The sequence below is a fragment of the Lagopus leucura genome, unplaced genomic scaffold, assembly GCF_019238085.1.
Source record: "Lagopus leucura isolate 7727_CA_CO unplaced genomic scaffold, USGS_WTPT01 Super-Scaffold_100004, whole genome shotgun sequence".
In the NCBI taxonomy this organism is placed as follows: Eukaryota; Metazoa; Chordata; class Aves; order Galliformes; family Phasianidae; genus Lagopus; species Lagopus leucura.
The window spans coordinates 49117778-49261956 of NW_024962264.1; the positions used below are offsets into that span (position 1 = coordinate 49117778).

The 144179-nt window shown below is 40.0% G+C and overlaps 2 protein-coding genes across 14 annotated transcripts; both read right to left on the reverse strand.

Annotated features, from left to right (window-relative positions):
• Positions 1 to 13222: 13222 nt before the first annotated feature.
• On the reverse strand, positions 13223 to 108952 carry TBC1D1 (TBC1 domain family member 1). Of its 13 annotated transcripts, none has more exons than XM_042871073.1 (22): positions 108921 to 108952; positions 101660 to 102178; positions 62860 to 63393; positions 60758 to 60847; positions 57848 to 57952; positions 57301 to 57433; positions 55829 to 55920; positions 54242 to 54352; positions 51116 to 51244; positions 49405 to 49494; positions 47461 to 47750; positions 45832 to 45960; positions 43543 to 43662; positions 42270 to 42409; positions 32837 to 33022; positions 30713 to 30874; positions 29152 to 29310; positions 25001 to 25245; positions 24402 to 24561; positions 19850 to 20019; positions 17379 to 17549; positions 13223 to 15271 (listed from the first exon to the last, which is right to left on the reverse strand). In XM_042871073.1, exons 2-22 carry the CDS (start codon positions 102077 to 102079, stop codon positions 15071 to 15073), a joined length of 3837 nt encoding a protein of 1278 aa, XP_042727007.1. In that variant the 5' UTR covers positions 102080 to 102178; positions 108921 to 108952; the 3' UTR covers positions 13223 to 15070. The 13 variants fall into 13 exon arrangements, with proteins under 13 accessions (XP_042727007.1, XP_042727009.1, XP_042727006.1 ...); XM_042871075.1 differs by lacking the exon at positions 108921 to 108952 and adding an exon at positions 108782 to 108868 and having other exon boundaries at positions 47500 to 47750; XM_042871072.1 differs by lacking the exon at positions 108921 to 108952 and adding an exon at positions 108782 to 108868.
• Positions 108953 to 115072: 6120 nt separating this feature from the next.
• Positions 115073 to 132475, reverse strand: PGM2 (phosphoglucomutase 2). The gene is made up of 14 exons (XM_042871086.1): positions 132366 to 132475; positions 129264 to 129431; positions 128351 to 128457; positions 127958 to 128042; positions 125865 to 125948; positions 124408 to 124601; positions 123362 to 123551; positions 122594 to 122691; positions 120837 to 121017; positions 120645 to 120738; positions 119667 to 119796; positions 117018 to 117207; positions 116255 to 116388; positions 115073 to 115480 (listed from the first exon to the last, which is right to left on the reverse strand). Exons 1-14 carry the CDS (start codon positions 132435 to 132437, stop codon positions 115378 to 115380), a joined length of 1830 nt encoding a protein of 609 aa, XP_042727020.1. The 5' UTR covers positions 132438 to 132475; the 3' UTR covers positions 115073 to 115377.
• Positions 132476 to 144179: the final 11704 nt, after the last annotated feature.

Genomic DNA, 144179 nt, shown 5'->3' on the forward strand with positions numbered 1-144179 from the left:
TTTGAAAAGCATCAAGTTGTAAAATTCCTGACCAAGCCTAGTTAAAAACCTGCTATTCATCTTTAACCACTGCAGCTCTCGCTGGGCTTCCCTCAGTTTGCTTTTCCATATCCCCTGGTAAATTTGCACAGGGGTTCAAGGTCTCCTAGAGCTGCCAGCATGCCCTGTGCCAGCCTTTTTCCCGTGACAGACTCAGGAAGCTACATGGTGACCTTTACAGCCCTATTCCAGTACCTGCCCCAGCTTCCCTCCCCCTGACCCTCACGCTGGCCACAGGAAAAGCCAAGAGCTGCTGCCAAAACGCCTATCGAATGAAGCAATGCGGAGCTGCTAAGGCTGCCTGAACCTCTGGGACAATTTCTGATGCTTGGACCACAATGCATGGCTTTAAAAGCTCCAAGGCGGATGTGCTTTCTTGGCTTTGACCCCAGCACACCCTTCCTGCCAACTTTTTCCACATTTGCATTCTGCTGGTGCTCCCCATAGAAAATGTGCTTCTCCCAGCAGCACCAGCCACACCTGCTGGTGGGCCACAGTAGCCCAATTCACAGCGCAACTTAAACATCATCCTGCCCTACTGCACATCCTGCAGCAGACTTGGGGTGTCCTGCATTGGGCCTTCCCTCCCAGAAGGATTCATGACTGCATCCTTTCTGCTTCAATCCCATGTTCCCTTTGCTTCTATCCTGCTAGCACCTTGCGCAAGCCAGCTCTTCTACAAGAAAAAATCTCTGGAAGAGTAACTCTAAAGGCTCTGTTGGTCACTACTCCAAAAGTAAAAGAGAGAGCAGTGTGAAATAAAAACAACCCTGTTTTGTATAATTCACAAGATCTTGGTAGCAAAAACTTTCTAGAGCAAAAAATTAAAATATTATAGAAGACTGGCATCAAGTGAACAGGAAGCAGAGAAAGAAGAATGAAATCCACAGTAAGCTCAGGTACGTGGAAAAGCCTGAATTAAGAGGCTGTAGCTGAAGAAACTACTCTTCATTAATAGGTACAAGCAGGTGGGCATGGAAAATAATCCGAAGTTCTTGCACAGCAGGTGCCAGGAGGAACACAGTAAGGGCACTGCAGGCACAGATCAGAGTGGCATTTAGCCCTCATATGTTGCCTGTCCACTGGCACTGCTGCCTCCACCTGTCTGTATGCAAAAGGAAGTGCATCGACAGGTATTCTTTTCTTTCTGTTGAGTTTTTTTTTTCCTATTTGTTTGTTCTTTCTTTTAAATTCTCTGTCTATGACTTAAAAAAGGATGGCTTCACTTAGTACAATGTAATTAAATTAAAAGAAGGAAACTGAATTTACTAGGAGGAAATCCTGCTTTTGCTTTAATGCTTCCTGCCTGTTCTGGATATTAGGTTCAAAATGATCAGAGTGAGTACCATTCTGCATCATCAGCAGAAATTTCCTCAAAGTCTCTATGCAGTAAACTTACACATTTGTTTTACTAATCATCATTTGTATTTCCTCATAGCCCTACTTACTGGCATCTAACAACACCAGAAGTCAGCCTGCAGTACATCATCTAAAGTCTTAGCCACTTGCAGACCTTCTGTAAGAGGCCCGTTCCAGCTGCCCGTGCCTATTTCAGTGCTGTCCTGCTCCATTAGCCCATCTTTTTCCCTTACAAGTATTCTTCCCTCTGTTCAGCTTGCACATCACAGCCCACAGATGCTACAGGTGAGGTGTTCAGCTCATCTCCGTCTCTTTGACCTAATGCAGAGAGCTCATATTGCCAAAGAGGCCCCAGTGAGGTGAAGCAAGGATACCAGGGCTGGGAGCTGAGGGTGCAGCTTTGCAGCACACTTCAGCTTCTCTCTCCTGGCTCACTGCCACCATGTCCTGCATTCATCTGGGGTTCCATCCCCAGCAAAGCCAGTGCCGTTCAGGGCTAGAGAGTGCAGCAGGGCTAAGGCCCTCCAACTTCATCCCTTTCATCTCTGCTCTGCAGGATGGGCCCAAACAGGGCCATTTAAGCTTACTATATTTGCATTATCATGCATATAAAGAGAGAGAAAATGTTATATCCTCTCTAATACTCTTTTAAGTCTACAAATGGAAAGCCCTGCAGAAGAGCAGAGAAATAGAACAATGTTTTCTATGTAGCTCTATTTTAAAAGGCAGCAGTAAAACTGAAGGGATTTTAATTTGGGACACTGAGTGGAAATAGTGAACTTTTTTCTAGAGAAGTTATTTTTTCAATTGCCAAATTACAACACCCAGTGTTAAATTAGTTTTCATAATATTGGCAAGATTATGAGAATAATAAGAGTGTAATACAACGCAAACATCTGATACATTACAAATTTAACAAAAACACCTATATTATCTGGATCTTTCTTTCAATCAAAGGAAAATTGTCACCAAAATGGACTTTTTCTGTGCAGTAAAATAAGTCACCCTATGACCATCAGATGCAGCCCTGCTCTGTGCATGTACATCCATCCTTCTCTCAGCCATGGGGTCAGGATAGCAGGAGTCACCTGTGAGGTTACCTATGGCACTGTGCAGATCCCTGAGCTGTGGGGTGATTCAACAACGCCACGTGCGAGTGACACAAAACCCCTCAAACTCAACACGGAACAAAATGTGGGCCAAATATTGCCCTGGCTTCTGGGAGTTTGACACCTGGCATGTTCAGAACTAGCTGTGGAAGTAGATGCAAATTAGCAAAAATGAAGACAAAACGGAGATTTTCCAAATCCCTTGCCTGTTCCTGCTGCGAGAAGCTCGCTGGGGTTGCTGTGCTGACAAGTGGGCAGCCACCTGCGCTGTGCGGGGCCCGGTGGGCCTCACGGGTCGTGGAGCAGCTCAGGGGTCACAGCTTGCGGACAGGAACGTGCTTTGTGAGCAGAGGATCTCACACACGGTCCTGCACAGGGTGTCCAAAGGCCTGCTCGCTGCCTTCAGACAGCCTGCAACATGTGCAGATTGGCTCTCCTCGTAGCTGGAGCCTCACAATGGCCTGAAAGGTCGTAATAGTATGTTAGGTTTAAATTCCCTTGTTAATTATCAGAGCAGGTGGTATAAAAATGTAGGCTGTGGTCTCAAAGTCTTCGTGTGTTAACTGAAGGCTGAAAAGCCAGAGTGCACTCATCCTCCTGAGGTAAAGCTGCTCTCCAACCTTCAGGCCTGGAACCATGTGCCAGGGGAAACAGTGGCACTTTCAGCATCACTAGGATTAACATCACATTTGCTGCTTCCTGTCCGCACAGATGACCACATTCTGAGCCCAAAGTGCCATTGTGTCAGCTCTGACTGCAATGGCTACCTCTCATTACAACCCTCACCTGTCTCAGTAAGGCAGAGGTGAGGCAGCTGACAGAGAGCACGGTGCCCGTGGGAGGGCTGGCCGCAGTGAGTTGGGCCTTGCCTCTCTGCAGGGTGACCTAAACGCCTCTCTCTGATTCAAAACAAATTGAGGTGTCCGTGTTTCCATTGGGTTGATGTGTGCAAGGAGTACAGAATAGGGAAACCAACACAAAGTTTAAGCAGAACTTTGCATTTCCTTTCTCACTCTTAATTGTGCCTTCCTGTAGCTTTATCCGTAGTCACAGCCACATCTGTAGCCAAGGACCGAATAATCCTTTAACAAGAGTTAATGGAATCACATTGCAGAACCATCAAAATCAGGAATCCTCACTTTATGTCAAAATTCTGTTTAATTTTTCCTGGCAGTGCATTTCTTAATCTGGTATCCAAATTGAAAGGTGAAAAGTCTGTTAAACTTCAGCTAAAAATAAATCTAGCACAGATGAACATTAGTGTATATATCTGATTCTCAACGGATCCAGTGCTGACACTGATTCAAACTTAATGTAAACTGAGTGATGATGTTCTCTCACCTGGTGCTAGCAGAGAGCAAGTTGTTATTTGCAAATAGCATAATTCTGCTTTTAACTTGGAACAACTGTGGATCGCTTCTGAGAAACAAATGCAGCTGATTTTAAGAGAGTGCCTGTAATGCTCAGGTGAAATCGAATGTAAAAGAGTTCAATACATTTCATGCTGAACTCTAGTGCAAAAACTAGAATCCTGAGGTTGAGATCCAAGGTGAAAAACGTATTTAGCTTTAATGCTATGTGCTATTTAAAAACTTATTAGAACATCTTCCAGAGCTGCATTGGCCTAAGATCCTGCCTAGGAGTAATCCTGCAGCTGTTTGTAGCACATGCAGGAACTGTCTTTTCCTTATGGGGCAAGTTGTTTTCTTTTCATTTCACTGTTGTTTGTGTTTTGCCAAAAGCAAATAAAGGCAAATGACATTTCTGTGAAAAAGGCCACTTTCAGTGGGCTCTGCAGCCTGCATTTGCTGTGAATAGTGAGGTGTTCATTCCCTGATCTGATTTTTACTGTGGTGGAATAATAATGTGATGCTTCCCAGCACCACCAGCTCCTGCCCATGTGAGCCTAGGTATACCTGGTTGCAGGGCTGGCCTGAGCCTCCTGGCATCACACGCATGTCACGGCTCAGGCATGAGCCAAACATGCCAGCTTGGCTGAGCCAAGCCCCAGGGCAGGGTGAAGAGTAGCCTGGCTGTTGTACCTCACCAATAATTGCACTGATGTTACTAGCAAGACTTTCCAGTACCACTGCAGAAATGGTCTTCAGCTTCTCTGTCTTTCTTGCCATAAAAGGAGAATTTTGCTTCCTCACAGCAGAATTGTGGCTAGCAACAACTGAAGGATTTCAAGTCACTCAGCTGCAATGATGAGTATTGGGTACATGCTTCAAACAGAGATCATTCTGCTTGTCTTCTGCATTCTCCATCAATTAATTCTTTTTAGAAGTTCTGAAGGTTGCTTCATGGACTAAGATTTCCATGATCCTAATAATTACAGCACAAAAGTTTTCGTCAAAACTTTTCCAAATAAAAATTATTTATTTTATAGAAAATAGAAACCTTTTTTTTTTTCTCCTCCAAATCAACCAAAATTCCAAAAAGCACTTCTTGGACAAATCTTGTGGCCTCCCTCCACTTCCTTCAGGAGTTCTTGGCAGAAAAGCTCCTTTCAACACAAATGATCTGAAGCAACATTACCATCTAGTGGAGAATGTGATTCACCACTGAAACAAATTCCCTAATACAGTACTAACACAATTTTTCTGGGCAACACAAAGTTACACAAATGCATAATTAGGTAGTCAACTGAACATTTGTTTTGAAAATCAATGCCTGAGTTCAACTAACTGCTTTAGTTTAAGAGGGAAAGGGTCTTGAGTCATAATCGGTAATGTGGCAGCTATGCTAAACGCAGAAATCAATACAACATTCTGCAGATAAGTTTTAATTCCTTGAGATTTCCAAAAGGAAGCACTGACATTCTGTCAAAGCAGATACCTGGGAAAGAGATAACAGGAAAATGCAACTGTCCTCTATAATACAAGTTATGTAAAAATTAGGACCTGAGTTAATCAATACAAATCAAAGCAAAATCTACATCTTTCAAGTTGGTGTATATGGAAATCTGGAGGCAGGCTCAACCACAGGGCAGCTTCTGGAAATCTCCCTGGGACCCACCAGCTGCACTCCAAACATCCATCCCTTCAGCTCTGGCTCTCAGCAGCCTTCACATATGTCAGACACTGGCATTTGCAAGACTGTCCTGCTGCTCACAGAGCTTCTGCTTCCTGTGCCAGCACCCAGCCCTTCTTACAGCTTCTCCACAGCACTCAGTTTGTTTATCGTGTTCCTTTAATGTCTGACCAGCTGTATGCCTTGCACAGCCTTTAGCACAACGATCTGTGCTTCTGTGGGGTCTCTGCTGTGAAGCCCAGGGCCATGCAGACTGCATTGTCACCCTTCAAAACTGACTGATGTACACATCATCATCACTCTTCCACATTGTTTTCCAACTGTCATGCTTCCTTTGGCATTGTAGTTGAAACAAGTTTGCAGTTGTGGACACTGCAAGAAGTCAGGCTGGCCAAACAATCTCATGGCCTAAAAAAACTTCTGTTTTAGGCAGTAGTTAACTGGGAAACTGTAGTTAGCTGGGAAAACACACTGTCCTCAGGGAACTCTATACAAAGCACTTCAGTACCAAAGTAGAAAGTTTGAAGTACTGAGGTCAATGAACACTTTGAAATCCACAAGTCGGTAGGGCCAGATCTTGACCTGCTTAGTGACATGCATGTATGCATGAAGAGCCACACCAATAACTTGGTTCAGTCTCCTGCTCTCCTGCTTTTTCTGTCATTTAGAAAGAAACACATCTTGTAGCAGCTGGTGTCCGCAGGAGGCAGAAGAACTCCGCACAGCGCAGCACTCAGCAGCTAGCGTAGCACTGAGCAAAAGCATTACAGCACCTCCTTAGCTAAGGGTCACAGTCACTACTTCACTTTGGAGATTATAGGCTTAGGGCAATAAACACATTAAAAAATAACACAGCAAAAACAAAAAACTTCCCCCAGGGGCAGAGTGTTATCTGAGGCAGGAATAATGAGGCTGCCATCTTCTTCCTGTTGGAAAAGATGATTACATTTCCCTCCAGCAGCAGTCCCTTAGTACCGGGTTATTTTCCTTTATCTTTTCCTTTTCCTTTATATGTTTATAGGAAACAGCAATAACAACAACAACGAGGTTTGTGGGCTTTTTAAAATCAAATTTCTTCCCTGCCCAACAATAAGATGCACTAGGGTAATGCTTTACTATGTCTGTGTTTATTCCCTTATATAGACAGAACATGCTAGGTCTGAGAGACAAAGTCCTCCAAACTTGTGATTAAGGAGAGTTATCATCAGCCTGGGTATAGGTCTGGGCATGGCAGCTGTTTAACTCCTAAACCTCCTCGAGAAACAGCAGTGTCTACACATCCAGGTTAATGGCCAGAAGCTTCTGCAAAATCCTTTGGGAAGAGATGGTTGGAGAGGAGGAAAAGACACCCATTTCTATTACAGTCTCAAAACAGTTTGGACAAATGGCCATATGCATTAGGGCAAGAGGATGAGCTCGGCCTTTTTTGTGGAGCATTTGGCACAAAATTCACAATTCTATCTGACCTCTCATGTGACTTACAACTGTTTTTTTGGTCTCCAAAATCAGGCCAGTTTGGTAGTAAGTGAGAATCTTTGTACAGACTGAACGTCCAGGCAACTTGGGAGGCTAAAACAGTTGGTAACTACTGAGTTGCTTACATGTAAAAGTTACTTCCACATTTAGAAGCTCATTTAACAGTCTGGCCTCAGCTCAGTGCTTCATCACTCATGTTGCAGACAGGCTGGAAACATCAGAAACTTGCTGATCACGTTGCACAAACTTCCTGTGCAAACTTAGGTGATTCTTGCAAACTTTGGTAAGAAATGTATTTGCACAGGTTTTGTTCCAATGATCTTTCTGAAAATACAAGAAAACTTCTCATTGACCTTGATTGTTTCAGCATAATGTAGGCTTAAAGAACAATCAGGAACACAGAGAAGACTAGCAGTGGAACTCTGTACACCATTTCAATGCCAGTCTTTCAACAGTTAAGAAAAATGGAAGGAGGTGCAGAAGCCAAAGTTGAAGGCTAGAGAAATGCTTCGCAATACTAGCAGACTGAGAGTACTTAGTCAAGAGGAAGCCTTGAATTTGACATTATGACACTCAAAGCATGTCTACCTGGAATGGTGAAGGCCAATGATGTATTCCAAACTTGCTGGGCACAGACAGACTCCAAACAGGGAGTTCTGTTTGTTCTGTAGAACCAAGTCCAAACTCAGCTAAAATACAAACAAATAAAATGTTGGTTCTGGTCAAATGAACTACTCACATGGAAGGTTCAGCATATCTCAGATCATGGACAGCTTATTTTGCATCTACCTATAGAGAACTAGGAAAAGGTGCCTCGAGAGAGAAGACAAGGGTCAGGAACTGAAGGGAGGAACTGGGTTTGAAATCATGCATCAGGATTGGGACATGGTCCAACAAACACCATTCCTGATTGAGAAAGCAAGATTCTGATGTGCATAAAAGATTTCAGACTTCCCATAGCCTTGGTTTGTCTGGTACAGAAGAGAGCGCTGGTTGCACTAGCAACCACTGGGCAGAAATCACACTTGGCAGTGAAGACAATGGAGGAGAAAATGTCAAATCTTTTATGAGCTCTTTATTCCAATGGGTGATCTGTCTGATCCAGAAGGACAGCAGTTGTTGACTTCAGTGTTCAGTTTTTCACTCACGCTATCGTGAATGAGATCTTCTTTAGAAGAGTCACAATTTCTTGAAGCCTGCTGGATCATAATCTGCTGGTTGTTCAGAAAATACACTTCACCAAAATGCCCAGGAATTGAAGTACAAAGCAGGCAAGTACCTGAGTCCCCAGTGATGTACATTTTTCTTCTTGTTTATTGGCTTCTGCATTTCATCATGGCGTGCTGGTTAAACGACATGTGAAAACTTGCAGACATTTCATCTTGTGTCTCTATTAGATTTGTATCTAGCTCTAGACTGCAAGAAAGATGGCAGGGGAATACAGGAGGGACTTGCAAGGGGAAGTATACACAACATATTCTTTGAGTTCACGCTGCTAAATATTCCTGGAATTTGTAGGCCACACAGCAGTGAGACACTGCATGTTGTTTGCTGGGATCAGAAACTCAAGGTCACATAGAGAGCTTGGGTAAATCCCTGCTGTCAGCTCTTTGCTTCTGAAACTCTCATTTCCTCCTTCTCTCACACACATACATTATGTTCCTTTAATCATAGGACTTCCTACTTCTTTTTTAAGCAAAAGCTGACAATCAAAGTTCTTTTCCTTTGTTGAAACATGAATTTTTACAAAAAGGGAAACAAGGATTTACCATACTTGGGACACAGCAAATAATTACAGTGATTCCACTGAAATGTCCAAATATATCTTTCTTAATTTGTCCACATTTTTAAGCAATTGTTCCCTTATTCTGAACCTATTTAGTAACACCTTGTAAACATTTGTCACAGTTAAAATAGCACTCCTTTTTAGAACCAAAATTCTTGGAACAAATCACAAGGCAATCAAAAACGTTGAGGTTTTTTAATGCTAGTAATTTTTGCCTAAGGATTTTCTGATGATAGAACATGCTGCGTATGTATGCTTGATTTATGCTAACACAACTTTATTTTTCTTTCTCCATACAAAGCTTGACAACTACTAAAGTACAGATGATAAGGGCTTGCTATGGTACCTTTCACACTAGCCAGGAAGTCTAAACCAGCAGACTTTAATGTAAAAGTCAGGAGCTATAAATGACTCCATCATGCAATCCCATTAAATCCTGCAGAAGCTGAGCAAGCCATCTCCAGTTTCTGGAAATAAAACTTCTGTACAGGTTGGGTAGAGCACTGACTCAAGTTCCAGCCACCATCCTTCAAGCAACCTATCTTCTCCGCTGATAGCTTACCAGCTTAATGACAACAAGTGAGGTTTTGGTCACAGAGTTTGACAGTCCAAAAATAAAATCCAAATTTTGTGTTGAACTTTTTAATGTTATTAAAGATGAGGTAGATGGCAGACACCAAATAGAGAAGTTTCAAGCAGGGACCTTATGATAACGGGCCAGCATCACGGTCTTCCCCCATTTCAAATCCAATGAGTTAATGCACTGTAAAGGCTGCTGTGGCTGGAAGTTGTTAAATTGTTATTTAATTGCTGTTTCTAAGCACTATTGAAACTGAAGCTCGTTCTCAGCACCATGAAGCAATCAGTGTACCCCAAAAACATGCCAGAGGCCGTATGGAGGGTACTGGCTGTATTAGCTGTATACGAGGGTATTTCCATACTAAAAAGTCTTCTTTCATTTACCACTCTAGCAGGAAGCAATCTTTCTTGGCCAGATGACTAGGTTAGGTCTTAGGTGACTTTCTCCACTACCTGAGAAGAACACCACATTCTGTTCACCTGAGCAACCTTGCTAGTACTGAGGCCTGCCTCCACGCGCTCCACCATGAACTCCAAAAACTGGATCTTATCCAGATTGTTTCCACTCTGTTCAGATTCATATTGCCCTTCAGTTCAATGCATATTTGCACTCATGGCCTACTTATGGTATGTCAGGCATCGTACTGTAGAGATGCAGTTCTCGAAATTATCATGAGTTTATCCCTGATGGCCTTCTTGACAGTCTATCCCTTTCCACTTTTAATAGCAACTCAGTATTTCCACTGCACAAAGTGACCACAATGTCACTCCAAATGCTTTCAAATTATTCCTTACTTACATATTGTTAATTATAGCACTGCTTTTCCAACTCCAGCATTCACTGTTTCTCTGTTTCTGCCTATCACCTCTGTCTTTAATCACTGAAGCCAACATTTGAAACTCCTTATTAAAAAACACTACACACAAGTGTTGCAGCAGGCTGTTAGACTCGTGGAATCACTCAGGTTGGAAAAGACCGTAAAGATCATAGAGTCCAACCACAACCTAAAACTCTGAAAAGCAACCACATCCCCCCCCCCTTTTTTTTTTTTAGTTTGTTTTGGGAATTGACTTTTTTTTTTTGTTTTTAATATGCCCTAAGAGAAAACCAGAAATGCTAAGCTGGAAAGCCCTGCACATACTGCTAATCTTATTGTGAACCTACAGGTTCATGATCTTCAAGAACCAGCCAATGGTCAGCTCTTCAAATTACTCAGTTCTTTGTAATTAATACATGGGAGAAACACGTTGAGTCAACCACTGACTTGCAATTTAACATCTTTGATATTGCAAGGCATTTCATTATCTACAGACAGCATCCTAAACATCAGGATGCTTTTTCAAATATTCCATATAGGAAGGTTCCATGTATTCATTCATTCTATAACATAATATTCTAGCATCTATAGCCCAAAATCTTTTCAAAATCCTTGGAAATGCATGATTCAGTTAGAAGAAAAATGATCAATTTACACAAAGGCTTAAATAGTATCTTCTGTATAATGAAGAACTTACTGGTTCATCTTAGGTTATGCTGAAAAGGCCTACTTTGGGGCACTGAATTCTTGCAGCCTCAGGTTTGTTCAGATAAAAGGAATGTTTTCTGGCAGCTGCATAAGCACACGAGTACCCAGTCATCTATTCTAATTTAGGTTATGTAAAAGTTGGTGGGTGTCAGCAACACTTTTGCCTTCTGAAGGCAATGCCTGGGTTGTACTCTGTTGGTTAGCATGGCTGCCAGCACTCTTCTCCCTCCCACGTACCTGTTCTAGTAAAGCTCTTTTGAAGACCAAATTACTTCACAGGGTGTGACACAGTATGAATATTGTACAGTGATCTAAGGTGCCTCTTGCCTCAAGCAATCATGGCATTCATCCAGCTGGAGTCAAAATGTATTCTTTTCTTTTTTAGACATTTTTCTGCTGCCATCAACCTACCATGCAAATGCAGTACTCTCTTTGAAAAGATCTGGATCATAGTATTTTGAAATAGATAGGAGACTAGTTTGGGTCTTTCTACATAGTGTGACCATTGTGTTATAAGGTCCCCAAGCAAGCTCTAAGAGAACTGGTTTGTTCGCTCAGTGAGTGTGCAGCGGCATGCAGAGACACCAAAACAAGCTCTGACCAGCCCTGCACTATCAGAAGCAGTGCAGAAAGCTCCGGGGCCATATACTGGGGAGCAGTAAAGAGAAGTGAGCCAGGAGCTGAGGGTATAAACAGGCTGGCAGGACGAACATCTCACTAGCAAGGGGCTGTTCTGCAGGGCTTGAATGGGACCAGCAGGGCAGAGCAGCAGTCCAGAGCATCAAGGCAGGGTGAGTCAAGCCAGGGAGCCAAGTTCATAATAGAGGGTACATGGCCAAGTACAAGTGTGCCTGCAACACAGTTCTCACTCTAAACAAGAGAAGGTCTGTAAATATGTGCCTTTCATAAAGACCTTTTGACCTTCTCAATCAGTAGGCACTGCAGTATCATTCTCAAATTCTGTATTAAGTAGTGATATCTGGATATACACAACAGAACAAAATACGAAAATACATCAGACAGCCATAAGCACAGGGAGCCTCCAGTACCTACCACACACTATCACATATGCTAGCTGGAAAAGACAAAGGAGAACAAGGTGACACACTGTTCCACAGCAGGTCATTCATCTACATAGTGCTATTCATTGCTGCAGTTTTACAGTAGATCCCTCTTCTTTGTTGCACACACCAGCATTAGTTCCTTCCCATTTCAGGCTTACCTCTTTCTGGACTACTGCATGAATGCCACTCACCAGCACACTGACAGAGCACACCACTGCCTTTGTCTGCACCTTTGGAAGCCAAGGCTGCACACAAAAATGAACTTAGTTCACTTTTCCTTGTTTTTCTTTTTCCTTTTTATTTAAAAACTAAGCATTACACCTGGGGATTTTGAACTGTAGAAGAAAAGAGGTGTAGAATACGTTGATTGAATCATTTCAACTTGGATCTTCCAGAAACAGATCATTTGTGACTCCTTCTGAGGGTAAGTGGTCACAGGATTTGCAGAGTTTGCATCTGTATTTTGTTTTTAGAATATTCAATTCGGAGTCAGAAATTACTGTTCAGATGGAAGACAGTATGTGATAACAATTGTTATTACTCAGGCAACAGGAAATCTAATCTTATATATCCTTGAGGATGTTCATTGTAGCTGGAAAAACATGCAGAAGTGCCCGTGAGCAGCTCAGGGCTTTCTAACTACTTATTTCTCATACTCGTGAATGGAAAAACCACAGGTTTTTCTGAAGTTTGGAACTGGGTGAATGGACCTCACCTTCTTCCAGGTTCTTCTACTCTGACTAACTGAACTAGAGAGGCCTGGTAACAAAAATGAAATAAGATGGGGAAAGACATACAGAAACAACATACCATATAGCTGTTTCAGTGTAACCTGCAGAATGTCTTCAACTACTGCATCCACATTCAGATCCTAGACTAACACATACTGCAAACCTCACTTTGACAGGCACCTGTATTTGTAACAAAATTGTATAATTTGCATATGTAAAAATAGAAAACTCAGCCTCTCGTGCAATCAAACAATCACATGGTAACAAAAGCAAAAAGTTGCTTATTATTAATTTGCCCTTTTGGTGCATTCTGACAACATTTACTTCAGTTCTTATCTACACTGTGAACTTCTGCAATTACACAGATTCTTGGTAATGGACTAGAACAAAAAAAAAAAAAAGGAGTGTTTTCCTGGAGTCAACACTTGCAGCTGCAGGTCTCAAGACTCTGAACTGCCACCCCACAAACTACATTTTTGTTTTTAAATGTAACAATAAATTAAAAACATGGATGTAGGCATACATTATTATTACTTTTATTGCTCATTAAAACATCAGTGTATGAATTATGGCACTGTGGTGTAAAAATGCAATGTTACGGAGTGCTCTAACAGTATGAGGTCCATGATAACATGGTTTTGAACATGAAGCATGAATCCCAGTATGGATTTCCAAATAAAAAGCAAGCCTTTGAGGTAAGTGGATTAATAATAATTAATTTATCTGGAATTTCAATACTAAATGAATACAGAGTGGATTTGCAAGAATGAGCCATATTCAAGACATGACAGAGTGAAACAAAGCGTTCAGAAATTGAATAGAAAATTCTCTTTTTCTTCTTGACCTATACAGAGGTATTTGTTCTGCACAACAGATGAATGTTCAACTACAGCCATGATGTGTCAAAGGGTCGTGCATGAAGAAAACAGAAAAACAAAACCTTTCCTACATTTCCACCCAGAAAAACAAACAACCAAACAACCAAACAACTACGTGCTTTGAAATTTTAAAAATAAGAATAAAAACAATTTAAGTAAAACAAAAATCACATCTCTGGGTGATTCTCCACCATGACAACATGCTGATGTGTATTACCTCTGTCCTTGGGATTAAACAAACCTACAGTATTATTCTCTAACTCAGAAGCAAACCCATACAACTGAATGGACTGCCGTGAAAATTATTGCACTTGCAGCAGTGGTGCTTCAACTGGCCTGAAAACTACTTTCATTGTACTGAGAAACTGATTTTTTTATTTTTTAAATGTGTAATCTTACTCAAAAGAGGCACTGTATAAAGAATGGTGCCATAATTCAAACAGTCATAACCTTTACAAAGCAGTTTAAGCATCTCTGGCACAACATGAAGCTCTCAAAATGCCTCCAACGCTTACAAAAAAGCCTTAAAGAAAAACATTTCCCAGAGGACTGATGGGCAGAGTACCAAAGAAAGGAAAAATAGATCAGGGCGTTAGTTTCCCTACAAAATGATGTCTTACATCACACAGCAGATCAGAAATAAATAAAACGAAACTTAAGAGTCCAAATATAAATCCTTGGGTGATACTGCGAGAGTTACAGGCTTCATGAAACCAACGTCAGTGTATTTTGTCAAGCACAACGCAGTTACTATATACAGTATGTATGTTTATCAGGTAATGCCAACTAACAACACACTAATGGATGTTAAACAGAAATATATTAAAACAAGATACTTATAAAAACAGACGGCAACCCCTAATGACACATAGTTATGTACGATGAAGTCCAGCTCTCTGGAGTCCAATAGATTGACATCTGCAAGCATCAAGAAACAGTTATGTGAGGTGTAAACAGCAAAATTAACAGAACTGAGTCAAGCTGCAGGGGAATTAGACTGTGAAAAATATCTCAAGTCCAATCATAAAACTCTCTGCAAGTGTTACCACTGCATAGCTGCAACAAGGCAACCATCAATTTGAAGGTTTTACAATGCCATAGTTTTTTCAAAGGAGCTTCTAAAGGATGTGCTATTTACCATGCTGTTTATGAACACAAACTATGTAACAAACATAAAGCACTTGGGTTTAGAAGCACTTATGGAAGAATCCTTCACATCTTTACAGTGCACTGTGCACACACTAGTAGGTTTCTCCTGTGTGTTGTGACATGGCATCTTGCTGTTCAGAGCACTTCCATGTACTAAGAAGAAAGATTCCTCCCCAAGAAACCTGTTTCTGATTTGGGCAGCCACAATGCCTCTATCTCACTTTGCTACAGTAAGGCATGTACAATGAAGATGACAAAGTCGTATCTCCATGGATGGACAAAAAGACCCAGTTCTTCCCTTTGTTTTTTGCTCTGCTTCTCAGCTCTGTGACAACTGCAGATCAGTCAGCATCCAGGTGCTCTTGTCTAGTAAGCAGAGGCTTCTCATTTGTATCACCAGTCTTTTTCTGCATCTCTTCCACTGCCTTCTGCAAAGCTGTTCGTTCCTGCTCAAGATTGAGAATTGACTCCTTCAATTTGCCTTCATTAGACAATAAAAGCTCTACTGTGGCTTCAAGGTTTTGAATTTTTCCATTAGCCACCTTTGACAGAAAGAAGAGAGGAAAAAAGGAGAAAAAAAAAAAAAAAGGAAATTAATATCTGACTAAATACCTTCCAAAACGAAGGAAAACTATAAAGGTAAAATCCAAGCATGAATGTGATTAGACCTGTGTATTTTAGATGGCTACTAGAGTGTTCTCTGTAACAAGAAGCTTCCTTCTCTCAACTTTATTGCTTTGGATCACAATTAAGCTTAGATTCTAAGGTGACGTAGATCAAATCAGAAAGTAACTGATGTTTGTAATTTATATTCCAAAGAATGGCAGATTATGATAAGCCTCTGTATGGGTCAGTTGTGACATTTTTGACCAACCATGTTTGATGAATTCCAAATTGTTTGCAAAGCAAAGACAGCTTCGCGTGTTAGATGTATCCCCATTTAATCTCAGCACTGAGTCCAACAAACACTGGACTTGGAACGAAGGGGAAGGTGAGGATTTAGTCTGATAGACAACAAATCTTGATAAATTCCTGTTGCTGTGCATTCCTGATTCTCCTTCAAGAGGCTGGAGTTAGGATCCACATGAAACAAAATATAAGATCATTTCAATTCTTTGCGTGAGATCTGTAGCTAAGTTTTCTGACAAAAGCAGAGGTCTGTTTGGAAGTTCCATCGCTGAGTAATGTTTGCAGACAAAAGCACTGGATGGTCTCTGCTTTCAGTTATTTCTCTTCCTGAGGAGTTCATCGCCCTTCATATATAACTACGGCAGGTTAACAAGTTCAGCCTTTAGGGGCGGAATATTGACAAATCAGGACCCACATATTTTGGTCATACTTTTTGCTCACATCTGCAATAGGTCATCTTTCACTACTGGAAAGGAAGGCAAATGAGGCCCACCTCCAAGACAAAGGGGCTGCAACACTACAATAGTCAAGCTTCCCACTCTGATGTTAGGTGCTGAGTTGCCAGCACTGAAGTGGAGATGACTTTGTAAAAACAAACAAAAGGCACCTAGGACTGCAAAGCCTTTAGGCATGGGAGCAGGGTGGAAAATGCCCTGCTGCAGCTACCTATAGGACATCTCATCTTGAATCTGACACCAAAAATCCTTTTCTCCTCTGTCTCCTACATTCAACAATTTCTTCATCTATGTGTCTGAAGCTTTACAAAAATGTCCTGCAGAGCAGTTTCCCTTACATCTGTAAGATTTATCTTACAACCTGTAACAGTTTCAGATCTTGTATGGTCAGAATTTACGTTTTAAGAAGATTTTTGTTAAGAGACTTTCCTCTAGGTCTGCGCTGTCGGCTAGCCTTAGTCATTGTGTACAATAAGCTACCAATGTCTGAGAAATCTATATTGCTTTCACCTATGAATTTATGGAACCTATGTTGTTGACAATAATCAAGAGCTTTGAAACTGTTAGTAGAGCATATTATCTGTTTTTTAACCTTGAAGTCCCTTTTTTCAATCAAATTAACTGCATGATCAGAAGATTTATAACATATTTTCTTATAAAGCAGTCAGAAAGCTGACTTCTTGAGCAGTTAAAGGAAAAGCCCTACAGACCTACAGAGAGCAGCTGGTGTACTGCCAAAGGCTGTGGACTGAATGGGCACAGAACACATACTAGACATCATTATTTCACATATTATCTAAGTCACATGAGTAACATTTTTTCAGTAAGAAAACCAACAATCCCCCCTCCCCCATTTTTGCAAGAAAGGCCGTATCTTTACAGATAACACAAGCCACAGATGATGCAGCTCTAATTCGTGACAAGGGCATTAGCTTTTCATTTTTAATAGGCAGCTGTAATAAAGCAGTGACTGAAAAATGTAAAAATGAAGTTGCGAAAGCACCATGTGTATTTTTAATCATCTCCTATAGCTATGATTTTAATTACAAGAGGAGTGCAGTGATTCAACTTTTCACTAATCGCAAGCATGTGCTCTGTTCACTCCCCGTTCTGAGAATTATTTCTGCATTTAAGCTTTAAATCCTAAACCAAACAAAACCACAAGTTGCTAAGCTTTTAAGTCACTAGACCAAACACCAATCTCTTCCACGTCTTAGTGTAGAATGGTCTCTTCTGAAAAAAAAATGTAGATAAATAAGAATGTCAATATGAATATAAACTGTACCTGCAGTTCTTCCAGGAGTTCAAAGTTCTGTTTGCGCAAGCTGCTGTTTGCCTTTTCTAACTTATCCAGTCTCTGATTGTCATTCAAAGATGAATCTATAAGCTCATCCTGAAGCACATGGTATTCAACTTCATAAGCTTGCAGCTGCTTGGCAATATCCATTTCAAACACCTGTTGTATATGAAAACATTATTAGGTGCTATGTGGATCAAAACTATAGCTCATTTGATGCCTTCAAACCCACAGATCAACACGTGGGTATTGAATTGTTGCGTTTAAAAAAAAAAAAAGGACAATTCTTGGCATTAGGATTTCCTACTCTGGAGATGGCAAGATTGAGCCAAACACTGGCACTGGATCTGGATTCAATTTAAAACTTTGGTACTGATTCAGTGCTTCAGCAAAATCACTTATATTGAAGCTTTCAAGAAGTGCAGAATTTATATGGCACTCCCTTTCCTAGCTTGCAAATTTCATGCATCTGAGTTTGGCATGAACTCTCGCAGACATATGTGGAATTAGATGCATTTCCAGAAAGTGCAGTCTAAATTCTTGGGCCACATACAAGTCTAAGAGTTTTCCTGTAGCAGTTTCAAATGAAAACCAGCAGACGTTGCTAGGCTTATTTATGGTTTACTGAGAGACTGAAAGAAGATGAAATTATCTATCCTTACACAAACACACTTCATTTAAACATTATGCAATGTCAAAGTAGATTATTACTGTTAACTATGAATCATTGACATGAGTGTTCAATGTTATAAGTAAGCATTAAGAAAACCTTGTATTTTAAAAGCAGATAAAGAAACTGAGGCACACAGAGAAACCTGAAGGAAAAAAAAAAAATCAAAAACCAACCAATTATCTCCTTTGGCAGCAGTGGAAAAGCAGCTAAACAAAAAGGACAAGTGGCCAGTTACAGAACATAGAAGGCACAAACGTAGATGTGATTTTAAAATGCATCTTGAAAATAGCTCAAGATTAGAAACCCATGACTTATTACATACTTTTAAACCTCTTGTAATTTATTTATCCTAGAAATAAGTAAAAAAACATACCTTAAATATCTGATGAAATATCAATAATTATTTCCTATTTTATTCACTGCAGTACCTACACCTCAGTTATAGTTAAATAAACCATCAGGATTATGAAATGTTCATAACATCTGTTATATATGCTATTAAAAATAATCTCAAGTAGTATACAACTGTATAGCAGAACAAATACAAATCTAAACACTGAAAACAGAGCTTTAATCTGGGTTTGGCTACACATATGGAACGCTAATTTTCTGTATGATCTGAGCATCTTTGGAGAAAACACACTGCTGAAATTTGAAAAAAAGAAACAAACAAACAAAAAAAGAGGTGCAATTCAGCAGGGAGACTGTTAGCTCCTCTCATTGCCTCTATCACTACCAGCCTTTCTGCTTTTGAGAAGGGAGGGAAATCCCTATCATCATATCCAGAGTATCAAATCTGAAAGGGGTGAAAAAATGAGGCGAATCAAAAGCTTGATTTGAACGATAACTAACTGAAGGCAAGCTGTGGCACATACACTGAAGGCCAGGTTGCAGAAGGGGTAAGGAGCTGCATATGGACTGCAGGGCACGTCAACCTGCCACTCTCTTTAAAGGCAGACCTAATCAAAGAATGAGAATGGCTCTGCTTTGTACTCACTTCTGCCTGCCCACTTTTAAATTTAGAGCAGTCAGAGATGCCTGAAAAGAGAGCATCTTGCCATCCTCCTGCTCAAAGCCAGTGGCTTCCTGCAGGTCACCTGAGCACTCAGTCTTTGTAGAGCTGTGCACTTTGGGCTTTAAGCCTGGTAGATAGCGTATACTTCTGTTTACCCACTAGAAATCTCCCACTTTCCCCTTTCAATTCACATATATATAGTTTTGGAGCCATCTGCTAGTTTAGCAATATTACATAATTCTCCCAGTCTGCTATTTAAAAAAAAAAAAAAAAAAAAAGGCTCTAGAATTCCCAGTTTTTGCTGTCTATAATCACTGTCTACAATAGGAGGCCACTCTCCCCTAGGTTCTTCAGGGTGAAGTACAAAACCACTGCTGCAACATACCAAGACAGCACCATAAAAGCCAGAATAGACAAAGTTTGGAGGAAGGCTTCTAGTTCTGTAAAACCCAAGTCAACATTTTTAAAGCTCTTATAAGTCAATTTCTGCTCCTGAAATTAGATTTGGAAAGCAATATTATTTGGAGACCCCAAACTCTCAATTTCATTAAATGCTTCATAAAGTGACCATAACCAATGCATATATGTAAGAATACAGGGATACAAAACAAGTCATACAGTTCCAAAATTTTTCAGCATCTTCATAACCACAATTACAGATTTTTTGTCAGCTGGAAGTAATACAATACACTGCTGTGAATTTTCTGCAAGAATTTGTTAAAAACAATATTATTTCTTTGCATATTACTCATAATTTAAATTATTTCATACCTGACTAATCGTCTTTTCCATCTGTACCAAACCCAAGTTGGGGAGAGTGTTTTTAATAAAATCAACAATAGTTTCTAGGTTCTCATGCTGCAGAATCAAGGGCTTGTGGCTTCCCAAAAGGCTTAAGGCCACTTTAAATATAGCCTCTGATCCCTGAAGGAACAGCATATCTGTGAAAACAAAGGAAAAATTAGAGCACACAAGTAATCCCATCTTTTGACAAGAATATTGAAACAATAAAATGTCCAAGAATAACAATTTCTGCTAAGGGTGATCTGGAGGCTAGATATACTCTGCCGGACATGTATATTTATCACTGAGGCTACGGTCTTGGATTTCTTGCAGAATTCCAACTATGACTGTGAATCCACATTTGACTAACATAATCAATGATTTAATTTGTTCAGTGAGTTTTCAGCCAACAAATCTGACTCAAGTTTAAGCAAAGAACACAAAATAAGCCAGGTAGTCAAATTTGGCAGTTTCACTACTTTTTGTGCATTTGGTAGCTTTGTGGGCTTTTTCCTTTTGAGATGTTTGTGGGAATAAAGAAATAAAGTACAAACTGTGGAATTTATTGCTAAGTCTGCAGCTCTCAAGTTAGCTGGATCTCTGCTCTCAGTGCCATTTCAGATTGTAACAGAGCAGGCAGAAACTAATTCCAAAGACACAACTGAAAATCTGAAGCTCTGTTTTCTGATCTGATGGATAAAGCTACAGAATCTCAGTAAGACAGCATGTGTAGATAAATGCATATTTCCCAGCAGCATCAAGTTTCATGTGCTTATTTTTAGAAGGCGCCTCAACCACTTACATTAATATTCTTACAGCTACAGGAATAAGTACCCTGAAATCTTAGTAATACAGCTTAAGCGTTAACATTGCAGGTGGCCCTGCAGTGACAGCACCCTGGCGTACATTCAAGCACAATGAAGCCACAGTACATAGTGACCTTTCAATGCAACTTCCTTTCTTTTCTTTTCCTTTACTAGCTTCCTATCTCTTTAAAGAGGCAAGACATAGAAGACTGCAATCAAAGCATTAGACAAGAAAGAAACCCATCTGACTCCACCAATTATATGGTCACAGTATAAACAGTGCTATCCTGCATCTGACTTTCCTGCTACTAGAACTCAGAATCTTCTATTGGCTTTATTTAAAGAGTCATTATGAGCCAAAATACACAACATACGAAACAGTACTGGTGGACACATCTTTATTATGCTTTACTTTCATTAGATTCTGTTCAGAATTGTTGAAAGCTGTACAGATAATTAAAAAGTAAAATTCTTCTAGTTAACCTCTTTCTTGCCCACTGCTTTTACTTGTAAGGAAAAGGAAGATAATGTCGTTTTAGTCTGGATTTCCTATATTTGTTTTTATTTAGAAAGAGCTTTTCTCCTGCTCTTTCCCTTCCTTGCATTTGAAGCTGCGAATGAAGCAGCTGAGACTCACAGTTAGACAATAACACAACACACTGTGTACCTTCATGATTTAAAAAATTAAAGTAAGAAAAAAAACCCACGTGTGATAATGGAAACGACTGCTAGCAAAATCATAGGTTTCTCTGATGTAGTAAAGAACATATGAAAACACTAACTGCCATTCTTCATAAAAGCAATTCTTTTCTTTCCAAATTTGTATCAGAATGAAATTTCAATCCGCTACCCTGCTCATTCACATTGGAGATGTTGAAACAGTAAGTCATTTCACTTCTCTTTGTCACTGGTTGAGAAAGAAAAGTACAATCAGTAACTAATCACAAACCTTACACTCTGTTGCTACTCATTCTAGAAGTTGCATAAAATTTTTCATCTAATTCAGTTTACGGCAGGAATGATTGGAAAGGGTAACAGTAGGAATCTGACTCAACTGTCTAATGAAACTGGAAATTATGGGAAAATGTTTTATAAGGAAAGCTGTATGTTTTGACACGGAATGCTAGAAAACAGCTAAGAAACACAAAGAGAAAACAGAGCAGAGAATAGAGTACTTGTGATTCAGCACCTGCCTCACAGAGTTTAACTCAAGGTGACCTGTAAGTTGTTAACAAATGTCTGTATGAGCTGAGCTGGTAATACAGAGCTGAAATCCTTCTCTCATTTAAAATAGAAAGTACTTAACAAAGACCCATTTGTTATCCACTCCCCACACTTCCTGTTCAGTGGGCTGCCAGCCAACACCAGCACAGTGAAGGTACCGAATTAACGTCAGTGTGACTAGCAGCCTAGAGGATTTAAAATTTAAGTTTTATCTATAATCTTGGAATAAAATAAACATTACTTTTACCAAGTAAATAAGTTGATATAGGTATTAAAGAATACATCCTTGTTATGCTGCACTTTCATTAGATTGAGCACAGGAGAAGTGTTGAAAGTTGTACAGATAATTAAAAAGAAAAAAGAAGTTTTTCTGTTTGACTCGTAAAACTGTCCTTAGATTAACCTCTTTATAGCACATTGCTCCTACATATTACTCGTGAAACACTTGCAAAAGTATGCTTTACAAAAAGACAAAAGAAGTATTCTGTAACAACTGTATAAGTAGCAGCAGGGTTTCAAACATCAAGGGTTCAAAGAACATGTTACAAAACAGCAGTATGCTCTAAGTCTTCATAGCCTACAGATGAGTTACTCTGATATTAAAAGGAAACATTAATCTCAAGGTCAAATCAGTGAGCAATGAAAATGTACCTAAGCTCTTCAGAAGGCTGTGAATATAGGAGTCAGAACTGGCTGGATCCTAATTTGCCATAATGCTCATAGCAGCCACTAATGAAGTGATAACTTTAGCCTTTTTCAAGTTTACAGTTGCTTGTTTCAGTCTTTAACATGGATGAAGATGAGATTTTGCTTTCTAATGTAAAAATAATGTCCACCACTCTCTATTTATATAATTCCAGTAAACACTGTTTCAAGAAAGACATTCCTACATACTTTCAGACATTAAAAACCTGCAAGCGCTGGTCACGCTGTCCTTCCTTTCCAACAAACATTTGAGATTTAGGTGACAGTTTAGATCACATATGCTTTTCTGTTCTTGACCTAAATAAATTTAGCTCTATGGAGATCATGCATCTTTGCCTTCTATTCTAATGCAAAATCTTGCTTTTGAAAGCTCTGAAAGGCAGAAATCCAAATGTACTGGATAAACAGAGCACTTTTATAATCTTCATTGCAGTCAACAATCCAACTCAAAGACTGTTACTGTCATGTACAGAACTGTGATAGATGAAGAATAATGAAAGGTGAACTGATGATAATTTCAGTACGTGACACTTGCATACAACAATTCATTTAATACTTAAAGACTATTGTAGACAGATAGGTTAACTTCCATTGACAGCTATCTACTTTGAACTTTCACAAAGTAAAAATAAATAAAATTAAAAATGAATGAAAAATTAAGGCAAAATGCTATTTCTGTTTTTCCTGGAGATAAGGTGCTAATGACAGGACGTCATTCTATTTGGTGTATATTATCCTTATCACTGTGATTTCTTTTAACACTGTTTATAGCATGACCAGTAACAGGACTGGATTGCTGTTGGCTCATCTCAGAATCTGCATTTATTATTTTCTATTGTGGTAAACGATATTGTAACTTTACATTAAGACATTAAAGTGTCAGCATTTATCACTGTGTAGTTACAACTCTAAAGTGACACTACGGAAAAGGCAAGAAAATTCCTTTCAGAAGACACAAAACAGAAGGAGAGTTCCAATCTGTCCTGCTTATCATGGTAGATACAGTGCCACATAATGCAATGGAAAAACAAAGAACTAAAAAGAAAATAAGGCACTTTCTCAATAGCAATTAATCTATAAAATGCACTGATAAGAAAGCATCAAGGTGAAAACCTCATGTGAATTTATTAAAAAAAAAAAAATAGATCACTACTTCTACAGATTCCAAATAATAGTAACAGAAGTAACTTCAGAGCCTAAACACAGTGGTGCTTCATAACATTTACCAGTTTTTGCAAAGGAGATTATCCTTCAGGCTAGAAGTGTAAGGACAGCCAACAGGAGTTTAAAAGCTCTATGCTTCTACAGAGTAAATCCGTTATTAAACTGTACGGGTCATCTCTGTGTATGTTTTAGAAACATAACCTTCAAAATTATTTTCCAGTTACAGTGTTGGAGACAGTGACAATAGAATAAATGGATACATTTCTCAGATGATGCCTTGTGTACGTCTCTTTTCAGCTTGCAACTAAAATAACTCTAGGCATTTAAGCGGTATTGTCATGCCACTATGCTTTAATGGTCACAAATCTAACATTCTCTCTACAGGTGACTACAGGGTGGAAAAAGGTAGCAATGAGAATGAAATGTGAGACTGTTTGGAACTGTTGTATGTTCTTCTCTCTTCTATTTTACTGCAAACACTACATGCTTCGTAGGACAACTTCCTACTGATGAACAGTAGTACAAAACAAAAGTAGTACTCCTGGATGTCTGGAACAAGCTGGATGATGAACTGTTCCTCATAGCAGGATTCCAAATACAAGATGTCAAGAAGAACATATTGAAATTTTATGAAGAATTACCAAATACTCTTGCGACAAATCCGAGGGGAAACTGTGAGGCAAACATGGTGAGGAACCAGGGAGCAGCATAGAGGCTGGGGCCAATCTCATGTTCCTCAAGGTGGTTATAGAGGTCTCGATGGTAGTCATGAAGAAGTCGGGATAGTTGGTACATCTGGATCTGCACGAAGAAGAAAGACTAAAGCTAAATATGGTGTAACAGTCATAACAGCAAAGTCCACACTTCATCATCTTACTAGAAACAGTGAAAGATATTTGTCGGGTGATGTTTGGACTGATTTTTGCAAAGAAAAGAATACTAGGAAATACCCACATAGAAGACCAAGGATGGGGCACCCATGAGCCTACAACAGACTCATTTAAACCTCAAAAACAACATATACCAGAATTCTTGCCGATTATGGCTTTCATAGATTTTCCAGTAGCTTATTTTAATTTGAAATACTACATTTTAAATGATCCATTATTTTTCCAGATCATCATCTTCCTTTTTGAGAAATGAATTTAAGGTCAAGTCCATACATTGACAATGCCATATCTATACTGTTTTATTGTCACTTATCATCAGTATTCTTGTATTAGAAAAATAGAAATTATACCTGTAGAATTGTCATGTCAGGACGATACTGTTTTCTTAGCCCCACATCGAACATGAGAAACTTCAGCATTTTAAAAGCATCTTCTTCACTCATATGAAGTAGTAGAACTCCTGCTACAAAACTAAGTCCCTGGCAATATCCTACTTCCTGGTCTAGAAGGGAATAGGCTTTCAAAATATTGTAGAGTGACAGCTGTCCAGCTCCCAGCTGTGCTGAGAAGTACGGATGTGTTGGAAATGTGCGTCCTGTGAACATAATTAAAGTTATGTTAAAAAATTGAAACAACAACAACAAAAAACCAACCAACCAACGAAGAAATAATCAGACTTTTGTCCCAGAAAGGCTCCAGTATCCACCTGTGGTGCCATTCAGAATCTGAACGCAGTCTGCTCTAGGGTAGGGCACTGGACAAATGATCTTAAGAGGTCCCTTCCAACCTCAGTCACTCTGTGATACTGCAGTTCTGCAAGAACATTTAACAGCCTCAATTTCACAGATATTTTTGAAAATGTTTCCAGAAGACAGTATTTTTTTTCTTCCTAGTCTCTCCCTATCAGATTTCCCCAGCTACATACCTGAACTGAGAAGAAATTTGAATATGCCTTTTGTTCTAGTATTAAGTGGAGCATGTTTTTCAGTTGCCCACTTGTTAAATACCACCACACCCCTTAGCGCTTGGAATGCTGCTGTGCTGCCGCCTAGATAACATCGGAGCTCCCATTTCAATGAGACAAAGCCTGGGGCAGAGTCCTTCTGCCATCTGGTAACTGCTGTGGCCTGTCACCACTCCAGCTTGCAGTTTCTGACCAGGTCTCCCTAGGCCAGGCCCTATCACATAACCGAATGCTGGTGAAACAAAGTTTTTAGCTTCCACTTGTACTGGGAGCTTTCATTCCTTTGCCTCCTCTGCCACAACAATGAGTTATTGCAGCGCAGTATGAAGACAGATCTGTGCGGCCTCGCTCACATGGCAAGGTGCCTTTCAAACAAGTCACAAAGAAAAATCACATGTTGAGCAAGAATAGAAATGCTAAGAAATTCACAAAGCAGTAAACAGAGGGATCAAAGTGCTAAATTCACAAGCAGATTCGTTTCTGAGTGCCATGGCTCTAACCTACCCACAAATTCTAACTTTTACTTAGGAGTAAACAATTTCTGGTTTTGCTGAAAAGAGGCTGAAATGAACTCTGGTACCTCAAGAGTGCTGCTATCTACTACTTTATTTCTGGCCTATAATAAAACAAAATATAATTTTCTACTGTGCTCAGCAAACAGCCAGTGATGAGCACAGCAATTTCCTATGCTGATACCATCTGGAGTTCAGTTTACTCTGACCTGGCAAAAAAATAAATCAGTTACTGAACATAAACTTAACGTTCAGAACCTGAAATCCCCACTGATTGCAGCAGATACGGCCACAGAAGGAAACAGACAAAAAAAAAAAAAAAAAAAGTACCGGGGAACTGTATCTTTTCTCTTGTGCATGTAGTAAAGCAGCACAGTAACAACATGCACTGGGGCAGGAGAGTGGCTGCTGTACTTTACATCTCAATGCTCCTCATTCTCAGGAAGCAGTATTTACACATGAAAACACATCAGTTCAACTGATTAGTTCAACTAAGCGCAAGCAATACTTGTACAGCTTAGCATCTTACTGTGTTAGCAAGACATTTTGGGGTTAATTTGGGAAAGCTTTTAAAATATTTTAACCATAGGTAGCAAGAATATCAGTTCTTCTATCCAGGGAGAAGTGCATGCTTTTCAGACAGATTCTTGAGGATCTATTTAAAAGAAACAATTCTGATAGCCTGAAGAAACAGGAGCCAAAACGCAAATTCCTTTTAGCTGCCTATCCGTCTATGCTGCACAACACTACTCTATTTCAAAGTGTGTTACTAAACCTTTCAGCTTCCTAATTCAATCTTACTGAAAAAACAGGAGCCCATCCTTCCCCCTACAACTGGGCTAGCAAATAACTCCCCCACAAAAACAGTACTTTGCAGGAAAACAGCCATGCACTGTCGCTGATTTGCACACAGTCACTTGTCTCTACAAGCAGCGCGCAGGAGACAAAGTATTCGTGTGAGAGAAAAAGCTGAGTAGTATTTGTGTGTATAACCAGACAGAAAACAGGGACAGCTTGCTGAGCCAGCCCCAGGCTGTGGTGTAATAAACTCACCCTCAGGCTGCTGCCTGTGCTTCCTGCTGTCCGTTATCCCACTTCTCTCCCCCATGACACCACAGTGTCATCTCTGGTGTGCAATGGACTCTGCTCTACTCAACCAACTCACTGACTATCACAGAACTGTTCACCCCTTACTATGGCACCTCAATGTGACAGAATCCTAACATACTATGTTGCCAGGGGGATATGAAACCACATACGCTGACTAACAGGTACTTGCTAGCAAATGATCTATGATTGCACATAAATGTCTATCACAAAAACAACAACAACAACAAAACAAAAAAAACAAAACCAAATGTGTCTACATGTCTGGCATTGTGCAATCTAGGGGAATTCCTAGAATCTGTGTGACCAAGTCTGGAGGGAAACAACACCTGCATGCACTGGCACTTAGTTCACCATCTAAACTCAAGAAATCTTCTCACAGTTCAGTACATTTGGAAAACTGTCTGCATATAATGTTATTAAGAAGTAAGTGTCTCTGAACATTCTTGAGAATAAATGACCTCTCACCAGGCAGTTCTTCCATGTGACAGAAAGGGTATATGACCGTATTTGCAACTGAAATACTATTTGAATACAGTTGTAAAGAACAGAAGTATGACAGAATAATTCTGTATGACGCCTTTAGAGAAAAGGCTGTGAGCATTAATCACTCAGATCAAACGAAGCACAGATCTATAATTTTTATCATCCTATAACATGATGTTAAGCTAGTTGCAGTATGTAATTTTCCATTAACAGCTTTTTCATGGTAAATTCATTTATTCAAACTTAATTATTGCTCCACACAGCCCCTCAGACTCAAACCACAAACCCTGTAACACGCAACACTTTGTAAACTCTATCATGCTCTGGAATAAAAGATTACTTATTTAATTTGAAAGAGCTGTTATGAACACAGTAGACCACAGAATCTCACATGCAAGTGATGGCATCCTCATGGAAGAACACTTGTTTTTTTGTTGTCTTGGTTTCCAAGACAATAAACTGAATTAAAATATCCAAGGGAAAAGAGAATGGTATCTATCTACCTATATGTATACACATACATCTCCATGACCATATATTGAAATGGATAACCTATGGATTAACTGTAAAAATGTCCAATTCAGCCATACACCAGTGAGGTATTATTAACTTGTATCAGGAGAGTTTCTTTCAAGCACAAATATTTTTGCAAAGATAAATGTTAGACATGTGAACATATGAGTCAACAACAGCATAATTTTGAACAATTACTGTCACATTAGAAATCCTTTAATGACTGCAGGAGCGTTCACAGAATTCTTAACACAGCTGAGGAGCAGCCATGCTAGTCTGCTGCTTGGGGTCACAGATCTGTCTGAAATCCACCTTCAAGACACTTTAAATTTAAAAGCCTTGGTTCCTAATCACTCTCTACTACACCCAGTGGAGAACAGTGCGTGTATCTCCACAGACCAATTCATCGTCTTAAATCAGGAGCAAGTTGCTGCTTGAAGTTAGGCAGTGGGAACACCCTGCTGAGAAGTGCCTTAAAAAGAGCTTTTGAGCTGTTCATAATTGTTTTAATACAAGTAAAAATACCAGCTACCATCATCTACCACTGAAAGTAAAACTTCTGTGTTATTTCAAGCAAGGGTATTTAGGAGAGACAGTAGATGCTGGGTATCACAAATGAATAGCACTTGTTATTCTACAATCTGCACTTAAATACTGACTTATTTTCTTGGGGATTTCTATTCCACCATTAATATCTGTAATACAGATCCAGCCCCTAATTACCACATGTTGCAAAGGCTCTCTGTGCTTGAAACACGCATTCCACATTTTCCTATTGACATCAAGTAATAGTTTGCATTTAGATCAGACTAAAAGCACCTCTTACCAACAACCCATGATTAAGTGGTGAGAGTATTTTAATACATTACCTTCTTTTATTTCTCTTCCAGCAATCAGAATCCCCCCCAGCTGTACTTACCTAGGTCAATAAGTATTGCATGTTGTTGGGAAGTCAGTTGTTTAAGGAGTTCTTTATAAGGTGTGTCCTTTGGTTGTTGTTTATTTGGAAACTGATGTTTAAGATGATATTGCTCTGCTAGAAACTTCCAGATCTCCCCACGGTGGTGACGTGGTACTCCTGAGAAGAAGGTCATTAAAGCTGTAATTTCCACTCATACCGAGGGTTCAGCTACCGCTGACCTAACACAATTGAGGAACTCAAGCAAGCAGATCCCTATCTGCTACCTCTAACAGACCATAATCAAACTACTGTTGTTCTTGTACTTCCTTCACAAACAGAAGAAACCAGCAATGTAACAGGAGAGATTTAAGGAGGAAGCAGGGTGAGCTGCCTAAAGTCTAAGGTTAGCACTTATATAATAGTCTATAATAATCTAATAGTCTAGAACTATTAAAGGAGGCAGCAAATATTGTCTACTGCTCTCTAAAAAGCTAGATGCTTATCACCCATTTTCCGCACTAAAGCACACGATAAAGCTTTGCAATAGAAGTAATTAACATTTTCTCAATAAAACAGTGACGCCGTTGTTGGCAGTAAATTTTAGGAAGCTAGAATGCACACACACCAAAAGTATAAATGTGCACTTTTTGCCTATTTGCACTGCTTACTCAAGTTATTTTTAACAGTTTTCATCTAAACTACAACTTGCAAAATTGAATTAAAATGCATTTTTCATTTTTGCTTACATATGAAATATGACAAAACTTGGCTCTAACAACATGGTTTCGCTACAGTTAGGCTATACAGAGAGGTTTGTAGCATTAAAAGCCATGGGTAACTTACCCATCTGCAGGCTACTTGAATCTACTGGTAACAATCCATTAAACAGGGATTTATTTACTTATTTATGTTGCATCACTCCAAGTTTAAGTGCTGGTTAGAACACCAACACACGCCAGAATCATCAGATTATCAAGAGAAACCAAATTTTTCTCATGTTCACATATCAACGGGACAGAACCCTCTATCTGTACGAAATGAAGAATAACTGTGGCAATGAGCTGTGGTAAAAAGCAGTTCTAGAGAGAGAGCAACGTTCACTGTTTGTATGTCCATGTACTGCCCTAGCTAGAACAGAGGATTTCCAGCTAACGCTGCAGACATCTTCTTCAATCTTAAAACTGTCACATTGTTGGCATTACCTAGGCTTACTTCTTTAATTACAACTTTCTATTTACAAAATTGGGTTGCAACTATTGTAATACACAGAGGTACTTTGCACCTCTCATATAAGAAAAGTTTTCATTAAAAAAAAAAAAAAACAAAACACAACAACAAAACCAACAAACAATACCCAGTCTCTTAACACCAGTAATACAGGGGCAGCTAATGCTGAAAGGAAACAATAACAACATGCACCTGTGTAACCATGAAAATACTGAACATTGTTACTCGTGCAGTCAGCAGCCTGAGAAACATCTCTAGTGAGAACCTGTTTACAAGGAGCAGTCAAGAAGTCACCCTATTCCTTTTCAGTTTGCAAGCATTTCAAGAACAGAAGATAACAAACAGTGCTTACCTTGCCCAACAGCAGAGTGGATTTTTTCCACATCAAATTTAATCTTTGACCTTCCAGGTGTACTCAACATTTTCTCCCAAATCAGAGTTACTTCTTTCAAGCATGGTGTGATTTCTTCATAGTCAAGCTTCAGACGTCTGTTCTGCAAATTATTTTCTGAGGCTGGGAAACAATATCATAAGTGCACCAATTAACACTGATTAATACTTGTAAAATGGATTAATTCACTTAGAACTTCACCAAACAAACAGTTGTGCAATCTACCTAAAATTGAGGCCTCTTAATTGTCAAAATTGGTGTGACTGTGCTGTGGGTTGGTGTTTGGGTATTTGTTTGTTAAGGTGTTACATGCAACTACATGTATTAACAGTGTTTCACATATTAAATGAAGCAATGAAACTCCTTACAGCTTCTCAGCTAACAGTGCTCACTGCAGCACAATAATCTGTTTTGCAAGTACTGTTTCACTGACTGCACTGTTCATTCAGCAGCTACCTAGGACACATACCTTACTCCAAAGTGCCCACTATAAACCTGGGGCCAGCACGTTTACCAACACTTGCCTCACTCACTCACTAGCTAGCTTCAGAAATGTGCATCTTAGTGAATTTCTGACAGGTTTGCAAATGGACAGGAAAAAAAACAAAAACAACAGAGCATCTGATTAAACTTATTGAAGTTTGAATGGATGTTATTGCCTAGCAGTTGCCAAGAACTTGATTGGTAGTGGTAGATACAGATAACCTGAAGACAAAAGAACTTTTAAAAAAGTTCAGGAGCACAGATATATGAAAGGAAATTTGTTTCCAAATACAAGATCCCATAAAAACACAAGGCACAGAACAACTTGATAAAAGCTCATTTCTGATATCCTGCTCTAAATTGAAGGTGTTATATAAATCACTGTTCTCAGTATCTCTTTCTCTAAATGCTTTTCATGGCACCTATCACTATGCATTTGGTTTACATAGACATGTTTTGCTGTAATAGCCATTATGTATAAAATATATTAATGTGCCTGACACCTTTGGAGTTTGTAGGAAATTCAAGCAATCAAGTGCCCTTCAGATATCAGGGCCCAAATAAGAGAGCTGTACTAGAAGCAGCAAATAGCTTACAGATAGGTAAATGCTTTGGGGGATCATATGCAATGTCCAAAGAAAGCATTTCCTTCTTACTGGAAGGAAGCTGGAAGTCTCAGCCTCATTTTAAAAAAGGATTTTATAGTTGGTATATCAAACTTTTTGCTTTGCTGGGACCTGTCTCTACATATTTGTTCTCTGTGGAAAACAATCCTTCTCCAAATTTACTCAAAGTCAAACAAGAATTGCCATTTTCATGCCAGTTTCCCACCCTTGGGGGACCCAGGTGACTACTCCCTTCTTGAACTTCCAAAATAATCCAAACAAACATTTATGTTCTCCTCATTCACAGGGAGCAGCTCTCAGAGACAATCACTGCTGATTCTGTATGCAGCTCTACAATAAAATCAGTATTCTTAATGAGCTGCCTTTTGAATTTAAATGTCAAACTTGCCACTATGGTAAGACTTGTTACAGAGATGCTTTTGGCCACAGGAAAAAAATGGGTGAAGAACCACTCCAAGTTTCACACACTCCTAATCACACTTGACTAATATAAGTTATTACTACCGCATAGAGAGCTTGCTTGCATGGTGCCTGCATTACTGCATGCACCTACAGGCTGAAGTCCACAGCCAGATCCTTAAGAACTTCAAAACTGGCTAAGTAAAACTCTGAGTTGATCAACACTTAAACAAAGGCTTATAGATGCAAGTGTAAAAATAATTCAATTCATGATAGTGATTGTGCTGAATTCGTTATCATCACTTTTAGATGCCAGATTGAAGTACTTCAGCCATTGTAAAACTAAAAAGGGTAGCAGTTAATATGAAGTAAACAAATTATAAGGGTAAGTGCTAAGAATAAAAAAGTAAATAACTGCCTTTTGTAATGAAAGCTGAGGAAGACACTGCCAAACTTTTTCAACTTTATGTGTCTAAAACATTTCATTAAGGTTTGACTCAAACACTGTGAAGGTCACAGTGCAAACCAAAGTATTTAACTTGTACTGCAGTAATGCACAATGAAGAGCTTCACCAACCTTGTAACTTCTGGTTTTCTTTCTCCATTCTGAGCAGCAGTATTTGCTGAATAATGGCTTTCTTCCACAATTCACGAAGCTCACGGGATGTCCGTTTTCTTTCTTCCTTCACTGGACCAAAGGGGCCATCTTCACACACTGGTTCCAAAGGAGATCTGGGTGGAAGTTCTCCCAGCTCAGTGTAATCTTCGAAAGAGAGAAGTTGTTATGAACTACTTAGACTTCATGAATGGGTGAACAAAGGGACACATCTCCAAAGATTGCACGTATATCCATGTATACATATCATGCATTCACTCGTATCCGTCTATAGATGTATACACATACATACAGAGAAGGTAGAGATACCTATCAAAGCATGGTTTTTCAAATAACAGTTTCAAACAGATTTGCAAAGTTTCTTATGAATCAGAATCATATGGCCTAACCCTAGACAAACAACCCAACAACCTGATAAAAACTGCACCACACGCCAAGAACACAGCTTACTAATTGCAGTGCCACAAGGACAGACCTCGAAGAAAAAAGGCACATCTGAGAAACTGAAGAAATGTAACCTAGAGTTGAAACCCAGCTTGGTTCAAGTAGCATATCACACTAAAGAACTCAATTTAAAAAATAATCTCTAAACTGTATTTGACAAAGAAACTCCACACCCATAGCTGCACAAACACACCACTGAAGCCATACAACGGGATAATTACCTGCTCTTAAAGTAAACATATAGAAAGGGAGTCAAACAACTAAGATATTTATGCTCTTGTTTCTCATTTTTAATGACATCATAACTTTGCGCATTTTTTTCTTTTGGTTTCAACTGATCTACCACAAAATGATTCTTTTTGTCAGACATACAAGGTAATTCTAAGAAGTCTAAAAAGACTACAAAAGAAAAGGACAATTAAATAAACCTTGTGCAAATTGAGAAAGTATTTCTTTTCAGGGAACATTTGGTTTTTCATTAAGTTATCAACATAAGAAGTTCTTGTACTTTGCCTTCTTAGCGCCTGCTATAGTCACTTAATTTTATCATTATTTTATACAGCTTCTCTGAAAACTCAATAGTCTATTTTTAGAAGAAAAAATAGTTCATTTGCCATCTTTAAAATGAATGATCAAAAGCCCACCCACTTCTTTCTACTCAACTCCACATGTTAAGTCATAGCCGCAGCACTTCTTCCTCAGCCAAACTGAATGTCTGAGCAATATCTCCATACAGAGAAGCTGACCAGTTATACATCCAAGAAAACGACCTAAAATACATGTAACTAAAATCCTATTGCCCAGATTGTCCAAACAAGGGCAAATACATCTGTTCATGCTCCCGAAGCAATTATTTTGTATGGTAGTTTCTTGATCCATTTCTTTATCATTGTCTAGCATAGAGATAAATTTCACACTGAACACAACATACATGCAAAATACCATATCTCTACAAACTAACAAAATGAAAGGTTTTTTACCCCTTTAAATTCTGCTCAGAAAGCCATCGTGTGTCAACTCACACAGTTCATATGCAGCTATTCTTTTCTTGTTTGTTCGAAGGCACAACTGAACTCAGACAACTAAATATGAATGGAAATGTTCACAGCTGTTGGCTTCTGCTTTTCTGCTTTGCCACTGTCAGTCTTTTCCTCTTGAAGAGTCAGAGAGGAATAGGGCGGATCCAAATGGCACCTGTTTTCTTATACAACATTTATCTTTGTGTTACCACAGTTAAATTCAAGTACTAAAATGTATTTATAAAAATAAATGCAACCTCTTTGGCTAGCAGGCACAATTTAAAAGTTTACAAACTCAAACTCTGGATAAAAGTGTGGATTTCCAGGCTTTGGGTATCTACAGCATTTCAGACAACAGTGAACTTCATGGGATAGTAAATTAAGTAAATGATAAATGCCCTACAGCTTACATGGCAATGCTTTACAAAGTAGGAAATACTGGCCCAGATGCACTGAGAAATACAGTTGGTTATTAAAAATATCACAGAATCACAGAATTGTAGGGGTTGGAAGGGACCTCCAGAGATCATCGAGTCCAACCCCCCTGCCAAAGCAGGTTCCCTACAGCAGGTCGCACAGGTAGCCATCCAGGCAGGTCTTGAACATCTCCAGAGAAGGAGCCTCCACCACCTCCCTGGGCAGCCTGTTCCAGTGCTCCGTCACCTCACTGGAAAGAAGTTCTTGCGCATGTTTGTGCAGAACTTCCTATGCTCCAGTTTCTGGCCATTTCCCCTTGTCCTGTCTCCACTCACCACTGAAAAGAGTCCGGCCTCGCCATTCTGCCCCCCACACCTTAGATATTTATAGACCTGGATCAGGTCCCCTGTCAGTCTCCTTTTCTCAAGGCTGAACAGACCCAGTTCACTCAGCCTTTCCTCATAGGAGAGATGCTCCAGACCCTTCACCATCTTTGTGGCCCTCCGCTGGACTCTTTCCAAGAGATCCCTGTCTTTTTTGTACTGGGGAGCCAGTATATATTATATCAATATAATGAAGAAATTATATTAGATCATTTAAAATAAAATGAGAAACTTTGTTTTTTTTTTTTTCCCCCACAGGTACAAAAAGACAAAAAGACATCCCTAGGCAATGATCTGCAACTATAGAAGAGCTTTAGCTAAGTGATCAGGTAGAGAAGGAACAATAACTCAACTTGTGCTGGCAATTAAGGGAAACTTATCTTGATTTGATTCTTGCTTTTGATGTACACAGTGTACCACTAGCAATGTGCTACACATCCTTTTCTACAATGACTACATATAGCAGGTTTTGCCCCATTTTTAATGCATATTTAAAACCATGAGGGAAATGCTCTTAAGAATAACTGTCAGAACTGGCTTTACTTGCTTTAGCAGACATGGAACTTAGGGAAAAAAAAAGAATTCAATCCATTAGGAAAGTCCTTTTTGTCTTTAATAATGCATTATATACACAAAATAACATAAATTTAAGAGAAAAGAATTCACAAAAAGGGTCACCAAATGTGAACATGAAAAACAAAACTGGTATGGGTAGGAACATTTTTATCCACTGTATGCTGTTATCTACTTGCTTCTTGTTACATTTTCAGACTAGTCAATATAAGATGCATGTACATCTTGGGGGAAACAAATCTCTTCCCATTAATTCATCCTTTCAGGGATTTATGGATCTTTTAGAGTCAAACATGTATTCTGGTTTTAAGTACAGATATATGCATGTCAATGTTAGAGGGTACCAGACTTCTTGCAGAGTCATCTTATTGTCAACCACTTATAAAAATAAAAAAAATAGGCTGCCAAAGACATGAAATGAAGACATTGCTTCCCTTAAAGGAAGGATAAGTTTAAATTTTTCCTGTCCTTAACGTACACCTAATTTTTCAATGCAAATTTTGTTGACTAGTCCTCAATGACCAACTTAAAAGCTCATCTTCTATTTCACAGGTTATGTTTTTCAGTTCTAGCCCTCTGGCAATCAAACCTCACCGTTGCAACACCTGCATCACTGCAGAGCATGCATCTCCTGGGAGCACGGCCCTGCTTCTATTTAAAATGAAAATTCTCATCTGTTACTGACAAACTAAAGACACTAAAAGAAATTTAGCTCACAGAGGTTAAGGCTATAAAAGAAAAAAAAAAAAACCACAAAAGAGAACGACAGCAGAAAGGTTATAAAATTCTATAGGCTGAACTATTACCATTGTCAATCCTACCTCTAATTCCTTCGTGGAAGAGTTCTAAGCTTGGTTTTGACTTCCAAATGGCAGTTCCTTTTCTATCTCTTCTTTTTTTTTTTTCTCCTCCTTTCTCTTATCACTTGTGGACATTTAACAGAAAGTCTAAAGTCTACACTGATAAAATCTGACACATTCACAACCTGTTTTTCTTCCCATCACCATACTGGCATGTACCAGGATGTACAGAAACCAAAATAAACCCATTTAATGGCTCAAGCAGCTTGGTAAGTTTGCAGAGTTGCGTCAGGTGTTTGGCTGGCAAAGGTGGGGAGGCTGAATGTTCAGGTAACCCCTTAAAGCAAAGTATAAAAACGGACATTTGTAAGTCAACACTAATCCATGTCCAGGAATACATAACAGAGTGACTGACAAATATGCCATGCAGCTTTCCTGTCCTGAACAGAGTGGAGTTACAGATATACTGTAACAAGAAACCAAGTATTTCATTAATATATATAACTGATCTGGAGAAAAACAGGGAAAGCAAAGGTAACAACTGAACTGAACCTAACTGAACATAGCTGGGAGCACACATTCCTCTGAACCAAGGTGCCATATACTAAAAACCATGTGCAGCTTTCAAAACTTGAGAAATTAATAAGTATATTTAAGGAGGATCTCAACACATCAGCACATGCTGAAAGACTGCTTCCTTCTTCATCTGCCAATCTCAACAGCTTTTGTTGACTCCTTTTCCACATTTGACCTGTACTCTTTTCAAACATATTACACCCCTCACTGCTCATGAAAGCGTATAAATGAACTAGCACATGCACACATACCTCAGACTCGTAGTGTTATGATGCTCCCACCTCCTCTGACATTCGAGAAAGAATAAGCTGAGAGCAGGCCCACAGTAAGAATGAACTGAGATGGCATTTATACAGATCCATTTATTTGTAACCAGCTCTTTGGCTTTGTGTGACAGGGCCTCAGTCATAAGTGTCCCTACTCCAAAAGGACCAACACATTTATTACACACAACTATCATGCAAAAACCATCCACAAAACAAAGTAAAAAAGACCATAAGAAACCATCAAAATGTACTGCTGCCGAGGATCACACTGAGGAAAGTTCATAAATGAAAAGCTGGTGAATGACTGCAGTAGTCATTAAAAGGTCAATATTTGATTACTTGGGTAGTGATATGAACAGGAAATTCCATTAGCTCCAGAAAGAGCCACAACAAATATAAATGAATATGTTCTCCTTCTGTTAGGACATGAAAGTATTCCAATTGCAATTAATCAAAATATTGTCTTAAAACTTATTTTTATGAAAATTATTTTCTAATTGACTAGAATAACTTTAGTTGACCTTTTCTTATTCAACCGATCTCAGTATTAAACCAGGCTTTGCAAAAAAAAAAAAAAAAAAAAAGCGGGGGTGGGGGAAGAAAACCTTCTAAAAGGAACCACAAAAAGTCAAAAACAATACAAGAGAAAAAATATTTCTTCAGAAGTACTTGGTATATAACCAACTTCAAATTTCAAAGCTGAATCCTGTCATCTTGTTTTTGATTAGAAGCTGGAACACTTCATGTAGAAAAATGCTTTATTTTAGGCTTAGTTTTATCTTTAAAGGAAGTTAACAGAGAAGAGTTTCAAACATGATGCATTACGGCCATTTTCATTATGGAGTTCTACACATGGCTCGCCGAATGTGCTGCTTACCAACCACATACTCTCTCCAGGACTTAATAAGTCTGACAAGATACAGTGCATGGAATATTCCACATGAACTTCTAATTTTCTGCCCCAGACTCTCTTTCTTCGCTTCATTTTGAACATCACAAATCTCAGGTCAATAAACAAACAAGAAAATACAATCATTTTAGTGGCGTGATCAGATCGCTTTGTTACTAAAAAACTTCAGATGTGGAATCACAAGAAAAACCAAGTTCTTCTACTCTCATAACATAACTTCAAGGAATGGCCAAATGAGGAATTCTTGAAAATTTGTGTACGACAATACAGTTGGTTAAAATCAGTTTTTACTGATGCTTTAAGGATGCAGTTTAAAGACAGAATTTGGTAAGTCAGGTTGACAATTGGACTTTGAAGGTCTGGAATTGAAGGTCTTTTCCAACCTAAACAATCTCTACAATTCTACCATTTGCCTAGCCACAGCATGTAATCTGTTAGAAAGACTCCACGTAGGTATGAATACCTGTGTCCAAGCAGAGCAAGGAGATATAAACGTATAATTTGAAATGTTTAAGATAACAAGAGCAGAAATAAAGTCATATACAGAAAAGAGGCCAAAATAACTTAGAAAAAGAGGTTGATCAAAGTCTTTTTTCAAAAGAAATATAGTACTGTAACAGATGTAATCGATTTTGTTAACAAACTGTACTCTTCCTCTTCCATCTACCCCCACTTCACAGGATACAAATAAAAAAGGAATACCAGAGTGCAAGATATAGAGCTTGCCTTAAGCTGGCAGTGAGTGAAACGCTGCCCCCCAGTGCACCACACTGCCCACAGCAGCACAGTTACTCAGCTCCTCACCTTCCAGCCCAGACTGGGCTCCATATTCAGCAGCTTTCCATAAACCACTTTTTTTTTTTTTTTTTTTAAAGTATTGAAGAAAAATTTTACTCAATAGAAACGTTACTGTTCTGAAAATGTATTTTAGACCCTTTTCCAACTACAAGTGGATGGCTGAGTATTAATTTTGCCATGCAGCAATTCTGGCAGATATTAAAATAAATAAATAAAAAGGAAAGCAAACCAAGTCATTTACAAATGCAAACCTTTCTGACATAGACAAAAAGTGTAAGAGGAGATGTGGAGCATGACAACGGGTAAACAGCAGATGATGTTGCATAACAGCTCACTACACTAAAACTAAGATCTCAACCCTGCATACTTCTATCTTCCAGCTTGTATGGGAACTGTTGAGTCATGGTCTGAACCACTGATTGAGCACCTGGGAAAAAGACTCGGTCAGCCCTGGGAGCACAGGTGAAGGCAATTCAGCTGTGTGAGCAGAAGGGATGGAGCCTGGCTGCATCTCTCTTAGACCCCATTTAAGGGCTGACTACTGGGGGAGGATCTCTTTCTGGAGATCCTTCCTTGGTGAAGCTTTCCCCCGCAAACCCAGTCTCTTCTGATAGGGGTTTCATATGCAGAAAAATCTTTCAAAATTCCTATACCATAGGTCAGCCTCTTCAGGCTCACCAGTGATTGAGATATAGGCAGGGGCTGCGACAAGCTTCCCCGCCAGACAATAAACTGCATAATGCACCTCCTGTGTGCTTCATCATAAATCATCACAGACCCTTCAAGTTCAGTACTGCCTTGGGAAAGTGGCAGGGGGGAGAACACAGCTGTGAGTTTGCAGCACCCGCAAGCAGGAGGTGGCAGGAGGAAGGATGTGCATGTGGGACACTGCTCCCTTTAAGAACCAGAAGTAATAGTTTCCTGTTGTCTCAAGAGCATATACCTTGTCTGAATGGGGCTGGATTGAGTCTAGCTGTCACGCAAGGTAGGATTCACAATTGGCACAGAAAAAGACACTTCGGTATATCTACTGTAAGTATTATTTTTTAACTCCACTGATTCTGACAGCCTCCTTCAAGTATAAGGCAAGTCGTACATTTAAATGATGGTACCTGGAAAACAGTTAGCTCTTTGCCTTGTGCAACACAAGGCAGCCATGCAAGCACAGTTGACAAGCATTTCCCTCCAGCTAAGCTACAGGAGACAAAAGTTTAGCATTCAAACTATTAATGAACATTCCCTTAAGAAGAAAGGGTCTGAAGTGGGACGTGGTGCAGCAAGCTTCATGTGGGAACTCAGGATGCTAGACACCTCTCTGTTCTCCATCAACTTTGGCTGAAATTGATCTTTTCGTCATCTTATGTCAGCCGTTTTCATCAAGTCTGTTTCCAAAGGACATCAGTCTAAAGTGAGCAAGGCAACCTTAAAAAAAGAATTTAAAATATGCAAAACCAACTACAGTTAACTCTTATCAAACTGATCAAATCTGCTTTGTACGTTGCTTCTCCTTGAGTGAAGATTAAAGAAAAAGGAACAAGCTGATGAAAAATAGCTAGTTATATTTTCTGTGGAGCTACAGAGGGCTACTAAGTTAACTGAGATAGTGAGTGAGGTAAGATCACTCTTAAAGGCTACAGAGAATTGATCATCACTCGGGAACTTCACTGCCAAAAGATGTTCCAAGAGATTCACAAAAATCCAAAAAGAAAACTCTAATACTTGCTAAGAAAAAGTCTGAGTTTTCTCCCTCTGCTCATAAACTGAATATGCACATTGGAACAAAACCAGATAAGGAAAACAAGAGTGAATAAAAACTGCAGTTACTTTAAGTTGCTCCCCAGATTAATAACACTTCCTGTTTTCCTTTTTTGCCATACACGTTTCTCCAACTTTGCTGCTTATCCAGCTGTAGGTTGTTAGAATTGTGTCTTGCAACTATTATGTCTCAAAGGATATGTCTGGACAGGCAGTTTTCAGTTTGGGGTGGGTTTGTTTTTCCCCATTTAATCAGGGAATGTTCTGTGGCTTTCAAAAACTAGCAAATCCGCTTTCAATTACAGAAAGACGTGTTGAATTCGCTATTAGCTTCAGAGAACAGCTGAGGCTGAATATCCCCTTCCCACACTCCGAAGCATAGGAGAGCATTTCACGTGTATATTTATGTTGACAGGCTCTTGAGATTTAGTTTTGACGTATACTACACTTGAGGGAGGTATCTATGCCTGTATACAGCTTACGCCATATTAAGTCCAAATACATTGCCAGCAACTCTTTAATGACAAAAACACTTCTGTAATGTGCACCATTCCGTTCATCAAGGTCTCTTTTTAAGATGCAGTAAAAATGTTTCAAGAACTGTTAACCTGACAGCTTTCCCAGCCTATTCAAACAGCATTTCATTACTACGTTTATTACAGTGCACTGTTCCCTACAGTTCCTTGTGGCTCTTATGCAGTGGCCATAGAGATGAGACAGAAGGTAAAGCTTGCAGAGCTCTAGCAGTGAAATTCAAGTTCCAGTGAGTCAAAAACCATTATGTGGAGCCAAAAGTTCCCTGGGGCACATTTGATCCCAGTATGTCATGTGGCATGTGCCAAGCTCACATAAGGTCAGATGTGTAAAATGTACCTGCATGCTCATGCGCAGTGATATTTTTCCCTGGTCTGTGTTTCTTTACATCTATAGATCTCCAAGAAAGAAATAAGGTACAGAGGACAATCACTGCTAACATGGTAAGAAATTACAGGATAAAGCAGCACAATAGAGGTCAAATCCAGTCTGGTATGAAGTAAACATTATATAACTCAACTGAAGTCATGAAAGAAATTTAATTCCTTCTTCTGGGGTTGGATTTTTCTGGTCCTTGGTTTCATACTTAGCATGGCAAAATGAAATAGAAGGATCACATTTTCTTGGAAGTGACGCTTGGTGATTTCCCCTCCCCCCCCTGCTGTCATTAAAACAGTACATCTAGAAAAGAATTTCTTCCCTGGTTAGTTAAATTTTGCACTATCAGAACTATGTTACATATGAAGTTGAAAAATAAGAACTCCAAGAACTGGTGAGCTTAACATAATCCAGAAGTGGAAAGCCGCAGAGCCAGTACAAACAAAGCATTGGGCAAGCATGCCCACACAGTAGACAAAATGGACCACAATCCACAGATTATACCCATTAACAACATTCATGGAATCCAATACAGACTTACCATCATACCGACTGGGAGAATCACATGCTTTCTGAGGAGTGGCCACTCGCAGGAATATCTGCTGTCTCCAAGAATGTCGTCGAGTCCTTACGGGGCTGTCAGCACCAGCAGCCTGCTGGCTGTGTTTGGATTCGTAGTCACTAAAATTGCAGAACACAGAATGGCTTATGAGTAGGTTACTCAAATCTGCCAGGAACAGCAACGTAGAGTTCAGTGAGCATAATAAGAACCATCTGCTAAGAAGCGCAGTGTGCTGTGCACATGCTGTGTCAAGCTGTAAGTGTTAGGTGGGTGAAATTCGCTTGGTAGCAGCAGGCTTACGCAAGGCTGCAAACATCACTCAAGTTCACTAGAAGGGGTTTGCAGCTCTGTGCAACCTGCTTTCTATAATTTCACTTCTTTTTCCACTTTCTTTGTGGCAGTGCATTAAACTCATTGCATTAAAGATACATGATGGCGTATGTCAAAGTATCATTACCATTCTGCAGCCTTCATTATTGTACCACCCACACTAAGTAGCACTTATTTGTAGGAGACAGAGTGCTGCTGGTGCCTTTTATCAGCAATCCTTAAGGAGTTTTACAAACATTAATTAAACTTCTAGCATTCTGTGAGTCAGACACATAGTACACTCCTTCACAACATAAAATTAGAGCAAAAACTTTAATCTTTGTGTTCCCAAGTCACCGTGTGAAATAAGCAACAAATCTGGGAACAGCATCCATGGGCCCTGGCTGTTATTCCTTTGATAGAATAAATGAATTACACAGCTGAAGTTTTTATTCAGATTATTAAATGAAAAAAAAAATGTACAGCAATGCTGTCTTCCTATTGAAAATCCCATTTCCAAGTGATTACATTAGTCTTTGAGTTGAGATTGATAAATGAACTTCAAACAGCTCTGGCAACTGAGAATAGCATTTTACAGACCATCTTCTGCTCCTACCCTCAGGAGGTTGACATTGCTTAGGGCAAACCACGTATGTTCTCTTAACTAAAAACTGCTAACAGTCCTTTTGCAGGAATAATCACGAGTGAAGAGATGCAAGCTGCGTGACCGTCGCAACATCAAAATAGATAAGCTCTGCAAACACTGCAAGAGAGGAGTCTGGGATAGCTCCATGCTTTTGACAGTAATCACATGCAGAATGCATGCAAGTGAACTGTTGCACAAGTCAGATTTTGCAAGTGTGGGAAGCATTTCAAATACTTCAAACAAAGAAACCTTTGAATAATACAGTTTTACCTCCGGGGTTAAAGAGAGAAACCCTACCTTGTTGTGCTCCTAAAGTCTGAGGTGTTATTTTCATCTACAGGAGCCAGAAATTTTAAGAAATTTGGCACAGAAGAGGAAGAATGAAGCTTTTTCCTTAAGGCAGTACGGTAGGAGATGCTGAGAGTGTAGTTGGGAAAAGTACAGTTTAGAACAAGGAAGTATAAATCCACAGAATAAAAATAACACATACTGCTAAGCTTCAAACAGACAGCAGCTAAATCCTGAAGGCATAAATATCGAGGAAACCAGAGTCAAAACTAAAACCACTAACAAAGCACTACTTTGAAATAGTTTGGGCAAACTAAAGTGTTCAAACATAAATAAATATGCTTCCAGTAAACATTGTTCTTTGTTATATCACAAGATTCTTGGTGCACATTTCCAATTCCTTTAACCTAGTAAGAACCAATACCTACTTTATAATTGAAAAATTACCTAAGTATCAATTTCAATGATTGCTTAAGGTTGGAGGAAAAGGTTAAGAAAAGCTGGCTCTGATAATCCTTGTACTAGCAAATGAAATCCAAAACTTTGGCAAAGAGTGTTTTGAAAAGCATTAACAGGCTTTTATTCAGACAAGCTTGGAATATTTAAACAAAAAGCTGAGCTTTCTGACTGATGATTTATTTAGGATTGCAGCTTTACTTATGCAACAGATAGGAGCACTAATCAAACTTCAACAGTCTTCTGATCAACACAATTCCTGGTTCTGCTCTGTCTTGTAAAATAATAACCTCCCAGCGTACTCAGAAGCTGGTTAATAGAAGGACATGAGAACAACTCAAAAGAAAATTACTTGGCTTGGCAAAAACACTTGAGTAGGAGAATTTACTCTTGACCAACAGAATTTCAGTGAGAAGAGTTTGTGAGAAACTATATTGTATTTGGATGATATTTAAGTCTGCCTCAAAGATATGAAATAAAGCAGTTCTTTAGTAGCTGGTACTGAGCATGAGGAACATACTGCTGTCGTGTGGTGTACCCTGTAAACAAGTTTCCCTTACAATCTCACCGTCAATCAATTGCAATTACATGGTGATTTCACACAGAGAAATGCAGTCAGCTTGGGTAGTTTGACCTCATTCAGTTTAAACACATTAACTTAACACTTATGTTGATGTTAACTCACTAACAATAGAGAAAGGGATGGAGAAGGTGTTCCTGTATGTACAAATCTACCTCCTAATTTACTTTGGAAGAAGAATCTACTTTGGAGAATTTAAACTTCAGGACTGAAGTCAGGGACTGTTAGCATGATGTTCAGACCTGGATAAACATAGAATAAAAGTGACACTGAAGACTCACATTTCCTCCCTTGAATTATATCATACTTCTGAGGTGCAGCTAAATTAAGAGGGACACTAGATAGTGCTCAGAAAATTCAAATGACGAGACTGGTGAAATCAAGCTCTGGGTTCAGTACTTTCCCTGGATCAGAAGAGTTGTCACCTCAGGAGAAGAGGAAACCTATACCTTCCAGAAAAACAAACAACAACAACAAAAACCACGCCAAAACAAACAATAAAATTTGCTTGCCAGAAGTGCAGACAGTGCTTCCAAGGCCATTCAGCCTCATTAACATTTTGAGCTAAAATAAGCAGTTCAACTTGAAGGAGTTGCATGGTTAAGATTTTGAGGCAGATCCTTATTTCAGGATCCCAGGGAAATGAAAAGTTAATGTGCTTTCCTCAATGCACATTTTTGTTCTAAGAAACAAGGCACAGAAAATTATCATTTAATACTACTGAGTGTAACAATGACAAATTAAACAAGACAAACACATGAGCTCATTTCTGCCTTTTTCTTTCCCCTCAGTTGGTTTTTCACAGTCCAGTCATTTTTTGTCCAATTTAGTTAATACAGTTAATTTGCCTTTAGATGTCAGGCAAAAAGAATATTAAAAGAAAGTTCATGTATTTCTGCATCGCCATGAACAAAGCAAAACAGAACTGAATGATTCAGGAGAGACAGAGTAAGCTGGATCTCAGGTTCTTGGCATCTTATCATTGGCACAATTTATGGCTGCTGTCTGCTGCATAACAAGCTGCTGCTTTGGAGCAACCAGCTCCAAAGAATGCCATGTGTCTGAAAGAATTTTCTGTATTAAAACAAAAAATTATGCAGGTATCAGAGCTACATCCAGTAGCAAAGCAGCTGAGTTCCTCCTCCCATAAAACTCTACTACCTGAAATTTTTATTAAATAACTTCAATTACTTACAATACAGAGCTTCATATTTATAGCATGGTAAAACAAACCCTATCCCAGACTACAGGTGCTATCTCACCTCTTTTGTGCAAAATGCCCACTTTGTTCTCCACTTGAATTATGCCTTAGATATTTTAAAAAGTTGGGTGAAGAAGCCGAGGGATTAAGACGAGCTAGAGTAGGAGAACGTGCAAGTTGACCAGAAGAACTTTTAGATTCGCCGACAGATGTGTTCAAACCGTATGGTGGGATTCCAACCAGAGGAATGGAGTTGAGGTAACAGAAAGAACAAAACAGTAAGAGAGAGGAAACAGGGAAGAAAAAAAAGTGAAATATCTTCTCTAATTCTTGAAAGTAACCCATCAAATACAAATCAGCCATTTCATACATTTTTCACAGTTAATGCTGTAACTGCAAGAGGCTGAGCATTCTAACCCAATCAACAATGTTGAGTTTAAAAAATAGCGTATCTACTGGTGTAAGCTATTAATAAAAACCAACTCATAAAACATACAAGACTTGTTCAATGTACAGCTCTTCTAAGTCCTGTTCTGTATGTTCCAGTAGGTAACGAGTGATTTCTTTCTAGGTTAAATTATGTGAAGGAGCAGGCACACTTCAGCCTTAGTAAAAAATTATACAATCAAGCCCCTAAGTAGCAATAACCAAGGAAATTAAAAATACACTTAATTTTTAACTGCATTCCTATATATTAAGGATAGAAACTGTCTGAACAAGCAGCAACAAATGCAAGGGCAACTTTCATGAAGGCGACAGACCAACAGCACAAGTTCTAAACTGCACCACAACCACATTCTGGTATTTAAGAATTAAAAAGGTTCAAAAAAGGGATGAAAAGGCAACTTAGATTGTGTTTCCTTTTAATGGTATAATTTAATTTTTCTTTGCTGTCATCATCAATCCCAGGCACGTTCTTATGCTGCCCTGCCTCCTGCAGGGAAAAATGAATTGGAACACGTACAGATTTTGTACTGCCTAACTTGTGTAAACGAGGAGTTTTGGCAGTGAAACAGAAGCCTACAGACAGAAGCGTTTCCATAGTAATTGGAAAAAGCCAATAGAGGGAGGAAAGAAAGCTGCCATAATGTTCAAAGACTTTGAAAATGCAGAGGCAGGCTTATGAAGCAGGACAGCTTGAAGAATACTAGCATTAAGGCAGCCAGTAGCTTGTTTTTGCAAGTAAAATTTACATAGGCTCATTGAAATGCTGCATAGGAGCTTCACATCTATCAACAGTTATGTCAATTTATGTCAAGTTTGTGTGTTACTTTAAAATTATACATGATTTCACCAAACAGCAAGATCTGCAGCATCAGAAATGCTACAGTATTTTTCTCTGTATACAGACAGAGTCACAAGGTAAATTACAAGGTAAATGTAGCATTTAGCAGATCAACAACAATAGTTACTGAACACTGCTTATAAAAACATAATCTAACATCTTAGGAGCAGTCCTATATTGCCCTTACACTTAGCTTTGTGACACAGAATGTGGAAATGCACATCTCAGGTTTCATTTCCCCCTGTGGAAAATCAGTTTTTGCAAACAAGGTACCTGGAAACCACCTCAGAGATAAACTGTTGTGATACATTTCTTATCCACTAGGAGGACAAATCTGGTACATAATCACCATCCCAAACATGCCCTCAACAAATGAAAGCACAGCCTGCTTTCAGTAAGTCTTACTTTCTCTTGTGAGGAGTTTCTGTGCTCACTGAGTGATACCTCATAAGTTTCCTCTGGGGAACAGATGGTGATGTTTCAACAGGTACCAGAGACTCCCGGCTTTCTGACGGTAAATGACTCAGTGTGTTTGCTCGCCTTCGAAAGCTTTGTTGAGGTAACGTAACAGAATGATCCAGAGCATAACTATCTGGGTCACTGGAGAGATCACCCATTGATCCACTGGCCTTGACAGCATTCTCCGGAGGAAGTGTAGGAACTCTGTCTGTCTCCCTTTCACACAATGGTGGTTCCTAGAAGAACAAAAGAGAGGGTAATCAACATGTGGTTTTAAATTCAGTTTTTGGAGTTGCAGTTCCATGTCATTATAAACCCCCTCAGAGATCTGCTTCAAGTTTGCGTATTTTTAATCACGATATCTCAAAGAAAGAATCTTCGATGTTTTTTTGTTTTGTTCTTCATCATTTAGGTCAACAAATCAGTCTCCATTTTACGGAGGAAAAATAATCTTGCTAGCAATTATAATTTACTGTATGCTGAACACGACTCAGAGATAAGAGGAAATGAACAGTTAGGTTTAGATACCAGTAACAGCAATGAAAAAGGCGATATTTCAGATTACTGTGTACCTAGCATTTCATTTAATAACACTAAGATTCTTTTTGCCTATTAGAAGTCTCACACAAAAGACTTCAATCCTATGACTAAGTGCCTTGTTTTAGTCCAAAATGATGCATTTTCCCTTGTTCCCCACCTCATGTATTTCTTGCAAAGTCAGCCATTCTTTCAAAATCACAAGCAGAAGACGACTTTTGAATACCTCCAGTCAGGAGTCCTATATATCTGACCAGGCACTAGAGCAGAATGGATAGCTACCCAAGCCTGCTGTGTCCAAGAAAAATGACTATCTTTCCTCTTTGCTATTTGTTTGTAACATTTTGCTCAGAGACTAAAATCTTTCTAGCCATACAGAAAAGGAAATCACTCCACTTCTTGGTTTACTTTTATATTCCCTGAGAATACAATCCTGCATTTATGGTAGGTACTTTCAGGGCTGAAACTAATCAGATTAGGGTCAGGAGCATGGTAATTATCAAGTTTGTTTTGCTGCACATTTTTGCAAGACTCAGATGTTACATAATATTTTAGTTCACATATATATATATTTGCATAAGATCCATATATACAAAATATACAATATATGTAGCACAGTAAGTTTCCAATTCAAACAGAACCCCAATCACATTGTTATTTTTTAAAATACAAGGAACACCAGGGAAGACCTAAAGCTTGAAACTTCTGTAGATCAGGAATACAGACTAAGTATGGGCCCCACCTTGTTCAACAGTACAGAATTTAGTGAAACTCCACAGATGGCACTGTACACATTACCACTGTGCTAGCATCTGACTCCTATTTCTTAATCTGAATTTCTGTTACCAGAGTAAGCTGAGAAATCAGTTTGTTCAAGTTATTCCTCAGAGGATTTAAGTATATTTTGAAAATGGAAAGTGATGTGGGTAATCAACTTACAAATCCTAAAAAACAGCAATATTTGATTCAAGCGGAAAGTGGAAGGGAAGACAATGGTTGATCCAAGGTGCTATCAGCAGTGAGCACATCCCCATCAACCTAACAGGACTCAACACAGGGATAAAAACATACCCTAATGGATCAGCAAGCAGGAGCAGGACTCTTACAGTTAGGAAAAAGAGGGTGTACCTAGATTCTACTAGATGATTCTGCTTTTATCATTCTGATCGGTTGTTCTGAGGTTTATTTCCTTTCACACACAATTCGGTTGTGTGCTCCCCAAGCATAACCAAAACACAAGATGTTGGAGCAGTTATACGATCAGTTGGTAACTGAATTTCACATCTGACTAGCTGTTTTAGGTATAGTAACAGAAGTTTCTCACTACATATATGCACTACAGGATTTACTCACTTTATTTGTGCTGCTTAAGGTATTGGATACAGAGGCCTCCAGATCCACAGATCCACTAGAACTGTCCAGAGGACCTCTGGCTTTACTGCCCTGCAGAAACAAAGCACACCAACAATTAAGCTTATAACACAAGGGGGAAACCAGGAAATGGGGCATACCAAAAAGAGATTTTTCAGAGTGCAGACAGAACCTGTAGCTTTCAAAGTCAATAACAAATTTTCTCTTTATCTCTGTGAAAGACAGAGGCTTCATCCAGGACAGTTACTGACACTTTCAATGACGCCTATTCAATTAGGGAATTCCCATAAGCAACTACACGCATTATATGTGAATATAATCACATATTGCACATACATACTATAACCACTATTAAAGAACCTACTTTGCACTGTATCTGCTTTGAAAGGAGGCGTAGAACAAAGAATATTTGAATGAGAAGTCACTTTGTAGGCCAAAGCAGTACTTAAATCTGACATCAGATCTGTTTCCTTAGCCACTGTTGTGTAATTAGCAGATATTTTCAGCCATTTGCTCATGATCTGCTCCTTGGGGATGACTATTACATGGGAGTTCAAGTTGTTCCCACTAAGAGGTACTGCCAACTCTGTTTATGAAGGATTTTACCTATGATATTGCCCAAATCCCTGCATATTCTTAGTGCCTTCTGAAGTTCTTAACATTCCTTGCCTTCAAATAGTCTCTGGCTGTTGTGGTTTAACTTAGTAGGCAGCTGAGCACTACATAACCATTTGCTCACTCCCCCGCAGTAGGATGGAGCAGACAACTGGGGAAAAAGTAAAACTTCGCTGGTTGAAATAAAGACAATTTAATAGCATAGAAAAGGAAGGGAAAATAATTATAACATAAATAAAAGAATTCACAATACAAGTGATGCACCATTCAATCAGTGTGCCACCTGCCAACCAACGTCCAGTCAGGCCCCAGTCAACAGCAACTTCCTGGCCAACTCCCCCAGTTCTACTGCTCAGCATGATGCCATGTGGTACAGAATCTCCCTTTGGCCAGTATGGGTCAGCTGTCCTGATTCTGTTCCCTCTCAGCTCTGTGTACAGCCCCAGCCTCTTACTGACAGAGCAGTGCAAGAAGCTGAAACATCCCTGATGTACTGTAAGCACAGCTTAGCAACATCAGTGCGTTATCACCACTGTTTTCCTCTCAAATCCAAAACACCCACTAAGCCAGTCACTACGAAGAAAATTAATGCTATCTCAGTGAAAACCAGGACACTAGGATTAAAAAGTTCAGATGCCTCAGTATTCATCAGTTCTGTCATTATTAATAAACACTGTCTTGTTAGATATGCTTACTCAGTTCCCTAGTAATTTCCTTCTACATAATTAAAAGCGAACATCTGTAATTACTTTCATTTTCTAAATCCCCAAAAAATAAAACAGCAGCAACTTTCCTATGTTCCCACACTCAACTTCATATTCAGTTTTTGAAATGCCTATATGCATATGCACTATTTACATCGAGGAATTAGTTCACTTCTTTCAGGACTTCCTATTTTGCTTACTAAAGCATTGCTTTGTTTTGGCATTTTCTAATACGTACTCAGGTATTTTTTGCAGTCTATCTTTAATAGCCACTTAGCTACAACCCAAAAGGACAGCAAATGTGGTGTATCCACTATTTGAATAAATAAAACAACAAAATTATGTTCAGAGGCAATAAACACAAGGATACTTACACGCGATAAAATACTTTCAAACGATTCTGTCAGAGATCTTTTTGCCTTATTCTTCAGCATATCTAATCTGAATCTTGGAGCACTGCTGGGCACTTCATTTACAGCATTTTCAGCAGACGGTTGTGAAGTCTGTGTTTAAAAACATAAATGTGAAATGCAAACCAGTGTGGAGCAGTATCTCAGTGAAAAGTATGAAGACTTGTGTAACATGCATCAATTCTTTCTTCCTAGTGTTTCGGGTTTTTCATATCTTTTCCTCTACTGATATTTACATTGAAGCTTACCAAACTACCCTAGAAAATTTCTTCATACTACATTTTTGGAGTGTAGTAACATTCTTCAGAAGAACAGCCATTTCAGGGAGAATTTATAGCTGTGCTGACAGATTTTTTTTAATGCCAAAACACAGCTGTGTAAGTTCTAAAGTTCAAGTGTAACAGATTGGAGATTTCTCAAATAATTACTTTTCTTCAGCCAAGATACACTTAACAAGCATCATCATCATCACATAAATATCAGACTTTCTAAGTGCCATGAAGATGTGTAATAACCTAACTCCTCTACATACTTCAATAGTAGGAACCCTTCAATTGTAAAGCCAACTATCTACTCATATTTTTGATTTTTAAAGAAACATTTAAGTTCCTTTCCAGTGCTTGTGAGGACTAGAGTAGCAAATTTAAAAAGTTACATTACAGTGAAAATACTAGCATCTAAGCCTAAAGCCTGCAGCACAATTTTCACTGTTACTTTTGGGGTTCATCTTGAGGCTATCATGCACTGTAGCTTTCTCTACCTGGTCTTAACTTCAGAGATCTGAATGCTCAATCTGTGTAACTATCAGAACACGTACAACTAACCGAACAACTTTGAGACACTAGCATCACTAAATAGCTCTGTCCACATACAATTTTAAAGCTTCCTATTTGCTGTGCTACAAAATTTGACTTTACATTTTCTTTTTCTTTTTACTCATCTTAAGCTCAGAATGCTGGTTAGATGCTGCCTGCTATTATGTTTGTACAAAAAAAGCTTGCTTTGAAGGTCATTTTTGTTCAGAAAGATCTGTGTGCTAGTATCACTTGTTTACATCATTTGTATTTAATTCAGGAGAGGAAAAAAACAAACCCCACCAATATACAGTGGAAGGACAAGTATGAAAGTGAATAGCTATGCAGAAAAGAAGGAAACAGGGACACTAGCAAGTCATGGGTTAATGACTGCTGAAGCAAGTATCATAGCCAGAATACATGTTCAAAGGTATCTGCTGTCACACGGCTCTGGAGATAAATTAGCAGAGTAATGAGGGACTAAGAGCAAGTCAACTCTGTTCTTAGAGCCTTGGCATCTTAGCAAGTGTCAGATTAACCACTTTTGGCTTCAGGAGCTGAGCAAACGAACAGCAGAAGGCCTTAGGAATTTTCAAAAAACGCTGAATATATATTAAGATATTATCTTGCATTTTATATCTCTACTTCCTAACCATTCATAACTGACAACTATTAAATACTATGTGTTATTTCAAGTATGGATATTTCAGATATGATGATTAAGAACACCACACAGTGTTGCTTCCTGTTATGTCTACACTACAGCATTGTGTTGTGTTTTTTTTGTTTGATTGTTTTCCTCCTTAAAAATATATTTCCACTGAGAAGTCCGAGCCAAAAAAGCAGAAAACTAAATATGAAGTGTTCTTTCTGCTTTCTCCAAGAGGTCAGTAAGTAACTAGTCAACCATAAAATAAGAAGAGATTAACAAAATAAATGAACAGTAAATGAAGACTTGCTGCTACTTCCCCAATTTCATCAGTGGTCTAATTACTCCCCACATATTAGTTCACTAGTTTGTATCACAATGGCCCATAGCTGTCACAGCAGTCAGAAGCGGTGGCAGTCAGCCAACATTTTGCAAAGGGTCTAATAATCAGAACTGAAAGTTTTCACAGAATGGGTGTCAATTATTTTTTGAAATACAGATCTCCTTGAGGCATTTCAAGTGAGGCACAGAATAAGGCATCCAAAATCATTAATCATTTTTTCAAAAAACTTAACAATGTTGTATAAATACAGCTATTTTAATGGCACTGATATGACCTGATACAGAACATAAAGTAGCTTAGCTCTTTGGAAATAGATGGCAATGCTTTAGCAAGGAGGGTTGGACTTGATCTGTAAAGCTCTCTTCCAACCCCTGCAACTCTGTGATTTCTCCTGTTGATTCACAGAATCATAGAATGGCCTGGGTTGAAAAGGACCATAAAGATAAACTAGTTTCAACTCCCTGCTGTGTGCACAGTCACCAACCAGGCTGCCCAGAGCCACATCCAGCCTGGCCTTGCATGCCTCCAGGGATTGGGCATCCACAACCTCCTTGGGCAACCTGTTCCAGTGTCACCACCCTCGGTGTGTAAAACCTCATATCCAACCTAAACCTTCCCTGTCTCAGTTTGAAACCATTCCCCCTTGTCCTATCACTATCCACCCTTGTAAACAGTCGTTCCCCCCTCCTGTTTATACGCTTCCTTCAAGTACTGGAAGGCCACAATGAGGTCCCCCCAGAACCTTCTCTTCTGTAAGCTAAACAAGCCGAGTTCCTCAACCCTTCTTCATAAAAGACTCAACAGCATTGCTTCTCAGCTATTTCTCTTGAGGTCATTTCAAATGGTAATTGACACAAAAGAAATAACTTTCAGCTATTGAGTCAACATAACCAATTTTAGCAATGATCAAGCCCAGTGCGCTGTTGGGACATTGGCTCACACAGTCAAGGAGGTGGCAAAAGCCACAGCTCAGGTGAGAGCAATTACAGATTGCTTATATATTCTCTGACAGGACTGTTCCTTTCTTCTCATTGCAATGACAATCAAAATTATTGGCCTCCATAGCTTGCATCTCTTCATCCAAGGTCGGGAACCAAACTCTACTGGACATCTCAAAACATGCAATCTATGCCTAATTTTGACACGTGACATTAGCTGAAAGGAAAACCAGTATTCAACACTGCCAACAGTTTGAAGTACCAAAATACCAATGATGGAAGTTTGCTTTAGATAAGATTTAAGTATGGAATAAATGATTTTTCTTGGCTTTTTCTTACATGAGCTAAAACTGAACGGTTACTTACTTGTTTTGTTTCCCCAACGTGAACATGGTCCTTCTGTTTTTCTTCATACATGTTTCTCAAAATAGAGATAATCAGCTCATTCTCTTTTTGATCATTTCTTGGTCTCAATTTCTTTAATTAAAAACACCACAAGCACAGTCATATGCATTCATAACATGATCAGCAAACATCCCACCTTTTTCATTTTCTCACTGTCAATATCTAACTACAAGTTTGAATTAGTGCTACTGTCTCAGTCCACCAGAGGACAGCAGAGTCCCAAGAAAAGCAGCAACAACACAGCCAGAGAAACACTTCAATCACACTACCAAAATTACAGACTTTGTGTGAAAACTAAAGGCCAATTATAAAACTATGAAACTGCTACATGGAAATAACAACTTCAGAGTACTTTTTTGTCCATTAAAAAAAAAATGCAGTCCTGAGTTTGCAGCATACACGAAGTGTGTCTTGCTGTTATTCACGATGCTTCTAGTCATCTTTCTCACTAGAAATTTCACTTTTGGAAAATGACAAGTGTCTTATGAATTAGTGTGCAGGGCTGTACAAGGTGAATATAGCTACCTCTGATGCACTCTATTTAGATATAAAATAATGCATAAAAAAACATTAAAAACAATTAGAGGATTTAATCATATAAAACATGGTTTTCCAAAGTTAGGTTTAAAGCCTACTGAGGTAATGCAAGAGATGCAATACAGAGGAGCTAATGCCAGGAGAGCATCTTAGATGAATAAATAATAACCTGAGAAAGACAATTATGCATATCCAGGTTACAACACACGAAGCTTTATGAACACAGTAAATAAAATTTCAGTCGCTCCAACTAAAAAGAACAACAGAAAAACATATGCAGGAAGATATATTTTACCACTGATTTAACCAAAGTTCATTGCTTGCAATGCTTCTTACAAGAAGCATTAACAAGGTCCTTAAAACATGTACAGACTACTAAGAAGGCAACAGTGCCTGCTAGCTGCTATATACAAATAAATTGAGTCACTCCATAGAGCAACTTCCAAATTTGGTACTGGATGATAAATTGCCAAATGGAAACGGACAAAGACAGAGGGTGTAATGACTCAAAACAGGAAGGGAACAGTACTAAAAAAAAAAAAAAACGAGTTAGAAGTTTCCTAATCTAATGTGACAAGCCCAATGACATTGCCTTTAATGTTCATCATACATCTTAAATCCAGCTATGCTTTCCTCCACGCTTGAATCTTATTTAAAAGATAGAAAGTTTAACTTCTTTTTAGTTAGTTCAATGAGTATTAAGAGCTTAGTTAACTTTTATGCAGGACATCTTCCGATCTGGGAATGTTACAGTAATTTGTTTTGGTCACTCTCAGAGTACAAGTTCCTGCCTTCACCCACAAAAAAAACACATGCGGTTTTCCCTGTGAGAAGTTAATGCATCAGAAGAATAAAAAGAAGAAAAATAAGCAAATTTCAAGATAAAAAAAAACATCAAAAATAATGATGCAGAAAATAAAGCACAAGGTGATAAACAGTCTATGATATAAATACACTGAATAGTTCACAAAAAAAATTAGAATCATTTTGGTTCTTTACACTAAAGCTTACCTTAACCTCTTCAAAAACAGAAGCCTGTTCCTGGCTATTTAGTGTTGTTAGATGTTTTTGTAGTTCTAGTTTAGTCTTAGAAGGATGTAGCCCTAATAAGAGGAACAAAATTGTCAGAAATAAACAATTGCAGAAATATGTATAAAACAAAAGCTAAAGCTCATCAGTACCAATTTTTTGAGCTGACCCTTTGCAACTATTTCATAACTGGACATAAGAAAGAACAGTAGATTAAATTAAAGTTACTACTGAAGTCATCTTTAAAATGAGGGACATGAACTCTTTACAGCAAGGAGAATTACTGAGCACAGACCAGGATTATACTCTTAGCTGATCTAGAAGATTCCATCATCACAGAAAACAAAATTAACCCACAACCTAAAGCACTTTCATAGACTATTTTGCTGGTGTTTTTATTCAGTAACTGCCTGGGCTTCAGTTGCTGTATATTTTCTAACAGCTTTCTCTGATTTGTAAGCCTTAACACACTTTTGAAAAAGAACAAACTTACTGCATATTAGCAAAGAAGTTATTTGTTTCTTGCTGAGAATATTTACCGACAGCCTAAAGCTAACTACTTTCCCATTCAGATTATTTTTTTCCTGCTCTCACCCTAGATTAAATTTCTTCCTTTTATTTTCTGTGGAAGAATGGCAAACCATGAACAGTATTTTGTACTTCCGTTTCTGATCGTGGCATTTCTCCTTCAGAACCAGATGATTAAAGACATAAGATTCCTTTGCACTGAAGAATTTCTCCAAAAACTGATTGCTAGCTAAAGGCCAAAGCAGAGTTGAAAGTGGTTTTGGAGGTTCTCCAATTTCAAAATTAATACTGGATAGTTTTTAGTCCAACAAGCTAGTTCTGTGATCTGGTAAGCTACTGTTGCCATCTAATCATCCCAGAAATCATTTAAATGAATGAAGCCCAATGGTGAAATTTGCTGAAATGCAAATAATTGTTTTGCTCTTGTGTCTTAAGCTTGGTTTCTAGGCTATAATTGCTCCATTTCTACAAAGGAGCACAGATTGACACAAACAAGTACATTGAAAACTCAGCAATTCATATTCAGTGGCTCTGTAATGCCATTAGCTAATCAGATTCAACAGGACAGCAGGTTATTGCAGTATATGTTCTTGAGAACTTTCTTATCTGCAATTTGCTGTATTCATATGGCTAACCATGCTAGGCTACTTGCAATTCAGACACATTTAAACTGTTAATTTGTTTTCAAAAATCAACTGAAATACAAGATGGGAGCTTAGATTGTTTGAAAATTCTTATTAGGTTACAGGTAATTTTATACAATAGTACTCTATCTAAGAGAGACTGGCGCTCCATTTTTTTTCCCCCCACAACTGAAGTTCTATTTAAGCATTCATTCCCTACAGTTTCACACATAAGACAGTCCACCAAAAAAAAATGTTTGAAAAAAGAAAAAAAAATTGACCATAAAATTCTTTATACCCCACCTTCTATCTTTTCACAGAGTTTATGCAAGCTTTGCAGAGGACACGTTTCGCAGAGCTGCGGCTGTGCCTTGGAAGTTTGTTGCACAGCAGCTACAGTGAAAGCCTGTTTCAATGTCATCATGATTTCATCAACCTAAAAAGAACAGAGTGCAAAAGAACAATTTCACTTCTCCACAGAGCTTCTCTTTCCCCTAACACAAACACAACAGAATGGCACTACTGTTTGGGAAGGTGTGTATGTCAAGCGAAAAAGAGTTGTTTATGCACAGAAACAGCACAGGAACTCATAAGCACAAAAAACTTATTATTAAGTCATTTCTTCCAGGCTAACCATTTTTGATTTGTGGTACAGTAATAGACACTGCTTCTATCTGGGAATATTTTCTTGTATATGATTAAAAGGAAAAAACCCCACAAAAACTTGAGCCTACTGCAGTTGTGAGGCACTCGACTGACCCACTGCACAGTAGCATAGTCCGAGGGTAGAAGATATTCAGCAAAATACAGAACACAAGATAACAATGGGTCTCTCTTTTCTTTCACTTACCAGTGCTTCATCTGTACATTGAAACACGTAGCAAACGAAGTGGAAGCCTCCATTTTCTGAAGACTCTCTGCAGATGAATCCAAAGTGATCCACATGTCTAATTCCCTACCACAAAAACAACAGCAACAAAACAGTTCCATGTTAAATGTTTTGCATCTATTTTTTTTCCTATAAAAAAAAAAGCACGTAAGGTCAACAGGATAGCAGAGACATTGTGTATCTATGTTACGGCTACATTAAAATCATAAGGTCATTTTAAAAAGTCTCCTCTGTTACAGAGCCTTCATGATTTAAATTTCATTTGTAAGATGCTTTGTTTTATTGTAAATGGGACTGAATATAGATCCACTGGAAAACACTCACAAGGATAAAGGAATACTACTTAATACATAATTTACTTAACAGAGGAGACAGCAGTGGAGCTGCTTTGCTGTTTTTTCCCTTTTTCTTAAGTAGACATAATTGTTTTAGATTTGTAAGAGCAAATAAAGCAAGTGAAAAAAAAAAAATCGATACACATATGTATTCCAATCTAAAAGCTTGGCTATTTAAAAATGAAAACGGTTTAATATATTAAAAATGAATCATGGAAGCATTATTGCTCCTAAAAGACATGCAACATCAGGTACAATCTACTTGAACAGTAGATAAGCATTACCTCCTGGTAAAATGCTAAGGAAGATATTCAATTGCTAGCATTTTTTCTTTCAGGAAATGACTTTCAGATGAGTCAGGTCATACCTGTGCATGTCTCCTCAGTGCACAATTTGTGGTTAAACCTTATGATGAATACCATGCAGAGTGGTAGAACTGATACAGATTCAGTTGCACTCAGTATCCTTTTGTTCCTTCTAGCTAGCATGGTACAACCACATTAAAGTGAAGCAAGCTGTTAGATCAAAAAGTCACAATAACCACTCGTAATGATCAGAAATTTCATAAAATAAGAAATTTCAGTGAGGGTTATGTAATCTGAAGATAGCTAACACGACATTTTTTTCCCCCCTTCTTTTCCCTGTTAACTCAGCAGGAATTTCTGAATATTCTCTTTGTCATTTTATCACAACAAAAATACTTTTTAAAAAACAACACTGGAACAGAATACTTCTATAAAACAAAAGGGGCACGTAGCCCAAAAAGAATGCATGGTAGCATCAAACATCCTGCAGCAACTCAAATGTTTTATCATTCAGAATACTAACAATAAACCCTCAAAGCATAACAGCTGAATAAAGGAAAATAACACATATAAATACCCAGCTTCCTGGAGTTTATCCACATATTTACCCACAGACAACAAAGACTTTATCACACAAATATCAGATACTGATATACCACGAGAACAAGCAGATCAGGACACTCAAATAATATCAAGTCCTCAGCTTCTCCAGCTCTAGCTCCACTGGATGCTCAAGCTAAAGCACTTTAGGTGGGTAATTATATAACGCATGAAAGGGCTGATACAAACTTCTGTGACCTTTCTTTAACATCCCTGCCCATGGTTCTTCTCCTGAAAGTCCAATCACTGCAGTAGAGGAAGAGCACCTGGGACAATGGCCCTGCACATAGAATTGCAAGGTACCAACAACAAGCAATTGCTCTCAGCTGTTTCAGATCAGCAATCTCTGACACTGCCCCAAGGTCACATGCTTCTTCCTTCTATTTCCAGGATCTTACTGGTGAGGTGGGCATTCTGGAAATAAAGCACTGGTTCTGATTTCCCCTATAATTTACCTCCAGTGCCTCCAAGAAAAGTTTAATTAAGAAGGCTGTATTACCAAGATAAATATGTAAGATAGTTCTGGTTAGTCTTCTAAATTTGCATTCTTGGGGTAAAAGCCCTTGGGTCTGCAGCTCAGGATCAACACTCATCAAGCTGACACAAAATCTACCCAACCACACATGCTTCAAACAGGAGGACAGACTCAATCAGACTTGCTTGCTACTGCCCTGAAAGGCATGACAGTCTGCTGACCTGCAGGGCATGACATGAAGTCTGTCTAGCTGCTGCCTAGGGAAAGGGCCAACGGGAACATGGGGATGATTTTTTCTGTGAACAAGGAATTCTCTTCAAAGCTCTTATCTGACATCATGCAAACTAGTGAATTTACTCCAAAATTTTTAGAATAGGTACATGTACATTTAATGATGAAAGCTTTCCTCATCAGTTTATTTAAAAAAAAAAAACAAAAAAAACCAAACCAACAACCATATCACAAAACAAATAAGCTACAATTATAGCAAATAATAGTCCTAACATTTAAAAATGGGTACATAAACCTATCGCAAAACTTCTAGCAAGATCCCAGCATCATTTAGACTGTAAGACACTGAGTAGAATGTCGCTATGCAAGATAAGCAAGTGCAAAATAGTGTGAGAAAGCCAGTGAACGAGGAGGCTCTGAAATATGCCTTCTCTCACTGCATCACACACATTACCTCTGCACTGCAGACTGTTGTCTTTTACTCACATGTAATTTATGCTCTTGAAAATTAAATTTAGAGGTATTGTTTCAGAAAACTCTTACAAATTGTTTTCCCCTCTCATAATATCTCCTTGAAAAATACAGTGATACAACCCAGAAAATCACAGATTTGCACAATTCTCAATAACGCCTGCTGAAATTGCAGCCAGAAATCACCAGGTTGTTTCTTCAAACTTGTATTATTCATCCACCAGACAGGGAAGTGAGCCCTTATGTCAGAAATTACAATGCAAAAAACAAGGAAAGAATGACAGTCTGACAGAATTACTGATTAACTAGCAACTTGTAAACAGCAATTACTGAAATCATGTGGTGAGAATCCATATGAAAAGCTGGGAGATAAATCCATAAGGATTCATAAGTGGGGAATATATATACACATCTATTTGTTTGCTTTCAAGAAAGAATATGCACCCCATCTTACCTGAGAACAAAATGATATTTCTTTAAAGCTTTTCTCAATTGCTACTTTTTTTGTGTCAGGACTGATAAGGTAAACTTCAGACTGGCCAATCTAAAAAATAAAAATAATAATAATAAAAAACAGCAAAAATAACAGGATGACAACAAGTAACATGAGAATTACTTTTTTTCCTCATTACAAAAACATTTCCTGAACAAAATCTCTAACTTTATTCTAGCTGTACTCCTAAACCAATTAGTGAATTATTACTCAATAAGGAGAGAATAAACAGCATTGGTTTGGCATTCAGAGCACTGCACACTGAAATCTGATTTAATTTCACATTTGAAACATGAGATTGAGAACAGCGATTAATTAGATGATTGTAATGTTATACCATAAGTAACTCATTTCACACTGAGAAAATGTATTAACACTCTTGTCTTCGTTTCTACAGCCTTGGCACACACCATATTACAAAAGCTACTGAATAAAATGCCCCAAAATTTAAATCCATGTGTATGCCTCTAGCTGTATTCCACTCTATTTATTTACTTACTGGAGGGAAGAAGTAGTTGGATTTTATTTATTTAAGATACTCATAACATCTAATTTAAAGGCTCTAACTATAAAAATAAAGTTACTGGAGTGTATTTTCTAACCTAATTTAATCTGTAGGCTGTTTGCACAGCAGTGACTCCAGAGCTGACACAAACTTTTGATGGATGAAGGCTTTTTATAAGGTTTATATTTTATTGTTTCATATTTCTCAACTCTTGGCAATACCTTTATAACATTTTAACAGATTATGTTCAGACTCCTAGCAGTTCTCAGCACATCAGAAAGTCTGATGAGGGTAAGTCTTGTATTAGATTTTTAAAAAGAAGCTGCAGAATTTGGAAATGAGGCTATCAGCAGGTGACTGATGTTATATCCAAGCTGGAGCTGCATGCCTCTCTGAGAACTGCTGTACGTTTTTAATATAAAGGAGAAGTGTACTCACTGGAGTGAGAGGACCTGGACTCAAATATGCCCATCTCTAATCCTCCTGATTCTAAAATAGGTATGTGAATTAATAAGGGAATTATTACTATTATCTTATTATAAGGGGCATTTACGTTTTCTGTGTGAAACATCCGCTCAGGAGAACATCAAGATGGAATTGTTTTTGCTAGAGTGCAAAATGTCACTCCATCTTCTTCCATTCCTGCCTCTGCTACCAGTCTGACACAAGTAAACAGAAGTTTTTAAACCAGGTATAGCTAACTACATCTCTTACTATTACTTACTTTTTCTTTTTTTTTTTACAGACATACAACCTTGGCAATCAGAGGCAGCTCTCTTTCCTCCTAAAAAATGCTGTTACTGCTTCTAAAAACTGCCATCCCTAAAAGCAGCTGACAGATCTGAGATGAGCTCATAACAGACAGCTATAGCAATCAGCTCCAGATTTGTATGATAAGATATTACGAAACACAAAACATGGTAAGTAAATTGTCAATCAGAAGGATTATAAGCAGCAGCATATAGTACAAACCCTTACTTCTTTCTAAGGTCTTGAAAAGGTACTTTTGCTGCTTACTTATCATGATAAGAGGATTTCCAGACACACAAAAGCAAGACAGCAGCGTAGGTAGTGTGGAGTAGGGAAGGGAGTCACTGTACAACTGCATTATTACTCAGACATTACGCTGCTTATCATAGGACATAAATTCTACTAGCCTACATCATGGTTCGTTTCTTCTGCCCCAGTTACATGTAATTCATCCATCTGTGAATTTATTTCTTCTGTGAATATCCAGAGTAACTACACATACTGTGTTGCAATTGTGTAACTAGGAACTAACTTTCTGCTGCATTCTAAAAAGTTTTCTTTAGAAGCCCAACACTTCAGATAGCGCTGTTTTAAAGCGCATAGCACAAAGCCATTTTAACTACATAAAATACTTTATGCTGATAGGTAGTGCTTTATAAAGAAGTAGGCGACTTTAGTTTTAGCTCTGGTAATTGCAATTAAGTTATTAAAAAAGTAACTGCCATTTGCAAGAAAAAGAGCTCTGCTGTTTGCCATTCCAAACTCCAAGATGTGAGAACACCACCATTAGCTGCAAATCTTGCTTTACCGTAAACAACATTGTCCGGTTTTCTGCAATGTCTGTTGGCTGCACAACACTGTGTCCATAGATAAGTTGACTTTTTAGGTTTAGTGAAATGGCATCTTCTTCAAAAGACCTGACAAAGCTGTTACCCCTATGGCTTCCCTCTTGAAAATCCTTCTTAAAAGCCAAGGAACGAAGTCCAGGTTGCGAAAAGGATTTCCTAATTGGCCTTTTCTCCTCCTCTTCACCCATCAAGGGCTGGAAGACAGACCGAAATTTGTTGCTGAAAGAGAAGCCTCCGGAGTTATTGGCAGTTTCATGTTGTTGGGATGAGGAATCGGAATCTGACTTTTTTGTACAGCTCGCATGATTAAATTTCTCAATGCATTCATCTATGAGCGCTGGGGGTGCATTTTTATGTGCTACAGTCACACGTCCGCAGAACAGCACCTCAAACTTTTTGGCAAAAGGGTCTTCAATATCTGAAAAATTATTCTGAAACTCTTCTTGACGAGCAATTTTTCCAGCCTGTCGAATAGAGCTTATAATCTCAGGCACCTGTAAGAGGAACAAAAATCCACAAGATTAGCATCTTGTGCTTCATGACAAGCAAGCTGCAATACTAAAAGGGGCTCCCTGCTGTAATTGTTCTTAAACGACTGATCTGTTTTTACTTTCTAAAAGACCAGGCAAAGTGATCCTGTATTTCTCCAACAGATCTACGTTACAATAAGATAAAACACTGACTAGATAACTGCCCATTTGTTTCTCCATCCAGAGTTCAGCATCATCCACGTGTTATCAGAAGAGCACTGCAGGTGTCTGTTGACGTTGCACTGCTCTGATTCACCTGAGACAAAGGTTCCTCTGCAGCACATGCTGCTGCCACAGGGCCATGATCTTTGGTTACAGGAGAGAATTCTGCCAGCTTCTTAATCCCCCCCAGATTACTTTGAGAACAGGTCATACCAAGTGTGGCTATTTCCTGACAGAACAAATGTTCCCCATAAAGAATCGACAGCTTACTTCACAAGTGTTCAGCTGCAGACAGCACAGAAGAAAGCCAGGGAGCAGTAGATTAAAATCCAGAGAAGTCATCTTCTCTAGGAGAGAAGACATCCCTGAGCCTACAAAATACACTGGAGATGCAACCTCCATCTTCTTCAGGCATTTCTATGGCTTATCATAACAACAATATATGTAAACCAATAGAGGAAACAGCAAAAGACTTGGAGAGAGAGAGAGAGAAAAAAAAGTTACATAATAAAAACTGAGTGTACTCCAGGTGCTCATAGACTTCAGTGCGATCATTTGAACAAACAGTGAATCACACACATACATATAGCTAGCAGGTTTCTAACGAGATGACGAAATACTCAGCATGACTCAGGAAGCATTGCCTCACCTTTGAGCCATCAGCTGATCCCCCAGTCAGGACAAAGGGGAAGGTAAACGCAGGGTCATGGCTGCAGGAAGATGCTCAGGCAGCTTTGCACTTCATTTTTTAATCATGTAAAAGAAGAGCTTAATGGTATAACAAACCTTTATCATCTCAAATAGCACGCATTTGCTCCATAGTCAGCTCAAAGTCCATTTCAGTTTTATTCATCTCACAATTTTTTAGCCACTTAACATACTAGGATGAAGCAGCTAGTAACCACATCCAGTTCAGGCAACACTTGTGTACGTTAGATGTTCATCTCTTTTCATTAATGAGGAAAAGATACTGAATAAGATGCTGAATAAGAAAAGAACATTTTATTCCTGGAACTGCTCTTGGTTTTACCAAAGGCTATGCTCTTTTCACCCTCCTGTACCATTCCAGGCCTTTTATGCAGCTATCTGGAAATTAAGAATGAACATGTTTTGTGCTTCTCTGACCCCAGCTCCCTCAGCAAACAGACCTGGATGTACATGGAGAATAAGTAAATGTATTTAAAAAAAATGGGAAAAGAACAAAATTTACGATGTGTAAATTAAACATATCTATTTTTAATTCTTAAAATAAACTACAAGGCTCTATCCTGGCAAATGTTTATCACGATGAATTGTTTCCAGACTAAGAAGCACATCACTAGGCAGTTCAAGGGGAGGTGAAGTTCACTGCTGTGACCACGAAATGGCAAACTTAAGGCCTGTGAGAAGAGGGAACAGGGCAGATATGATCACATGACCTTGGAGGCCTTTTCCAACTTTGGTGATTCCATGATCCTAAGCGACAGGACACAAGGAAATGGTCTCAAATTGCACCAGGAAGATCTAGATTGGACATTAGGAATAATTTCTTAACTGAGAGAGTGGTCAAGCCTAGGAACGGGCTGCCCAGGGTAGTGGTGGTGTCCCAAGTCCTGAAGGCATTCAAGAGATGTGCAAATGAATGACACGGTGTAGCAACGGGACAGGTCAGATTTTATTTGGTGATCTAGAAGGTCTTTTCCAACCTAGATGAGTCTACGAGTTTATGATTCTACAACCCCAAACTTCAGGAGAGCAGACCTGGGCCAGCTCATGGCTCTGACTGGAAGAATTCCTTGGGAAATTGTAGTGGAAAGAAGTGGAATCTAGGATTGCTCGTTGATTTTCAAGAACCAGCCCCTCCAAGAAAAGTCCACCTCTTCTCGTGGTACTCAGTGAAAAGAGGCAATGCACACAATCTGAAATACAGGAAATTCCACCTGAACGTAAGAAAAATATCTTCTTGATTGGAAGGGTGGCCACACATCAGCACACGTTGTCCAGAGAGGTCACAGTCCCCCAGTCACTGAGATACTCAAAGCCGGAGTATACTGCCCTGAGTAACCTGCTCCAACTGACCCTACTGTGAGCAGGAGGCCCAACAAGATGCCCTCCAAAAAACAGGCCCTTCCCATCTCAGCCTGGGGAGTTAGATACCAATATCTCTACAAACACACAAGTAATTGTGCCTACTGATCTGTGGTAGAAATCTGTTGCTTACATGTATGATTTCCTTTTGCTGCATAAATTCTGTCTTCTAAAATAATTCTATTCTTAAGTGTTTTCTGACTTGTTTCTCAGTATAAATATGTAATTAGTGGTGAAGATTATTCCTGTAATCAGCAAAATAACTTCTGGTGACCTAAAATTATTTCCATAAAAATTATCCCTGACTACCTAAAATTACTTCCCTGAAACCACAAAAATAAGCAACATAAGCCACACTGAATCTTTACCAAACAGATCTTCTCATGAGCCAAACAGGACTGATGGACTAAAAGTACAGCTGAAACTGAACTGAAAGAAGAGTTTCTATAACCTCTAAAACTAACAATGGACTGCTGATATCTTTTTTTGTTTGTTTTTAAAGTTATTTCTGCTATGATTAGAATGTTTATTTTTCAGAAGCAAAGCACAGAACTAAAACATCGAGTGCTCTTGTGATTTGATTCTTGGGTAATCACGCAAAACAAGCCTTATCTACAACTTCCTGATGTAGATTTGTGTGTTGGTCAGCTCCTATACCGCACACAGTATACTGTTTTTTTTTTTCCCCACACTGGATGTGAAGCTTATCATTTTTAGTTCTGAAGTACATTAATTTATAGATCTAATTGATTTTAAAAAAAAAATGTTGAGAGTCTGTGGAGTCATTTGTTTTAGAATCACAGAATAATTTAATTCGGAAGCAATTTCTGAAAGTGCTATTGCCCAACCCCATGGCCTCCTGCCCCAGTGAGAAACCTACTGCTTCCACAAGTCATGGCTCCATCAGCTAGGATTTTCTCTGTGACAAGTCTCACCTACTAGTTTAGCCAGATAATGAACTAAATACACATAGAACAATCACAGTCTTTAATCTCTAATCAAATTAAAAAAAGATGTATTCAAAACAATAGAATTTCCTTACATTTCAACATAAATTAAAGGTAGAAAAGAAACTTTTCAAGTTCATTTCCATTTTAGTGAAAGACCTCTATATATTCAGGTCTTATCTTAAGTGTCTTCGTGGCATTTTATTATATTGCTTGGAATCTGCTCTACAGCCCCCTTGACCTCAATGACTTTCTCTAGTCATTAACTTCAAGTCTTATTTTCCAAATGTTCAGTTCTTTGCAGTACTTTAATTACTGGCTTTCTTCTACTATTTGTTGACTTTTATGCCTCCCACCAAGATTTAATACAGAAAGGGAGGCAGAAAGTTCATGGTTCCTCTATGCCCTGGATGACAACAATGCTTTCCAAGCTTCCACCACTTTACTTTTATGTACGTAAACACGCTGTGGTTTCCCATCAAAGCAGGGCTTGTGCCAAGTACTTCAAATCTGTAGGTGCATGGGATCACCTTCGCACCACAATTTCACGTCTCCAAGTGTTTGATCCAAAATTTTGCTGCTGTATGCACTCCACTCATCTTATTAACAACTAACTTGCTTCTTTCAGCAACTTTACCAGCTGTGTACGTTACTCTATCGCACAGTTCTGTACCTACCACTGGCAGAAGTCAATTTTAACTGCATGGGTTCAAAGCAGAAGGGAAGCAGAATAACAATAATCAGTAATGAGCAGCATCATTTCTCTTTACAGTACGGAATACACATGAGGTGTCACATGTAACCAGAGAACTTGTGGGTAGCTTTTCACAAGGAGAGCAAGCTGGAGCAAGCTCACAAGACTGCAAGGGGCAGCACCAAGAGCAAACTGCCAGGCTAAACACACAGCAGGGATATGGGCGGGGAAGGGCTGTAACACCAGATTGTAAAGCATGACAGTAACAGCTTCTCAACTTCTACAAGGGAAATCTCAGCGGCTGAATATCACCCCAGACCTGTGAAAGGAAAAGTTATCGTGCTTCATATCTACCTGTAGGTATGGCTTGCTTTGTTAGGCATTGAATGGGCATTACACAGAGATTCGGATAAATCAGAGCGGTGGGGCTGACTGAAGTTTTGCTAGGATGTATGCATAAAACTGATGAACAAGAATGCACTAAAAATGTTCTGTGTGGGGCAGAAAAGAGTCATCTGCTTAAACCTAGATCCTTTTGACCTGAAGCCTGGTGGCCGAGTGACACTAGCACACTCAGAAATTAGTGACACAGCCACCACCAGGAGTGGAGCTCCACATAGCCCATGCACACTCTCACAGTTAAGATGTTATAAGTCAGAAATGTGGCAATAATTCCTACAGGTCCACAAATTGCCAACTACAGCAGATTGATGGACCATATACGGCATGCTGACTCTACACCATTACATTTGCTTTATTACAGACAAATCTCATCTTGAGAAGTCTCTTCATAGCTCCTGAGACTAATGGAAATAGTTGCACTTTTGCAAAGTAAGACCATTAGGAGAACATTCCACTCAATTTAAATAGACACACAAAAAAACTACCTTTCCTTTCTAAAAAACAGTATCTGCAGAAAGCTTTTATAGATTATTGTAAACAAGTTCAGAAATAGAACATAACTGTACTCAATGTTCTAGCTACACTGAACTAATCTATTTAGTGGTAGTGTTTCCTCCCTGCGAGATGCATCATTTTGCTGACACATTTGAAAGTTGTTGTTGTTTTTTTTTAACAGCTCTAAAGACATACCTTCCTTAAAGTCCAAAACACCACAAAATCTGGCAAGTTTCCACAAATTATAGAATCACCAGGGTTGCAAAAGACCTCCAAGATCAGCCAGTCCAACCATCTACCCATCACCAATATTTCCCACTAAACCATGTCCATCAGTACAACACCCAAACATTTCTTGAACACCTCCAGGGACAGTGACTCCACCATGTCCTAGATTGCTGATTACCTTTTACTCCTCTCCATAAAAAAGAATGATCAAAACCAAAGTGCAATTAATGGAATGCCTCCATTTTAGAGCAGCATTGAATGCAGGGGCAGTTCACTGGCTCTGAAGGAGGTACTCTTACAAAATCTGCTCTTGGGAAGCCTATTAGCATACTTTATTCCATACCTGGAAAGCTTATTACATGGCAGCAATTCATTCTTCTCCAGCCCCTTTCTCTGCTTACAGTACAAACCATTCCTTTTCATCTTGTACAGCTTTGTCAGCCCCTCCACTCAGTACCATAACTTTGAAGTAACAATAAAGCAAGTCAACAGGTATTTCAAGTAACAGGTTAACATATCTACAGTGCTACCTTCTCCATCATTCGTTTCAAAGTTCTTACCACACAATTTTACAAATGGAAAAGATAGTTGAAGATATAATAGAGACTACTGGTCATACCTAAAGGATTCCTGGCCCACATTTTACAGAGTGACTACCTAGCATGGGAGCAACAGCAGTTGTAAAGCAATAGCTAGGAACATCTGTGCTCATTCATTATAAACACACACTAAATCTTTTTATTTTTGGTAGTGTAAGCAGCTCTCTTAACGCATTGAGAAAGGCCTATGGCAGAGCTGGAGGCTCAGGATGGGTAACAGAAGGAATCCTATTCTTAGATGGTTATAAATGGAAAGAGTCAGTGATGACATCTGAAAGTTTTCAGGACAGGTTTTTTACTTTTTTTTTTTTTAACTGAAATGTAAGAGACGACAATTTAAAACAGAAAATGAGTTACTAAGGATATTTTTGGGGGGAAAGAAAGCCATCAGATTAAATTCCAATAGTATAACAGAAATCAGGTTATCTCCCTGTTTCCTTGGCCCTCAAGTTTTTTCACAGTTAACAAAGTAGGTACAACTGCCAAAATAGGGCAAATTTCAAACAATTACAAGACACAAATTGTTCTGTCTCTTTTAGCAATATCCAAACTCCAAACAAGAAGGGAAGAAAACTTGAGTTGTCATATATCCTCATAACAACTGAAGTTATTTTCATTACAGGCCACTGATGCAAATGAGTTTCAGAATTCCCCCTCCTCCAGAATTTTATTTGGAAGTTTCCACTGGGGAAGGAGAAGGAAATACTGTGAACAACTTTGACTGGCACAGTGTGCAAGTTAATCTGTGTTGCTCTACTTGCAATAGAGTTAAACAGCATCTCTCTTACTCTGCCAACACAGTAAAGTGTCCCGAGGGATGAGAAAGCCCCATATAGTCCTCCAATAATCCTCCTCCCCAGTACTGTTTGGGGTAGAATGTGATGTTTTTCATGGGAAGAGCCTTATTCAGACATTACGTTTACTTATAGAAGTCCCGAGAGAACCAGAGTGCAGAAGGCAATTAGCTTCTTCCAGTATTCTGCTGACGTGGTACAAAATGCAAGCAAACCAATATGTTCTTGGAGAAACACGAATTTGTTGCTTTGTTGTGTAATAACAGATTGCAGCTGCCTCAGGTCAACTCACACATGAGCAAGACTGGAAAGCAACAGTTAATCTTCCCATGGACATCCACGTCACCAGAGATACTGCCTTGAAAACAATCCAATTCCCACTTCAGAAAAGCAGTTAGAATTTAAGTCACCTTCTCATGTGACAAGTTACTGGGAGCAACAAACATTATTAAAACTTGCTAGCTACAGAGCTCTGTGAAATCCACATGTACAGTTTATACTAGCTGTTGTTTGTTTCTTCTTTTTTTGTAAAACATATTGTAAATCATCCCAAATGATGTATTTGTTTCAAATTTACTTCATTTGAACAGGAAAACTGAAATAAGATGATTGCCAGCCTTTGTTTCCTAGACCAATGGTCTTCCTAGTAATAGCTAGGTAATTTACAGAACTAACAAAGGTCTAAGTTTAATACAGTTATTGCTAATGATTTTGACCAGCCACTCCTAATGGAAAAGGAGAAAAACCAATATAAAAATATACCCGAATAACCCCCAAAACCTAACGAGAGCCTTAATATACAGGGAACATACAGAAAAACTCTTCACAAGCTACAGAATTAGGCTCTGCTTTGAATTTTGAAATGAACAACACATAGAAAGCTTACTGACTTAGCATTATTTATTATGGGCTATTCAAACTAAAACATTTATCATACAATTTAATAAAAACCACTCAGCCTTTTGTGAAGAAATTTAGCTACCGTAGGACAGGTCATGCCTGTCAACTGCCCTGGAAATTGTTTTTAAACCGCTATCAAGAAGAGTCCACAACACAGTGCTTTCTAAAATACTTTCTGCATTTATGGAAAGCTACTGATGCAATGTTAATGGGCAGCAACATGAACAGAAAGCTATTTACTCAAGATCCCCTCCATTAAGATGCAGCCAGATCACATTAGGGAAATTTGCTAGTTCTTCCTCCTAAGATCATGGAATTATTGTCTGAAAAAGCAAGTGCTTCTAATTCCTGTTGATAATAGACACATTAAGAATCTGCTTCTTCACTCCTGCTTTTAGGATGGCCACATATTTTAAAGCAGGTGAAAGTTCAACTTTTTTTTTAAAGCTTCTTTCCCTCTCTCGTCCAGATGTGACAAAAGCCTTGCAAGAAAAGAGTTTGGAGAAAGCATCTTTGCAGAGCAGTTCTTCCACAAACTCTTACAGAAGGCACCTTTAAAAGTTACAGTGTAAAATCTACCATGTCAGCATAAAGTGAAGCAAAAAACAATCCACAACAAAATGAGATACTAGATATCTGAAGAAGATATTTAATGAGGTATTCAGAGGAAGATGATCACCATGGAAAATGTGCTGTTTAATTACAGGCTGCCCACAAGACTGCATTTCTCTGCAAATGCATCAACTGTAGAGTTGGGCTACAGCTCATCACGCTAAGCCTGGAAGAACATCCCACAGAGCACTGCATCACACCCAAGAGCACCTGCCTGAGCTTTTGTGATTGACTGGATCTCATTTCTTCATTTAAACACTGGCAACTTCGCTGGCTGTTCTCTCTTTTAACTGCTACAGGGCAGCCAAGCATGGACAGTCAAAAGCGAATTTGCATGACCCACAACAAAACACAGATGTCACTGTCCTTTTTAGATAAAGCTGCACCTTCAGCCCTTGGACAAAAGTTGTCAAAACATTGATAAAAGGTAACCCTGAGACGAATGGAGCTAAGGGTTCATTCCTGAAAGCCATCTCAAGGACAAGCCAACATGCCACCCTAGACAAGAAGCTAGAAGAGAAATTTTAGCAATGGATTATGGAACTGGTACTTGCTGACAAGAAATCCCATGCTGATATCCCATACAAAACTCACTACAGACCTACAGTGACAGTTCTCCATCCCTGCAGTCAGAGCAAGCTAGCTGGACTGATAGAAACAAGAAAACTAGAAATTACTCTACAGATACAGACACTGCGCCTTTCCCAACAAAGTGTCTTACACTGTTAGCTCAATGTAAGAAGTATGATCCACAGAAAGACATGCTGATAAAAGTTTGTCTTCATGCTCATTTATGGAGCTCCTACTACTGTGTCAGTATTTGATAAATATCAAGTTTTATCTATATCATACTTTATTCAGTCACAAATTATAATGATAGATGTAAAAATTCAGAATCTGTTCTGCTTTCGATGCTATGAGATTGCTATTCTAAACCTACCCAGTTTCTTCCAAAAGTAAATTTTCCTTCTCCCCCTTGCCCCCCTTTTCCTCTCTTCAGTTAAGGCTGAGTTCCTTTAGAAAATGGAATGGTAACTACAAATGGATGACTACCAAACACCAAACTTAGCTAACTGGATAATTCACACAGCTACACCCCTTTCACGGTGACTGAATTCTGACCTTCACAGTATTTCCAAAGTATTCTATATTTAAACACTTACTCACCAAGGAAACACAGAAGTGAGTGGTAAGCATTCCACATTTCTAAAACAGATGTCACTGACTAAACGAAGTCCCCACAAAAAGCTGGTGGGAGATACAAGGAAGATCCCCTATGGGTCATGCTAAGAATCTAGCTGAAGGAAAGCAGTAAGGAAAGGAAGAAAAGTTTTGAAGGAAAGACTCCTTGCAAGTGTTGCTTTCTTTGACTCAAAGAATGATGTCAGCAGCAGGGACTGCTGCTATTTCAGCCACACCTAATCCACAAGACAACTGGGTTCTTCTGTTTGCTCTTTTAAGTGAAAAGCATTATCAAACCTTTAGAAACACCAAACTGAGACAAAATGCTGCCTGAGTTATAAAAAACTACACAGTCATTTGTATCCAATTCTATACTTCACAAACAAAATGTAGCATTAGCTCCCTAAACTATTTTGTCAAGTGCAAAAAATGCACTTCTGAAGTCCACACAAGTCACCCCCACACAGCTGTACATCAAGTGGAAACGTCAATCACATTCACAGAATGCTAAACCCTATGGGTTATATTCCAGTGGGATTTACCCAAAATTCCAGCATGTAGTTTTGGTTCATACTCTGGGCAACTACCAATAGAGTTCTAAACAGATACCTGGCACATCACTGTCCTAAATACCAAAACACTTCTAACAGATCTCCTTTGCCATGGTTTGTCTTTGGGGAGATTGGAAGCTATAAAAATGTCCAAAGAAACAAAACCAGCATTAAACATTTATAGAGCACTAACCATCCACATTTCCATGACAGCACTTCAGGGAGCTCACCTCATTGGTGAGCAGCAATGCGGCCCCGTAAACTAATAAAAGTGTGACATTTGGTTATAGAGCCCCTTGAAATAAACACAAAGAACAAAAACAAACAAAATGTTTGCTTGAAAATGCAAGAGGCTGTTTAGCTCAGCTCAGCACTGCCATTTTCAGTAGCCAGTACTGTGCCTGTATAACTGCACACAGTCTGTTCTCCTCAGCCCTGCAATTTCACAAGCTATCTATACCTGAAAATCCTGTTTGGTTACTATATATCAAAGATTCCCCCTGGAAAAAAAACAACAGTTTTTTATGATGTCACAAAGGAAAAAAGTCCAAAGCCAGCAGCTTCTGAGTTAGGAAGAAGCTTCCAGATATTTCAGCGAACGTTTTTTTATTGCATTTATTGTAATTTAATGCATTTTTGAATACACTGTCAACATTTACACTTAAGTGCACAATGCCCTTGTAATGGATGGAGATGTACAGTGTTATTCTCTTCACAGTGTACCTCATAGTGATAGACAGAAGTCTAACCCTCCAGAAACTCTGGACAACCTCCTCAGGCTTGACATTCTCATATACTTAAGCACTGATTTATCTCAGAATTTGTTACTGTAAGTCAATTAAGAATAACCAAACCCAATTCAGATGAAACTCAGTTCAAATAACTCAGTGATGAAAGCAAGATTCAGGGGCTAAATTTGTCCTTGCCTCAGCTTCTGCTCCCCAAGTTCCAGCTGGTCTTTCCCTCCACTCCTTCAACTGCCTGTCCTCCATGCAAATGGGAAGAAAGCTCCTCCTTGAGCTCATCTCTTGAGATGTTCTTTACACTTTTCACATGTGTTTCTATTGAAGATTTACTTGCTAAGTCTCTAGTCAGCCTCTATAGCATATATAAAACCTCATCTCTTTCAACTTCGGGAAATGTTTCTCATCATTTGATTCAAAAATTGTAAGTATTTATTGGCTGGCACAGGAAAAAAAAAAAAAGTACAAACATCCCCTTAAAGGAGAGGCTTCTGAAAAATACCATTGCTTCTAAAGTCAGAGGATGGTGGAAATTACAAACTGGAACCAAACTTGCAGCTCTGTGAGCTGGCTTCCTCAAAGCAGTGTTTTGCCCAACCTTTCTCTCATGGATATTTCTATTTGGGGAACCCAGGGTCAAACCCCTGAGCTCATTTTCTCAGAAACATCCTTACTGCACATCCTATTAACCTTCCAAAAAGCAAACCATGATTTCAAGCAGTACTTTAGATCATCATATGTAAATCAAAGTTGAACTACCATGCCACACATACATACAATTAAAAAAAAAAATAATCAAAACTTAGTTGCACTGTCTGCCTCTAATGGGACCAGGAACCTTCCCTGATCCTGCAGGATCAACTGGTGGTTTTGCTACACTTTGGCACTGAGCACATTTACCATGTGAGGACAGCTAATGGCCCTGATTTCTAGAGAGCTTCTTAGTGAAGGAAAGCAATTTTCAGCTGGAGTCTAAGCGTTTTGTTTTGAATTGCAGAGTACAGGACCTGTATTAAGAAGCAAGATCAGCTACCTCATCTGCCTTGACTTAGTAAATCTGAAAGTCGACAATGAACCTGAAAGTGGATACTCATAAGAAATTAATTCAGAAAGACAAACCAGCAGAAAAGCCTTTGTAACCTGAAATCTGCATGACTGGGAATTTCACTATGGAAAGAACCAACCTCGCTAAGCAGCCTTAATGCACCTTGCAGATGCAGAGGGCACTGCCATACTCATCTGTACAGCCACAAGGGCTGCATGAGCCTGCCTGCATCCTGCACTTCTCCCATGGGGTTAGGGACATGTAAGCAAAGGGAGTATAACCAGGCTGTGTATTCAGAGAAGGAAAAAGCAGGAGGGAGAATAAAAGTGAAGCAGCTCTGAAGAGAAGGTATCTGCTGAGTAAGAGCCGCTCCACCACGGGACCAAACTCATTGCAAATGCTGAGTGCGCATTCCTCAGCCATTGCCGAGCCCCCGCAGGGACGCCGAGGAGTGACTGGCATACAGAGAGCAGTGGGCATGTGAAACTGGCTGCGTCTGCACTTATCTGAGTGCTGTCAGCTGGTGACAATGGTTTTACCCCAAAATGAAAGCTGACGGGGAGAAACACATGCAGCAGCAGCCTCCCATTCTCTGTCAGGGGCACGGCGTGAACCCGGCCCTGAAATCCTGTGGAAATCTGAAGTTTCCTGCATTGCAGGCATTCAGCCTGGGAGATGAGCAGGGTCTTATCCTCCTGCTCAGCCTGCCGTGTTCAAGGCTCTGAGATTTCTTCTACAAGAGGAACCTCAGCACTTGAGCCTTCTCACCAGACTCGCTCCCGATTCTTCCTTCACACTGATTCTCAGTTATTTTTCTGATTCTTGATACAGTACCCACGTTCTCAAACATATTCAGAAACAGGGCTATGGGGATCAATGCACCAGCCTAAACGAGGGTTGTACACCGCAGGAGACCACCATCATTAATTCACTTCTCCAAATATCATCTTAGAAGTAAGATGGGTTTAAAACTAAGGCAGGCTTGATAAACTTCAAAGCTTTTGAAACTGCAGACAGTGTCAAAATGAACAGTGAAGAGTGCTCCTTAAGAGAACAAATCTTGGCTAAAAAGCAAGTCATTCATTAAGGGATTAAAGAAACCCACAGGTGTTCAGCTATGCTGGAAACTGTGAGAATTAAGAGAAGAGCCAAGTCAGTACACTTAAACAAAACACCCTCATAAGTGAGTATGATACACACCAAAACAGAGCAGGAAAAAAGACAAGATAGGCAGAATAGAAAGGAAAAGGAGGGGGAGGGATTTCTTGCTCTTCCTCATTTTCAGTCTCTCATCCTCTTCCAGAGGCAAATTAATTGAATATGCAGTTCCTGACCTACACTATGAAGTAAATTGTCACTCCCATGCATTCCTCACTAGAGGCCTATCAGGCACTCATTCAGAAAAAATAATAAAAAGAATGGCAGAACATTAACAAGATCACTTCTAACAAAGCGTATTGAATTATATCAAGACTGCAATAAAAAACAATTGACATTTACCATCAGTACTCCAGTAATGCTTAAAATATCCAAGCATTTCCACACTGAGTGGTGTAGAAATTCTCTTTTTTGAAGCCTTGTAACCTTCCCAAACTGAGGAAAGGTCACAGGCAATCCTGCCTCAGTAATCCTTGAAAAAAAAAAAAACAAAAACAAAAACAACACTTCTTGTTTCGCTATTGGCAATTTCAGAACATGTACTGTGAATATGCTCTAAAATCTGTTTTTCAGCACAGAAGAAACCCAAACGATCAGATTCTCAGTCTGAGCTGCAAGATGAGCCACCCATCCTGCAGCACCCACAGGCTTTTAGCTGGTGCTGGGGACCCATTCTCAGGGTACCTGAGGCCATAACAGGAAGCTCCGCTGTGCCCAGCTCTCTCCCAGAACTGGTGGGAAACTGCCATCCTGCAGCATGAGGAGGAAAGAGCTACGGACAGCCGGCCAGGACTGACTGATCCACTGCACCACCATCATCACAGAACAAACCTCGATCTTCTCTGTAACCTTGCTTTTACATTACTTTTCTCTACTTTACCTTGTTAGCTTATAGTCCTGTAGACAAAATTAGATGAAACTAAGTTTTTTGTAGTGTATATGGTACTCTTTTTTTGTAACTAGAAAGACATGCTATGCATAAATGGCTTAAGTAGCTGAGATTCTGAGCATGTACTTACTCGAATTGTCCATCTATACGACTTATTAGGCTAAGAACTGCTTCTTACTTTCTCTTTATTCAGTGGTCAAGTCCTATCTGTGGCTTCTGCAAGGCAGCTTCTGAACAGAAGCTTACATTATAAAATTAAGTTAGAATCACAGCTAGGACTAAAGTTGGCAGGCTTCGTTTTACTTAAATTAAATCATAGAATCATAGAACCATAGAATGTCCTAGATTGAAAAGGACCACAGTGATCATCTAGTTTCAACCCCTTGCTATGTGTATGGTCGCTAATCATTAGATCAGGCTGTCCAGAGCCACATCCAGCTTGGTCTTGAATCCCTCCAATGGGAAGAAGTAAAAATACTCTTAGCAACCCTGGCTGTACTGCTCTCTCCTACTGAATTGATGGCATACAAGTACATCATACCTTGTTAAAAAAAAAAAACTATTTCCATGTAATATTTGCAGAATGACAGTTTTGATGTAACAGTTAATGCAGTGAACTGAACATGAAGATTGAAGCACCTTTATTTATGAAAGTGTCTGCACCGTCTGCCTACAGCTGACCAAAGTTAGACTACACTTTGAATAGGCTGTGCTGTAAGGTGCTTAGTGAAGGATTTCCCTGAAGTCAGTCGTCTAGTTTTATAAATCCAGGCAGGAAAAACAGGTATAACTATTCTTTTATTTAACTAATTTTAGCAGACTAAAATAAGTCACTACTTCAAAGGTCATTACCCAGCATGGTGGGCAGCACCAACCCACATAGATTTGGCCGGGACTTCTCCTCCAGTACAACCCAGGACTGGGCCTGCAGCACAGCACAGCTCACCCTAAGGAGCCTGTGCATAGACAGAAGACAACACATAGACAGGAGTAACACAGCACTTAAAAGTGGCAATGTAATGCTTACAAGCACTAGGGACTTATTTTACAGCACATGGGGGTACATTACTTCACCTGTAAATACCTCCTGGCCAGGGAATCTGCATGCAGACCCTCAGCACTTCTTTCCTAGGTTGGGATACTTTCAGCAGTCAGTGCCCAGCTTTGTTTCCAGGGGGCTGTCTCCCCCACACCCTGCAGTCTCTCCTTGTTCTGAAAGGGGCCACCATCTTACAAACCCTGGCACAGTTGTGCTGGGAGAGTCCAGCAGCGCTTCCTGCAATTTTACTGCTCAGACTTTGGCAGGCAGGATAGCTTTCTCTGTTCACAATCCTCATCTTATATTTTCTCAATACTCTGCCTAGTATTCCCTCCCAAATTAGAGCTGATGATTAGCCGCCATTCAAAGAATAACACTAACCACTTGCAAGAAAACAGCAGTGCAATAATTGGCTTTGAAATTTCAGTAAACACTTGCGAGAACAAAATCAACAGTGCATTCCTGCAGGAGTCCGTTTCCCCCAGCAGAAGTTTGGCCAAGTCTGCACACCACGGACTCTGCCCTGTGCCCCCCCTCCGTCTCTCCCCCCACCCCCCCGGCCTGCTGTTGGCTGACTGGTGGCTTTGTGCTCCTGACAAGCTCACAGCAAGCGAGGGGCACAGGGTGCTCCACACCAAGTCCTGCGGGATTCACTCCACTGCATCACTCCACCTGCAGATGAGGCCAGCGTGCTTGTGGCTGCTGGCACGGCATCATTCCCTCGGGTAGCACAGCACCATAAGACAGAGCCACAGTGATGACAGGAGAAGGAATTGCTTAACACACGCCCCACCTGGCAGCTATTTAAACAGGTTTAAAAAAAATCAAAAACAATGGGAAGAGGAAAGGATAAATTTCCACTTTTCTAAGCATAGCTAAAAAAAAGGAGACTCCTTTCTAAGACAGGGGAGAGCAAATCCTCCCTGCTGGGATCTAAATGGATGTGACATGGGCATAGTGTGCTCCCTCCTGCCACCTTCCCAACACAGGGATTCCACCTGCTATGTGAGGGCTGCATTACAGCCATCAGCCAACCAGCCATACCCTCATGGAACAACAGACCTGGGCTCTATGGACTCAACAAGCACCCATGAGTTTAACTTTAAGATCTAGTCTTATTTATTCAGGTAATTCCTCAGAGGAACCCCTAACTCTGGCTGTCACAGAGCCTGCCTCACCCCATCCTCTCTGTGCTTTCTGCTTCGTCTCACCATAGAATTACATATCATGCCTATTTTGGAGAGCAAAACAACGCACATTTTTGAAACATCAGCTCTAAACTATGTTCCAGATTTGTTTAAGCCACCTCTACTGCTCTGCATCCATGTGCAACTCCACAAAGTGTGATGGAAGGTAGTACTGAACCCTCAGACACACAGAAGCAAAAGCCAGCACGTCACATACACTGCCAGACTTCAGTAAGCCAAATAAAGGCTAGCCGAGGGCTGTGCATACGTTCTGGGAAAAAAGTCTTAACGAGCAGCGGGAGCGCAGTTACACGTATCCCAGAGCACGCACGAGGCGACTCCAGCACGTACCACACCTTCCTACAGCTTTCACCGCCGTTTTCCCCTCCGCAGCGCGCCGCTTCCAGCCCAACTTCCCCTCGCTGCTCGCTCCGAGCCGAGCCGGCAGCAGGGCTCCGTCGCCGCCCCGGAGCCCCGCGGGACGCGTGCCGCCCCCCCGGCCGGGCCGTGCCCTCCGCCTACCTTGGCCACCCAGCTGAACAATGGGGACATCCTCCCGGCCGCCAGGCGCCCCGCGCTCCGGCCGCTGCCCCCTCTGCCTGCCGCCTCCCCTTCATGCGCCCCAGCCGCCCGCCCGGAGCACTGCCCGCGGCGGCGCCGGCGCGGGAAGAGCCGGGCAAGGCTGGGCCAGCGAGGGAAAGGAAAAGAAGGGGAGGGAAAGAAGGGCAGGGCTGGGCCGGGGGCCGCGTCCCGCCCCCACCGCGCTCCGCCTCCTCCGGGTAGCCGGGGCTCCCGGCCCCGGGCTCGGCGGGCTGCTGGGGCGGGAGGGAGCCGCTATTGAGCTCGGTGGTGTTTTGAGCAGTTCGCAGTCACTCAGTAATCACAACTCCTGTAAAAGAAAAAAAACGCTGCGCGCAGTCTGTGTAGTTTTCTGGAGGGTATGGTAGAATCGAAGTAAACTAAGTAAAATCTTTCATTTGAAACCTTGTGAAATGTTACATTTCCAGTCAGGCTCACCTTTCCTAAGTTATCTAATAGCAATTCACATCAATCCCAAGTAGACCTAATTCCAGAAACGTCACAGGCTTGTAGAAAGGTTTGGTTTGTAAGGAGCCTTAACGATCACTTTCTGTGGGCAGGGGCACCATCCCTACTCCAAGGCTGATCAACATCCAACCCAGCCTTGAACGCCTCCAGGGATGAATGGGACAACCACAGCTTCTCTGGGCTGCCTGCGCCGGTGCCTTACCACTCACACTGTGAAAAATTCCTTCCTACTGTCTAATCTTGATCAATCCTGTGTAAGCTTAAAAGTGGTCCTGTCACGGCACTCTGTGATAGAGCCCCTTTTCAGCTTTCCTGTAGCCCCCCTTAAATTCTAGAAGGCCATAATGAGGTCTTCCCAAAGCCTCCTCCAAGCTGAACAAACCCACCTTCCTCAATCTTTCTTCATAGGAGAGATGCTCCAGCCCTCTGATCATCCCTGTGATTTTCTGGATCTGGACTCCAAAGCTGAATGCAATACAGCAGGTGGCATCTCTCCTGAGTAAGAAAGCTGTCAGAGCATTTCAATAGTATGTAAGTCTCCAGCAGGTGAAGGGACGTGACCCTCTTCCCTGACAGGAAGATTTTCAGCTCAGCTGTTCTTCTGCTAGCTCACCTCTGAGCACACAGCCCTGCTGTATGCAGTAGAGCTGGAAAAAAAACAATTGATTTTCCTCAGTTTGGAGGAAGGACACAATTAGGGGAAAAAACGCTTGGATTTCACAGGAAATGATCTGTTTGGGTCAAACAAAAAGCCCTTTATTTTCCATCCTCTCATAGAGACAAAGTAAAGAGACAGAGATTTGCAAAATCCGAACAGTACAGCATAGTGCTTCATCTTACGCTTCTTCCCAATAAAGTTCATCTGCTCAAAGTTAGATGAAGAAGCACAAAAATGCAGCTTCTTGCTCTGCCCAAAGCTATGCTCATCTGACCAAACTGCTGAGGAACTCTATGTGAGCAAATCAGAAAACAACTAATCAGAACATCAACCCAGAATATTAAGACCTACTTAGAAAAGGCGATTGGAACACATGGCTGAAAGAATGTGCCTTGAAAACATAATGTCTCTGGCCACAACTAACTGGTGTGCGGTGGTGCATGCTTAGCCCTGGTCTGGCATGGCAGCTCCTTGGCCAAAGTGAGCTTGTGGTGGGACCAGGGAAAATCTGCTTCTCTTAAGTATTAGGGATCTCTAGTGGAGTCTTTAACCTAAATACTAGTTTACCCACTTTTAAAATTAAGTAAGTTTAGGTGGCATGCTCAAAGACTTATAGCTAGTCAGCGGGGACATCTAACGTGGGAATTTGAAAACCTGTAGACTCCCTTTCCTGAGCAACATCTGCCGGTGAGACACAAAACACTAACAAGTATAAGCTAACTAACAATATGCAGCTTACTTACAGTGACCTTCTCATGGCTGAAGAGCCAAAAGCCTGCCTGGAGATTTTTTTTAATTAACTTAAAACCAATGCAACAACTTCTGTAATTAAAACCATGACAAACACATTTCATATTTCCATGAAAGGAGAACAGAGATCCATTTTTCTATAGGTGAAAGTAAAAGTGATTCACGAGGGTGACCAATGGTTCATTCTGTCATTACAATGGTGGCCACAGGCAATTTAACCACGTGGACTTTCTTTACCCATAAACCTAATAAATTATATGAGCAACACTCACTCTGGTGGTGGTCTCAAAGGTTTATTGGCATGATAGTGGTGAGATATTCTCCCTGCTGCTAGTGCTTACGATGTATGGAGCACATACATGAAAAAAGGGCATTTTTTTCTGTGGGCTATAAACTTGGCACCTTACAAAACATCAGAAGTACTTACAATTTAATGTATGTAAACTAGGTTTACTTTTATTTCAGGTTAGAAGAATGCAAGAGCATCATGTGCTGCTTACAGTTATACAGTGTATCTGTTCTGTGGTGGTAGCGTTAGAGCTGTATTTCTATAATGCTGAACATGAACAATATTATGTCTAAATGATCATTTCTGCCCTTTTCTCTGAGGAGATCCTGCCAGCTTGGGAACTTTTCCAGCTCCCCCTTCCCAGCTGGCACCCTTCCACAGTTTCAAACTAACAATACACACATATCCTCCGAGTCTCCATTAAATGCTGATGTCAGTCAGGAGACTTGGCTTCTAGCCCTGACTACCAGTAGCTCAAAGAGTTGGCCTCAGTGTGTCACTTTGTGCTACTTAACTTCCAAACCTGCTGCCTGCAGTTGTTATAGTGATGTAGTGACTTATATGCACACAGAAACCTTCTACATGTTACAGGACTGGTAGGAAGAGTGGTCATGTGTTGAATGTGCTGAATTAAGAGATAAAGTAACAGTGAATGAATTCCAATTTCTGCTGTTAACGTGATTTTCAAGCATGCTACTTCACAACTCTTCCTGCTTTAGTTTGTCTGTCAAATGGAGATGGTATATGCTAGCCTTGAAGGAAGAGAGACTGGGTATACTCACAGATATGTGAGTAATTCTGGCAGCAAGGCTTTAAATGTTGAGATATAAAAATGTTTGTAATGCATTAAACTCTTCTGTGTAAATGAAAAGATCTCTGTTTTGCTCACCTTCCAAAAAAGCAACGTAGCAAAAACAATAACTGCATTCATTTTCAGGATATTCAATTGAAAAGGGGACCTCTGTATTTTTCTATTTTGAATTTGGCTTGTACAAATAACTGTCTCTCCACAAATACTGTATATCCATTTTGGGTAAATGGAAAAATTCAGGGCCAGGGCAAATGACATCTGTATTGCATAAACAGTAAGCAGCACTTGACACCATCTTATCTAAGTGTACAATCTTTTTTAAAAAAGCAACCCTCATGCATATGAACAATTCCATGTTATGATGGAAAACATTAGCAAGATATTTGTCTCCTTTTAAACACAGCAGCAATTAAAATGCTTCAAAGCTCCAACTGAAAGCTTACATTGTCAGGAAAAGAATTTTCCCATTTTATAGATGTCCTTCAAAAATTTACACATACACAAATACCCTCATTATTTCTCCTCAAAAAAAAAAAAAAAAAAAAAAAATCTCTCTGCATTAAAAGAAACCATTTGGAGAGAAGGAAAGAGAGGGGAGATACAAGTTGTATTAAGAAGGAACGGGACTGTACTCAACCTAACTCAAAAAAGGAACATCTTCTGACTCCATCTCCTCTGATTTTAGCTTTCTTTAAGTTTAATGGTCATAAATATTTTTTAAGAGCCTTCACAGTATGTCACCATCGAATGAAGTTTCACAAGAAATTGCATTAACGGTCACGAACATGATTACCTGAGAACTGTACTCTCCTGCTGCTTTTGTTTTAATTTTGGTGGTGATTTAACAGTACACCCCATTCCCTTTTTAATTTGTTTTTGCCCTGATTTTTTTTCTTTAAACCTGCTTCTGCAGCTCTTCTTCTCATGAATTACCCCCTCTGCCCAAATCACCTGTTACAGCTCCCTTTGTCTTCCTTTCCTATTAGGTCTCATCTACACAAAGCCTTTGTAAGTGCAATTGAGAAAATGTAAGAAAAAAATAAGCCTGTCAGTAATTACCAGCATTTGTTATTTGGCCTCTGTTTCAAACATCCTCAATTTTTATCTTTCGTAACTTAGTTTTAACCATTCATTAAGATGTCCTTGAGTCTTGTCTCATTCCTTCCCATTCCCAGAGTGGGCTAGATGGTTTCTCCTTTGTTAGAGGAACTAGATAGAAAAGAAGTTATTATTGCACTAATACTGCTAGTCATAAGAATTCTCAATATTAATAATATTTTGTTAATAATGTACAACTATGTTAAAGATACCAAAATAACACCAGAATGTTAAGCCGCCTCTATCAAATTTTAAGACAAGACAAACAATTCATCTGGATCCACTGAAGGAAGAGAATACTGAAAAGATCCTCTATCCAAATATTAATCATGAGTTTTGTTACTCATTTTAGCTAAATTCAAACAAATTCCAATTTCTTGAGGCAAAATAAAATAAAAGATTAATCATAAAACCAACAAACCTTCTCAAACAAGACCTGCATCAGCCCCATGAAAAGAAGTAACTGGCTGGCAGCAGCTGCTCCCTTAGGCAAAGTGCAAAGGAACCCACTGTCTGGAGCTGCATGTTCACGCTGAAGATGAAACCCATTTTCATAGAATCATAGAATCATAGAATCACTAAGGTTGGAAAAGACCTAAAAGATCACCCAGTCCAACCGTTCACCTATTCCCAATAGCTCCTACTAAACCATGTCCCTCAACACAACATCACATAATTTAACAGTCTTTGTTTAGCCTCAGGTCTAAGCTGAGCATTGCCAGATTCCTGCATTAGCAGGGCTGAGTTGAACAACGCCAGCTTATGCATTGGGTTGAGTTCTAGCGCTTGGTTAAAATTCTTCAGGGCTTCAGGGCTTTTTCTCACTGAAGAAAGCAGCACGGCTTCTTAATGGCTCTCAGATACTCAGTGGAAAGGGAAATGACAATGTTTTGGGTAGGTTTTGTACAGTTTGTCAGTTAAGAGTGTAGACTGAAGAGTTTTGGCTATCTGCTAGGCAGTAGTAGCAAGAAAAACACAAGACTTTGGGCTGGTGCCCAGAGATAACATGCAATCCTCTTCCTGTGTAGCAGACTGATAGAAGAGAATGATTTCTTGTCAGAGCTCTGGGCACCAGCCTCAGCAACAGAACCCTTTCTAGACTCTTGCCAATTTTAGCATCCATGAGATTGTTCAGCTACAAAATTTGTAATTGCTGAAAAGCCTTGATTCAAGTGAAGGAATGGTAAAACGGGAACCCAGGTTCCCTGCTCAGCAGTGGAATAAAATCCTCCAAATGCTACAGTCAATGCTAGATCAACTAGAGCAAGATGAGAAGAGTACAAGACAATGAAACGATTCATTATAAGGTTAAAGTAGGTTTATGAGTTGCTACCAGTATCTTAACATTCTTCCCCATGGGTCTGATTTGGAAACTTCTCTCTTCTGCCCTATTGTGAGATAGTTCTTCGTGACAGCAGATGCTTGATTCAGAAAGTTCAGAGCAGAAAGGTTTTGTAGTCTTTCATCAAAAAAGGGACTGGGGAAATGCTGCCATCATCCATAAGGGACACCTCTTCCCAAAACAGTAAATGGTATAGAGAACCTAAAACTAGATAGAAGTATCAGCTCCTGAAGTTGGCTATGGGACAAGCTGACAAGAGGACACTTTTAGAAATACAGCATCTGGCAAAAAACATGAGCGATGCCAAGAGGATCTAAGATATCCTGGTACAGAAATGACTGCTGGGATATTAAGATAACAATACATGGAGAAAAAAGAGAGCAAGGTTATCCACAAACAGTGTAACAATAAATACAATCCAGCTGTAGGGTCCTGATACCCATTCATATACATTGAGACTACCTAATGCAAAATGTGCATCTGGACTGAGATCATCCTGACACATCAGATGCTTCCAAAAACACCAATGAGTAAACTTTAGATTGGCAAGCATCATGCTGGATTGAGTTTCTGTCTTCTCACAGACAGGAAAAAAAACACCTTGAAGTCATCAGGGACTTTGCCATGGGCATTGACTAATTCATCTAAGGCACGATTCTACCGTGATCAGATACGCACTGCTGAGTGAACTGGTTGTGACCAATCGATCAGATGTTCATTAAAGAGAGAAAACAAAACAAAACAAAAACACCAACCAAACACATCCTGTAGGTAAGTTCAGGCAGACCTGTAAAGATATCACTTCAGTCTGAAAGGCTGGAGGCAAGAAAACCACAAGGACAATGTGGGAAGCAAACAACAGGGAAGACACTGCACACAGTAGGAAATTGCCAAAAGAGGCATCAGAGGATCCAAACATTTACACTGTTTTGGATGGAGAATTTTCTGGCAGCTACGTAGCTGGAGAAGGATGAGTGGAGCAAAGTGGCAAACTGCAAAAACAGAAAATGGAGTTCAAAACCGATGGGGTTGCTCCTACCACGCAGAGACAAAGAGAGGTGGAACCCTTGAGATCATCAGTGTGATCTTGAGCCTGGCTGAAGTAGGCACCTCCCATATCCCCCTCTCTGTAGGCGAGTATTTTTTTGCTCATATCAATGTGACCAAGTTGAGGAACAACTAGCATGCTGAGAAACCTCCAGGAAGAGAGCAGCAGCAGCAGCCTCCATAGGGACAGTGCACATCTGTATGCACATGCTGACATGACTGGATAAAGCATAAAATAGTAATGATGCCAGACTTTTTTCTTTTTTTTTTTTTGAACACTCATCCTCCCTGGCAAGAGGGCACGAAGAATGGGACAATTAAAGGTGGATTAACATCCCCAACATTAAAAAAAAAAAAAAGAAAAAGAAAAAGAAAGTCCCCCACAGAAGGACTTTGCGCCCTCCTCCTCCAGCCTCCCATGCTTCCTGCTTCCTCAGAGCAACCACCGAGAGGTCTCCAGAACAAAAACCAAACATAAAACTGAAAGTTGCAGAACGCTTTTCTGAAATGCAGCTAACTAAAGGCTACACTTAAGGTGTTCCTTGACCCTGAAACTTAAATGGTTAAGCCAAGTAACTCACATGGGAAGACAGATGCTTCGTGTGAAAATGTGTCTCATTTCCTTTGTGTAAAAGCACCATCTCACACAGGAAAATACATTTAAATACTATATGCTTCTAATAATGGATAAGCTAATCAGCAAAAAAAAGTTTAGAAAGTGTGGAGGAAAAACTGACTGTGAGCAGACAAAGTTTTTATATTTAACTAGGTAAGTAAAATATCACAGTTGTAAAATTTATCTGTGTAAAATTTATGCGCTGTGGGTTGCACATAACTACACATTCCTACTAAATGGAGCCTCATGTTAGCTGATTATATGCAGTTTATTCTCTTAGAGACGTTAATAAATAATATAAAATGAACAATTTTAAATGCATACTTTCATGGAGTTGTAGCTTAGGTGCTTTGTTCACAAAATTAACAAAAACATGAAAACAATCCCACTCCCTGAGCATATTATTTTGTGCACTTCAGTTGGAACAGCAGTAGACTAGTGAAGTATTCTGAACTCCATAGTAGGAACAGCCATGCAAAGTAGCCAGTTATCAGTTCTCCACAACATAAATTAATAACTCAAAAAACCTCATGGCTCTGCTATATGCAAAGATCACACTGATTTCTCATAACTGATTTCTGCAGCAATCTCCATAGACAGTTCACAGGGTCTGTGGGAATTTTACTGGAGTTGAAATATTCTAAAGCACATCCCAAAATAAACAGAAGTGGTAAAATAATAACACTTACAACAAAACTTTAACCCCCTTTTTCCCCTCATGAGATGGTAATGTTCTTGTTTTTGCTGGGAAAGAGCTTAACAATAAAGAATATCAGTTCAGGTTTACATCTCTGCAGGTACAGTGCCCAGAGCTCGCATGGCGCTATTGCACTTCATGTACAACGAGCATGCGGGTGTGAAAGTATTCATCTGAAAAGGATCCAGCCCACCCCACTGAAGACACAGACTCAGTTGCTATTACATCCTTATGAACCTTAAACGTAGCTAACAAAAAGAGGAAACAAGTACCGTATTGTCCTGTTCTTTTCCAGAATCAAGCTGAAGAAACTTCAGTTTCTGTAACGTTGCCCTCATGTCATCAGTCTGAACAAGACCCCAGCAGGAACTGGAACAGGCTCTGCCCCGCAGCCCCAGCCAACTGGCAGTGTGCAGCTGGGCTGACCCACGCTCTGCACCCCTTCCCATCTCCAGCCCTTCCTTTGCTTACAAGCTGCAGCACAGTCCTGCCCTAGAAATTTCCTGTGTCACGTGGCATTCAGAACGCCACTGGAAACTTCCTAATAGAATGACTTGCACGTATGGTAACTTTGTATGATGCAGATAGAGCTATATTTTTAATAAGTGAATTGCAATTTTTGTTTTGTGTTGTTGATTATATTCTTTCTTCTGTCTTGAGAGTGGAAAATTTTATCGGTGATGTTCCCTCCCACACACACTTTCATTTACAGCTTTTATCTCTACCCTTCTGACCCTCTTCTCAAAGCTTATAAAGTGCACCTTAGGCAGCTCTGTGGGCTCTTCGCTGCGATTTCAATAGTCTTTCAATAACAGTAAAGCCACAAAATGGCAATAAAACTTCTCTAAAGCCAGATTCAAACACTGTCCATACCAATCTGAAAAGACACTTTTCCTGCTACTCAGTTAACTTTTAATTCAGAAGTTTGCAGTTTCAGGTTTCATTATAAACCGCATTCCACATGGAGTTATTCTAAGCCAGTTCTGTCTGATTGCTAAAAACACATCAAAAATCATTTGTGAAATACAACGTGCAATGCAGAGACAGCAACAGGATTTGTCTTTGTTGAGCTTTTGTGGTTTTGATAAAGCTGAATTGCTTCAAAGGGCTCAGGATATGTTGCTGGAAGACACGGCTGCACATTTCTGCCACATGTGCTGACTGCACTTCCGCTCCTCTGCGAGAACAATGCGAGCCTTAAGACTCTGAATCAGCTCTCCCCAACCCACAAATCCACATGGACAAAGCAGATTTGCTCAGAACAGGTCACTTTAACCATTTCTTATGACTGGGAGAGCTAGGATACCATCACCACGAGATGCCTGGAGTAGTTAAAATTAAGGAAATGTGCACACATTTTCAGGAATAAAGCTCAAAATGTGTAGTATCCTACTTAAAGAAATGAAGTTAGAATAAAATAATTATGGATTGATTTTGCCATTTCCTCCCTGCCGTGTACTACCAGTACCAACTGGTCATTTTGATGTTCCAGAAAAGCCTGCACACATCTGGATGGATGTGCCGGACAGCAGGACTGCTCTCAGACAGTCACACCTTACATTTACAACAATGCTGGAGCATGGGGAGTTCAGCTATCACTGCAGCCTATGAATCTGAGCTCACAAGTCCGATTGCATTCACAGGCCCAAAGAACCTCAGCAGTTATCTGAGTAGGGTCAGATAAATTCTTAGTCTTCTGTTGGCTGCAACCATAATTGGCTTACAATTTAAGTTTAGGCTAGCCTTAATTCATTTTCTCTGTTTAAAAAAACCACTGTAACATTAAAACCAAACAGTTAAATACATATAGATTAAATTATCTCATTGCATATTCGTGTTAACCCCCACACACGTGCTTTGATTTCACTCACAACCAACCTCAGACTGAACTCCAGTAGAAACTACCTCCTGTTTTCTTCAATGCCCCTGGGAACATTTCCGACCCTTGCAAACACAGCTTACTTGTGGATACTCTATTAAAACACCAAAACTGTAAAGCTTGCACTGAAACAAAACAAAACAGCTTCATTTAAAAGGAAAACTGGAAGCACATCTTTTCTACAGTACTCTGCCTACCTGATGAGCTCACTGTGAACCTCCTAGAAGCAAAATGTGCCTGCACATAAACAATGGACACTGCTGTTTGCTGCCTGCTGGCTGTAACTAATTCACTATGGAGTCAGTAACTTACATGTAAATGATATTCTCAAGTCCTGCAACTTTCTAAAAGTCAAACTGTGGTGGTGAGAGCCTGGTGTCCAGATAGAAGTGTATTATAATCAAGCTCAGAATGTGATGGAGCTAATGATTTTACATCAATCAGATATCCTGCCGTGGGGAACTGAGACATCCCGGAGTATCAGCCAATGCCAAACACTGCCTCAAGGAGCACATCTTATTTTCTAACTCTAGTACTGAAGAACACATAGTATTTTCTTAGCAACTCCAGCAGCACTCCTACTTCAGTTCTGGAGGCACCTACACGTATTGTTGGCTCCTGAGCTAGCTCACAACACAGCAAAATAGCAACTTGTTTCACATAGGGGGAGCCTAAATAGAACTTTGACAATGCAATTTGGAAAAAGAAAAAAAAAATGGGAATCACAGCACTGAAATTCTCCTCTATACCCCACCAGGCTGTGACTCCAGCCAGTCTTAGATTAAGCCATCAGTATCTTTAAGATAAGATGAAGAATTCTCCTGCTGGTGGGAAGCAAAAGCAGGGGAAGGGAGAACCATCGCAGCCAGCATAGCATCTCACGTTTCCTCGGGTCAGCCACTAAGTGGCACTTGAACACCTCAACTTAAGCCATAACGAGCCTGCAAACTTGTGACAAGCAGGGAAAAAAGTAATCCAGTCTGGGAATGTCTCTCTTTTAAGAACAATGAAGTTTTTTTCCTGCAATTACAGAACATTTCCCAAGGTCTGACTACATAAAAAATAATACTGGTAGAAATGGTGTACAAAAATGCCATGCAATGACAGCAACACTGCACAGTGCCCTCCAGGAAAAAAAAAAAACAACAAAAACCTGCTGCCTCTCCTAAATCCCAGTCTCACTTTGGAAATCAAAGCACTTTACTGGGCGCTGCTGTGATATTCTGAACTATATGCATGAACTGGGAAAACAAAAAGCATCTCAAGTCCTTGGTCAGAATAAAGAGGACATGACTTCTCGGCACAACTTATAACAGACCCGTGCATGTCAGAGCAGGTTTTAAACAGTGCAGAGAAGCAACAGCACTGAATGGAATTCTGCTCATAAGACTTCAGTGTATTACTGCTTCCTAGACATGTCATAATTTCATTTGATTTGAAATCAAAGGAGAGAACCCTATTTTTCAACTAGTGATGCTGAACTGACTGTGCTAATCATCCCAAATGTGCTAAGATGCATTGTAGAGGTTTTCTTTTTAATTGGTTTTGAAAGTGGTTCTGTCTATCAAAAATTTCTCAAAAGGAATTAACCCAGAAACTGGACGTTAAGTACCTACATGCTCAGCTTCCTTACTGCAAGTGTTTCTGTCATACTTAATGGAATTAGCCTGACATTAAAGCACATGTATTTTCAGCATCAAAGATTCAGAGATAAGACTCACCTATGGTTTGCTTTTAATCTCTCAAAGAAACACCTCTATTTTACTTAGCCACATTTTGAGACATACAACATACCTCCAGATATTAGTGGAAAGCTAATACCAATTATTTTCTGCATTTCTACTGTTTGTGGCCTACAGAGATCTCAGATAAGCCCGGTAACGGATTTCATCTTATTCTCTCTTACTATGAAAGTCCAGTACAGTATGATGGTAAGTACAACATACAAGGAAGAAAACAATTCAGCAAGTTACTCTACATTATGATTACAAATAATAACATCTTAAAGCATATCCTGCTCATTATGTATGTGTGAAACTGGGTTGTTTGTTTGTTTCCTAGATATGGTTGAAAGAAGAGGCTTGGAGACAAAAAAGCATTCGATCAGTTATACAGAAGGATCCAACTCAGCCTAACGCAAGAGTCAGCAGCGAGGTTGTTTTTATGGCCAGCAATGCATCTCAATCACTGTCACTGGGAAAAGTGGGGGGAGGGTGGGAAAGAAAGGAAAAGCAAGCATCGATCAGTAGTTTCATACAAAACGCAAACCAAGTATAAACTGGCATTATCCACTCAATCCTTGTATCAGATCGTCAGCGCTCAACCTTTGGGGCAGACACACATATCCATTTAAGCCTGTATTTGTCCAGCCGCACAAATCATTCTTTAGGAAAATATTTCCCACAGCCCTTCCCATAACTTGACGTCCGTAGAGAGGGTAAAATAACAGAAATATAGAACAACTGTGTCTATACCAGGCAAGGGAAAGCACTGATTTTAAGATAGCAATTTGTTACCGTTATTCACTTTGACATATAACGGGATGGGAGACTCTGCTGCTAAAGTAAATACAGCAGTTATATATGTCTCCTCTGCGTTGTTTTCTGCTCCACTACAGTCAAAGAGCCCTCATCTGATGACCCCGAGGGCACAGCATAAATGTCAGCTTCATGCAGGCAAAACTCTAAATTGAAAAGCTGATTGCATGGAAAAATAAGGAGCTACTTTAAAGAGGTGATTTGCTTAGTATTATTATTTATTAATTGACATCTTTGTATTTTAATACGTGTTTTAATTTGCCCATTAAGACCATTACAGAATCTGAAAAAAAAAAAAATTGAGCATACTGAAGTATGTATCAGTAAACTAAAACCCTATTTTTTTTTTTGAGAAAAGTTTTCATTTCTAGTAATCTCCGACACAGAACCCCGTTCCACAACCTAATTCATGCAGAAGATCTTGAGTCCATCCAGATAGATCTCATTGACCTACATGACAGATATTGCCTTTGTTTTCTCATATATGTAAAAAAGCACTTCCCTACATGTTTAAAGATCTTATCTTTCAATATGTAGTGAAATTACATTGTCCTCCATGTGTTACTGTACTACATGCCATGAAAATTAACAAGGAATTAAACAAGACTGACTCTTTATGCAAAACCTTCTTTGCCAAAGCAGTTCTGGTTTCCCCTCTAAAACATACTTTCTGCCTTTAGACTGCACCATCACTGCACAATGTACCACAAAATTAATTTCTAAACACTACAACTGTATGTGAAGTTCCTCATGATCATTAACTAATTAGATGAAAAATTAAAAACTGTATTTTGATTACAGACTTTCTGACTTGCATTTGGCAATCAGTAAGGCAGCATTCTTACCAATATCCTCTATTCTTGAAATAATTTTAATAAGCCACTGCAACAGGTAACTAGAGGCAATACAATGGAGTTACTATATGATTAGTTATTCCTCTCTGTAGTGTCACGCATTCAGACTACTACACAATGCTGACGTGAATCAAATAGTATTTCCTGAACTCTTAATTCCATACATGCAACCCAGATTTCAAGATTCATCCTTACTTTGTTTCAGGCACAGCTTGTACTACAAGTATTTACCCAGAGCTTTTTGCTGGCTGCCACCTAGCTTTAAGCTGTAGGTTTGCACTGCTATGTGCGCTTAGTTGGTGCGCATTGCATCCAACACCTTCATGGAAGGCAGACTTTGTACAGGACAGCAAGGAGAGCCGTATATTTCACTGTTACTATTTTGTTATCGTTAGCACTTGTGAAGCTGGAGAATCTAACACTAAGTGCTGGAGTAATGCATGGATACTCACAGTCCCTCATCTTGAAGTCTTATATGGCTCTTTGACAACTGTATGAATTTTAAAAACATCAAATTTTCAAATCATCTCTTACAGTAAGTTTACTTCAAGGTTTTCAAGCAAATTTGAATACTGCAGCATCACCATGACTCTTACGAAGTTTTGGAAGTTGGTCACAGAAAGTTAACTAATTTCTTGGTAATGGTGTTTCTCAAGCAAAGTAGTAAAAATATATTCCAGCTGACAAAAATATAATAAATTAAATACAGGAGAAATACCACAAAGCTTGTCCTAGAATGAAGTGACAAAATTGATGAAGTTATCACAAACACCTCAAAGTACTGTTGAAACCCTTTTGGCTGCTAGGGCACACTGCTGACTCATGTTCAACTTACCATCAGCCAGAACCTCCAATCCCTTTTCAGAGTGCTGCTTTCCAGCCTCTCACCCTCCAGGCTGTACACATAGCCAGGGTTGCTTCAGGTGCAGAGTCTAGCACGTGCCCTTGTTAAGTTTCATGCAGTGGGTGATCCCTCTGCAAGGCTCCTCTACCCCTGAGGGAGTCAATATCTCCTCCCAGTTTAGTGTCAACCACAAACTTAGTATACCTTCAAGTTCTGTATGCGAGTCACTGACGACCACTTGAAAGAGAACTGGCCTTAGAATGGAACCCTGCAGAACCCCATCAGTGACCAGCCACAAGCCTAATGCAATCCATTTACTATAAACATTTTAGCTCAACCTATCAGCCAACTGCTCACCCATCACATTACGTTTTTGTTACCAGCATGCAGATTGTACCCATGATCTGGACTGTGGGCTGTATCCTTCCAGAGCAAGGCTATTCCAACTCTGGGCTCACTGGGCTGATGCACAGTGACTTCCTCCCACTCAGTGCCAGCAGAACAAACCAAACGTCAAGAGCTTTTATTCTCTGAGAGCCAAGGACCTCTCTATTACCTGTACAGAGGCTAGATAAGGCTGCAAGCCTTCCTGTGCACCTCCACCCTCCTCGTCCCTCTTTGAGATCGCAATAGAAAGTAACAACATTGCTTCAGGCTGCAGAACTCAATCCTTCAGAGTACCTTTTGATGCTGCACTGAATTTCCACCACCTCCTAGGGAAAGTACCAGGAAAAAAATACCCCAGATCACTTTATGTTCTCACTTTAGTTTCTAAATTCATATCAACTTAAAACTTAATAAAATATGTAAGGTGATCTAACAAGGTACACTGGGCTGGTTTGGAGCAGAGAGAAACGTGGTGTTGCACTAGCTCAATACTGTCCTACAAATTGAAATAAATAGAGTATGTAGGACTTGGCCTACAAATTAGAAGACTGACTTCAAATTCTAAATGCTATTGCAATTTCTGTTAATCCTAGTTACATGTCTTCCACTTACTGGCACTGTGGATCTGGCCCATTAACAAGAAAGACAGCCTTCTGCCCAACCTCAAGCACAAGAAACCAGGGCCTCAGTGCCCAGGAGTGAACAAGCTCAGTCTCCCTCTTCCTGCACAAATGCTCTAATCACTGGTTACGTGGCTGCTTTGTGCTCAGTGTCCTCATATCGGTCACGAGAGACGTAGGAGCCTGCCAAGCAGACATACAGCTAGTGCTGAACCACAGTCTTTCCAAGTCAGAATTTGTTCTAGGAATTCCCACTAACAGAATAACCAGGAACTCGCACTGATGATAAACTTAAGTATAAATGAAAGCTCATACATAGGTTACAAATACTGCACTTCTGTAGCCTCAGTTTCTCTGTATCCCATTTGCCATTGTGTAAAACAGAGACAACAGTTCTTCAAGTTACCTGGAAGTTTCTGAAGAAAACTCCACTGCAAACCTCAAGGACATTTGGATATTATGGGTTACAGCTCCCACTTCCTTTATTGGGCTTTATAAACTACCAACATCAGAACTCGTAACAGGAGGAATGGTGAGTAGTGAGAAGCCATCACAAGTCTGTTACTTATTTACTTAGCTTTGGTTCCACTGTTCCATATCTGCTATAATTTCCAACAGAAAAAATGATGGAACAGTAAATAATTTCAGCTAAAAGAGAGCAGAAGACAGAACAAGTGACATACTTCCAACACTTTTGAGAATGTGATCTGATACAGAATAATACATTGCTTAAATTACATGAAGAGTCTTTAGAAGTAATTCTGTAGCAGAAATTTTTGCATGATTTAGCAGATTGAGGAATTGGCAGTAAATAGAGCAAACCGTTTGATTAATTTCATCTTTCTTGCTGGGACATTGACTTTAAGTAAGGAAATGGCAACAGTATTACACAAATGACTTGCTCCACATGGCAATCAGAAGAGGAGACTGAGGGAAATCATACAGTATGGGAGTTAGAAGTAGGTGATCTTTAAGGACTCTTCCATCCCAAGCCATTCTGTGATTCTATTTTGTAGAAAACACTGGTGAATGTAGTGACATTTGTAGCTCAGCTAAACTCTCCTAAGTCTCTCCAGATTCTGATGAGGCATCATAAAGGTTTGGGATATTGCTGTCCGGGACAGGGTCACTCGCTGTCAAAGACCCTGAAAGCAGAGTGTTCACAGACAAATCCTCTGAACAGACCCCAGGCACTGAGTTGGCTTTTTGGCCCCGGTCACAGTTACGCTCTTGGCTCAGGTTAAGTGTAAAGCCTGCTTGCTTTGTGAGAGCAGCCAGAGCATAGCTGGCTGCTGCATTACATATGATACTCTATTAAGATTTACAGAGCTAAACTTTGACCCACTTTATATACCAGCCTATATATGTGCACAGGTATGTATTTCATTCTTCATTTGTTCTGCTGTTTTTTCCCCCTTTTCACATGCATTTCTCCAGTTATCAAATGGAGAGATGGGGGGAGACTTCCTTAGTATTTTGCAATTATGAAGGTTACATCAGAAAACAAAAAAAAAGAAGAAATAAAGGATAAAAAGGATAAAGAGAAGTACCTGTAAATAAAAGGGTGAAAACAGACATGAAGCTCTGAGCTGCCCTGAAGTAAGGCTAGTTACTCGGTTTTGTTTCAGTGGCTCTTAATGCTTTTTTGCAAGAAAAGAACCTAATTTTAATCTCTGTAGATTCATTAAACAGTAATAAATAAAATACCTCCTCCCTTACAGTTATCTTGCCTGAATTAATTTAAGAAAGGGAAATGGTCCTATTAAAAATGAGATACTTAGTGAGGTCCTATCTTTGAGACTAATGCAAAAACAAGTTGCATAAGAATCCTAAGCTAAGCCTCATAACAACTGGTTTGGAGTTCACAGAGCCTTTGCAATTCCTTTTATAGATGAATAATGTGAAGTTCACTCACAACTTCAGCTCCATGCAGCCTCACAGAAAGATAAGTCTTGATTATCCAAAACCAGATTCTCCAGAACATAATCAGCTCACAAACAACATGTAACAAAGCACACTGCATTCCAGGTAATACAACCTAATCTACTTAAGCACATAAGCTATTGTAACTCACAGAAGTAGGTGAAGGTTGTTTAAGAAGTAGCAGCTATTAAAGCAACTGGTACATATACACAAACACAAAAAGAATCTCTGACAAAAGTGCAGATTACTGCTGCAACCAAGTAGCTCAACAGCAGGACAAGGGTTGCATTTCAAAAAGCACAGTGGTATAAGGAGACGGAGCTCATCTCTGCGACAGGATAGATGTGGTACAAGAAAAATCCACACAAATGGCGCCAGCAAATTTTAGAGCAGGCTTTGGGCTCGAGTGGGATCCCTCATCTGCTGCACCCACTCAGGCATCGTCACCCTCATGGCAGCACTCCTGCAGCTGACAGAAGCTGATCCTGAGCCAAAAGTTCTCCTTTGTTTTATGACACTGCAAAATGAAGATTTAGAAGAAGCAAGCAGACACACATATCTTACGCATCTGTGATCTTAAGTCACAAGCAGAATTTCTCTATATGATGGAACAGTTTTATCCAGTGCTTTCCAACTATAGCATTAACAGTTCTGGTAAACACAAGAATATATTACAGGCTGTTATGGCAACTTGCATGCTGACTGTAGAAAGAGCGAGGGAGAATGAAGCTTAACCTTTTCAAAAATCTGAAACAGATGTTTTACATATCTTCGTTCTCTAGTTATCAATCATTGATATCTTACAGAAATGCTCCTCCTTACAAGACATGAGGCTGAAGTTTCTAGACTTTCCCTCTAAGCCTCCAGTTCATAATGCAGAGAGAAACAAGGACATGGAGCTCTTGGAGCAGGTCCAGAGGAGGGCCACTGTGATGATCATAGGGAGCACCTCTCCTATGAGGGAGGAAAGGTTGAGAGAATTGGGCTTGTTAAGCTTGGAAAAGAATGTGCTGGGGGAGACCTCACTGCAGCCTGCCAGTACTTGAAGGGAGCATATAAACAGGAGGGGGAACAGCTGTTTATGAGGGTGGATAGTGATAGGACAAGGGGGAATGGTTTTAAACTGAGACAGGGGAGATTTGGGTTAAATATTAGGAGAAAGTTTTTCACTCAGAGGGTGGTGACACACTGAAACAGGTTGCCCAAGGAGGTTGTGGGTGCTGTTGTGTTCAACAACAATGCATTCTTATGATTAAGGTACTATTCTACAAGCATGTATTTGCTGGAGAAGTAGTTTTTCTTCAGCTTCTATCACCATTACTCAACACAGCATGCATAATCCCCACCTATGATCTATTCATAGCCTTCACAAGTTCCCCACAGGCAATACAATTGATTCCAGCTCTATTCCTGAGCACCTGCAAAGAATATGCATTAACACTTTAGCCCTATCATCAGGCAGAAATTACTTAATCATGAAGCCCCACCGAATCTTCACAAGATGAGGGTAAAAATGTTAAAAAAAAAAAAAAAAAAAAGCAAAAAAAAAAGCAAAGAAACAACAACCCCCCCAAAACAAAAAACACTAAAAAAAAAAACAAAAAACAAAAAAAAACCAAAAAACAAACAAGCACAAAACCAGCCCACACAAAGAAACACTTTCTGAAACTATACAAGGAAGAGTCCAGATCCCATAAACATAGATTAGCTTAGAAAGGGGAACTCTAATTCATAAAAGCAGCTCTCTGGAGGCAGTAAAACCCTTCCTTTTAGTACTGTGTGGAATGATCCCTATATGTATATGCTTGTGCATAAGCAAAGTGCCAAGAAACAGTTTGTTGGGAACAAGTCTTCCCTTTTCACTGCTGTATCTGCCCAGAAAGTGAGCTGTATAATGCCATGATGATGAAATGGAAACAATTATAAAGAATCCTATAGTGAAGACAAATTATCCAATAGGGCACTGCCTCCTCTCTCACTTCTCAAGAGAAGTAGCACTAAGAATTTCTAGCAAAGAACCCTGACTTTAAGCATTAATTACCTGCCTACCAATGTCTTTTCTAAAGAGAATGGCATGTAGGTAGTGGAGCAATGACTCTGACAGCACTGCATTCTTATCCAGGAAAATCATTACATATGTTCCCACAGCTCCAGCAATTCTGGATTCTAGAAATATATTACTCAGCAAAAAATAATGTCCCACTAACAAAATGTTTTCCTATTATATAGTAAGATAATCTCTCACTAATTAAGTCTGTATTCCACCTCAATATGCACATACAAAATAACACAACTACAGGCCATCTGCAATGCCCATGCTAAATGGGCAACCATTCCTAGTTTTCTGCACATAATATCACCTTCAGAGGAATTTCTCTGAATAAAGTTCAAGTTTCTAGTCCTCCTCTTCAAAGACCTTCACTGCTTAATCTTTTGCTCAACTGTGTTCATTTTCATCTTCCTAGTCCACTTCTCCTATATACATCCTTCTGCTCTCTTATATTCAACTTAGCCTGATGTGTGGATATACTCAGAACTTATTTGCAAGGCACACCTACTTCAAATCCAGTCTGCACATACAATATAGCCCTACTACAAAGAGCTGTAGCTTTTGTAGTTCACAGTTTTGTAAGGAGTATCCTGTTGATTTGTAGAAACAGATGGAGTGTGATTATCAGAAAAGTTCAGATGTTCAGTATCACTGGATAAGAAGTTACTATCAGCACACAGATTCTGTGACCAAACTTATTTGGCCTACTGCTTCAGCTCTGTAGAAGAAAGTATATATATTCAACATTTTTATTCACCCTGGACTCCAAGAGGAATATGACCGTGACAATGCTGACTAAGTCTGTAAGATTGTTTTTAGTCTTCAGAGGGAATGTTAAGAGAGTTCAGGAGCAAGGCTGCCAGCATAGGAGTCTGCTGAGTCACACAGGCTGCAAAGGTCCAGTTTCTAAAATTTCTTTCTTCTGAAACAAAACATGAGCTCAGCAACATAGTGCTAAAGTCCTCAACTCACATTTAACAGTTCCCTCAATTTGCAGCACATGCATACAGTACACTATTGCCCTTTCAAGCTGGTTACCTGCTAAACAGGTAACATCAGCTCACACCTCTTCATAAATGCATAAACATCAATTAGCTACAAGACATTATATGGCAATGCTCAGGGCAGAATAACAACATCTCACAGAGTATAAGGAACTTGCATAATGCTGGATTCATCAGAAATTACACTGAATTTCCATTAAGCAGGGTTTCACTTTTGGAGGTAAGAACACTTGGCATTCCCACTATCTTCTTGTCAAAATATAGGTCTACTAGTGCTGGTTAGGTGCCTACCTCCAAGTTAGTAACCTAGCTTGCAACAGTCAACAAAAACACTTCTTGGAGATCAATACAAGTTAGGAAATGAGAACTGAATTTTTATTTGAGGTGGTAGGTAGTTTTTTAAAGGACAGATAGCTATGTGAATTTGGAGCTAGGTAGTTAAAATAGCTATCCAGACATTGTGGAGGATGTTTCCAAAACCAAGTAGACATAGCTGCAAATTTAACTAGACATTTATTATGTTCACTTTAATTTCAAGTAGGTCCAGGACTTTGATCAAACTTGAGGAAAAAAAGTATTTCTTTTTTCATTCCTTTGTTGCAAAAGGAAACGTATTGGAAGCGATTGGTGTTGCAAACTAACCATAATCCTGCAAGACCACAAGTCACAAAATGAAGTACATGGGCAAACTGCAAAATGCATTGACAGGCTTCCATTCAGTGTCAAGTCCTGAAAGATCTATTCCTTATTTCTACTTGCCTATATATACTTATATATGTATATACTTATATATACATATACACACACACACACATTTGGTATTCTACATTCTAACTTGACATGGCTTCTCAGTTGAACGATTATGATTTATGACATACTTTCCTTCTAATTCACTGGAACTGTTTGTTTTTTCTAGAGGGATTTAACTAAAGCTCTTTCCATATGTTTTGACCTCTAAGCTTGAGACATGTACTTGGAACTGTGCAACATTTTGCTCTTTGACAGGTTGGCACTACATGCAGTATAGTTCACATAACTCCTCTGAGGTTTGTCAGCAGGACATCTCTGATGCAAGCATGTAGCAGGATGCTGTTTTTCAACATAAGCACTGGTTTATCCTTAAGAGGTAAAGGACATGTCACTAATTTGCATGCAGTAGATCAACCTATCACAATAGCCTTGTGTTACTAATTCAGAGAGTTACTATCTCACATTACTCTCAAACAGCAACAGCAGCAATCGTCTGTTTTTAATGCTGCAACCTTTTCAGCAAGGGATCGATCAACTTGCATGCAGACTGAGGCAAGTTTCACCCACAGCATGAGACTCACACACAACTCCCACCTTGCAGTGCGCAGCAGCAAGCCCATGTTTCAGACCTGCAGCACTGTGCAGTGACCTCTCTACTGTTTTCTGACACTACATGGATGATAGAGCTGGGGAAGAGGCTTCTACAATGTCCTGCAGTTTAAGGTACGCTATGCATTGGGCTGTGGCCCATTCCTTACATCTTCAGGAAAGGAAATGCCTCTTTCCTAGCCACATAGGTCTCATTTTATGAAAAGAGAAATTTGAGAGGTCTGACCATAAGATGAGATAAAGTTCACAATGGCTGAAGGGTGAAACTCTAGCCCCAATGACATCAGCAGAAAAAGTCTCACTGACACAGAGGCCAAGATTTCAGCACATATCCCAAAGTAGAGTGTCTTCTAAGCCAATAAAATTCAGGTTCTGATCCTGTAAATTTACACACCTTTCACTTCACATACGAAGCAGTTCTAATTCAGCAGAACCATTAACATCAAATAAAGTGAAGCATATCTGTGAGTTTTGGAGAGATAAAGTCTTTAATTATAAACGCAACCTAAAGGTCTTACAGTATGGTGGGAAGTTTCAAACAGTACAAAAGCAAATCTATTCTACAAGTAGTGTCAACTCCTCTTCCACATCTACATTTTTTCTATAAAGCCCTTGATAATACAACAAGAACCAATTCTTAAATGCGATTCTGAATGTAACTTGATTTGGCATGTTTGGTGTTGTTGTTTTGTTGTTTTTTTTTTTCTTTTCTTTTTTTACTTACTTTTGTTTGATCATCAGCTTTGAATACATAGCAGATACTTTGCTGATTTTCTGCTCCATCTTTTATCAGGCAAGCAATGTAGCTTGGATCATGGCTGTTGTGAATCAGTTTGTGAACATGCTGTGGCTTGTATTCAAACAGATCAGAACAAATCAAAGGATCCCACTGCTGGATTTTCCCCGTGTCTGGTTCACATCGCAAACTTGATGGTGAAACATAAAGCCGGATTTGGCTGATGCCAAGTTCTTCTTTGGAAGACTTCGTACTACTGAGAGCCCGGATCTCTGCCACAATCCAAGGCAGCATGGACGTAGTGGTTAAGGAATGCACAGGCAAGGAACCAACAAGCTGAAGGGTGAAGCTTGCTGAGAAATCATTAGGAGCTTGATATTTCTTAGCTTTGAATGTTATTGGCTCCATTTTACAATCCTTTAGGTAACCACAATTAATTCACCAGGATGTCGGTTCCACAGAATGGCAATATTTGGATGGTTCCTTTAAGTTAGGAGCAGCAGAAATCTGAAAGGAAAAGAGAAAGTTATGTTGGTGCTGCAACCCTATTAAAAACTAAACCATTAGTAGCAGAAATATTTAATAGATTAACACCAGAAGAGACACACCAATCATTCACCATGACCTACATGGCATACTTTCCGTACCCTGGACTTTACAGTTTCAGGTCTAACAAACACAGTGGTACTTAATATATGGCTTGGAAAAACATCAGTCCTGATTTAAAAGTTGTTCTTGTAACTCCTGCTAAATTATCTAACAAGTAACTAAACTCAAGAATGCACCTTCTCTCTAGCCTGTTTCTGCTTCATGGGCAGGCTGACATGGATCACATCAGCCTATTTCAATCCTATTATCACAGAAAGAACTCAGATTACATTATAACCTTCACAGCATTTGAAGTCAACTTTTGCTGAGACACTTTCACATTCAAAAGTATTAAAATAAAAGGTTATTTTTCTTGTTCACAGGTGTATGAGTTTGAATTTGACTCCTTACATGGAGTTCACTTGAGTACAGTTTGCCAATGACCATGAACTGGAACAAAACAGACCTTTTTCTTTAATTAACACCACAAAAATCATCTGGAAAGCCTAACAGCACTCAACTGACCCATTACAGATAAACCCAGCACCGACAAGCAACAATCCTTACAAGATCCCACTGAAACAACAACAAAAAACAAACACACCACACAACCAGAAGAGGATTCACAATTTATGACTGCATTTTAAGGGCTTGTTGGCTGGCCAGAAATACTTAATGTCTGCCACATTGCTATTGTATCATTTTCGTTTCTTAAAATATCACGCAGAAGCAAGTTACACATAACCCTGTTATAACCCAGTTATACTCAGCAAGTATGAATATTACACGCTGATCATTTCAGCAGCAAAATTCAGTGATAGCATTTATCTACCAATGCAGTTCTACAAAATACAGTCCATGAAAACACATAGCTTGGCATCTGTTGTATCACAGTGTTTTAACTCTTCATTAATTGAATCTGGTTTCAGCTGTTGTGTTATTCTGTGTGAGACTGATGAGAAACCGACAGGCCTATAATTGCCTACATCTAAATACCATGACACGAGCTTACCCTCAGCCCAAGAAAGACCTATTAAAAACAACACGAGCAGTTGCATGAACTCCTGACAAAATACCTCATCATTATATTTGAACAAGTATTAATAAATGGCATCTGTTTACTGTGGCAATATTTTCGGTCTCCATTCATCTACAAAGATGATAAAAAATAGCAACATTTTTCTCATTAGTTTTCATTCAACTTGGCTCTTTATTTGTCCTTGCAAAAATGTTTTATTTTCAACAGTGTGAAACACTCACAAAAACTCATTTTGAAAACAAAACAAGTTTTAGGATTTAAAAATAAATAAATTGAAGAGAATTTCAAGATAAGAATTCATTTTCAACTAAGTGTATACTTTATAATGTAACTAACTTGCAAATATCCAAATGTGATAAAATGGTTCTGCAGTAACTGGCAAACTGTAAAACCAAGAGACCTGCAGCAAACCCCCACGTGTTTGGGTAGTTTTACTTCGGAACTTTTGCATCTTCTGGCAGATGAACTGTGTGACAGCACCAGCAGTCACAAGGATGCCAAATTCAGCAGGAAGACCCAATCGTGCCAGTACTTAAAGACAGTGTTTGTAGCAAACATCATTAGTAGCATTCTAAACACGTTGACTAGTTCTTTAAAGAAAGGTTTCTTAAAGGCCTCGGGGAGGGTGGGTGCATGCGTGGTTATTGTTTGACAAGCAAGCAAACAACCACCTTCCATAAGATGACTGTAAATGCATTGCACAGGACAGCTGCTTCAATAATCATTTTTACACCTTATATGTGTAATTACTAAGTACAGTTATTGTTATAGTTTTGCATGCCAGTAATCAAAGAAACTTCACTTCCTCTTTGACACTCTATTACAAGTGCATTCTCCTTAACTGTAACAAGGAAATACAGTTCAGCAGCTTGCAAGGAAGACTGGCTTCGTTCATGACTATAATCATGTGTAATCCAGAACACATGAAAATTGAGTTGACAGATTTTTAGCATTCTCATTATTTAGTGACATACATAATAATCTGAGGTTAGCAAAGCCAATGAATGCTCCATTCTCACTTGAAAACAGGAGCAGCAAACTGCTGAACAAATGATGACCCATCAACCACATCCTATTTGTAACTATATTTCTCAATGCAATTAATTGAAAAAAAAAAAAAAAAAAAAAAAAGCTATGCACTTAAAAATACAAAGTCATTTGTAGTCAACTTCATTTGAGTCAACTTTTCAAGGAAGAATAGTTTCTTTGGAGTACTACCATGCTTTTTTATCCAGACCTATGAGGCACTGCAGCTTCAAATAGGAGTAAAGATCACAACATAATACATCATTTTGAGTGCCAACCATAAGGACTGAACATGTTTTCTTTTTCTTTTTAAAAAAGTCAATATTCTGTCATACTTAAGTAAACACTGTATTGTTGGAAAGTATTTAAGATAAATGCAAAGCTTCCCAGTATTCATCTCATCTTAAAGAAAATAAACATCTTGCAAAGTTGACAACATAAATACTTCAGTTTCTGCATTTGTTATTTTTAAAGAAAAATAATTCATACTAAAATCAAAACAATTAGCTGGATGTTAGAAGGCTGTATTTTCTAACACTGAGAAGCTAGAAGTGCAGCTTCTCAGAGGTCAAATTCAGGATCAAGAGTTCTCTATACCTAACCCAAAGCCTTCTATATGTTAATGTTCTGCATATGCCACCTGCCTTGTCCCAGTCATTTCCTCCTACTCACACCTGGATCTTAAGTTACATGCCAGTCCCACCAAGAAAATCATACCAATTGCACATTAGCTTCTGTACCATCCTTTCAATTTACAGCAAGGACTAGGTAGTAACTTGAGTATTTGTGTACATTCTTAACTTAGACCTATAGTTTTGTTCACCTTAGCAGGCCTATTGCTAGCCAAAAAACAAAGCACACATTATGAGTGAAGAGTGCATTGGGCCAGTCTCTGCCCTTGGCTCTGCTACTCATCACTGCAGCAATTTCATCCTCCTCTGGCTGCTATCACCCAGCTCATCCCTTCCAAAACTTGGCTCTGCAGGTGCCTTCACTACCTGTACCAGTAAAGACGACTCACATAGATCACATTTTCCTCTCCAGCATTTGAGTGATTAACTCACAAACAGCTTCTTCAAAGCTTATTTCACCAGCCACTTTCCTGCAGCTGGAAGAGCTCTGCAAGGCTCTGCATCCCTGCAGCTCTCCTCCCAGCGCTTGCTGGAATGGTTCCTCTTGCTTCTCTCTATCACCATCTCTTGAAGCTCAGCACCTCTTCTGCCCTTTGCACTTATTGCTGAGAAGCACATGGCATCAGTTTGATTCGTACTCCCCAGCCAACTCTCAGAAGTCTTAATATTCCAAACTGCACTTTAATGTTGTCAGTACTGAACCTGCTTTGGTACAGCTGTAGGTGCTCCATCAGCGTGAAATCTGATCAGGCAAAGTGTAGCACAAAATAGTGAGTATTGGATGGCCTCCACATTTGTTGGAAGTGTTTATCATTCAGACCCTTTAACTGTAATATCTCTGAACAAGAGACATTGACATTGCAGTACATTAATAGAAACAAAAGCAGTAGAATAATGAAACATTTTAGATATTGCATGTTGGACCTGGTAGCTCGTGGTAGCAATGGTAATGGGAGGATGGTTGGACCAGATGATCTTTCCAACCTTGTGATTCTGATTTTATGATCTAGAATTGCCTGCCTCAGCAGTAATTTTAGACTGTCACAAGTCAGGTATCACTGAATTCTTCTCTAACAAACCCTGCAAAGCCATGCTAGTGAATCAAACCACACCACACAAACTAGAAGCCACTAGACTTATCCACTAACAGAAAAGATACACATGGGGACATAGATGCGCTCTGTGTCCTCAGCTTTTCCCTTGATGCTATCAACCCAACAGCTTCTCACAAGCAAGAAGCAGGCTCAGACAGCATGTGACACAGTGCTGATAGGCCTGTACTAGAAAATCTGACACAGTGCTTAAAAAAAAAAACAAACACAACACAATATATACAGGCAGCTTTGAGATGTAGTCAGGCTACTACAGAAAACAAGGCAAAAAAGGCAAAGAGACAGTCCTAAACCAAGAAGACACACACAAATCAAGAAAAGCAGTAACTGCTACAGTGGTGAGGAGTTATCCTTCATCCCTTGTTTCTTCTGGACTAGAATAAATTTAATACAAAGACACAGCCAGAAGTTTTAGACTCTCAGTCAGCACACACATAACTGCTGATCAAAGCCATCCTTTGCTTTCCACCACCTTCCTCTCTCTCCCCCCTAGGGGCATCTGGAGTACCAGGACCCACAGCAGCACCAATTAGTCACATGGCACGTTGGGCAAGGCAGCAGGCAGTACATCTGCATACCAGTGATTAAATGAGGAGTGTGGTCTGTGAGCTGCTGAGCTGCAAGACCCAACTTCCCCAACTTCAGGGTTCATCCAAGAGACACTTGTGCAGTTACTACACACCAAGTTGCTGACAGCATTGCTTCTTTCCATGAGTCTATTTCCTTTTTCCCCTTGAAAAAGCCAAGAAGCACTTCCAACTACAGAACAAGGTCTTGTGAAGAATAGCTGGTCTGAAAGAACATGGATTAGTTCAGCTCTTCCCTGCACAGCTGAACATGACCGATAAATGGAGCCAAAGGCACTGGTACTGCCTGCACTTCACCACTGATTATTTTAGCAGAAATATCATCCTAGTTGGGGATTATGAGGAGCCTTGGCCTGCAGCCAGAACACTGGAAAGCAAGCCAGAGCAAAATACCACTCTTCTCCCTCCATCTGATCCCTGACCGAGATTTACATTGGCTTCCCTCACACTGACAGATTTCCCTATCCTCCTAGCAGGAAAGGCAGGAAAATACAAACGAAAATATATACTGTTACATCTTGATACGGTCACTGCTAAGAAGAGATCCTTCTCTGGTTTCATCAACGTGCACAAAAAGAAACTGTTCTCCAGTGTCACAGTGCAGCATCCCTTAAATTGCATGGTGGGGCAGCTAGCTGCAGGCCTCATCATCTTCCAGCTCCAGACAATACTCCTGAGCAGCCTTACTTCACCGGAGGAAACAAGCCAGATAGCATACCACAAGTTGCTCTCCATTTCCAAACAGCTCTCATTTAAACCACACTGGCACTTGGAATCATAAAATACTCTCCTTTCACAAGGTTATTTTACCTGATAGCCCCTTCCTTTCTGCTGCTTCCTTCTGGAATTACGTGCAGTGGGCAACAACATGTACAAACCCAGAAGTCAATCTGCCTCAGAAGTTACTGGCAATTTCCATTCTTTTTTCACATAAACGTGCATTAAGTTCTGACTTCTTTAGAAGTCCTTTCAATTCCTTTAGCAGCTTTGGTTCAGGCCATGAGTAACGTTTTACCATATATACTGGGAAAATCAATTGGCTTTGTGGTAAACATTGCATCCGAGATACCTGCCTATACAGCCAGCAGTTATTTTACTTCCCAAATGGGTTATAAATATCTAAGTAGATAAATAATAAAGAAAGAGGCAAGCAAAATAATAAATACTTCTGATAATAAGCATACAAACTTGTAATTGAGTATCAAACGCAGACAAGAGTTTTCTGTTCCTTCCCTTCACATGTGTTGCTAACAACAACACATAGAAATAACATTCTGATGACTGAGATCAGAACTGGGATACTCCTGAGCCAGCCTTGCACTGACCCAAATGAGGCACCAGGTGCTCCTACCCTTACAATGCAACAAAGGAACCTGTTAACGGAGCTTGCTAGCTCCCACACATCCTCAGTGCCATTCCACTTTGTTCGACTGCACACCCACGCCAAAAACACCCGCATCCAACTTGTCAGCTAACCAAATTGCAAGGTGAGAAAAGTGCCAACTCGTCTCATTCTTTCTGTCCCGCATTCCTTCCAACCCGGCACTTTTCTCACCTGCAAGCATCTCTATTTTCACGTGTTACCTCTGACTTTCAGGAAGGTGAAGGCCCGACCCGCCCAGCGGCTGAAAGGCGCACGCCTAAGCGCGGACCTCGGGCTCAGCCCCGCCCGGCCCCGCAGTGCCGCCGACCCCGCGCAGCGCAGCGCAGCACACGCGTTCTCCTCACTCTGCGCTATAAATAACCGCTTCTCAGTCCCCTCCTGAGCACGCTTTTCATGAGCTCGTTCCCTCGTTAATGTAAAACGCGAATTTAAAGGGCCGGAGAAGCAGCGTGGGGATGTGGGGGGGTTGTCGAAGCGAAACTCCCGTTCTCTCGCGGAAAGAAAGTCTAGCTGTGCGGCGCGGGACGGCAACGCGATTCAGCCCGCAGCGCGGCACGCTCCCCGGGCGGGATGCACGGCCGCCTCAGCTCCTCCACTTCCTCAGAGCTGAGAGCCGCTCTTCCTCCTCCCGCCCTCGCTAGCAGCGGCCCGGCTCAGCCCAACGCCGCTCATCCACCGCCCCGCGTCCCGTCTAGTCCCGCAGCAGGCCCCGTCGTCCCTCGCCGTCCCTCGCCGCCCTTACCGGCGCCGCGCTCGCTGCGAGAAGTCCCCGCCGGGCAGCTCGGCCCGCCCGCTCCCGCCGAAGGGGGGGGAGAGGGAGGAGGCGAGGGGTCGGGAGCCGCTAACGGGCTCGGGGCGGCGGGCAGAGCGTCCGCCCGTACCTGCGGCGGGCCAGGCCGTGCCTCGCGCCCCGCGGCTGCCGCTCGCCGCCTCCTTCCGCAGTGGGATCGGCGGTAAAAATAGCAACAGGCGGCGGGGGCGGAGAGCGACGGGAGCGCGGCCCGGCCCCCGCCGTGACAGGAGGGCACCCGCGGCGCCACAGCGGGCAGCTCCGCGGGAGCATTGCTTCTGTGGCGCTTCTCCGCCCGCGTGCCACAGCGCAGAAAACGCGAATCCGTTCCGGCGCCGTGACAAGCGCGGGTGGGTGCGGAGCTCACAGAAGTTAACTCCGGAGTTATTTTTAAAGGATATTTCCTCAGCAAGCCGAGCCCGGCCCCGCGCCCGCAGCTCGGCGGGCCTGAGCAGCCTCCGCCGCCTCACCTCGTCCGTTCCCGCCGTGCCCTGCCGCGAGGCCGGCCCGTCGCACCTTTGGGGAGGCCGGCACCGGCCGCTGCCCCTCCTGCCGCCCGCAGCGGCTCAGCAGCGAGTGGAGCCGGAGACTTGATGACGGCGCTCTTCCAGATGGTCAGGGCCTCCCCTCCAGTCCCGCAAACCGCTCTTGCGCTCAATTAATTTCAGGGCTTCTTGGCAGCGAGACTACTGATTACTTACATCTAAGTAAGTAGAATCAAACGTTCTCAAGTAAATTTGCTGAGCTGCTGGACGCGCGGTGCTCTGTGAGGAAAATAATTAAGTGTGCTGTCAAAGTGAAACACGGTGTTTTCCCAGATTGTGGAAAACAAGTGGTGGTTTGGTACGTGTAGCACATCCCGTACTTGCAGGGCGCATGGTGGTTGCATCTACACGACTTGTGCTAGCTCTGTGTACTTTTATAGCATTGATGACCTGTGAGTGAAAGTATGAAAGCAGCAGTGTGCGCTGATTGCTGTTTCCAGTCTGCCCTTGGTTCATAGCTTACTGCTTCTGCAGAAATGAGGACAGGCCTTATGTTTGCAGTGGCACCCTGGGCACCACTTGGGGAAAGGAAAGCCCTCTCTGCAAAACTTGGCCATCCTACATATATTTAAGAGAATCACAGAATCATAGGGGCTGGAAGGGACCACAGGGGGGTCAAGTCCCATTCCCTGCTAAAACAGGTTCCCTTTAAACCGTCACAGCTAAGGAGAGTGCTCTCACTCCAGCTACCAGCTGCCAACCTCAGGTCTGAAACAAGTCTGCCCTTTTACTTTTTTTTAAGTTGACAGCCTGAGGATCTTTGCTTTCAGATATGGAAGGCTGCAAACTGCCATCCTCAATCTCACAGCTCCAGCACTTTGGCCAAGGCTCATCCATTCTGAATTATCAGTGATTTTAGGAAGACTTTTTAAAAAGCTTTTGCCTTTCAGAAAAAGACAATGAAAGAGATACAGATCCTACAAGGTTCCTTCTGCTGCTTGTTCTTGCTTCTTGCTAACAAGAACACCACAAATACAAATCCTCTCTTCTTCCTTGATAGCGGGGAAGAAATTAGACTGAGATTGAAATAGGACCATGGGTTCCTCTTTTATTTTTCCTATTCTCTCCAGCTCACATATTTTGATTCTTTGCTTTGCAGAGTTTTTGTCAGATTGTCATACACTGTTTTATAGGCAAAGTAAAATGCCTCAGATAAGAACTACACTTACCTTGGTTTAATAGTTCCATGTGCTCCACTTTTGGAAAACACCCTCTTTCTCATTCAAGTTGACCTAAAAATCACTATTATAGTAAATAGACAAAACGCACTTGAAGTGTTTACATTTGACAAATTCAGGAACAGTGACCCATTTTACTCCAAGCCAATCTGCTATAATGCTTGTTGCTAAGGTGTAGTAAAAATAAAAAATACAGTCTGAGGTCTAAGAAAAAGCAAATTCAGGGTATGAAGAAAGCCCATGGGTAGTAAAAACCCCACGAGCTGCCTAAAACAATACAGAAAAGTAGTAAATAAAGTTCTGCATAAAGTCAGCTGTCTCAGGCTGTAGGGCACACCTCACAGAAGCCATGATCCAACAGCCACACTTTCCTGAAGTATTTACATGCTATGTTTGAGGAAGAACAAACAGCTAACTGTCTTACACACCTGTGCCACATTTATCCAAGGTGCAGGAAGATCTCTTGGTTTTCTGCTTGCCATGAGAGCGTTTGACCTACCTCCCATGATACTTTCCTAATAATGAGCATCAAGGATATGCTGGACAGCATTCCTTCTCTCCGTTTCCTGTTGAAATGGCTACTTATACAGGAAAGAAATTTTGTTTGTGAAAACAAGACAAAAACAAAGAGGGGGTTATGTGTTCCAGTTCATAAGAAGTAAACATGTAATGTGCAGGAACACACATAATGTACAGAAGCAGAATGTTTGCATTCAGGTGAGAGCCCTGAACACCAGCCTTCCTAATTCTGTTCAGTTCTTTGAAAGAGTACATCTCTCGGTCTTTATCCTGCATCCTTTTCTTTACAGTAGCCTAGTTATTAAAACATACCACCATCACATGCTTCTTCAGACTGGCAAGAAAAATTAACCAGGGCTTCCCACCTACTGCAAACATGATCTATGGAATACCATTTTCACCATTATCTCTTTGTGCAGCTGCACTTCAGATAATAACAATCTGAACAGACAACAAAACCCAGCATGAGGCCTGTACAAGGCAGGCTGTGAGACAGCAAAGTGTTCCTTGTGGTCTACTCAAGGGATGAGCAAGTCAGTTGACCTGAGTTGAGGTAGGACTGTAGACCAGGATGAAGACAGTGAAATTTAGGCTGAACTCTTTGGCCACAGACAGGAGCTGAACTTGGGGCTGCTGTGGCTGCTCCCTTTGAAGCACAGCTGTATGCAAACAGGAAGTTGTAAAGTTCCACCCAGACGCTTTCAGAGCTGAACTTCCTCCATAGCTGGGCAACAGCTGAGAAGTAAAAATCATCATTTGAAATGTGGGTACCCATACTGTGCTTAAATTGCATTAGAAGCAGCATCTCTGCTTTTTTCCCTTGGTAGTCACAAGAATTAATTTCTAGTGCTGTTCTACAAAGCAGTCTAAGTCTTTTTTTGTGTTTGGGTACTGCAAATCTGTTTAGTACCTCATTAAGGGCAAGATACTGAATGTTCTGTAGTCCTCTGACTTAAATGAGCTCTGGGTAAGTACCACATTCTTATCCAGTGACACTGTATCTCCAGATGGTATTCATACATGGTCCCAGAAGTTTCACAAACTAAATTTGAATGATACTGTTATAATAGCTGTTTGCCTGTTTCCTACTCCGTAAGAAGGTATGACAGCAAGTAGTTGGTGATCTTCAAAGACAAGAGACTTTCAGTTATCAGTAATCACGAGTAAAAAGTCTGAAAGAGTTGAGCTCCTGTTACAGACCCTGCCTGCTGCCTCTGTATTTTCATGCTTTTGTATTTCATGATTACCCTCTCCCTCCCCCCTCCCTTCCTTCCCAAAAATACACCTGAAAATGACTTACCAGGGGTTGTGAGAGTATTTGAAGCTTCTCCTTTTGTGCAGAAGCTGCTGTTGCTATGCCATCTTTTAAGTCACATTTTATTTAGGTGAGAGTTAGGTCAGGACTGGATATTTTAATAGGCTCACCCCATTATGCACAGTGTTCTGATGGTGCATGACCTGATTTCAGTCACCCACCAATCACTGTACAAAACAGAAACGTTGGCTGCTGCTTGGAAATTGAACAGAAATACTACCCCCAGTGAATTTGTGTGCTTACATTATACAAAGAAACAGTAGGAAAGAAAATGACTCTACTTAGTTTAACAAAGATTACCTTTGATTAATATTGTACCTGTGGGCAAAGAACAGTGTTGGTGGTGTTTATTACTTATGATTATTTTTATATTTTACCCAAATGTGGCATCCAGGTGCCTTCAGCCATGAGATCTTGAAAATCACCAATCTTGCAAAAACTTAATGTATGCATCTTAGGAACGAATGGTGCTGCCCATCTCTTGTCTCTGCTCACAATGACTGCTACGTTAGGACATAAGGTTTGCTTATTGTCGGTATGTCAAAAGAAAAACCACAGCCATTACAACTTTGAAAAGCAATTGCAAGCAGGAAGCTTCATTTATACAAATTCTCTAAGTGAATTAGTTACAGATTTAAACATATACTAGTATATAATATGAAAAAATTGCTTATATGTTAAATATTTTAATAGAGAATTTGAGCAGAAGTCTCAAATAAATTCTTCTGCAATTCAAGTACAATACTTGCATGCTTTACAATATGCCATGGAGTAAGTTCACAGACTGTAAGGAAGATGAAATCAATATATTTCCTGCTGGCCAAACTGTTTACTGAAATAAAAATAAATTCAAGGATAGTGTTAAGTTGTGACTACTAAACAAACTAATAACTTTAAGATGAAATTCATCAGTCCAACAGCATTGTTATGCTTTTACTCTTATGGCAGAGTTTGTAAGTATTGTACTCCTTAGTTTCGAGGCATTTCCTTCCCAGCCTCACAAGCACAATTTCCTCCTGGATCAAATGTTTACAACTGCTGTTGACTTTTGTTGGAATTACAAGTGTTAGCTTGTTATAAAGATCACAGTCATTCTGCATATTTTCTGTAAATTAGGGATGCATCTCTCTGGAAGTAGCCAGGAATTCCCTGCCACTTGGGTTCAGTCCAGGCTCCAAGCTTTATTTATTCTTGTCCTGGCAATTGCCATTTCTGGATAAAACATCAGTGCCTCTACTCTGATGTTCTCTGATGTACAGATTCCCAGCAGGACAGAAGTAATTAATGCCTGCAGCTAGAATCTGGCCACGTAGATCACCCACAGGTAACAGCACCAGCCCAGGAGAAGCCCAGAATGTCACAGGAAGCTGATCAACACAGCTGGATTTCCATAGCATCCCTCAGCCTCAGTTCACAGCCATCATGCTGTGTCTGGGTTCCCCAACCAAGTCACTCTTAGAGGCGTTGACCAACATCACCTAACCAGGCAGTGGGCAGTTTAAAGTAGGAGCTTGTGCACAGCCATTTGTTTTCAGTGAAGCTCAGGATGAAGTACCATGCAGGAAACTGTATTTTGCAAGGCAGCCTGTGGTTAAGTCACATGCCACATGTTAAATCCTACTGAGAGCAAAATTCAAGTGTCATCCCAACGTTTGTCCTTCCACTTCCCTAGCACTGTGTTTCAAAGTACAAGCCCTTTCCTTAGTAATCTTCTTATTGCTCTTGTTTAAAGTTAATTTTCTGTACCACACAGATGGACCCCAGCATGAATGGTGCAGATGCTGGCTTTGACTCTTCAGACAAGAAAAACTGAAGCACCAGCCAAAGAACGCAGGGCTTACTCCTTTCCTTTTATCCTCCAATTATAACTCTAAAGATTGTAAGGCAAAAGCAGGCATCAAATATTCTTTCCTTACCATCTTAGCCAACAAGGTAACCCAGTATTTGCTAGAATCCTGATGAATAATTTGCTAAATTTAATCTATGCTTGACCTAACAACTAAGCACTGTCATGGTATACCAGAAGCAGTTACGGTGAGGAGGTTTCTTTTCCCAAGATGTACCTGTGCTATTGGAGCTACATACTGATATCCAGTGCAGAAGGAAAAAAAAGTATAGCAAAGCCAATTGGTAACCACTATCTAACCCTCTCAGGCTCTTTAAGTACAGATGACAGCACAAAATGAAATCGAAATTTCCGCTCTAAATTCAACACGCAGAGTTATGCAGCAAAATCTTGTAGCATGCAGCATGACAGGATCCAGCACTGGGGGATGCACTGACCTAATCATGCTCAGATCAGTCAGGTGGCAGAAAGGTGTACGTAGATGCACTCTGTCCCAACATGTTCACAGTACTGAAAGGCATGTTTCATACTTGTAAGGAATGAGAGTTTGGCATGCTGAGCATCTCTAATGGAGTTTGCTATGTAGTCCAATCCCATAGCAAACAGACACTCTCCAGAAAATGTACTGTAGCTTCCTTGTTTATTTGGGCTGAAGACCCCACCAAAAGACCACTATTTCTAAAACACTTGCCCTAAGTTCACCTAAGTTTCACCACAGGCTTTCAGTTCTTATTAACAGCAGCACTTGCCCTTGCAGCACTTGCAAATCTAAACCTAGATAGAGTTTCATATTGTTATCAGATTATCCACAAACAAAAGAAAGTTTTCACCCACACAGGCTGCCTTTCAGAAGTCAGGATATTACTTGGAATATTTAATTAAACAAGTTTTGATTGAAGTACATTTGCAGGCAACTTTCAGATTGTAAGGTCACTGGCTTTTTTTGGTCCTTCAAGGGTAGGCATGCTTTCCTTTCAAAACAAGATACTAAATTCAACAGTATATAGAATGAATCTTCATAAAAGCAGAAGTCTTTTTTAGTCTGAGTTCTCAGATGTTTGGTCCTAAAAATCCTTACATGTTAAATAATGTATTTTTAATGCTGCCAAAACATCAAATACAATGAAGGTAGTAATTGTTCTATTTTACTCAGTCTTTCGTTGAAGGTTGTTTTTCTCTGGTTGAAAGAAGTGCTTTTCAAGAGCACTGACCAATTCATCCAGTTCTTTCTTCAGCTGCTCAATGTCACTATGAAACAAAATCCACACAGAAAACGTCACAGTGGAGTAGCTAAAAAGCACATTTTCAGTCTGAGGTATTGTTTTAGACAAACATTTTCTATCAATGATAGTATATATACATGAGTTCTTAGAGCCTTCTATAATAAGCATTGATTTTCATTTCCAGTTGATGTATGAAAGGCACTTAAGACTATGAACAAACAAATCTATAATATAATGTAAAATAGACCAACAGTCAATTTGAGTTCAGAGTATCTCCTACTGCATTACAAATCATATACATTCAGTAACTCAAACTCGCGCACTTAACAGTATTTTCAGGTGAATTTTCATCAGTAAGAAAGTGTTATTATCATTAGAGTAGCAGTTGCTCATCTTTCAGTCTGTGCGACTTCTCAAGCTATTAGTCAAGGATATAATTACCAAATAAACTGGTTTAAAATATGCAACTATAGATAAAGTGTAGCAGTAGAAGCCTAAAGCAACAAAATATATCTTAAAAAAAAAAAAGAAAAAAGGAGTATATCACTTTCATTTAAACAGAATGCTTTTCTCGATCTTGTTTTTACCGAATGTGAAACCAAGTTTAAAGAAATTTCAGTGCAAAAGAATTATTCAACACACTGTTCAGGATTGAAGCTTTATGCATATATATTTACAGAATAATAAAAGTGACTGTGGCAATATTATTCAATCATGAACAGCCTTTTCCCCACCAAAACAATACAGAGAAGCTGATCAGCCCCTATCACACTGCATTTACCCCTGTAGGTGACCATACCTGTTTCCAGGAGGGGCACAGAGTTCCGAATAGTATTTGATTTTTGGTTCTGTTCCACTGGTTCGCATTGTGGCCACTCCTCCATTAGCAAAAGTGAATGTAATCATTTGGCTACTTTTACTAGTAGGAAGTATCTGAAAATAATAGGAACATATATATATTTAACATTTACAAAGGGACTATAATCAATTCAAGACAAAACGCATGGTGTGATTCATATAATGTAACTAATGCATCAGATAAAAGCAAGCTGTGTTCTGTTTTCTTTATCAACTGTGTAGTCTTGTAACTACAGCAGGCAAATCACAACCTGACCCTCAACCTGGTAGTAAAACTGCTGTTAAACAGTATAATTAGATAGCTCATTTCAAATCTAGTCAACATTTCGACTGTAAACAGATTGTTCTGTGACAAGCTTCCCCCAGGACAAAAATAAACATGGACCACTTAGCTTACACTTACAACAAGTTAATGCAGGATTGCTGCAGCACTACAGCAAGATCCTTCTACCTCCCTGTACAGACTGTCACCTTGGGGGTGAGAGGGGAGGAGGAGAAAGAGAGAGAGAGGGAGATGGGAAAAGAGACAGAAGAAAAGGAAAAAAATTAACCTTGATTTATTCCCCATCAAAACAAAACAAGCACTACAAATCAAATTCAACTTACAGTCAGGTTTGAACATATGTTTTATAGGGTATCCCTCTGTAGAATATTCGTATATGTACATATTTACGCATGATTCTGTATGGTAGAAGTACACTTACTGCTTTTTGATCTGGCTGGCTGCTGTCATACCCAGTAGTTAGATCCCTTATTCCAGAAACTTTAAATCTACCACATGATTTCGGATATGTGTCTTTTCCGTCATAGTTCCTAAGGTTGTTAAAAAGCTGCTGAATCACTTCAGGATCATGGCAGATGAAATATGAAGCTTTGGTGATATGGAAGCCATATCTGGGAAGACATGTACCAATCAACTGAAGAAACAACAGTCTTATTAGTTATACACCACACGCATTATACAACATTCTATAAAGCAAGAATCTGTGGATAACAGTAGCATAAGTTCACCCTGTTTTTCAAATGTCTTGACAGTTCAATTGCTCCATTTTACATACTTGAAGAACGAAAGGTCTCCAGATACAAATTTCCTTAACAACTGAAAGTGAGAAACTTTGCTTCTAAACCAGAAGAAAAAATGATGCCACGAGGAGATCTAAACACACAGGAAGAGAACAAAATATGTCTAAATAGGTAACCTTGAGTGGACACTAACTGACCTCTTCTAACAACAGAATTTCCAAATGTTTTTCCAGACAAATTACAGAAACTGCTTTCCCATTGAAGTGTTTCTGTTGAACTACACTGTTCTGTCAATAATCTCTTTACATTACCATCTCTTTACATTATCCATTTGCTGCCAAATAGCATGATGCCGAATCTGCATCAAAAACAACTTGCCTGCTAGCACTGAATTTTCAGAACAGCATGTTGTTAGAAAGCATACAAACCTGGGCTGGTTCTTTCAGTGACTCTTCCTAAAGATAAACAGCTGATGAGAATCTTTGGTGCCTGGAGAAGTCTGAAGGACAGAAGCTTTCACTAGCACTATTATGCTAGATATCTGGAAGGCTTCTGAAACAGCAACGTATTTATACTTCAGTGAACATCTTGAAGGTTAGTAATTGTTAAATCAATCTTGAGAATCCAGCAAGGAAATTTAAAAAGCCTACCTTATATTTGAAACAAGTGATGAACCCGCTAGGGTTCATGTCCTTTTCCTTATCTACTTCAGCTTTGAGATTGGGTAGTAATGATAACAGGCCCTGTCTACTACACCTCCAAAACACTAAGCAGAGTTTCTTCTGCTCTACAAGCAGTTCACAAGATAACCCCGACTAGAATGGAAGGGAGCAGAAGAATGGAACACTACACTGGCCACAAACAATAAACAAACATCAATAACTCCAACGCAAACCAGGAAAAGCCCTGCCTTCCAGTTATCAAGCATCTGTTAATAAGACAGAGTTGTTTTCTTCCCCGTATATTTGCAGGTTTTCCACATGTGACCACGTGCAAGAAACACAGTCTTCCTCTGAGGTGCATCTACAGGATGCTTTCATGCTAAATAAGTCCGACCTTCTTAGCAGCTGTTTACACAGTAGACAAGTGGCATGGCTAAGTTCCACTTTGTTAAACATCCTGATTCTGAAGGCAACCTGAATCAGGTGTTTACTGAATAAGTACTTAAGCGAGCACATACCAGAGAAGGACAGCTGTCTGAATGTACACTTCCAACTACAAGCAGCAAAAAGAATTTCCAAGTCAGATACCATATTTGCAGTTCTAGACATGATTTTCTCTGTTTGTTTTACTGTTTTGTACTGTTTTCAGACTTCTGCTACATACAAGAGCTGATGAGTTCCACGGTTTTTCCAATGTTTTTGGCTCCTGATTGCTTGTTAATTTTTTGATGAAACAAGTATGTTTAGTGCTCTGAGGACTGGTGAAACAAGCAGCACAAAGGCTAGAGTTTTCCAAGAGTCTTTCTGCAAGATCCACCACAGCTTTCTTAGGGACACCACTGGAAATGAAGAGGTGGAGAGTATCCACCAGCCTGTGCTGCTCTCTCCTTTTTAACAGCCAACCTAGAAACCACATAAGGAATGCACCACCCTGCCCCACGGAATCCAACAGCCATTTCAGCTATTGATTTCTGCAGGTCTTGGAATGCATTAAAGGAAAAAGAAAAAGGAGTGCCTCATATTCAAAGCTTTCAGGAGAATACCCGGTTGGATATAGCAAGCAGAGCCAGTCATAGCACATGAGCTGAATCAGCTTAAATCTGGGTATTCAAGAGCAGAAAGAAAATACACTGTCGATCAAAAAACGAAAGACAGAATAATATAATAAAAATTCTAACTAAGTGCCAACTAGAATTAATTTAATCACAAGTAGTACTGCAAACAGGACAGAAATAAGCTAGACAGCATAAATATGCCAGAGCTACTTAGACACATTCTGCCATTAATGTTTTTGTGCATCTGGTGTGTTTAAGCACTATGAGCTCCACAGTGCACCAATACTGCTGGGGAAACAAAACAAAACAAAGTCCAATCTTTTGTACAAGAAAGAGCAGTGCTCAAGAGCCAAACTTTTCAAATGGGAGAAATCAATCAGAAAAACTAGAAGATGTTACAAACATCTCTTTAACAGAGTAAGAGCTAGGAAGGTAATCAATACTTTGAAACTACACAAAACCAAGTCATGTATGTAACTCCTGACGTAGGAGAGCTCACCAGATCACTGTTACCACACCTGTGTCTTTGTTTCTTTGCATACCATAGACTGCTATTAAGCAACTTACATGGAATGGAGAAAATCTGATATTAGACAATTATAATCAAACTCACTCATCATAGACAGCCTTCAGCTGCTGAGACAAAGACAAATTCCTGGTTGCCAAAAAGCTAGCCATCTCTGCAGTTATAACGGCAGCACTGACACCATCTTTGTCCAGAACCGCCGGGCAGCACATATACCCTAAATGAAGAAAAAATATTATTTACATATTTGATGGATTCTTTTTTTTAAGTAAGAATAATAGATAGTACTGGGGGGATAGCAGTGGGAGTGGAGTGGAGTGTAAGACAGGCTGTTGTTTAAAGGAGAACCAAATACTGCCATAGTATTTATTTTTGTTTTAATTCTATGCTGTTTATTCAGCATAGACTAAGATTTGAAAAATTGTTTCTCTTGTAATCAAAATTAATTTCAATAAGCATTTAATGAGTTTTCAGCACAGATTTGTTTTATATTAGTGCCATGTGCTCCTGAATATCTTTGGAACTGTTATAAAAAAAGAAATGCCACACTACTAGAACAGTGCAAGTGCGAGACTCTGAAGTGTGATTACCCCTCCACAGCAGTATATGGTAACACTGAGAATTATCCATTATATAGTCACATTTTCACTGTTTGCAGATACTGAGATACTCAAGAAATTGCATGACAGCTTTAAAATTTTTGCCTCATGTACTTTCAGTTTACACACCTTTGCAGCTTACTAATATTATTTGAGGGATGTTTTACTTTATTTTGCTCATGGTTAAACTTAGCTTAAAGATGTCAGCTACAAATACCCCATTTGAAGCCTAAAAAATGTGCCTTTTTTCAAAAACTTGCAGAGAATGGTACTGCTAAAGACTTATAGACACCGAGTTCACATCACCATAGTTGGTGCTACATAGAGATTAGGATTGCATACTAGTAATACCAGTCACCCAAGTGGATGATATCAATAACTCCCATTAAGGTCAGCATTGCCATTTTTTGAGAGTAGAACACTTTCACTATTTTAAAGGCTACCAGAACATAGCATACTTTCTTACCTATCGCCTCTTCAAATGCAAAAAGAACAGCTTTCCCTTGATCCATGAGCTGCTTGGCACGGTTCCCCATCCACTTAAAACCTGTCAGCGTCTCCTACAAATGTATGACAAAAAACCCCACAGACTTTAAAAATAAAAGCAATTAGTAAGAAAGCAAATAAAAGTACATCCAGTAATCTTCTAACAACTTACCTCAAAGTGAAAACCTTCCTTCAGTGCAATTGCTCTCAGGATTTTGGAAGAAACTGTGCTTGATAACATGTAGACATCTTTAATGGCACAAGCATCCCTGTTTTGATTTTTCCAGCAAGTGAAGATCCACCAACCTAACAGAGCTCCCAGCTCATTTCCAGAAAACACCTTCCATTCACCACTGGAGAGAGAGAAAAAAAAATAGAGAATTTAAAGACAGTACTGGAAAAACTTCTACTGGTTATTACACATATGAAGAATGGCAAATAAAACTACATCTGAATTCCAAGTAACAGTAACAAGATACCTCATGTTCATTAAGAAAAAAATATATATATTCCCCAAAGAATCCTGGAATGCTTATTGTCCTCCTCCATCATATGCACCAGCTAATGAGTTTATCCAAATACAAAAAAAGTGATATTTCTGGCATATTTTAAATTAAAAAAAAAAAAAAAAAAAAAACACAAAAAAACAACCCAGATAGAAATTTAAAAAACCAATGATTACAGACATGCACAGACATGAAAGCACAGTTCTCGTGTGATCAGTAGTTTTGGTCGACTTGGTGACAAATATTTCTTTTAATGACAAACACTTCAATCTGTCACTGAAAAAAACAGCCATATATATCCATGGTTCGAACAGGAAAAATTGAATGTAAAAGGAAAAAACAGATGTCAAAATTACCCAGAAAATCCCAGTCATGAAAGGGGAGAAAGACATTGTCAGACTGACAAAAATCGAGACCTACAGTAAAAATACCTGTTGTGAAAGCAAAGCAGATGCACCTCCTGCACTTACTGATGCCAGCAGGCATTAAGCAATACAGCAACAATTTAGCATAAGAATGTGTCCTAGCAGGGGTTTCTGTCAAAGAAGTACAGATACCATAGAAGCCTGTGTTAGTATTTGATTAGTGTATGAAAAGCTTCAGTGGAATTTAGACATAATGCAGGATCAAAAGTTAGATAACTATTAAGACTGGCTAAACAATTAGCAAAGCAGCAGGAGAATGAGAGCACTACACTCTCAGTAGTGGTGCATACAATAAACTAACACCCCTTCTAAGTATCCCATAGCCATAAGTTTTAAGACAAAAAGCATGGGTGATTTTGCGTTCTTGCTTTAACCCATTATAACTAGCACAAATTAAAGCTTTTAATGCATTTTCCTCACTGCTCAGTTCCCAGCTAAGGCTGAGACAGGAGATACAGTGGAGAGTGCCAGTTAGCTCATCCTACTTAGGCAGAGAAGCCTCCTTAGATCATGCTATGAAAGGAAAGGGTAAAAAACCAAAACCTAAGCCCAACAAACAGGAAAGCCAAGACCAACAAACAAACCAATTATTCTTTATTCCTGAGATTATCTGGTAACTACAGAAGTTATGCAGAACATTCAAGTTATTTCTCAGTAAACACAATATGAAAGTATGTTCGTCAGTCTTCTGAAACATTTCTATCTGAAAACCTAGCTTTAAAGAAGTAGAGCATTCATAACAGCTCGCATATCTCCGTGCATACCTCAAGTGCAAATGTCAAATAAGTATTCAGGCTTTCTTGTGGAGTCTAATTTTAATCACTATTTAAGTTACCACTGTGGTCTTCTGCATACAGCCCCCTCACATTTCTATATGGTTTTAGTCTAAAAAGGACAAATGTAACTATTCTACCTTCCTCTGCAACACAGGTAGTCAGAATCCCTCAAATTACTCTAATGTTTAAGTCCAAAATGGTTGTATTTATTTGTTGCCATACCTTTCTTGTTTCTCTGCCACTGCAAGTCGATCAGCATCTGGATCATTTGCTAAAATGATTTTTGCCCCATCTCTTTCAGCCAGAGCAAAAGATAAGGTCTGAAAACAGTGGCAAGCAACATCAGCAAAGTGTTAATACTCCCAAATATTTTCACATACCTTACAGACTTCAAATGACTTTCCCAGTTTATTTAATTTCAAACACTCAACTGCATGATGAGTCTCAAACAACATGTAACCAATTCACAGATAGAAGCCTGGCAAGAGCAGAGCACAGGCAAGATATTTAACTTCACCTACACCATTCCACTTCTGTTGTTACAGCCAGTAGGATCTTCACTAAAAAAATGATCATACTCATATCAGAAAATCTAGTCTCCCTATTGTCAGGATTGCCCCTGATCCAATTGTAGTTTGAGAATAATTTCAGCCTCGGTATTTCAGACGTGAGCTGTAAAAACTTTTAAAAATTGACTATGAAGATCTCTACTTTTTATTTATTCTTTTATTTTAAATAGGAATTCTATCACTTTGCTCTAGGTGCAGATGCTGCACATTCTGTTAGCAGAACAAAGTACAGTTTAAAGTTACAGATAATTATTACCTGACTGCCTCATAGAGAGTTACGAATTTTAATGAAATTATACCAGGAAATTCTTTGATAAATGTAAAAATAACCAGAAATAAACAGTGAGACATTGCAACTTCTCACAAATACACATATACACTGTATTTAGAATTTTAAGAAATATTAATGATATGTATTTACCAGAACACCTTTGCCTTCTTCAGGATTTGGATACTTCACTGTGGGAAATTCTGGATCAGGATCCTTCTGCTCCGGAACAGCAAAAGGAGGTCTAAGATCAAATGCCTTGAAGGCCAGCTGCACAAATTTATGACCTACACCATGCACAGAAGTATGAACAAATTTCAGGTTTGTTTCCTTGTTTATTTTCCTGAAATAAAAGAGATTAATAATAAAAACTTGAGTATGACAGAACATTCAGCATGAAAATTCACTATGTTCAGAAACCTATGTGACTCAGTATTCTATGGTACTGTTAACATGATAAACTAAAGAGGTCATTTTTTAAAGGCAATGACTTCTAGATTGGTTTAACCTCATTTTTCAGATCTGTGAGTTACTGTAGGTATCCATTGTTCTGGTACATGCAAATTACTGGAAAGACAGTAATACACTCTATACACACCAAAGGAGGTGAGTGGAAAATAAATACAATTGACTGATTCCTCATCCCCAGCTCTGGAATGTAAGCCATCTGATCACGGATAGTTAAGATTGTGATATAACAGGTTGCTGCTCATTTAATTTACAAAAAGAAACATCCACTTAATTTTATTGAGTAAAGTTTATATCAAGCAAGTGACAGCAATACATATGTGCAAGGCTCTCAAAGTCACCAGAAACATATGCAAGAATGACAGAGTATGACCTCCTTCTGTCAGACCAGTCTGGCCCACTTTAAGGCTGTAACCCCAGAACATTAAATTTCATAGTCAGCATCCACCCTTAGCTTTCCCCTAGCTGCACACAGTAGCCCCATTTGGCTGATGCACAGTCATATTATTACAGGAAGATAATCCAATCAGAAATGAATCACCCACCTTACTGGTTCAGATTCTTGCCAGACTAAGTTTATGAACTGACTTACTATGTAATGACACAGCTGCCAGTATTACCACAAAAGAACACAAGAATGCAAATACAGGGAGGGAAAATACAGCAGAATCACAGCTGCCTTTAACTGCCATGAAAAATCCCGTATTCTTAACAGAGTTAACACTACTTACCTGTGAAAGCATTGTTTCTGTATGTCTTTGAAATATTCCTTATTGATAGTGGCATACGGGTCATGGAGTAGCACACTGCTGTCAATTTGTTTATCGTCCCAAGCCTGAGGCCACGGCTCCTTATTCTCCTCAATGGCCTGAGAAATTCCTTTGTCATGAGGGGAAATTATCTGAGCACCATTTTCCCAGTAAACCTGAATGATAACAAGGGTAAGAGCTCATTTTTGTCATTAATACAGTAGAATAGTTTTGCCATTTTTTGTTGGCTAAGATGTATTTGATAGAGTATTACAGTCAATTCCACTGAAGAAGAACCAGAGTAATTCTCTGTTCTTATTCTCAGTGTTTCCCCTGAAGTCCTATTTTTGTTCTACAAAAAAGCTATTAAGCTTTATCAGAGCACGCTGAAATTCATAATGAAACACAAAACAAGGCTCAGCTCACTTACTGAGAAGATTCAAATATCAACCTGTCTGCTAGCTTTGGAATTGATAAATTCCCCAAGATATTTCCTCTCAATTTTTAGATAATCATTAAATATAAAACAATACTTTAGAGGAAAAAAAGTGTCAAAATAAAAATGAAACACTTCTACTACAAAAAAGAACTAAGAAAGAAGGCACAAGAACCTTGCAGCTGTCTACAGCAGCAGTGTTGCCACAACAGCAAGCACAAATTCATGTAAGCTTCAAGACGTTCCTTACCTGCAGTCCTTTATTTTTAAAAAATTGCTTATACATCCAAGAGCAGGTTTTATGCTTATCTATAAACAGAACTGTGTTTTAATTTAGACAGTTGTTTGCACACTTCCTTCTACTGATGTTTTGCAAGCTACATCTTTAAGGAAATACACCTAACAGCACCTGGGTCATGTATACATGTACATCAAATAATGAAAACACCAGCAAAAATGAAGTTGATTAACAAAGTAATTGATGAAACACCCAAACAGATGTGAAAAAGCTGCCAAGATTAATACATTAAAAAAAAAAAAAAAAAAAAGGACAGTTCAAACAGAAGGAACAGACAGGGAGAAATCATCTTGTCTAATACCTCGCTTTTCTATTGTAAAAGACAAAGAAAGACCTCCTAACCTTTGTTTTTGTATTCTGGAACAGTCTGTATATGACTAGTCCAGGTATGCGATTGGCAGACAGGCCGCTCAGCCATCTGTCATTTGTTTCTTGAAACACACACACACAAAAAGCACACTGATAACTGTATCATTTAGCAAAAAAAAAAAAAACTATACTTATCTTTCTGCTTTATAGAGCTAAGATATTAATTATGTTATTACTGTAACATGTCACTGTTTAGATCTAGATCTCAAGAATCCAATTACCTGTTCATTTCGTCAATAACACAACAGGAACTGCATACAATGGTATTAATATCTCTACATGGAAAAAATGATTAAAAAATAACAAAAATGAAAAAAATAGGTCATTTAGGAATACCTTGTAACCATTATCTTGCTTTGGATTATGGGAAGCTGTAACCATAATTCCAGCACAAAGCTTCAGATGAGTTACCGTATACGGCTGCAAAGAGAAAAGATTAACTGAACTGGAATATGAAAAACATTACAGGAGATTTTATGGTATGTAAATGAGAATGCTTCCATACTGCCAAATAAAAAGGTCAGGATATGATTCCTGCAGACTGAATCCCTAAAGGAACAGCTACACTTGCTCCACCAGGATCCATGTGATACAGCCTTAGCTCTTGCCATTACTTGACATTTACCATAAACACACCAAGTGTATTTAGTGCTGTTTCAGATAGGCTCACTGGAGTAACATTTTTACAGAAGGAAGCTGAATGCATCTGTTGTGTGCTTCAGAACGACATGAAACACTTCAGATCTTTAAGAGTTAAAGTGTTGGGGTAATGACAGAAGTCTGCGGAGAGCAACCAGAACTAAAACTGCAGCATTCTCATCCATATCGTCTTGTGAGAGCAGTTCTTGAAACAGGAAATGAACCTGGGGGTCCTGGTCAGTGCTCAGCTGAACATGATGCAGCAGGGTGCTCAGGTGGCCAAGAAGGCCAACAGCATCCTGGTTTGTATCTGAAATAGTACTGCTACCAGGAGCAGGGAAGTAACTGAACCTCTGTATTCAGCACTGGTGAGGCCACACCTCGAGTATGTGTTCAATTTTGGGCCCCTCACTATGAGAAAGACATTGAGGCCCTGGAGTGTGTCTAGAGAAGGGCAACTAAGCTGGTGAGAGCTCTGGAGCGCAGGCCTTACGAAGAGCTACTGAGGGAGCTGCAATTATATAGTCTGGAGAAGAGGAGACTCAGGGGTGACATTATTGCTCTCTATAATGGGGGTCGGACTCTTCTGTAACCAGTGATAGCACTAGAGGGAATTGCCTCAAGTTGCACCAGGGGAGACTGAGGCTGGACATTAGGAAATATGGCGGTCAGGTGCTAGAATGGGCTGCCCAGGGAGGTGGTGAAGTCACCAACCCTGAAAGTGTTCAAGGAACGTTTAGACATTGTGTTGAGGGACATGGTTTAGTGAGAAATATTGCTGATAGGTGGATGGTTGGACTGGATGATCTTGTAGGTCTTTTCCAACCTTGGTGATTCTGTGATTATAGTGATTCTATGATCACAGAATCACAGAATCACAGAATCACCCGGGTTGGAAGGGACCCCAAGGATCATGTAGTTCCAACCCCCCTGCCTAGCAGGGCCACCAAACATACACATTCAGATCAGGTTGCCCAGGACCCCGTCCAACCTGGCCTTAAACACGTCCAAGGACTGGGCATCCACAACCTCCCTGGGCAGCCCGTTCCAGGGCCTAACCACTCTCCTAGTAAAGAACTTCCCCCTAACATCCAACCTAAATCTTCCCTCCTTCAACTTAAAACCATTTCCCCTAATTCTGCTGTTATCAGGATATGATTATATGTTATGGATATGGATATGATATATGTTATGATTGGAGAGAGCTATTATAAACTAGTCCAAGCAGATAGAGTCAAGTGAAAATAAAGCATTATTCATGACTAGAGGTCCAGTTCAAGTTCAATTCTGGCTGTTTAACAGCAAATACAATCAGCTACATCTCATGCAACGCTGCTTTAACTTGTCTTGTGAAGAATGCAGCCTTAAATCTACCAAACTTTGTATCAATACAAGCATTCACAGACTAAGTCTCCATCCCTCCATATCCTTATCCTTCCAACTCAGATATTCTAAGATCACCATGGGTCCCTTTCAGCTCAGGATATTCTATCACTGTTAAGCTAGCGACTGTGAAATGACTTCTTCAAGAAATGTGCCCAAAAGCATGAATGGGCACAAATACTGTCACTGGGCACTCACTGTCACAGATATTCTACTCAGCTTCTTTCTTCTACTGCTATGGATGTTGAAAAATCAAACGTAGCTAAGTAAACATAAAGCAAGCAGTCTAAGCAGTTAGAACTTAAAAAGTTCAAGATGTTTTGTCTACTTTTCCTTAATATAAGTATTAATTTTTGATATCTCACAGAATTTGTATGCATATAGAAAGATTTAATAGAGAAACATACCACAAAAGGTGTTGGTGTTACGTCAGAGAAGAGATAAACTGGAACTCCCTGACTGATGAACGTATTAGCAGCGAGTCTTGCAAACCTAAATAACAAGAGAAGAAGCCTTGGAAATATATTCATTCTCTCATCCATTTGTTCCCTAGAATTTCAGTTTTTCCTCCCCTCACTCCAATTAATAAAATAAAATAAAGGAAATCATTATACACAACTTAAACATGTGCCTTCCCCATTCCTTAAAGACAAAACACAACTATAAAAACTGCCTTGGTATTAATAAAAATACTATAAATCCTTCAAATTCCTTCCAGAGAAAGAGAAAATGCTGTTGAAGCAGTCATAAGACCATGAAGAATCATGTAAGACATCTATAAAATACTACCTGAAAAGTACCTTTTGCTACTACCTCCACTTGAAAGGTGGGCACGAGCATCAAATCCAATCACAACTCCTCGCTTTTTTAGGTCACTGAAATTCTTCTCAAGGTATCTGCAAAATCCCTGAAGACAATAACAAATTCACTTCATTAATATGATCTCAGCATTTCATTTCTCATTGGATTAAGATGACTGCTAAGATGTTGACATCTCACTGCACACATCTCACTGAACTGGATTGGGATTCAGTTCAGGATCAATAAACATCATGAAATGACGAAAACCTTCAAATCAAAATAATAAAATTTGACAGCATTTAAGCACTTTTCCAAAAATCAGAACCAGCTCCAGAAAGAACCAGGTAACATGGTTAGTCTGATCTGCAGATACAGAAATTATTTATTCTTTAAGATATCAGATAAGGAAGTGAACAACTGGCCAGCATTTCAGTTGTGGTTTAACCCTGCGGGTGGCTCAGCACCACACAGTCATTCACTCTGTACAACTGCTTAACAGGAACTATAAATATCAGTGTGTTATCAACATCATTCTTCTCCAAGAGCCAAAACACGGCATCATACCAGACACTGAAAAAAAATGCATCCCAGTTGGCACTAAGACAGAATTGAATCTCACCCTTAGTAATGAAAGGATGCTTGTTTAGGTCATGATACAGTGATATACCAGCAGTCCAAGATACAGTAATTCTAAGGACTTTATTTTTTAAGCTCCCTCCAGGTAGATTAACTTTAGCACCTATACATGTATGAAAGTTCAGCCAAATGCTGGTTAGCTCTGTTTTCCTCCTTTTCCTTTCGGATTAGTAAAAACCATGTAGTTCCCTAGAATGCCCATTTGCTTGTCCTAAGTGAGGCCCTTCCATTCCTGGATCCAACCAGTTGAATGAAATAATACGATGAATACAATACCTGAGTTGTCTGGATAATAGTCAAGTCATTCATGTGAGAAATTCCTGCTCCCATGGCAGCTCTCAGCCCAGCTGTGCCAAATTCCATTCGTGAGCCAAAGTATTTCTGTAGTTCTCCCACATTTCCTTCAGCAACTAGTTCCTTCACTATTGCAGAAGTTTTGGGATTCTGTAGATATAAAATTCAGATATTCTGAAAGTGTTTTTTGCGTGTGTGTGTGTGTGTGTTTTGTTGTTGTTTGTTTTTTTAAACACATTTAAGCTTCTTAATAGAACTGACATCCTTCCCCACGATCTCTGCTGGCTTATTTTGGTATTACAACACAGTGCACTGCTTTCGGAACCCCAGAACTTTTGCTACATTTCCTGAATTTAAAGTCAGTACAAGAGGAACAGTAAAAAAACAGACTGGTCAGGAGATAAATAATTGGCATGAATTATATTTGTGAGTAGTGCTTGTGAAAATCCATGAAGTGCCACACTCATGATTACAGCCAAACTATTACAGGCAAATCTCACACTGTGCAGAGCAGCGAGAGAAAGGTCCCATCCTACCTGTTATGAATGATGAAAAGTTTCTTTTCTAAGTCTTCCTCCTTTTGTTGGTGTATTGCTTGCCTGATACAACTCCTACCAACTCCTCATTTTTGGAATTAGTGAAGCCTTGTATGCCCCAACATCTCAATAACGTGGGATTTGTCAGGCTTAACATCAGTTCAATTCCCTGAATGCTGATGAGCCAGGAGGACAGATGGCACTCTCCAGCCACCAAGCAACAGTGTTATGCAAAGCAGCAGCGTGCTCCTCGGGTTACTCACAGCACCATTACATGCTCTTCATGCTGGAGTACAAAGATTATTATTTCCAAATGAACATAAGCTTTGATTCCTGGTCAACCAACTGACCTCGAGAAGGTCAGGGACTTGATTGTTTCTTGGATAACTCAGATATGCTGAGATCAAAGGAAGGCCTAGCAGATCATCCTGGGCAAAAAAATAAATCTCTCTCTCTGTATTATTTTTCTGCAGCTGAAGAACATGCATAAAGCAGTCATGGGAGTAAACTTTTTATATAAAGATGTAAGGACTCTGTGCAAACTGATATCAGTTTGGATTATCAAGCAAGCCAACTGTGTTTTTCGTAAACATTACAATACGTTCATCATTTGTGGACACAGCCTGCCCTAATTACTGATCTATGCACCTGCTGAAGGGCAGGCATGACAGTCTAAATAAAAGCTAATGAGCCTTTGTTGATAATCAGCAAACTATATACTGCAGAATATCACTGAAGAAAAAAGAACTGTTTTTTCCACTGAGCAATTAAGTACCCCTGAATTATTGACTTCCAGTTTAAGAATTAGTAATTTACCAGTCCAGGAATGCCGGCAACTTAACCTTCCTTGCAGGAACAGGACAAGAGTATGAGAATATTGATCTGTCTGATTACAGCAGCAGGTGTTACGATACAAGGAAAAACCATCAGTGCAACTTGCCCAAATGTTACCTCCTCACACAAAAAGTTATTTAGCTGAACCCACGCGAACTGAAGGCCCCAGAGATGTTCCATCACTGCAAAAGTTCTTCCAATGTTTTAAAGTATCAGGACGGGTACTGAGTAAACAAGTTTTATTTTTAATAAAAACAGAAGCCAACTTCTATCCATGATTTTATGCATGATAATAAGAAAAATGAAAAATATGATACTTCTGTAATGCATATGGTGATGAAATAGCCTGTAATATACACAGTAATTGTTACCTAGGTAAAACCTTTCAGCAAAGTCAGCAGGGCCATTTCCATATGCAAGGGTTTGCTCTTGCAAACTACTATTTTGCAAGAAACATGCAGCTTATCATCATTAAATATTAACTTCTCCCTTCAAATTAAAAAGCTATCCTTGCCATGAAGGGGTCTCTTAAAAAAAAAATAGTGTAAATGGGCAAGGGTTATATTGGATTAAAGGTATTGCTCAGTGCAAACACTGTAGGAATTTCTCCCTGGCAAGTGAAATGACAGAAGCACAGCAATGACGCCTTACTGTTTTTGAGCAATCAGCAATGAGGCTTTGCATACTGGTCAAGTAGTACTGCAGTCAAAGATGCTATTACTAACCAAGAGCACACCTTCCAAAAAGGTACAGATCTTCAGGGGATGTTGAATTAGACTTCAGTAGGAATTCATGAGATAATTGGAATCACCAATAAAAATGATTAGACAGAACACTGGAAAATAATTAACATTAGTTGGAGAAGTTATCTTATTAATATCAGGCACTCTTGAAACCAGACTGTTCTCTCAAAAATCCATTAAACTGAGAAAAACTTACACAAAAGCTTATTGAAATCTGAGAAGATAACCTTGCATATATATATATATATATGTAGTATATGTTCTGTGCTTTTGAGAATAGCCTTGAAGTAAGCAGGCCACCTACCAAAGCAGCATGTTCCACCCCTACCTACGTACTGCGCGGCGATGGGCAAAGGGCAGCCACTGACAGCACCTCGGGGACAGCGCGCTCCAAGTGAACGACTGCCATGTGTAGGGACACCAAGCGCCAACCACCCATAGCACAGCCAGGCCCGATCTGCGCAGGAAATGCAGCGACGGGCAGCTCCGTCAGCATTCCCAGAGCACGGCCACGCAGGAAGTCTGTTTAGACGTGTGGAATATGGAAATAAAGAGATGCTTTTCCGTCTGCATGCAGCACGGTCAGGGTCAAAGCAGACGGAAGCAGAGAGACGTCCTCAGGTGTCCGAACATCTCCGCAGGAACAGACACGACGCACACTACAGCAATAGCAGGGAAAGGCAGAAAAAGACCCCGGAGACGGGAGCGCCCAGCAGCCCGCACGCCAGCGAGATGGCCGGACGGGTAGCGGGACTCCCGGCACTGAGGCCCACGCGGATGGCTGGAAACGGCGCTTCAGCAAACAAAACACGGAGGACCCGGGAGCTCGGAGGGGCTCCGAGGCACGGCACAGCAGCGCGCTCCCGCCCTGAGCGCTGCGCGTCCGGCAGCTCCTTCTGCAACAGGAGCGGTCAGGAACAAGAGGGAAAGGCAGCGTTTAAAGAAACCCGGCGGGGCGCCCGCAGCCTCACCTTGTCCCACTGCAGCCACCGCTCGGCCTCGCGCCTCAGCGCCGCGTCCCCCGCCGAGCCCTGCACCGCCATGCCGCTGTCCCAGCCGCTGTTTCAGCCGCAGTCGCCGCCCCGCCGCTTCCCTCTTCCGCGGCGCGTCCGGGACCGGGCCGCCCCGCCTCAGCCCCGCCCGCTGCCGGCCGAGTTCAGGGCCGGGCCGCAGCGCTTTCCCAACCCCGGCGGGCGGCTCCGGGGGTGGCGGCTGCTGCCCTCCCGTGGCCGGGCCCGGCCCGTACCCGCAGCGCTCGGGTCTTGGAGCGGCACCCGCCGGGCGCACCGCTTTCTCTGCAAGACGCCCCCTTGGGCAGTGCTGTCAGACGGTCGCAGCTCTGTTCCCACTGAGCGGGGCTGAGAACCCGCTTCGTGCAAAGAGCTTCTTCGGTATTGCAAATGTTCACATTAAAGAGTAATTTTATTTCAACACAGTTCGCTGCTAATTACACCCCATCTGGTCTGAGTTGCTCACTGCTACCAAGTGACACTATTTCTGTTATCATGTGGACTACAGATCACATATTAATGGCAGGTACAAGCAATTAGAATAATGAGCTCCCCTTGCACACCTGCAGGGTGACCTCATTGCACCCTTTCAGTATCTACAGGTAGCCTATAATCAGGAGGGAAGTCAACTCTTTGAAACAGAAGATAACAGCAGGACAAGGGGAAAGAGAGAAGATTTAGGTTGGATGTAAGGGGGAAGTTGTTTACCAAGAGATAAGGTGTTGGAACAGGCTGCCCACAGAGGTTGTGGACACCCATCCCTAGAGGTGTTCAAGGCCAGGTTGGATGGGCCCTGGGTAGCCTGGTCTGGTATTACATGTGGAGGTTGGTGGCCCTGCGTCTGGTGGGGGGTCTGGAGATTCATGATCCTTTAGGTTCCTTCCAACCCGGGCCATTCTGTGATTCTTACATGAATATTCACAGAAATAACAAGATGGAGAGATGTTTGGAAACCTGTCACTGTCCAGAATTGTTCCACTGAGCGCACATGGACAGGAGTAGTCCCACACATTGTGTACAAAGGTGATAATGGATATCCTTCCTCATCATTTATCAGAACAAATAACAGATAAAATGCTCTTTTTGTAAGTGAAGATTGATACAGTCACTGAGTCCTTAACTTCATAAAGCACTCCAGCAGTCCTACAAGCAAAAGGAGTGGGAACAGATCAGCAGATCCTCAGAGTCTCCTTTTTCTCTGGAGTGCCTCAAACACATTTTCTTTAAGACAACAGAGGAAAAGGGCCACAAAGATTCATCACATAGCACAACTTACTGAAAATCCATGTTAAAGTCCCTGTCCAGTACCTTCTGGGGCTGCTCCACGGTCAGAAACACCCAACTCGCAGTGCCACACTCCAGAAACTTCATCATCCAAAGGGATTAAAAGACATGGAAAAAAGGAAGATCAGCCAACTGCTTTGCACAGGTGCTTTCACTTGTGATTATCATCATTTTCATGCAGTTAATACAGTCCAAGTCCTTTCAAAGTACCAGATAATCTCACAATTAGATCCTTCTTCATCACTTTTCCCAGGAAGTAAACTCCAAGAAAAATTTAGAAAGCCAGCATTATCTCATGAGAGCACTGAGGTGTTGAATTATCAGACAAAGGTTGTATGTGCTTGACCACAGACTGAAAAACAGATAAAATCAAGTCATAAAGGGTGGTGCCATTTTCTTTCCCGCCCCCCCCCCAGCTGTTACCCCAACCAGTCAAATTTGGAAGAAAAAAAAAAAATCAACAGATAAAATGAGTCATTTTACTGACTATACACTTTCTGGGAACTTCAGACACTGTAATTAATCCTTCTTGCATCTTTTCTGTGAGGACTTCTAAATTATTCAAATGAATACTAGAATTCCAGTGAGGGACTTTACTGCTTCACTGTGTGGGTGACAGCACTGGCCCAGGCTGCCCAGAGGTTGTGGGCTCTCCTCCTTGGAGATCTTCAGAAGGCACCTGGCCATGGGCACCTGCTCTGGAGCTGTGGCTGGACTAGAAGGACCCAGAGGTCCCTGCTAGCCACAGCTGTGCTTCTGGTGATACGTGAGCTGTTGTTTGTTGTATAACATGGCTGTTAACAAGTTCACTTTAGCTGTAGCTTCTGAAAGGATATAAAACTTTTCCTACTTCATGCAGTCTAAAGATGCTAAGCTATTTTATTAGTTTTCACTTCATATAGCATCTTGGAATACCAGTGAGAGATGGAAGAGTGGGACATTTTGTTTCTGTAGTACAGATTGACTGGCAGACACAGCACAATTAGAAAAACGCATATAGCCCTCACAATAGGGTGTTGTCTCAAATAGAGAAACTTTCTCATGACCCAGTGAGAGGGGAGGGGTAAGTAAGGGAAGAGAAGGAAGGATATAGTGGAAATTGCATTCTTGGTTTGAATTTTTGTATTTGTTCTTCATTTCTGTGGTTTACCAGCTAACACAGGATGTGTCCATTTCTTTTATGTTTCCACTTGGAATTTTTTTCTCTATTGTTAACTTCAAGCCACTTGTTCATGAGTAGCAGATATTTTCTAACTTCCACAGTTTGCATAACTCCTGGCAGGCAAGTGTTCTTGGTTCCCATGTCAGCTGAAGGACCAAAATGGGCTTTTTTTTGTTGTTGTTTTGGACAGCACTCAGTTTTCACACTGAAAAACAGACTCAATTACATTAGTCCAACAGACAGGACAGCTAGAGTGGTGCCAGTTCTTTGCCAGTGTATTTTGGGTTGCTACCCTTTTCTTATGTGTTGCTCCACTTTTAGAGCCTCCATATGCAAGTTCTCTTGTCAGTTAAGCAATAAAAGACATGAACTTGAACTCATCCTTTATTATTCAACTTATTATTCAACTTAAGTTCTGACAAAATTGAGATATTAGATACTTTCATACCAGATTTAAAGAGAAATGTGCACAGATTACTTTGGACCGACAACTTTAAGAATTGAATGGAGAACAATACTTTCAAGTATATTCTTCAGATCTGACATGACTTCCCTCACTGGGAAGCCCTCTTGACACTTAAGCACACTTACTAGGCCTATAACTTATAAAACAGTTGTAGAGATGGAGCGAGAGCGACTGACTGTTTTGTTGCCCCAAGTTAAGGCAATATTCCCTTTGCCAGCCTTAGTTCTCCAAATCAGGAGCAGATCTGAAGTAATTGCAACCCAAATACACTAGGAAAGTATCTGCCATGTCAGCCTACGTTGTAAGGATTATGGATAAGATTCCCAAAATGTCAAACTTCTAAATCTGACTTCCAAATAAGTTGTTTCTCAAAACTGCTGAGCCTGCAGCCATTCCAATTGAACGTTCAGGCCTGTAAATACATGACTGAGAGGCTCAACAGCAGTATCAAAAGGGAAAGGCTGTCACTTAATAACTGGAGCAGTTTGCTTTCATAGTACTCAGCTACACTTCAGTCTATGGTGTTAGAGTTGAAATAATTGTTTTACAGCCAGCAGAACTGAGCTCACATGCAAAGAATTTATCTGATGTCTCACTGACTGAGGAAATAACATCTAAAACATGCTAAGCTGCTATTTTCACATTTGTTATAGAAATCTGCCCTAAGGGGAAGGCATTGCTAAATACCTTTCTTCTCGTAAATAAATACATCTACAGTAAAGGGAATTCAAAAGAGGCAGACTCTCATTAGTGCAAATTATTTACTCTCGGTAGAGGAAATAAAGCACATCTTACAGAATCCATAAAAATACTAAGAAATTTGTGTAGCAAGCCTTAAACTGACTTCAAAAAACTGCAAGAGTGAAATACCATCTTTCTAAATAGTTCAATCTTTAAACTTCAAAAAGTTTTAGTGACCATGCGTAAGAATAGTTGCAAAAATTACTTCGGTTTTTCAAAAGCTTTTATTTCATTTTTCGTGTCTGGGTTCCGAAGGGAAAGAGCGCCCTCTTCTGGTCATAGCAGAAAATTACAGAAATAATGCCTGGTGCAGCAATTGCTGACAGAACAACATGCGGAGTGTCCTGCCTGGTAACGAGGTGCTCCTCTTCCTGTGATTCGAGGGCAGGATTTGCTTCCATCTCTAGAGTTGGGCAATAGAGAACAAAAGTCACTGAATAAAAAGTAGCAGCACCGCCCCTCATCCTCTGACAGCATTGCTGTTTCCATGATGTCACATTATCAACAAATGAAAATAAATACTGAGAGCCTCATGGCACCTTCATGAATTTGGGAAATCACCTTATTTTGTGCACAGCCTTGAATTAAAGTTGCATTCAAGTAAATTTTACTTTCTGAACTCCTACTGTTAGCACAAAGAAAACGTCAGTAACTTATAACAACACACTTTAGTAAAGATCTAAACTTTGCTGTGGGTCTTGGACTTATGTTTTCATTTCTACCCTGCCTAGTCAAACTGTTGAAAAGAATTAATATCACCACTTCTGAAAACGACTCCATAACCATTCCTGTAATAACAGATTTTCCAGGTGCCATGTGCTAGCTCAGTAATGCAGATATCTCTCTGGTATTTGGCTCAACACCCTCACAGCTTTACAAGTTGTCTGGAGTCTGGCTTTCTGATTAGCATAATTATGCTCTTTATTTATTTTACTTGCCAAATAGAATCAAAGCTACTACTTCCTGGCTGCCAGTATTTTGTAGGTGATTGGCTAGCCACAGACTGCTTTTTTTTTTTTCTTTTGCATAGGGGGATTGCAAAGATACACAATGAAAAGCTGAAATTAAGGTATTGCAGCATCTTGGAATTCTACCCCATGTTGTGGAATGGGAATGAGTTGTGAAAAGGCTTGAACACATCTTTCTTAAACAATGAGAACAGCTTCATAAAAATCACAAAGATTAATTATTTGCAAATATGCTCTGATTCATAATATTTGCCCCCTCCAGCACTATGGTATGAGTAAGAGACATTTCTGCCTTGTACAGACACATTATTGTACAGTAACATACTGCTGTTGCATCGTAGCACAGTGTTATTATACAGGAAACTGTACGATTTCCTTTATAGACATGAGTATTTACTGGAACAAGATCTTCCTATCAAAACCACTATTAAAGGATTCTCAAACAATTCAGCATCAATACATTACATTATGCCTTTCTATTTAAAGATTTCCTTTAAAGATGACATAACATTCCTCCACCTAAAGACTTGCTTAAAAGTGATCATTTTTCATATAGATTATGCTTAATAACTCTAAAGTAAACTAAATCTCATCTATTGCAAATATGTATCTACTCACATCATCGCTGCTGGCAAGCATATAGTGAAGGCACAATCATTTCTATCTTTCTGTTCCTGAAGCAGCAGCATGTAAGCTTGGCCAACAAACTGTCAGCAAGAAGATTACTGAGTATGCTGTTCTAAATTCTTAACTGAAATGCTTAAATGCGGCATTCAGCTCATGCTTTAAAAGCAGAGCAGGCAAATACATGCACAGACACATAACTCAGTCCCCCATGCCGCACTTTGAGTTACAAAGTAGCTGCAGTTCTGAGCGCATCTCAAAGTGTGAGGCACATACATTTTAAGTGTTTTCTTTTTAAATATGTATCCTCCTATTTTCTTCCCCCCCATACTGTGTGAGCAACTTCTACTACACTTGGTATGAATAACTGATCATTTAAAAAATATTGATACAATTGTTTGCTTCCTTACTTCCAATTATTATCCCCAGTAGACTGGGGACTGGGTGGAGAGATGCATCAAAGAAAAAGAAGCAGAGCTCTGGTGGGCAACAGAGGTATCTGAAGAACTATAGGGAGATTTGTATGGGGAAAATCATAGAATCATCAAGGTTGGAAAAGACCTCCAAGATCACCCAGTCCAATTGATGGTCCAACCATCCACCTATCACCGGTATTTCCCCACAAATCCATGTCCCTTAGTACAACATTTACAATTTCCTTGTACACCTCCAGGGACAGTGACTCAGCCACCTCCTGTGCAGTCTGTTCCAGCATGCAGCCACCCTTTCAGAGAAGAAATTTTTCCTAAGATCCAAACTGAATCTCCACTGGAGCAACTTGAAACCATTCTCTCTAGTCCTATTGCTAGCTATGCAGGAGAAGGGGCTTATCTTTCCTTGCCACCACCTCCCTTCAGTCAGTTGTAGAGACCAATAAGGTCTCCCCTGAGCCTCCTCTCCCTCCAGACTGAACAATGCCAGCTCCCTCAGTCGCTCCTCATAAGGCCTGTGCTCCAGCCCCCTCCCCAGCTTCATTGCCCTTCTCTGGACACACTCCAGGGCATCGATATCTTCCTCATAGTGAGGGGCTCAAAACTGAACACAGTACTCAAGGTGTGGGCCCCACCAGTGCTGAGTACAGAGGAATGATCACTTCCCTGCTGAAAGAGACAGGGAAAAGACAGATACATCAGAAGGGTTAGCAGGGGAGTGTTTAGGAAACTGATGGGATTTATGAGGGGGGCTGGATTTGCCAGGATACACCAAGGTGCCCTCTGAAGGGACAGAAGCTGGGTGGGGACAGCAGGAGCTGAAGCAACAAAGGAGTGCCTGCAGAGGGATTTGGGCAGGAAGCAGCGAGGTGACTTAGGGGTATCAGTAGGAAGTGATGGAGCAAATAAAGGTGGGGGCAAGGTGTGGTTTTGGTGAGAATTGCTGAGGGATCTTAGTGACAAAATGCTGCATGGTCCAGCCTGTGCTACTCGGAGATGACATCAGCAGCACGTCAATGGGAAATGCAGAAGTATCTCCAAGAACGGTGAGGGCACGGCCTGGGCAAGCTGGGGCACCTAGGAGGCCCAGCTCCTGTATTCAGGAGGAAGCATGGAGATACCTGAGGATAGGTGGCCAGCAAAGGCATTTTGTTGGGTGACCCCTGAGGCTACGCACGAAGAGCAGGAGCCAGATGGTTGCAGCTGTGATGGCACCCTGTAGGAGATCAGCCAGCACAGTGGGAATGGCTGAGGGGCCACAGGCCGGGCAGCCACAGTACTTGGGAGGAAATACATGGTGTTCTAAAGAAAGGAGAGTGCTGTTATTTTAGGGAAAACTGTTGCTGGGTCACAAATCTGTGCCAGCAGGCTGACAAGAACAAGGACAAGCCTTACAGAGGGTGAAAGTCAGGGCTTGCTGGCTGTTACCAAGTTAACCAGGGCTGTGCCTGGGAGTCTCTCGCCATTTGTCAGCCCTCTGCACCCCTCATACTTTTGAGGAGAGCATGGCAGTGCTTGGCAGTGCTTCAGCTAAAAATGTATATGCTTATTTTGTTTTTGTGGAAGAAAAAAACTCCTTGCAAATAAGCACAGTTGCATAGCCACAGCAGGGGCAGATCTAACTATAGCAAAGAAACTTAAAGCCTGTCTCTCATCAACAACGTCTTCCTTCCTTAGGGTTATTCTTCTCCTAACTTAGTCTGCTGATACTCTTAAGGTCAATATGTTTGAAAACTGTTACGGCACAAAGCAATACTTCCACAGATTCTGATTCCAAAGCAAATCTTCCCCTTAAATCGCTCATTTTCATCCAGGAGTCTAAGTACTAGCAGGTCTGATATGCACATTTCTGCATATTATATCTCAGGATGCTTCTCACTGAGGAATTTCTGTTCTGCTCAGTGAAATGTGTACATTTACACTCCGCACTCCTTAAGGCACAGTTTTAGCATGCTTTAAGTTTAGACACAATATAAAAGTTTGGGGTAAACCAAGAAGAAAATCAAGCAAAAAATCTAAAAGCCAAAATGCATACAAGACTAGAACTGGGCTCAGTTTCAGATCTGAGCAAAGCGTTACTTCATTTTAGTTTTTCATTTCATCTATTTTAGACTACAAAATAGAGGAATCCTAGAAGTATATTTGAACATTGACACTGCATTCAGAGATTGCAATATTTAAAATCATCTCATGAAACCATATATATTTACAGGAAAAACAGTGGCTTTGAAGAGAAGTAGTATGGACTCTTATTAGAGGAAAAAGACTAAGAAATCTGTCATGAGAGCTCTGAAATCCAAAAGCTGACAAGAAGTTTGAAAAAAGTTATGAAAAAGCTCCAGCCAGGGCATATTGTAATTACTAGAATTGTTACTCATCACTATTTCCAAAATTATTTCATTAAAAAACCCAACTCTCCCTGCCTCACTTTTTCCCACTGCAGACAAAAATCAATCTTGTATTAACTGACAGCCATCATGCTTCTGAAATACCTATGTTTTGTTGTTTATTCAATACAACTTCAATTGGAGCTCTAGACAAGCTAACTTCATGTGGCACCTATGATTCTCCTAGCTTAGAAGCTTATTTTAATGTGGATCTGATGCCAATACTGAAAATAGCAAAGCATGTGTTTTTGAAGTAATGTGCAAGTTATAATGAAACATTAACTAAGTTTATAGGGTAGCAGTGGATAGGCTAGCAGCCTTTTAAATGAGATGCCTTTTCTCCATTCTAACTCAGAAGTGACTCAGAGATTAAACTTTGCCTTACACTGTGCATACTCCTAGCACCTAAAGTTTATCAGACAGACTTTGATGCAATAACTTATTTCTTGCAGACCGAAGCTGCTCATGGAAACAGTGAGCCATAATTCCCACTTCACATTTACTGGAAGGTTCATAAGCTGCTGAGAAGCTTTTTGAATTGCTACATTGGCTTGCAGGTTCCCAGCATGTCAGCCAGCATCAAGGCACCAATTATACAGTCAACATCACTGATAAAGTGGAGAAATTTTGTTTGACAAAGAAAGGCGCACTGACCATAGCATGAAGAAACAAAGACCTCTCTTCATCTTTATTTGATACATTTGCAGGCGTAGCCATTTGTCCAGAGATAAACATAAACATACAGAAACAGTATACATACAGAAGTCAGAAAGCAGAAAAAGAGTGGAAGAAAGAGAGAAGGACTGAATGAAACCAAATCCCAGGAGTCACCCAGGGGTGGCACTTCTCCACAGTTACTTACCAGAGAAGTATTTTCTCTTAATCATGCACTGGAAGTATTATTAGAACACTGAAACAGTAAGTTCAACTTCACTTTCTTGTACAACAGGGGGAAAAAAAAATCACAAAACACACAAAGGAGTAAAGTAATCCCTTCCCTCCCTGCATTCAACGCCCTCAGTTAGCCTGAAAATACTGCCACCTAACATTGCTCAAAAAGACCATAAGCAGTTCTTAGTTTGACAAGCAAGGATTATATTTCAATATTTCCTCAGCTGATTAGACCACAAGCCCTTTGCACAACTATATTGGAGCTCTAACCTTTCAGTTGCTAAAATAAACCCATGTTCCTATTTTAAGATGTAGAGTTCCTTCCTCTGCAATGCTCAGCTGAACTAATCTTGATGCCCAGCCTTAGCAACATACTGCCTACCTTAGGAAGTTATGGACTTTGAGTCACAAAGCTAAATCTCTTCTGTAAAAGCCAGAGCTTTCCAGGCTCTTTCTGAAGTCACAACCTGAACTGATTGCTATTGTTTTTTTCTTTGGAGAGACAAACACACACCCAGCATTTCCTCCTGAAGCAACGTAGCCTGCTTCAGAAAACTCCTGGTTTCATTTAACCCCTTTTAGTTCCTACTCACTCCTCTGGGTTCCTCAAGCACTATAATGCTGTGACTGCTATGTGTTTCCATATGAGCTGGGGTGACAACTACTGACATGCCAATTAATCAGCTTTTGCCGCCCTTCCTGTTACTCTGATCACAGCTCACTCTGATCACAGTTACTCTGATCATCAGCTAATACTGTAATGGCCCCCCACAAATCACCACATTTATCAGTAGTCTTCTAATAGAAAAATCCATCAAATTACTGTTACTCATCTGCTAGATGTCAGGTGCTTTTAAACTATAACTAACATGAAAGACAGAGTAAGGAGCTCTGTGCTTATTTTGAAGACAAATCAGAGCTTGCAGCAATGCAGACTTCAGGAGTAGCTCTCAGATCTTCACTGGTACTCCAGTTTTGTGTCTCCCTCCTGCTTCCAGGCCCTCCTACTCCATTCAACAGCCTCTTGGCAGAAGGGAGGAGGATGAGCTGAGAGGGATAAAGCATGAAGAATCAATGCTGGGTTTGCACGCTGTTACCCTTCAAATATTATCTGCTCTCAACAGAGCTTACCAGCTTTTACTTTTATTTCAAAAAAAAGAGTACTTCATTTTAAAAGGCAGAACATCAGAATTCCTTACATGGAAGAATCAAGCAAAGGCTATGACCTTTTGCAACAATACTATTTTGGTTTGGTTTGCACTCTGTTGTTAGTGTTGCATATGGACAAACGTCACTAAGAAAAAAGCCTTTGCTTTTCTTTCCCAGTCAAAATATTTTGAAGTTTCGCAGAAAAACTCAACAGGATCTTCTTGCTTTTAATCAAAGGACCTCAGCAGCTCAGACAAGATGACGTTTTATAAATATCAGGTGGGAATCCTGAAGATGGCTTCTATTTGTCATGTGCTATCACCAGGAGCAAATATTTAGAGATACAAAGTCTTTTGTTTACTTAATGCTCTTGAGAGGTGCTCAGGAACAAGTTAAATGTTTACCTTAAGAGGCTTAAATAAAGGTCAAAGGAATCCTTAGGAAAGAAAACCTATCGTACCATTTTCTACTGATATGTTCCCTGTAGAGGAATACATGAATCTGTGACTTTTACCTAACATATTTCATATGATAATATATAATACATTATGTAAAATATAAATCATAGTACATGATATAAGATTAAACATTAAAATACATGTTACATATATATTGCATCATATTATGTATTATAATACATTATATCAATTTAGGCACTAATGTAGTTCTAGTCAATGACTTTCCTGAGGAAGGATGGGTTAAATATTGTTCCTGTGTTAATGACAGTAAACATGCTGTATGTATGGAGCATGCTGTGACCAAATTCAACTCCAAGACACTTTCATAATAACTTATCATACATCTCTTAAAAACCTGTGAAAGACAGTAAGCTTAAATCTCACGTTAAGAATTAGTGATAGGGCAGAGTAACCAAGACAACAAAGAGCGTGTGCTCTGCAGAAGATACAGAACATGAACAGCTCCTTTATCTGCTCTCGTTTGATAACACATCCCATTGGTTTCCTTTCCACACAGACTTACACTAGCAAAGAGTGTGTAAGCAGAATTTTTGGAGTTCGCCACTATAAATTTTTTTTAAAGCATGGCACCAAGGACAGATGAAGTCTGCAGTGATCCTAATTTAACCAGGGAAAGCTCAAGAAGATGACTTTTGATCTAAGGCACCAGGATCATCCTTATCATCAAAACAACATCTTGCAAACACCACAGCACTACAATCCATTTTACTTGCTGATCCTTCTTTGCTCCAGAGTTACTGTCAGCACTCCTGCTGGCCTTTGTCACTACTTGTCTTCTGATTACATACTTCTGTTCCAAGTGAAAATTCTCATTTATCTAAAGCAAAATGACTGGAAGATTGTCTACAATTAAAACATTATGGAAAAAGAGCGGACTTCCAGAATTACAGATTTTAGATTTAAGTTTTATGAAACACTAACTTTTCATGAGCTGTTCAACAAAACAACATTTTTACTCATGCCTCAGATTTATCCTATATGAAAAAGCTGTGAAAAACTTGACAGTCCTCTCAGTCAGGGAAAACTTGCTGACCAGCTTTGGGATGCCATTTTTTCCATGTAGAAATTTTCACTAGACTATGAACCACTTGCTCCTACAACCACCATCCATCCCTCTATTCCCTCAGAATATTCAAAACTGAATTGACTCCTGAATCAACCTCTCTCTGATCCAGATTCCCAGGTAGCTGATC

Excerpts from the sequence above, each read along its gene's own strand:
- TBC1D1 (XM_042871073.1), bottom strand. The coding sequence starts at position 102,079 with ATGGAGCCAATAACATTCAAAGCTAAGAAATATCAAGCTCCTAATGAT. Across the intron at positions 33,023-42,269 it reads TTCTCCCAGTCGGTATGATG|ATTACACTGAGCTGGGAGAA; the intron begins GTAAGTCTGTAT and ends TCTCTTTCGAAG. Across the intron at positions 30,875-32,836 it reads AGAAAACCAGAAGTTACAAG|CCTCAGAAAATAATTTGCAG; the intron begins GTTGGTGAAGCT and ends ATTGTTTCCCAG.
- PGM2 (XM_042871086.1), bottom strand. The coding sequence starts at position 132,437 with ATGGCGGTGCAGGGCTCGGCGGGGGACGCGGCGCTGAGGCGCGAGGCC. Across the intron at positions 129,432-132,365 it reads GGTGGCTGCAGTGGGACAAG|AATCCCAAAACTTCTGCAAT; the intron begins GTGAGGCTGCGG and ends TTATATCTACAG. Across the intron at positions 120,739-120,836 it reads AGGAAGGTTTTCACTTTGAG|GAGACGCTGACAGGTTTTAA; the intron begins GTAAGTTGTTAG and ends ATACATTTGTAG.